The sequence below is a fragment of the Ursus arctos genome, unplaced genomic scaffold (genome assembly GCF_023065955.2).
Source record: "Ursus arctos isolate Adak ecotype North America unplaced genomic scaffold, UrsArc2.0 scaffold_14, whole genome shotgun sequence".
NCBI lineage: Eukaryota > Metazoa > Chordata > Mammalia > Carnivora > Ursidae > Ursus > Ursus arctos.
Genome location: NW_026622808.1, coordinates 19050295 through 19183834, shown reverse-complemented (window position 1 = coordinate 19183834; position 133540 = coordinate 19050295). Strand labels below are relative to the sequence as shown.

Genomic DNA, 133540 nt, shown 5'->3' with positions numbered 1-133540 from the left:
CCTGGCCGTCCTCACCTGTTACCACTCCCTCTCAGCCTCTGCTCTATTCACACTGGTCTCTAGCCTCAGGGCCTTTGCACCTGCTGGTCCTGCCTGGAACTCTTCCCTCAAATATCCACAGGCTTCTCACATTCTTGAGGTCTTTGCTCAAATCTCACCTTTTCAGGCATTTCTCCTGGAGTTTCTCTCCATCCTACCCCTGTTTAAAGTTGCTAGCCCCTCAGGACTCTCAGTCCCTCTTATCCTGCTCTATTTTTCACAGGTTTTACCACCTGATAACATACAATGTAATTTATCTATTACATTTACTGTCTCTTCCCACATTAAAATATCAGCTGCAGGAGGGCAATAATATTTTATCTATTTTATTCATTACCATATCCCCAGTCCCTAGAACCAAATCTGAAACATAGCAGGCTCTTAGTAAGTATTTGTTCAATGTCTGGTTATTATTTTGAGGACATAATAGCATAATTATAAAGTTCCTAGCAAGGTCTGCTACAGACTAGCTACTTTACCCCCTACTTTGGCTTTTATTTCTCTTTCTTGCCTTATTGCACTAACTAGCATTTCAGTTCAGTGTCAACTAGTAGAAATGAATGTAAACATTATCTCACCAACCTCGGCAAGCCTTTGACAGACAGTTGTTGAACAAATGGACAAATGTACAAAGATAGCTTAAAGGTCACCTCCATTTCTCAGCCAAACTGAGACAGTCCGTGTTCTGAGCTCCCACTGCTGCTTATTTTGCCCCCCTTAAAACATTCATCATTCTGAGTTGTAATTATCTGCAAAATGGTACCCATTCATTACGGTCCCCCACACATGGTCTCAATAAATGCTGAACGAATAAAGGAATGAATAAGATAGGGGCGCCTGGGTGGCACAGAGGTAAGCGTCTGCCTTCGGCTCAGGGCGTGATTCCGGCGTTATGGGATCGAGCCCCACATCAGGCTCCTCCGCTATGAGCCTGCTTCTTCCTTTCCCACTCCCCCTGCTTGTGTTCCCTCTCTCGCTGGCTGTCTCTATCTCTGTCAAATAAAAAAAAAAAAAAAAGGAATGAATAAGATAGACACAGGGAGAAAGAGGCACCCCCTTACTGTGTACGAAATCAGATACATGCACTCAGACAGAGAGAGGGCATGTAGTAAGGGCCAGGCTCAGGCTCCAAAATTACGCTGACAGGGGTGCCTGGGTGGCTCAGTCACAGTTAAGCATCCGACTCTTGATTTCCGCTCAGGTCATGATCTGAGGGTCCTGAGATCCAGCCCCACGCTGGGCATGGAGCCTGTTTAAGATTCTCTCTCTCCCTCTCCTCCACCCCCACCTCCATGCAGCATGGGTGCTTCTCTCTCTCTCTCTCTCTCTCTCTCTCTCAAAAAAAAAAAAATTACACTGACAGGCTTGTATTCAAATCCTAGTTCTGCCATTTATTAGCTGTGTGTCCTTAGGCAAGTCACCCAGCCTCTCTGAGCCTCAGTTTCCTTATCTGTAAAATGGGAACGATATCCAAACCTATCCGAAGGGGTTATTGTGAGCTGGAGTGAAGAAATGCATGTAAGGTTCTAAGCACCATGATGGGTTCATAGTGGGTGCTCACAAAACAGTAGCCACTATCCTAGTAATAATAACAATTATCATCATTGTTGTTGACTCACAAGGAGCTATAGACAGACATGGAAGACAGCAACACCTTCACAGAAACCTCACCTCCTCCCATCCTCCCCCTAGTCTCACCAGCTGACTCACTGTTCTGCAAAGACTTTAAGAATATTCAGACCTCAGGGCCTTTGTACTTGCAGTTCTCATTGACCCAAAAAAACAGGCTCGGATATCCTGTGTTCCTTCCACTTCCTGATCTCCTTGACTCTGCTTTCAGTTTGTTTGTTTCTTTTAGACTTACAACATTCTAGCAAGACAAAGAATGTACCTACTGTTTTTATCAGCTGTTGCCCGTCCTTTTATTAGGAGGTGAAGCCAGGATGTGGATCTGTTCTGTCTCTAGCTGGCTTTTCAGTTCTAGGACAATGCTGGCATACAGTAGGGGCTCAACATATATATCTTGAAAGAACGAATAAATCCAGTAAACGCCCTTACCTCCTCAGGCCTCTGCTCAAGGGCACCTCCTTCCAGAGGGCTTCCCTGATATAGATGCCTCCCTCCACCCCATCGCCCTCACTCAACTTTATCTTTCTCCTCGGCTGTCATCATCCCTGACATAGCATATATTTACATTTCTGCTGTCCGCAGCCCAAGTTCCACAAGGGCTGGGGATTTTTCAGTCTGGGTTTAGCTATACCCAGAGCCAACTTCACAGACATGTGACCTGTGTAGTCACTCACAGCCCCGTGCTTAGGTTTAACATGCTGCCCTTGTCTTGAAATGCTTCATTACTTTGACCAAGGGCCCTGCATTTTTTCCTTTCCCTGGGCTCTTCAATTTCTGTAGCCAGATCCCCAGCACCTGGAACAGCCCATGGGTTTGCAGAATAAAGGAAGGAATGGAGGAGTGGATGGCCAACAGAGCCCTGCGGTCCAGGGAAGAAGGGCAGAGACAATACACACCACTGCTGTCTGGACACCTGAGCACGTTTGCAGAAGTCAGCCTTGGCAGAACCCCCCAGGTTTGGAAGGCAGGACATCAAGAACTGGCCTGAGTGCCCAAGGTAGAGGGGTGCCTCTGAGCCTGCCTTCCCCTCCCTTGAGCAGCAGGCCGACTGGGGAGGGGGGTCCAGATGGCAGAGCAGGCTGCTCTGGGCAGCTGGCACCAGGCTCAGGCCGAAAGAGGCTGCTTCCCCTTACCCCAGCCCGTCAGCGCGATCAGTCAGTGGCCCAGCCTGGGAGCCCCTGGCCTGGCTTGACAGTAAAGCACTGGCTTCACCCAAGCCCACCACCCTCAGAAGGAGGATGCAGGGTTGGATGGCCAACAAGAGGGAAGGAAGTGAAAATAAATGCCCTTAACCACACCTTGGCCCTGAGCATTCAGGCCTGTGAAGGAAGAGTTACTAACTAGCTCTATGCCCGGAGCTAAAGCCGGGCCAGGAAGGATCACCAGGGGGCCCAGGCACACGTGTGTGTATATATGCATATATACAGCTGTTGTGTGCCGCCAAGCAGGTGGAACTTTCTGTGAGTGCCGCACAGCTGAAACCAGACCATACCTGCAGGAGTATATGTATGTGACAGGGCGAAGCCACATCAGCCTCTGTAGGAAAGAGACTGGAATGCCTCTGTGTGATTATGGCATGAACGTGTACATGAGGAGAGGGGAGACTGCATTCATGTGGACGCAGTGGGAGGCAGCATTTCACAGTACTTAGAAATGCGGGTTCTGGGTTCAAATTTGTGCTCGGCTGCTCGCTAGCTGTGTGGCCTCAGGCATGTTATTTAGCTATGCTGGCTCGGCCGGCATACGGTGTTTGTTAGTCTGATTATGTCCGTCTGGATTTAAGTGTATGTGTGTGTGTGGGGGGGATGTTTGAAGAGTAATTCGACTCCTCCAGGAGGTCCTCCTGGATACCCAACCTGAAGTGCGCCCTTCCGTTTTGCTTTTTCAACACAGCCTTCTATTTCTATCACAGTCCTAATCATAATTTGTTGTTATATATTTGATTGTGTTGTTTCTTTTTCTGTTTTCTCCATTAAATGGCACCTCTGTGGGAGCAGAGAGTTTTGTCCTGTTCCCTGCTGTGGCCTCAGCACCGGGCATATAGTAGTAGGTGCTGAATAAATACTTGTTGAGTAGAGATATTCATCACAGGAGGGCTGTGTCTGTGTGGTACAGAGAGAGAGGCAGGAGCTGGCTGCGATCATGCGTTCCTGGGGGGCCCTGTGCTCAAATCTGGTCTTGACTTTCTTCCTTTCCCCTTCCTTCAGCCACGCTCACTTTATGGGAATGATACTCCATCAACTCCTGTATTGCCTCTGACAAGTTCTTTCCCCTTTTCTGGGTCTTAGGGACTCACTTGCCTCATCTGTAAAATGGGAGGGAGGGTGGATCGGTTCATAATAAGCCTCCTTCCTGACCTAAAGTACTATGAAAATAGTCTGAATCTAATACCCTCTTTAATTCATTCAACATTTATTAAGCACCTACTGTGTGCCAGGCACTGTTCTGGACCTGGCCCTGCCCCCATATTAGCAGCTGAATGAAATGAAGGAATAAGGCAGATACCAACCAGAAATCTCATTCCACCTCGAGGACTCTTACCCGCAGTCACTCTCTATGCCCTGAGATTTTAGTCTTTACAGTCTGAATTCACCAGCGCGTATTCCTGTCTTTACACCTGATCTTGTTCCCTCACCAGCCTTTGGTCCAAGCACAGCAAACAGAGGGCTGTTTTGCTGGTTGCTGTAGTCCCACCACCTGGCTGCTGTGCTATGGCACATAGTAGACACTTGGAAATATGTGTGAAATGAACTGAGAAATCAATGACAGAGCAAAGGCAGGCTTGCATGCATGACCTCGGAATCGTCGGTGTCGTTACCCACTTTGCAGATGAGGAAATTGAGGCTCAGGGAGGCAGAGCCGATGCGGGGGGGCCCCACCGCTGCTAAGTAGTGTGTGGCTGTGGGATGCAGCAGAGAAAGCTTGGGTAGTCCAGAGGACCACTAGCAGCCGCCCACCCACCCCCACCTCACAGGTAGAAGATGCGCTGATGGTGGTGGTGTGAGAAACCCAGGGTCCGTGCAAAGCAACTCAGAGGGCTGTCTCAGTCCCCAGCTGGACATGCTGTGCTGGCAGGTTAGGAAAGTCTTGGCGCTGATGGGGAAGCTTCCGGTGCCCTGTCCCCAGTTCTGGGAGCTGGGGCCCCCAGGACCCCGTTTCACTGGGGTCGGTTGGCTCCAGTCTCGGAAACCAGGGAAAGACCTCCGCGGGAACCCGGGAATCCCGGGCATCTGGGGTCCTCCCCGCACACCCACAGCCCGGAGGCCGGCCTGAACCCCTCAAAGGGCGCACCGGTGGGCCCCGGCTTTCTTGGGGAGCAGGAGAGCCCCACAGCGTCCTGAGCCCCTCCCTCCGGGGTGCCGGGTCCCCTTCCCCACCGCAGCTCGAAGCCCCGAAGCTTACCTTGCAGAGGGGCTGGGGAGGGGATGCCCCGCCCTCTCCGGCCTGAGGGGAGGGAGGGGACAGGGGTGTCCAGACCCTTTGTTTGCTGTTGTGTGTGTATGTGTGTGTGCGCGGTTGTGAGACCCGCTGGGGTGTGGGTCCGTGCGCGCGCGTGCCCGGGCCTTGACGGCCGCGGAGATGTTGGACTGCCTGGGCTGGAGGGGGAGGGGGAGGGGGAGGAGAGGGGGACTCCCCCGCCCGCCCACTCGCGGATTTGAAAGATGCTCGAGGGGGAGGGGAGGCAGCAGGCGGGCTCTTTTGTCTGGACGGCCCCTCCCCTTCCCTGGTCAGGGGAATCCCCCCCATCTTGAAACCTTTAATCCATTCCCTCCAGCCCCCTATCTCCAAACACCCTCTCGGGGGTAATCTGGAGAAAAAGCGCCCCTCACTGGAGGGGCCGGAGCTCCTCCCATCCCACCCGCCCCCACGGAACGCCCTTTAATCCGAGATAATCCCGGCCCTAGGCTGCAACACGGCCTTTTATCCCAGTATCAAAACGAGGGTTGGGATGCACGCAAGCGTGCAGCTGGAGTCGCCCCAGCTCGCAGTAATGGAGTCTTTAGAGCCCCGGCCGAGTAAGGGGGCTCCAGACCAAAGGGGAGGGGCTACGAACGATTCTAGAGTACCACCACGCGGAAAGCCTCCATCCGCACCTCCACGATCCCCTTCCCGTCCCCCGGCTGCGCAGGGCTGGAGCACAGGCCTTTGGCTAGACATTAGCGACACCCAGCGGCCGCACGGGGAGACGCCGTGGACAAGAGCTCGAGAATCGTCAGCTGGGCGGGGGAGGGGGGTCCGGGTGATCTTAGAGGGGGAGTGTGTGCGCGAATCCCGGTTCAGGAATGACAGGACATGGTGACGCGAGGGGGAGGCTGTGGTCCGAGCCAGGGAAACACCAGATCCCAAGGCAGGACCACATCAACCTCACATCGGACCCCCCAAGGGCAGGGCCATATCCCTCCTCCACTTAGACCTTTCCATGGCAGGATCCTGTACCCCTAAGACTGGGAAAACGCTCTGATCAGACACCCCTCCCCAGCGTAAGATTAGGTCTTCTTCTCCAGGGGCAGGGGGGGAGGTCTTCCCGCCGAAGCCCGCCCCTGCAGTAGGCTCGGGCTGACGTCACTGCGGCGTGGCTATAGGGACAATCCCCTGCTTCAGTCTCGCCACCTGCCCCGCCCCTCGCGGCCGCCGCAAACGCCCACCCGGGGGCAGCGGAAGATGAGGGGGCTCGAGGTTGGAACGCCAGCCCGTATACCTCCAGAAGGTGCCCAGCGGAGACCCCGCGCCCAATGAGGCGGGGTCTTTGCGGGGACTCCAGGGGGCCGGAACACGTGCGCCTGACCCTTTAAGGCAAGCCGGGTCGCCACTGCCGCCACCGCGGTTACTAGGGATATAACGTCATGCGCGGGCGGGGAACGTGCGCGCCAGGGCGGAAGCGGAAGGGGCGGGGCTCCGCTGGCCGAGTCTCCAGCGCTGCCGCCGCCAGAGTCAGAGCCGGAGCCAGAGCGGGCTGAGCCGCCGAGGCAAGATGGTGGACTATAGCGTGTGGGACCACATCGAGGTGTCTGACGATGAGGACGAGACGCACCCCAACATCGACACGGCCAGCCTCTTCCGCTGGCGGCACCAGGTAGAGTGCGCGCGCCCATCGCCTTCCCCCCTCCCCCCCCCCCCGCCCGGGACTCCGCTCCAGAGTTCTGACCCATACTGCCAGGCACCCCACCATTGACACCTGAGATTCCCAACGTATAGTCTGGACTTTCAGTATCTCTTGGGGTTCCTCATTTTAACTCCAGACCCCAGAGCTGCCAGGACGCTGAGTCCCTACCAGAGGTACCGGGCCTCCTTTCCAATTTCTGCATGGAACTCCCAGTTGACCCCCAGGGCACCTTTCTCCAAGTCTAAACTGCTAAGATAAAGCTTTGGGGGTGTCCCCTCAATTCCCTCTGGGACCTTCCACTTACACGCAAAAGTCTGCCTCAGAGTCTGGACCCTGATCCTGTTACGGGAGGCGTTTCTGACCTTGGATATACCATCCGCCCCTCCCCAAATCGTAGAGTCCTCAATACTTTGAATTTATTCTGAGATCTTCCTCCCTAGTTCTTGACAGGGATTCCCATTCCAATCCAGAGATCCTGCTCCTCCTCCGGACAGAACAAGGAACTCTGTCCTCCCCTGAGATTTATGTTCCCGGCCTGAGAGTCCAACCTATATCTAGGACCCCTTCCCTACAATGTAGACCAGTGCTCCACCAGGCCTTCAGTCTCATTCAGGCCTGGAGTTTTGGACCCCGTTTCCCTTCCAGACCAAACCACCGGTTTCACTCTGATGGAGCCTCCCAATTCCAGCCACTCTTTACAGTCACCTACTGTGAACCCCATTTCCCATTATACCAGGAAACCCTACCCCGCAGGGCTTCCGCTCCGTCCAGAGCCCCTGCCCCTCCTTGGTATTGCAGGCCCAGGCACCACCCACCCCCAATAGTTTCCTGTAGGAGCCTCTGGCAGCCTTGGAATGCTCTGTACCAACTCCAATCCAGCATCCAAACGCACCCGGCCTTCCTCTTGACCCCAGCTCAGTCTGCAGCTCTCAGACACTCAAACTGTCCCTGCTCTCACTAGGGACTCCCCCAGTTTGATTCCAGATTTACTGCCCCTTCTTTTATCTGTTTGCCCCCAAATCCAAATCCCAGAATCCTGTCTGGGTGTCCTCCCACCTCTCTCCCTCCCCAGCAGTGCTCACAGACCAGCAGAACAGCTCTCATAAGACCTAATATTCTAACCTCTTGCTCCCCCAAATTGGAGCTCCTACACCCACACACTTGTGTGTGTTCTACTCTCACACTGAAGGCGAGGTATCTCTCAGAACCTTCCAGTTAGGAATTCTTCACCCCACCCTCGCATATGGCAACTCCCAGTCAGAACCTCCTAGAAGGGCCCTTCCCCATCCTGTGGTGTCTTTAGTCCCTACATCTGGTCTCCAGGCTCATTTCCAATCCTTACCCTAAAGCAGCAGTCTCTTGGGTAGTGTACCTGCCAGGCAAGCCACTGAGTGTAAGAAGAAAGTTCTAGCACTTCCATTTCTTGCCATGTGTACCATTTTATTATGAAATGCTTAAGGCCTGCGCGGAGCTCTGAAGACTATTCTTGGGAACACCTACTTCTCACACATAAAGAGGTTAATCTATACGGCTGTGTGGAGAACATTTTGGTCCTGCTGGGTGGGGAGCCAGTGCTTTGCTCCTGCAGAGTCTTCCCCACACGCCTTCCTCCCTCCTGGCACAGAACCCTTTGGCGTCCTGCTGAGGACTCTGGGCTGTCCTCAGCAGGTCCTCAGCCTGGTGGGGAAGAGGGTGGGGGAGGGGAGATAAGCATCTCCAGCGCAGGGCAGCTTTGGTGACAGGCAAGCTTGGGTTCTAATCCCAGCCCTACCACTTACTGCTTTACTTTCCCTGCCCCTAGAGACCATCCTAAGAATGAAATGAGATTAGGTCCAACAAGAACTTGGCTCAGGGCCTGGGAGGGAGTAAGCTTATGGAGCGAGCGGGAGGTGGGATTTGTGAGAAGGTAGATGGGTGCGCTTCTGAGCACAGGCCTGCGCACCTAGGTTCCAGTCCTGGCTCCGCGATCACTGACTTACTGCATGACCTCTGGCGAGTCGTTTGATCTCTTTGTGCCTCTGTTTCCCCAGCTGGGAATATTAAGGGTATCCACCCGATAGGGTGGTCGTTAGGAGGGGTTATCTCATTTCTTCAATGTGTGTCACGTCCTTGGGATAGATAGCATCTGGCATGTGATAAGCTCTCTGTAAACTTTAGCCCATGTCATCATTGTTATTATTCAGGTAATTCGTGCTTCTGGGAAAGAAAAATTCCACAGGTGCCAGAAAGGGACAAGGGAGTCTCCCCACTCCCTTGTCCCAATGCGGCTACTGTTACTGCTTTCTTCTGACTCCTTTCATGACTGTGTGGCACTGAGGTTCTGAGAGCCTCAGGTTTTCTGTCTGTAAGGCAGGAGGGTGGTGACACCTGCAGCCGTGCCCCCACCATGCTGTCTACCCTGCCCAGCCTGCTCCAGCCCCTCCCGGAGGTGTAAAGCGCAAGCTGGGCAGGCTGCCGCCCCCGCTGGCTCTGGGAGGTCTTTATTTAGCTTCAGTCTCCCTGGCGGCCACTCAGAGGACACCGAGAGGAGCTTGGTGGCCGCCCAGCAGGAACCTGCTGGTAGGTTAGATGGTAGGTTCCTGCTGCCACCTGAGGCCAGTGATAATGCCAACCCCAGAGAGCCCCTCACAAGGCAGCAGGGAGCCTCCAGGGCAACACAGGCCCATCGTGGAGAAGGGGACGTGGCAGGGCCCAGGGCTGCTTTCTCTCCTCTCTCCACGAGGCAAGGACCTTCTCAACCTTTATCCACATGGGGAAAGTGAGACTCGGGATTGACTGAGGCAGTCCTGTGGGGCATGAGAGAAGGCTCCAGGTTCTCCGATTCCCACGCACCGCGGGCCTGGCTCTGTGCCAGAACCTGGAGATACGGCCTCAAAGAAGGCCCAGAAGTGAGTTGGGAGACCATTCCGGTGGCAGTGGCCATGACAATGGTGGTAACAGTGGAACATGTTCGGTACTGAGTACAGGGTTGCAAGCAGTCTCCTGGGAGTAACTCCTGAGGCCCCATTTCCCGAAGAGGAACGGCAGGGCTGGGAGAGTTTTAAGGGTCTTAGGCAAGGTCACATTGCCAATAAATGGCAGAGCTGTGCGACGTGACCGTGCAGTAACAGCCGCTCCCAGTTATTGAGCATTTACTCTGGGCTGCAAATCGATGTAAACACTTGAAGTACATTTTCTTGTTTGAGCCCCAGAATGGTCCCCAGAGAGAGGGGGGGAGAGATTATCCCCTTGGATGGAAATGACAGTCACCAGCATGGGAATGGCGCTTGCCAAGCGTCCATTCCGGCTCTGGACTGTCGACTTTTAACTTCTCATCTCCTTTGCTTCTCCTGGTGCCACCCTGTGAGGTTGGTACTGTTGTCCACCTTTGACAGATGAGGAAATGGGGGACCCTAGAGGTTAGGGTATTGACCCAAGGACACTCAGCCTTTACTTGGTGGCCGTGGGATTTGAGGCCCTGAGGTTGTCCTCCAGCATCTTACCATGTCATCTGGGGATCATGAAAGGGGCCTTTGGGGTGCAGTGATGTGGCATGGGGGCACTTGGGGAAGGCTTTGTCAAAAGCTGAGACCCAGGGGGCAAAGTAGGTAGAGTGAGGGGAAGAGAGTTCCAGGTGGAAGGAACAGCCTGTGCAAAGGCCACGAGTCAAGAGCAAGCTGGTGCATTTGGGGAACCATGAGGGCCGACAACGGGGCCTTGGTGCCATCTGGGCAGCTTGGGGCAAGGGTCAGGGTTCCCTTCTGAACCCAGACACTCCAGGTTGGGGTGGCAGGGAGGGCTGCAGGCAGATGTGCATATTTCAGGGATGGCAGCTTCTGAGTCTAGCTTGGGGGGAGCAGCAGTGGAAGGTCGTGGCACCTCTCAGGGCTCAGTCCTGTCTCTGGATTGAGCAAGCGCTGCTGAGAGCCAGGGAGCGGATGGGGGCAGGCAGGGCTGGCGAATAGGCAGGGCCGTGCCTGTGCCTGGGGGCCCAGTGGGGACCTGAGCAAGAGGGGGAGTGAGAAGGGGCACCATCTGAGCTTGGCGTACAGCAGAAGAGGAGGTCTGGGGAGCACCAGCTAGGGTAGGGGGGACAGGAGGTCGGTGGGCCCTGAGGCTCAAGGAGGCGTGCCAGCCTGGAGACAGAGCTGAAGGGGGCTTGGGCAGCGGTCAGGGAGCAGTGCTCTGGGTGGAGCGAATTGGAGAGACATCTAGAAGTGAAAGCAGTCAGGACCAGGTAGCAGAGAGGGAGGGAAGGACAGGGCCAGTGAGCAGGCCTCAGCTGGGGGGCAGAGGTGGCTGGAGGAGGTGGCTGGGCAGGCCAGGGCACCCGAATGTCACTGAGGGCAGCTCTGGGGAGGAGGGAGAGCCTGAGACCCCCATCCAGCATTTCATCACTTTATTCATCCAACAAGTGTTCCCTCAGTCTTCACTGCACGCTTGTGTGTGAGACACGAGTGAGCAGACCCCCACCTCCGTGGAGCCGGTATCCTTGGAGCGGGACAGCGTTCAAAACAGTAAACACCCGTCAGCAGACGTCAGCTGGTAATGAGTGCTGAGGAGGAAGGTGACAGGCCAAGAGTCAGGGGAAGTCGCCGTCCTCAGCAGGGGGTTAGGGGAGGCCTCATCTCTAAAGTAACGGTTTAGCCAAGATGGTAAGGATGCGAGGGAGTAAGCGGCGTGGGGGGTGGGGAGAATCTGGAGAGACAGCTTTCCGGGCTGAGGGACTAGCCAGTGCAAAGGCCCTGAAGTTGGAAGTGGGTTCGAGAAAAGGTGAGGCAGCCAGTGTGGCTGGAGGGAGGGGGCAGATCACGCAGGGCCTTGTGGGTCATGGATAGGACTTGGGCTTTTGCTGAGCGATGTGGATGCCACAGAGGGTTCTGAGTAGTGTGGGGTGCAGGGGAATGTTCAGGGGCTCGGGTGTGTGCAGGTATACTGGTGGGGTGGAAGCTGGCCATCTGGGCCACAGAGGGTGGTGCAGACATTCCCTGGGCCATCGCAGGTGCAGTGGGTGGGAGCCCTGGGTGGGGTGGGGCTGAGGTCAAGGGACAGGCGCTTCCCCGGAATGAAGGGCTGTGTCTGCACAGGCCCGGGTGGAGCGCATGGAGCAGTTCCAGAAGGAGAAGGAGGAGCTGGACAGGGGCTGCCGCGAGTGCCGGCGCAAGGTGGCTGAGTGTCAGCGGAAGCTGAAGGAGCTGGAGGTGGCCGAGGGCGAGGGCAGCAAGGTGGAGCTGGAGCGGCTGCAGGCTGAGGCTCAGCAGCTGCGCAAGGAGGAGCGGAGCTGGGAGCAGAAACTGGAGGAGATGCGCAAGAAGGAGAAGAGCATGCCCTGGAACGTGGACACGCTCAGCAAGGACGGCTTCAGCAAGGTGGGGGGGTGCTTGGTGGTCAGGGGTAGGTGGGGGGGTCAGGCTTCTGTAGGTCAGGGTGGGGGGAGGGACAGGTGTGTGGGGCCAAGCAGATGAAGCACCCCACTGGTACCCCCCCTCTGATCTGCCCGAAGGCCCTAGTCCGAGGCCACACCTGCCACACCCACGCTCCCGCCACACTGATGCTCATGACACCGTCACCACCTCCGCCATGGAAGGGATGGGCTCTGCGGCCTCGGCCCACCCGGCCGTGCTGGAGGCGCTCTGCGGCCTCGCCCCAGCCCACTCCTCCTCTTGCCCCATCACAGAGCATGGTCAATACCAAGCCAGAGCAGGCGGAGGAGGAGTCGGAGGAGGTGAGGGAGCAGAAACACAAAACCTTCGTGGAGAAGTACGAGAAACAGATCAAGCACTTCGGTGAGTTGGGCACAGGGGGGCGGGGGCCCGCTGGGGGGGCTGCCTATGACAGGGGCTGGCCCTCCGCCTCCAGGGCCCTTCAGCTCCTTGCCAACCCCTTCTCGTAGGCATGCTCCGCCGCTGGGACGACAGCCAGAAGTACCTATCAGACAATGTCCATCTGGTGTGTGAGGAGACGGCCAACTACCTGGTCATCTGGTGCATCGACCTAGAGGTGGAGGAGGTGAGTGGGGCCTGCCCTGGGACTGGGGGGAGGCCCTGCTCCGAGGCCGCCACTCAGTGACATCCTGCCTGTGTTCTCTCGGCAGAAATGCGCACTCATGGAGCAGGTGGCCCACCAGACCATTGTCATGCAGTTCATCCTGGAGCTGGCCAAGAGCCTGAAGGTGGATCCCCGGGCCTGCTTCCGGCAGTTCTTCACTAAGATCAAGGTAGTGTCCTGGAGGAGCCGGGGTGGGGTGGGGTGCGGGCCTCTCCGGGGCACCAGCCTCAGTCTACGGGAGGGGTGGACGCATGTCCCCTCAGACGCATGGCCGCGGGATCAGAGCCTTCTGTATCGGGAGGGGCCGGTGGTCGGCTCCCAGACAGAGTTTGAAAGACAGGGTGTCCTGACAGCCCCAACATGGGGCAAGAGACAGAGTCGACCTCTCGGGGTTCCTCAGCTGAGCGTCTGGAAGAACAGAGCTACCCGTGCTGAGGTCGGCAGCACGTGCGGAGCGATCCAGAACTCGAGCGAGCCGTGTTGAGTGTGAGGTGCCTGCAGGCCCCCCCCTAGGCGGAGGAGGAGGTGAGCGTCCCCGGTTGTGGGGCAGGAGGCAGGCAGGCAGGCGGTCGTTAGCACGCAGATGGTGGAACCGGCTGGAGGAGACCGCCCGGGCCTCTGAGCGCCTGCAGCGGGCCGGTCCTGTGTCTGAACGGTTCTCGGCCCCCACCCTGCAGACAGCCGATCGCCAGTACATGGAGGGCTTCAACGATGAACTCGAGGCCTTCAAGGAGCGTGTGCGGGGCCGCGCCAAGCTGCGTATCGAGAAGGCCATGAAGGAGTACGAGGAGGAGGAGCGCAAGAAGCGGCTGGGCCCCGGTGGCTTGGACCCCGTTGAAGTCTATGAGTCTCTCCCCGAGGTGCGGCTTCCCTGCCCCGGGGCGGGGGGGGGGGGCAGCAGGTGGGCTGTAGGCGGGCCCCCCATGGGACCCAGGCCCTGAGCCCTGGCCCGTCTGCACCCTCAGGAGCTCCAGAAATGCTTCGACGTGAAGGACGTGCAGATGCTCCAAGATGCCATCAGCAAGATGGACCCCACCGTGAGTAACGGGGCCCCACGCCTGCCCGCCAGGCCGCACAGCCCAGGCAAGCGATGTGTCCTCCTGCCCCGTCCAGCCCTGCTCCCCACTTCGCTGGGAGAAGCGTCCCTTGTGGGCTTCACGGAGGAGCAGGGGAGGTCATGTCACCGTGGGGCAGTGCACGAGGCAGCCAGACTTACATCCACACTTGTTTACACGTGTCAAGCACCTGCTGCGTGACTGCACCCAGCAGTGAGCATGGAATTTTCAGCGTGTCCCCTGCCACTGAGTGTCACTGCCCCTGTGGGCCATTTATGAGCCTGATGGGCACACCAGGTTGACCTCACCTTTGTCCAGGGAAGGGGTGCTCCTCCCTAGTCTTGGTTACCCCATCAAACCACGGTTTCTCTGGATACCGACTTGGAGAACCGCGTGGGGGTGCTGAGCACATGGTAAATGTCAGCTGCCGTTGTGTGTATGTGTGTATTTTCAAGTAAGCGCTCTGCCCGACACGGGGCTTGAACTCATGACCCCAAGATCAAGAGTGACATGCTCTACTGACTGAGCCAGCCAGGCGCCCTTAGCTGTTGTTACTATTAGGAGCAGTGATTGTGCTGGTAGACAGGACTTTGTGTTTTAATAGACCTTGGTTTGACCCCATTCCTGCCACTTGGCTCACTGGTTGGCCACACTAGTTTGCTCATCTGTGAAATGGGTCTAGTTGCAGGACCTGGTCCAGGATTTCTAGAAGTTTCCATGAAAAAGGATATCTAGACCAAGGAAGGGTCTTCACACTGTGGTTCACAAGCTCACTGTCTGTCTTTAAAAGTAAAGTGTTATTGGAATGCAGCTTTTATTCTGGACATACGCTATTTACACTTGAGTTAAAGTTAAGTGAAACGTAAAGTTCTGTTCCTCACCTGCACTAGCCACGTTCGAAGTACTTGGCAGCCACGTGTGGCTGGTGGCTGCCATGTCCGACGATGCAGGTTACAGACAATTCCTATCATTGTGGAGTCCTCTGGACAGCTCTGGTCTAGAAGAAGCAGTGTGCGGGTTTAAGGATGTGCAGGGGATAGGTGGGCCCCCCGGGGGGAGGGCAGCCCGGCCTCACTCGCCATCCTTCTCCCCACAGGATGCGAAGTACCACATGCAGCGCTGCATCGACTCCGGCCTCTGGGTTCCCAACTCCAAGTCCAGCGAGGCCAAGGATGGGGAGGAGGCGGGCCCCGGGGACCCCTTGCTGGAAGCCGGCCCCAAGCCAGGCGACAAGAAGGATGTCAGCGCCTGACTCACCCCAGCTGCTGCCCACCTGCCTGCAGGCCCCTGTGTGCCCCTTTTCAGAAAACAAAAATAGATGCCATCTCCCCAGCTCCTGGCCTCCTCCACTTTCGCTGCTCCCGCCCAGCCTGGGCCAGGAGAGGGCCTGTCCCCACCCCCATTGCCCCCACCTCCAGTGCTCATCCAAGTCTCTGCTTTGAGTCAAGGGGCTTCACTGCCTGCAGGATGCTACCCCCCCCCCAATCAGCATTATGCCAAAGGCCTGGGGGTCCAGGGAGGGGCGGAGGTCGCTAGGCTGGTCCATGGGGTGGGGGAGGGTCCCCAGCCCAGAGGCCTGCTCTAGTCACTATGGGCTCTGTTTTCACTGTTCATCTGCTGTCGAGTCTTCTATATGGTAAACAGCAATGATCTTCCAATAAAGGATTTCAGATGCTCAGGGGGGCGTCTTGAGGGCTGTTGACACAGCTCTTCTCTTGGAGTGGGAGGGGACCCCAGTGAGTGTTGGAGGCCTGGCCTGTGGCACCTCAGGCTTTATCCTCCAGCTGTCCGGGCAGCTCCCTCTACTCTGATTCCAGGCTCTTGCTCATACTATTCCACTGCCTAGAACATTCTTCCCCAGGATTCCTTTACATCGGAGTTCTCGGCCCCACCCCCCACTCTTTGGCTTGTCCCCCAAGCCTCCCAGCCACCGCCCATTCAGGACCATCCTGCATCTCTGACCACTGCCCTTCGCATCCATGGCCTCCACCTTGGCCCAGATCCCCATCCCCTCTGGTCTGCAACCCTCCTTGTCTCTTCCCTGTTCCCCGCACCCCCATTAGACCCCAACAGGCAGTGGCCAGAGGGTAGCGATGAACACGTGAGTCGAGGCACATCCCTCCCTGAGAGCAGAAGCCCAAAGTCCTGTCTGCAGCTCACAAAAGGCCTGCGCCCCCTGTCCTGGTCTCTCTGCGTCTTCCCCTCTTTTTGCCCTCTCTCCCGCTCCCTCCTTGCAGGTCCTTGAGCACTTTAAATCTCTCTCAGTGTGACCTTGGGCAACTTACTCAGCCTCTGTGTACCTCCCCCTCTGCACCATGAGTAATGTTAGTGCCTTTCTCCTGGGCCTAGTGCTAAAATGAGATCATGCCACAGGCAAGCAGGGCACCTGGCACTTAGATGCTCAAAATGTGGGCCTTGGCGTGTGCCTGTCCCTCTCCCCGAACACCCTTCCCTGCAGCCTTTGTGGGGCTCTTTAAAAAGAAATATTTGGGCCACAGAAAAGGGCCTAAAGAATAGTACGATGAACAAGGACATAAGTTTAGGATGAAGCCAAGCAGGGAGGCCCTCTGCCTGCCCCTTTCAGGGGACCCCAGCCCTGCCAACTGTTTGTCCGTCAGACCAGAGCCCAGTGCCACCTCTTCCCCAGGGCCCTCCTTGGCTCACCTGAGTTGCCCCTCACACCCAGCCAGGCAGCTTGCCTCACCTGCCATGTGCCAAGCTTTGCCCACTGTGTGCTGTCCTCTCCCTCGTGCTGTGAGCACCACCAGGGCACACACTGAGTCTTCCGTCATCCTGAGGTGCTCACAGTGCCCTGGAGGGGTCTTGGCCCTTAGTGGGTACTCCGTAAACCTCAGCTAAAGCGGGGAGCCCCTAGATGCTGTTGTGTGCGGGCTGGTTGCCACCAGGGGGCAGTGGTGAGCTGCAGACCCTGATGGCATTCCCCTAAAGCTTTAATGCGGTGGGAATGGCAGGCGCGGATCTGGAGGGCTTGGGGAGGAGGAAGGCATCCTAAGGCCCTGGGTAAACCTCGCCCGTCCAGGATCCATCCAGGATTGGCAACTTCATTATTTACTGTGAAAACTTTCAAAGATGGAATCCACATTACTGGTTTTTCCTTTTGCCTCAGGCTCTAGTATAACTCAGCACTGTTACTGATTCTCTACTTAAAATTTCAATATTTTGTTCATGGGTGGTTTTTTTTTCACATTAATTGTGCTTTTTAAAAAATATTGCATTAAAGTATTTATCTTGGTTACTGAGCTTTTTGGCGCCCTCTTTGCTTTCATGCCTCACCTCCCTCACCCGTGTTGGCTCTCCTAAAACAGAGGATTTAAGACATCAAATGCTATTAAGAGACACTCGGGGAACCAGCTCCTCCAACCAGGTGCTTCCCCACCCCCCGATAACGGGAGCCCATGGGAACCCACTGTCCACGTTTTCTTGTGACTCCTTCCAAAGTTTCTTTTTGTAAAATTGAATGTGTTATTTTATTTGTTTTTAATTGAATGCGTTCTATCCCCTCTCCTTTACCTAAAACACAGCATGTCCTACGGTCCGAAATGCATTTTGTTTTTTTTTTTCACTGAGCCATATGACCTGCAGACCCTCCTTTATCAGTCAATCAGCACTTCCTCATTCTTTCTATCCCGTGTGGAAAGCTCCAGAGTGTGCCTATCTCAGCACTGATTTCATTTCGGGGTTTTTCCAGTCTCTTCTTACAAGCAAGAAACACCCTTGTGCATCATTTCCCATGAGCACAGGCATCCTACCTGCAGGAAAAATTCCCAGAAGCAGGATTGCTGGGTCTTAAGTGAGACAGAGAATTCAACTCGAGGGTTTCACAGAACAAACTGTAATGAAGGGATTGATGTCAGGGATGTGAGCGGGGTTGGAGAACCAACAAATGTATGTCGAGCGTATCTGTCTCCTTCAGCTGGTGTAACAACTGCAAAGCTAGTGCCTTCAACACTAATTTATTGTTTTGCAGTTCTGCAGCTCAGAAGCCTGACATGAGTCTCACTGGGTCAAAATCAGGACATTGGCAGAGCTGCAGTCCTTCTGGAAGCTCTGGGTGGGATCCATTTCCTTGCCTTGCCCAGCTTCTAGAAGCTGCTCACATTCCTTGGCTCCTGGCCCTTCTTCCATCTTCAAAGATGGCAAAGATAAGTCAGGCTCTCATATCATATCACTCTGACTTCTTTTTCTGCCTCCCCCTTCCACTTTTTTTTAATTAAGATTTTTAATTTTATTTATTTAAGAGAGAGAGTGGGCAGAGGGAGAGAGACAGAGAGAAAATGAAGCCGACTCCACGGTGAGCGTGAGCCTGACATGGGGCTCGATCTCACAACCACAAGATTGCAACCTGAGCCAAAACCAAGAGTCAGTCCATCAACCAACTGAGCCACCCAGGTGTCCCCCCTTCCAGTTTTAAGGATCCTTGTGATTACCTTGAGCCCAACGGGATAATCTTCTTACCTTAAGGCCAACTGATTAGCATCCTCAATTTCCACCTGCAAATTTATTTCTTTTTTAAACAAATTTTATTTATTTGTCAGAGAGAGAGAAAACACTAGTGGGGGGAGGGAGAAGCAGGCTCTCCACTGAGCAAAGAGCTGGATATGGGACTTAATCCCGGGACCCTGGGATCATGACCTGAGCCAAAGGCAGACGCTTAACCAACTGAGCCACCCAAGCATCCCTCCATCTGCAAATTTAATTTTCCCTTTTTATGCTTTTCCCTAACGAAGCATAACATATTCACCGAGTCCAGGGATTAGTTCCTACATGGGCATTTTTGGGGGTCTCTTACTCTGCCTGCCACAGAGAGGCACCACATCCAGGGCTCAGGTGCATGGGCAGGAAACAGAGTTAGCAGAACTCATTGGGATCCGGAGCCATGAAGAAGGCACTCTTTGCAGAATATGTGGTTGCAGAGGTAGAGCCACTGCCCAAACTGCGGCCAGGAGGGAGGGAGTAGGGGAATAGATAACCCTCCTTGGTCTCCCACGGCTGGTCTCTGGCCAGGCTTCCCCATTGGCAGAATCCACCTGAAGCCAGAGATGTGGAAGCTGGGCAAAGCATTTTGATTTCTTGTGGCCACAGGAGGAAGCCCTCAAAACACAGCTGCTCATAGGCAACAAATATCCTGGGTGCTGGGAACAGAGCCTAGAACAAGTTACTCCAGCCCCCGATACCCCTTGCCTGGCCAACTTCTTCCCTCCCTACCACTTACCACTTTCCAACATATCATAAAACCCACTAATTAGTATTTATCTGGTTTATGTTCACTCCCCGGAGGCAGGGATTCCTGTGTTTTGTTCATGGCTAAATCCTCAGATCCTAGAGCACAGCACACAGTAGGCACTCAATAAGTGTGTGTTTTTAAATTGCGGTCAAATGTACATGCCATAAAGTTAACCATTTGAGCCATTTTTGGATGTGCGATTCAGTGGCTTTAAGTATGAGACACTGTTCCGTTAAACACTTAATCCCCCATTCATAAAATACCTGTAATTCTGTGACTGGTTTATTTCAGTTAGCATGATGTTTTCAGGGTTCATCCACGGTGTAACATGTCTCAATTTCACTCCTTTTTAGAGTTGAATAATATTCCATTGTAGGATACACCATATTTTGTTTACCATTCATCCATCAGTGGACACTTGAATTGCTTCCACTTCTTCATTACTGTGGATAACACTGGTGTGAACATGGGTGTGCAAATATCTCTTTGAGTCCTGCTTTCTTTTGCATATACACCCAGATGTGGAATGGCTGGGTTACGTGGTAATTGTACATTTAACTTTAGGAACCACTCAACCATAAACATATTCTGAATTCAGTAATTCAATGTCAGGGGCCCAGAAGCAGAGTAAGAACTTGTCCTCAAAATCCCTTTTCGCCTTTTCAATTCAGAACCGTGTTGAATGAATGAATGACTTAAAATAAGTAATTCTTTAAATAAAAAAAAGAATGATGGTATAAGAATGTTTCTTGGCACCACTGGGAAACCACATAACTGTCCATCCATGGGAGAAGAGACAGATAAATTGTAGCCTATTTTTTAAAAATCCTTTAAACACTTTATTTATTTGAGAGAGAGAGCGAGAGACAGAGCATGTGTGGGGGAGGGGCAGAGGGAGAGGGAGAAGCAGCTTCCCCGCTAAGCAGGGAGCCAGCCATGGTGCTTGATCCTCACCTGACATCCTGGCAGACGCTTAACTGACTGAGCTACCCAGGCGCCCCAACATGTTTTCAGGGTTCGTCCTGTTGCGGCACGTGTCAGAGCTCCAGTCCTTGTCATGACTGGAGAGTCCAGTGTGTGGCTCTCCCACATTTTGTTCATCCATTCATCTATTGGTGGACACCTGAGTTGTTTCTGCCTTTGCCTAGCTGACATTTTTATGTATTTCCAACCCCTTTTTGCGTGCCTGAAACACGTCCCGATCAAATAATTCTGCAAAGTACATCTATCTGCAGGGGAAAAGAAAGAGCACCAAAAACTATCATTAAATGAAAAAGATAATAGCACTCACTCTGCATCCGGTTCCAAGCTCTTACATGTATTACCCTGTTTGATGTTCCTGGCATATCTCGGAGTTTGAGACTCCAGTTAGCCCCATTTTGCAGAGGAGGAGACTGAGCATGGAGAAGTAAAGTGTCTGCCCAGGATCCCACAGTGGCTGAGCTGGGATTTGAACGCAGACCGTCTGGTTCCAGCCTTCGTGCGTGTCACTCCTGTTTCCTCCCAGGACCAGCAAGGAATGTCCAGTTTAAGGCGGCTCGTGGGAATTTCCTGGAGGCATGTATTCATACATGTGCCTGAAAGGGTATGGCACTTCCTTGGAAGGATTCCCAGGAAACTGACCAGCCTCGTGGCTATTTTGGGGAGGGGGCCGACTGTTCCATGAACCCTCCAATTCAAAAGAACACAAAGGGGTTTTGTTTTTAGTTCACTGACTCTTGGCTTTTGCCTGGTCTAGTGGGAGCTTTGGGAGGTCCCTCCCTGAAGGGCCAGGGGAATCCCCCAATTCTAGCTTCCTCCTGAAAACCCGCTGGGGACAGGTGGCCAATTGTCCCAGTTTGCTCAGGACTGTCCCACTTGTAACCCCAAAAGTCCCTTGTGGGACTCTCCCTCAATCCTGGGCAAAACCCGACGGCTGCTGGGGTGACCTGGAGCCCCCCTGCTGGTCCTGGAAACTGTCTGTGATGGAGGAGTTTGCAAAGGAGGCCTTGGGTGCTCCGGGCAGGACACTAGCCTTCCCAGCAGTCTTTGTGGTCTCTTTTTTCTTCAGCTGTCAGGTGGGTGTGCTGGTCGCACTTTAAGAGAAACTGAAAGAGCTCAGCGAATTCTAAGCACATCCAGTCCGGGACACTGTGACTTAGTATCATACTCTTATTACTGGGGTTATTAGCATCATTATTATTAGTCATGATAGTCACCTGCCACTTCCTGTCCCCCTGGGTTGCTGGACACCCAGTCCCAGTCTCACCCCGTGCTCTGTGGTCCAGCCTCCAGTCCAGTGGAGGCTGCCCCACCTCACCCAGCCGGCTGTTGAAGAATCTGGCAACTTTGACTTCCTGCTGCTGCACTCTCAGGGGCAGAGAGGAAGCTGAGGCCGGAAGGCCATGGTCAGCCTTTCTGCAGCAAGCAGGACAGCAGCTCAGAGGGCTCCCTAGGCCATTCACTCCAGCACCTTTTAGGCAGCTACTGGGTGACAGGCATAATTCCAGGCGCTGAGGATACAGTGGAGAGCCACACAGACCCCTCCCTTGTGGAGCTGAATTTTAGAGGGGAAGACAGGCATTAAAATCAGTGCTCAAAGAAACTTCCAGTGAAATGTCAGGTTGTCATAAAGACTGCAGAGAAAACTACAGCAGGCAAAGAGACAGAAAGATGGGCTTGCTGATTTAGATGGAGGAGCTTCTGGGGTGGGGTGAGGGTTTATTTCTTGGCCTGGGTAGTCAGTTTATTGCTGTTGTTCTTTAAAACTGGGCCCACAGGTGAAGCCCGTGAAAGCGTTCTTTAACGCATGGTAAAGGAGAACTTTCTCTACTTACAACACTTCTGATACCCTGTGGGTTTTCCGCACCAAACAACTCTCCAGTTTTCTGTGGACACCAAATGGGAGGAACTTGATCAGATATCAAAGGTGGGGGATGACTTAAAAGGATTCTTTGCTCGCTCGGACTGGACCAAGCAGGCTGAAGACAGGCTCAGGCCAAGGTCCACCGCTATTCCAGAAGACGGCTCCGATTAGAGTGGTCAAGGAGAGGGTCTTTGTCACCTCTCCGCGCCTCAGTTTCTTGATCGGAGAAATGGGGATAACATAAGCCCCCAGGGGACTGCTGCCAGGATCAAATGAGACATTGCAGGAAAGCACTCTGCATAGCCTTCTCAGTAAACGACGGCGACTTGCTGGTGTGTGTTGATTAGAACTCAGATCGGGTGGGACTTTCAAGCGGCTGCTCTGACACCCTCAGAGGACGGGGCTGGCGGTGTGATCAGGAAGAGGATCTGAACAGGTGGGCCGGAAATGCCTCCCGGACGTCGTGTGAGGGGGTGTCTTCATCCAGCTAGGTGGAGCTGGCCAGGCGGAGACAGGGGAAGCGAGGCAGGATGGAATGGAGTTACACGGCAGGGGGCTGCAAGACTGAAGGGCGGCTGGCTGCAGCCTTGATCACCAAAGTGAGGACAAGAGGTTTACACCAGGTCCGAAAGCGTCACTTGGGCCAACGGCCCGAGGAGGAAATTGATGTCGCGGCGTCGTTTGAAGGCCGCACTCTTGAACCCGGCGTACTTGCCAGCCCTTCCGCATCTCCGCCCATTCCCCCCAGCAGCCAATCGCTGACGCTGTGGCGCATCCAGGTGCCGGCCCAGCCAATCGCGGTTGAGGGTAAAAAAAAAGTGAGGCTGAGGACCAATAGGAGCGCCGCTATTGCAACGAAAGGCCCAATGGTTACGTGCGACGGGTCACAACGGTGGCCAATGAGTTTGCCCATTTCAGGCGGCCAATGGCAGGCGGCGTCTCGGCGGCGATTCGGCGGTGGCTGCCCGCGGCTGCGGGGCGGGGTCCCGGGTTCGAGCCAGAGTCCGGGGTGGAAAGGGTGAGCCTGGAACCCCCGGGAGGTCCTTTGGAGGGCGGCGGGAAGTGCGGTGGGAGGCGCGGCGGGGAGACTGCGTTTGGCCGGGGGTGGATAGAAGCACCCGCTGCCTCGTGACTGGTCGATGCCCGGTGGGTGCGCATCGCGGCTCCTGCCCCAGCCAGCGAGGCTTCGAGGTTTTGGGGGTGTGTTGGGGTGAGCGACTGTGCGGGCCTCCTGGGTGCAGACGTCACTCCTACAGCACCTGCAAAGCTGGCTCTGCACCCATTGGGGACGAGGAAGAAGGAAATGGGCACCCCCCAAACCCCATCCCCACCGTATTTTCTCAAATGTTAACATACAATAATAGCGAACGTTTATTAAGGTAACTGCATTATTAACTGCACGCCAGGCCCTGTGCTGAGCGCTTCCCCTGCCTCATCTCTTTGAATCCTCCCAACACCCCTTTGAGGGAGAGACTGCTATAGGCCCATTTTCCAGACGTGGAAACCGGCTGAGAGAGGAGCTGATTCCTGTGGAATCTGACAGTGTGCTATAAGGACATGCTCTTCTTCCCATCACTGTTTATCTTAAAACTGGAGAACTTGGAGGCCTGAGCCCTGGGCCTGGCTCTCAAAAAGTCCCAAAGCTGGATTGAGGGGAGAGTGGAAACACAACCTCTCTTAGGCTCAGGGGAGTCAGCAGGGCCTGGGGTCACTCGTGGGGTAGATGTGGGAGGCAGGGATCTTGGCCTGCAAGAGAAAGACGGTCAGGATGATGGAATCAATAATGATGATTTTTTTTGTTTTTGTCATATTTGTTATTTTTTCATGCCTGCATTAAGGGCTAGGTGCTGTGGGGATGTCATAGCCTTCTTTTCGTGACAATGCTCTCCTCATTTTCATTTTCCGATGGGGAAACTGAGGCCCAGTGTGGCTAAGTGACTTGCCTGAGTTGACATCGGGAGAGCCGAGATTCGCCCCCTGGTCTGTCTGACCATACCTGCCTGTCTGGTGATTTGGGGAAGGTGGGTTCTAAGCAGGTTTTTATATTGGCGCAATTTTATCCAATAAAGGGGTTCAGTGTTGTTCATGACAAATCTAACAGGTGTGGACGTGTACCCTAACTCCATCAAACAGATGTAGAAACGGGCCCAGGGAGGGGAATTGGGTGCCTAAAATCACACAGTGAGGTTTCTAGAATCTTCTCAGGCCTAACGTCTGGGGGCTGATGGCCTGTCTCTTTCTAGCCAAGCCAGCTGTCAAAAGCATGCCTCTGTGCCATTGGGGTGCCACCACCAGGGACAGCAGGCCTGATGGCGATGGAACTCAGCCCATGGCCACCAGGGGAGGCCTGAAGGTTCTTCTGCACTGGGCTGGCCCTGGTGGCGGGGACCCATGGGTCACCTTCAGCGAAGCCACACTGACCGCAGAGGAGGTCTGCATCCACATTGCACAAAAAGTTGGTGAGTCTGGGGCATCAGCCCTGTGGGTGGAGGCGCTGACAGGATTTGGGCCTGTCCGTCCGTCCGTCCATCCGTCCATTCATTCAGCAGACACTGAGTGAGCAACTACAGTGTGCCAGCCTCAAATCGCTGTCTTTGGAGAGCTGATATTCCAATAGGAAAATCAGCAAGAAACACAATGAATAAGAAAACTGTGTGGGAGAGGCACCTGGGTGGCTCGGTCGGTTAAGCGTCTGCCTTTGGCTCAGGTCATGATCTTGGGATCCTGAGATCAAGCCCCACACCAGGCTCCCTGCTCAGTGGGGAGTCTGCTTCTCCCTCCCCCTCTTCCCCCCCCCCCACTTAAAACTGGGAGAGCAGAGGTAGATGATGGAGAAAAATTAAAAATTCAGGAGAGGAGCGCATGGCTCGCTCAGTTGGCAGGGCATGTGACTCTTGACTCCAGGTGAGGTGGGAGCCACAGAGGACTGTGAGCAAAGGAGGGACGTGACTGGACTCAGGCATCATGGGTGCTCTCTGGCTGCCATGTGGGGAATAGACTGTGGTGGGTGAAGGTAGGAGCAGGGAGACCAGGGTAACAGTGACCTCCAGGTAGGAGATAAGTGGGAGAGGCCTGCCAGGGCCAGATCTTACGGTGCCTTAAGTGGCAGAGGGAGGAGTTCAGAGTTACACTTTCTCCTGAGAGCAGTAAGGAACTGTGGAATGGCTGAGAGAGCCTATAGTAGAGGTACCAAAAGTATCGTTTCTTCTTCCAGAGGAGGAGAAGGTCTGTGCAATTGGACCTTGCTGATATGCCCCTTCCTCCAGGAAATCCTCTCAAACGCCCTTGCCCACAACTGGATGGGGGCCTCATGGTGGATTTCTGCCACACCTTGTACTTTCCCATTGGTGGCTGATCCTTCCAGAGCTCAGACGGGTGTGCTGGGTGGTGCGAAACATGCCCAGCAGAAGAAAGAGTGTGTGTGAAGGTCCCAGACAGCCTGATCTGTTTGAGGAAGCAGAAGACCTTAAGAGTAACTGGAGTGTCGGTTTCAAGAATTTGAAAAGGGAAGTAGGAATTGAAGTGGAGCATAATTGTCAGAGTCCAGGTCATAGTTATACCTTTTTTTTTTTTTTAAGGTTTATTTATTTTAGTGAGGGGGGGCAGAAGGAGAGGGAGAAAGAGAATCCCCTCTGAGTGCGAAGTCTGACTTGGGGCTCCACCTTATGGCCCTGAGATCATGACCTGAGCCTAAATCAAGAGTCAGATGTTTAAACGACTGAGCCACCCAGGCGCCCCCCAGGTCATCCCAGGTCATGGTTATTCTGTGCTGAGGGGGTTGAGCTTTCTCACGGGGCAATGGGGAACCATGGAAGGTTTAAGCCAGAGAGTGAAACAGTTGGATTGGTTCTTTAGGAAGTTGTCTCTCCAGGAGGCGTTCTCCTTCTGTGGGGGGGAGGGGGCAGCGTACTTGGACCCAGCAACTTTGGAAAGCCATTGGCATCATCCCACAGAGTTGGAACCTCCATTCCCTGAGGCCACACAGTTCCACTCCTAGACATGCACCGTACAGACACGCAGCTCACGTGTTCTAGGAGACACATAAGAGAATGTTCAGAGCTGCTTCATTTATCTTCATGAAAAATGGGAGACCATCTCAAAGTACCCTCTACAGGAGAACACGCAAATTGCAGTCAGGTTGAATGCTGGAAAGCTATACAATCAGGAAAAAAGGAAATTTAACCAGAGTTACAAGTATCATATGTGAAGTTTGTGTGTGTGTGTGTGTGTGTTTTTTTTTAAAAGTAATCTCTATATCCAACATGGGGCTTGAACTCACGACCCCAAGATCAAGAATCACATGTTCTACCCACTGAGCTGGCCAGGTGCCCCTTGTGTGTGAAGTTTTAAAACCTGTTATAACATGAAAAAGGAGATTGTAGAAGGACACCTATAATGTCATATTGCATAAACTAGAGTTTATAGGATTTGAGACTAGGTCATAGAGGATATGAGAATGACAAACTCTAGTTCAGGAGTGTGGTTAACTCAGTGGGAGGGGAGAGGAGGTGGAAGTAGACAGGGGCAGCTTTTATGTCTTGTGGCTGTACTTTGGTGATGATAAATTATTCTGAACGGACTGTCTTAGGTAAAATTTTCAAGTGATGTGTATAAAAGGATGCCTTGGGTGGCCGGTGTGGGGGATGGAGGCTGGGCTAGGGCTGGGCTTTGGAGCTGAAGGATCCCGGAGATGGAGGATGCGGAAAGAGCAGGCCTTGTGACCCATCTGATGTGAGTTGCAAGCGAAGTCGAGGACAAGGACCAAGTCCTAGCTTGAAGAACTGGGCAGACGAGAGGCAGGTTTGGGGACCTGGGATGAGGTCTCTTTGGGACAAGGCACGTCTAAGGGGGCTGTGATGCCCAGGGGGAGACAGCCAGGAGGTAGGTGGATATTCCTCCAGGGTTGGAACTCAGAGAGAGACCAGGCAACGTGCCAGCAGTTTGTAGAGTTGGGCTGGTCGGTCTTGGGTAGCTTCTTGCTGCAATAACAAGCAGCCCCCCAAATTTTCCTGGGTCAAGCCAATGAAGGTTTACCTAAAATCTAATGCAGGTCAGACGAGTCACCTCTGTCTCATAGCTTTGTCACAAGGGGCCTCCAACATCCCTAAGGCAGAGGAGATGGTAAGAGTTTATCCCCAGGCCTGGAAATCTGCAGATCCCTTTCAGCAGCATCCCATTGGCCAGAAACCGGTCCTGTGGCCCCCATCCCAGATGCAAAGGAGGATGGGAAATGTAGTCTGTGAAGCTGCAGCATGGTCACCATATTGCATTGTCCTCTGTGGGCAGGCAGAGGCCCAGGGAGGAAGGGTCTGTGAGGGGAAAGAGCAGGTCTGGGGGTCCACAAGGCAGATGGCAGCAGCTGCCGCCTCCTGACCCTCTTTCTTCTCTGTTCCAGGTATCACTCCATCCTGCCTCAATCTCTTTGCTCTCTTCGATGCCCAGGCTCAGGTCTGGCTGCCCCCAAACCATGTCTTGGAGATCTCCAGAGACATGAGCCTGACATTGTATTTCCGCATGAGGTGGGTGATGGCCCCTTGGGAGTCTTGTCCCCTTTTGTTCTGTCCCCTTCCCCCCCTTCACCCCACCTTCCTGGAGCTGGTCTGAGTCCATGCTACGCCCCAGCTGCCACCACTCCCTCCCCTCTTGCAGGTTTTATTTCCGGAACTGGCATGGCACAAACCCTCAGGAACCGGCTGTGTACCGCTGTGGGCCCCCAGGGGCCAAGTCTTCCTCAGAACAGGCAGAGCAGGGGATGCAATTGCTGGACCCAGCCTCCTTTGAGTACCTCTTTGAGCAGGTGTGTGTGGGGCTGGGGAAGTGGGACTCTTCATGAGGGACTTAGGAGTAGTTGGGCCCCCCATCTCTCCCCAATTCACTAAAGCTAATAGATTTCAACTCATGCCATCTGGGATCCTTTGGCTGCCTGAACCAAAGTGTTCTGAGACACGGGATTGCACGGGAAAGAGTGCTGTGATCAGTTCGTGATGTCTGTCACAGGCCGAGGGTTGGACAGAGGAGGCACGCATGCTGTGTATTTGGCCTTTCCAGAAAACGGGGGTTCCCTCCCATCCCCAAAGTGGACAGAAGCTGGGAAGTGAGCGGGTTCTCATGCCTCCCTTTCTGCCCAATCCCTCCCCCCACCCCCAGGGCAAGCATGAGTTTGTGAATGACGTGGCGTCACTGTGGGAGCTGTCGAGCGAGGAGGAGATCCACCATTTTAAGAACGAGAGTCTGGGCATGGCCTTTCTGCACCTCTGCCACCTGGCTCTCTGCCATGGCGTCCCCCTGGAGAAGGTGGCCAAGAAGATCAGGTGTCTGGGAATGGGGCGGGACGGGTCTCTGGGAGCCATGAGAGACCTCGCGTACTGCCGTGTCTTCATTCAGCACTTATCTGGTACCTGCTGCATACCTGCTGTGGTAATAGCAGTAGTTCTGGGTGTTGAGGCCCCAACAGTAAACAAGTCAGACTGCCATCACCGCCCTCCTGGAGCTCACATCCGGTGAAGGAGACAGGCAGTAAGCAAAATATAGAAGTGAAAGGTCCGGTGTTTCTGACGGTGATAAATGGAGAGGGGGAAAATTAAGCAAGAAAGGAGCATCAGAGAGGGAGGGGTGTACAATTTCAACTTGGGTGGTCCGGGAGTTCCTCACTGAGAACATAGCATTCAGATTCAAAGGTGTGAAGGAAGTGAAGGTAGGAGGCATGTGAGTATCTGGGAGAAGAGCATTCCGAACAGAGAGGACAGCCAGTGCAAAGACCCTGGGGCCTGCCTGATGTGTTGGAGGATGTGTGGCTTCAGCAGAGTAAGCTTGGAGAATTCCGTAGGATTCCAGGGAGGGAAGGACACAGGAGTGTGGGGAGCTAGGAGCCAGCTGTGGGCACTGCCGTTGCTGTAAGGGCCCAGGTAATCAGGGTACACTGCCTGGAGGAGGCAGTGGGAGACATGGATCTTTGAGGACCAGCAGTTCTTCTTAAATCACATATCTTTCCATCCCTGTTGTGTTATCACTCTGGAAGACTCGGGCTGGGACAGCGAAGGCCAGGGTGTTGGGAAGCCCAGAGGAAGTATCCTCTCTAGCCTGGACGGCAGAGAACGCTTCCTGGGGAAGGTGACGTTTCTCTTAAGACTTGAAGATTGAGTTAGCTTTAGCCAGATGTGGAATACATTGGCAAGGCATTCTAGGCAGAGGGAAAAGCATATACAAAGGCCCAGAGACTAGGCAGCAAAGACCTGTTTCTTGGGGATCTGAACTTGGAATAGGAGGGCCTGAGAGCAGGAGTCCACCAGGCTCTAGTCAGGGGGCCTTTCCCCCGAGGGCTGTAGGGAGCCCTAGGAAGCTTGGAAGTGAGGGCAAAAGGCAGCTACAACCTCGAGCTTTAGGATGCCTCTGGTCAAGGGTGGGAGAGAGGGCTTGGGACACGGAGAGATCTGTTACGCATGTGAGCTGTACTGGTAGTTGGGTGCCAGGCAGGCAGTAAGAGAAGGGGTGCGGGGGAGCTTTATGAGGAGCAGAGGGAAATTATCTGTTGATAATCATAGCACCGGTGATAAAAGCAATAGTGACTTCTCCCACAGGGCCAGCCTCTGACGGTCACCTCGTCCTTATGACGTGCCAGTCAGCAGCCCTAAGTGTCTCAGCCCTGGAGCTGGGCCCTGTCCGACCCCACATACGGATGAGAAGGCAGAGCCCTTTAGGGCCTAAGGAAGTTGTCCAAGAGCTGGGATTTTACCCTTGTCGCCTCCGGAATTCCGACCCCACCCAGCCTCCCTGTGCTGGCCCTTTATCGTGTTCTCTTCGCCCTGCACGACAGCCCGCCCGGTTTCTAGACGAGGCAGCTGAGGTTCAGAGAGGTTAAGCCGCTTGCCCGGCGTCACCCAGCTAGGCCTGCTACCCCAGGCTCCTGACCAGCCCTTCCTGGTTGCCCCGCAGCTTCAAGGACTGCATCCCGCGCTCCTTCCGGCTGCAGATCCGGCGGCACAACGCGCTGACGAGGCTACGCTTGCGGAACATCTTCCGCAGGTTCGTGCGGGCCTTCCAGCCGGGCCACGTCTCGCAGCAGGTCATCATGGTCAAGTACCTGGCCACGCTCGAGCAGCTGGCACCCCGCTTCGGCACGGAGCGCGTGCCCGTGTGCCGCCTGCAGCTACCGGCCCAGGCCGGTGGGGAGCCCTACTACATCCGGGACGGCGGGCAGCCTCCCCCAGATCCTGGGCCGGAGTTGGCCCCCGGACCCCCCACTCATGAGGTGCTGGTGACGGGCACGGGTGGCATCCAGTGGCGGCCGGTACAGGCAGAGGTGAGCAGAGTGGCTCTTGCATCCAGCGTTCCCGCTCGGGCTGGGGCTGGGGCTCCTGCTTGGCCTTGGCCTCCGACGGTGGCTGCAGTGAGCCCTTTCCCTACGTGGCTCTGGGATGTGTCTGTCCCCTGGGGTGGTTTTTGGGGGAGTGTCCTGTCTCTGTCTAACCCCCGGGGACCTCATTTCTGGGGTCTCCCCCTCTGAGGAACCCCTGTCTGGTGTCTGGGATTGAGAGGGCCCGGCTCTTCCTTTCTTCCTCCCTGAGGTTCTGGCTTCTGGCGTGTGGATCTCTTGGGGGAGGGTCCCCTCCCATCTGTGACACAGACTCGAGCGGGGATGCCACTCGAAGAGCATCCCTGGTCCCCCCAGCTCCCGCCTCTCTCCAGGGAGAACATGCGGGAGACCGAACGGTCATAGCCCTGCTTCATCCCCTGCCCCACGTGCTGGGTTTCCAGGGTCCCAGAGGCGATGGCAGCAGCAGGAATCCCCATGCTGGCCCATCTGGGAAGAAAACCAAGGCCCCAGAGGTGGTCGACCAGCCAGCAGACAGGCCTCGGGAAGCGCCATGGGCCTACTTCTGTGACTTCCGGGATATCACGCACGTGGTGCTGAAAGAACGCCACGTCAGCATCCACTGTCAGGACAACAAGAGCCTGGTGGGGCCTGGGGCCGGGGCCCTGGCAGGGGCTGGGGGCGCCTGTGGCCCATGATGCCTGTCTGAGGTCCTCCGCCCTCTGCCTGCAGGAGCTGACCCTGCCTTCCCGGGCCGCGGCCCTGTCCTTGGTGTCGCTGGTGGACGGCTATTTCCGCCTTACCGCCGACTCGAGCCACTACCTGTGCCACGAGGTGGCTCCTCCGCGGCTGGTGATGAGCATCCAGGAGGGTATCCACGGACCCCTGCTGTGAGTGCTGGCGGGGGGGCACGGGGGTGACACGGGGCAAGGTGGTGGCTGCCCAGAGCTCATGGTGAGGCAGAAATGAAGCGTGTGCGCATGTTTGTGTGATCTCACGTCTTGGTGTACGTTCACGTGAGTGCATGTGTGTTCAGCCGTGAGTGTACGTGTGGGAGTGCACGCACTCGCGTGTGCATGCGTGCAGATGTGCACACCAGGGGTGGGGGGGAGAGGGCGCCTGCAGTGGTGTGGACATGTGTCCTGACAGTACGTGGGGTTGGGACTGTCACCATGCACGTGTGCGTGTGTAACAGCCCGCCCGGCGTGTGGCCCTGCTTTATGATCACGTGTAAAACCGTCATCGCCCGTTCTTGTATGTGATGGGACAGGTGCTTTTTGTGCAGCCATGTGTTGCTCAGATGTCAGTGGCCATTCACACGTCCGCGTGAGCGTTCGCATCCCTGCGGGTGTGTGTCTGCCTGGTTATTGGAGGTCCCTGTCTGTGCGGTTCTGTCCAGACACGTGGGGCTTCAGGGCTCCTCAGACGTGCGTGTGGCCGTCCTGCACGCTGCTGGGTCAGCGGCGTGACTCTCAGCTTTTGTGGTCCTCATACCTGTGTCTGGCTGTCCCCCGTCCTACCTGTGATACCGGGACTGGCCGCTGAGGTGTCTGAGAGGTCTGACCCTCGGAGCCTGGTGTCTACATGAGCAGAGGGTGGAGGGGCCGTTCTGCCTCTTGAGGTCGAGGCGGAGGTAGGTCCCCACCAGTGTGCGCCCCCTGCCGTGTCCGTGGGCGCTGTTCGCCTGTGTCCTCGTCTGTTCAGGCGGCTGTGACAGTGCCGTTGACTGGGTGATGCAGAAACAGCGGACATCGATTTCTCACAGTTCCGGAAGCTGGAAGTCTAAGTTCAAGGTGCAGGCAGGTCCGGTGTTTGGTCGAGAGCCCCCCACTCCTGGTCCACAGACGGCTGTCTTCCGTCTGGGTCCTCACGTGGGCCAGCGGGCCAGGCAGCTCCCTGCAGTCCTTGTTGTAAAAGGGCACGAATCCTATCCATGGGTTTCCCACCCTCGCAACCTACTCACCCCCGGAGGCCCCGCTGCCTCTCCCCATCACGCTGGGGGGTAGCTTTCGGCAGCGGAGCCCTGGCGGGACACGGACGTTCGGCCGACGGTAGCACAGGAGCCCCCGCGTGTGTGGGTGTCTGGGCCTCACGTGTCGTGCCTGTTTGTGCTCGTGACAGTTGTCACCTCTGGGTCTGGGATGTCGCCGTCCCTATGCCACCCTGTCCCAGTGGGTAGGCGGCCGCATCTGTGATTGTTGTCCTGCGTGTGTGACAGACTACCCGCCGTGTGTCAGAGTGGCTGGCCAGGCGTGTGTCCATCCGGCGTCTGACAGCTGTCTCCTGTCTCTGCACGCGCGTTACCTTGTCGACACTGCCTGACCGTCGTCCCGCACACGTGTGTGCCTGTCCTGGTACCGCTTTCATCCTGTTTTCCTGTGCGTGACAGCGTTCCACTGCTGTGTGTGTGTGCTCGACTCCGCGTCACCACACGAGTGCCCGTGTCTGATGTTTGTCCAGCTGGGAGCGCTCCCCGACGGGCAGGTTCTGTGGGCCCGCAGTACGCCCCAGATTCCCTGACAGTGGCCCCCTTGTCCCCTGCAGGGAGCCGTTTGTGCTGGCCAAGCTGCGGCCGGAGGATGGCCTCTACCTCGTCCACTGGAGCGCCAGCCACCTCAACCGCCTCATCCTGACCGTGGCCCAGCGTGAGCAGGTGGGCCTGGGGCGGGGGTCCTGGGCTGGGGCTGGGCGCGCTCCCTGCCTGGACCCCTGCTCACCGCCCCCCGCCCCCCACCGCAGGCACCGGGCACACAGCACGTGCACCTGCGTAAATTCCCCATTGAGCTGCAGGCGGGGGTCTTCACGCTGGAGGGCTGGGACCGGTCCTTCCCCAGCGTGCGCGAGCTGCGAGCTGCCCTGCAGGGTTGCTCCCTGCGGGCTGGCGATGACTGTTTCTCCCTGCGCCGCTGCTGCCTGCCGCGGCCGGGAGGTACGACGTGGGGGGCCCTAGGGTGGGGGTGGGGGTGGCATCTTCCCCCACCCCCGCAACCCAAGCCAGCCCTTAGTGATGTCACCTCAACCCCCCAGAGATCTCCAACCTCATCGTCATGCGGGGGCCTCGGGCCAGCACGGGCCCCCCCAACCTCAGCCAGCTCAGCTTCCACCGGGTCTGCCGGGATGACATCACCCAGGTGCGTGTGGGCCGAGCTCTCTGGGCCCCGGGGGGCACTGGGGACGACAGCCCCGAGTACTGGTCATGGAGGTGCTTCATGCCCTGTTCCTGTAGCTCTCCCACTTGGGCCAAGGCACAAGGACCAATGTGTATGAGGGCATCTTACGAGTGGGGGGCAGAAGCCCCGAGGAGGGCATGGCAGATGGTGAGGACCCCCCCACGCCCAGTGGGGACCGTGGGCAAGAGCTCCGAGTGGTACTCAAGGTGCTGGACCCCAGTCACCATGATATCGCCCTGGTGAGTGAGCACAGCCGGGGGGCCAGGGGCAGGGGTACAGGGGTCAGGGTCCGTGGCCGTCTGACCCGCCCTGTCCCCACAGGCCTTCTACGAGACAGCCAGCCTCATGAGCCAGGTGTCCCACGTGCACCTGGCCTTCGTGCACGGCATCTGCGTGCACGGCTCTGAGAGTGAGTGAGCCCCCGTGTGCCCGCTTGCACCCCTGCTCACACCCACCCCCCACTTATGCCCACGTCCCGGGTTGGACCTCCTCACCCCCGACTCCATGCTCCACCTTGACCTATACCATGACCCCTGACCACACACGTCAGTCTGTGACTACTTGACCTTCAACCTGTACCCCAGCCGCTGGCTGCATTTCAGTACTCCCCGGACTACGCCGTAACTCCTACCTCCGCCTCAGTGCTGCCTGCACCCTCACCCGTGACCCACACCCTGACTGCTGGCTGTATCCCTGGCTCCGTCGGCCATCCGACACCTCTGCCAGCCAGCCTCTGTCTACCCTCTGACCCCACCGGCACTGGGACGCCAGCGCGGTGGGGCACCCCCGTCCTCCCAGACCTCAGCCCCTGCTCTACCCCCACCCCGGCGCTTCCTCTGCATGTGCCTCAAAACTCCCTGTCCAGACAGTAGCCCCCAGATCCTCAACCCCATGGGTCTGCCTCGCCTGCTTTCCCTCCAACACTGGTCAACACCCCATGAGCACCCAGGCCCGTGGGGTCCTCACATCACCTTCGCCCAGCCTCACGCTCCGCACCTCCACTCGTCTCCACCCAGTTCCGTCCTCACCTTTGTCACTTCCACGTCAGCTTTGCCCGACACGCCCCAGCCTCAGACGGCAGCCTTCACCTCTGCCTCCCCCTGCACCCACACTGCCCACCTTCCCTCCTGCATCTCCCCTCACCCCGGAGTCGCTCGCAAGCTGCCCCCCGCGTCTCTGCCCCAGCGCCTTCCCCACCCACGGTCCCAGCCCCTGTGTCCTGCCCCCCATATCCTGGGGGGTGGAGGCTGATGGGCAGCCTCCGCAGCGGCTGGGCCTTTGCAGACATCATGGTGACGGAGTACGTGGAGCACGGGCCCCTGGATGTGTGGCTGCGGCGAGAGAAGGGCCACACGCCTGTGGCCTGGAAGGTGGTGGTGGCCCAGCAGCTGGCCAGCGCCCTCAGCTACCTGGTGCGTGGCCTGCGGGCGGGGCCTGGGTCAATGTGGTGCGCCAGGGTGACCTCAGCATCGGGTGTGGAGGTCTCAACACATGACTCCATCTACACACTGGCCCTGGGAGATCTTTCCACGAACCTCCTCTGCTCACACACCCCTGTGGCCCCGTCTCCTCCAAGAGAAGAACACCTCATTCGTCTGTGTCCCAGGGGCCTGGCCTCAGCTCCTCCATCACTCTCTTTTGCCATTCGTCCCAGCGCCTCCTGGGCCAGTCACCCCAGTTTCCAGAGCACCTCTGCGTGCCAGGCTCTGTCCTAGGCCCTGAGGACACACTAGAGAACAAAACAAGAGTCTCTGTGGTTAGGGAGCAGGTATTTTAGTTGGGAGGGGCAAACGAATAATAATTAACTCCTCTACATAGTATTTTAGAAAGTAGTGACAGCTGTGGGAGAAAAGCAGGGGTGGAGATAAGGAGTTGCTACAGTCTGGGGAAGAGGTGAAGTTTTAAAGAGATGGGTGGGGGAAGGCCCTACTACAGTGACCCGGAGGTGAGGAAGGAGCCGTGTGTGTATCTGGGAAAGTGCATTCCAGGCAGAGGGAATAGCCAGTGCAAAGGCCCTGGGGCAGGAGCTTGCCTGGCTCGGTCGGAGGACAGCAGTTGGACCTGACCACGAGCTTTGCCCACCAGCTCCGGGAGGACAGGAAGGACCTACTGGGTACCCAGTGCTGCCCAGTCACAATGACAATGTATTTGGATCCCCATGATTGTTTTTGTTTTGTTTGACCATGATTATTTTTTTCACGTGGGCTGTCCCTGTGGAGACCACCTGGGATGGGAGTGGGGGCAGCATCTACAGCCCCCCACGGGTCACACCCCCTTTTCACCCCACCACAGGAAGACAAGAACCTGGTTCATGGTAATGTGTGTGGCCGGAACATTCTGCTGGCACGACTGGGGCTGGCGGAGGGCACCAGCCCCTTCATCAAGCTGAGCGACCCCGGTGTGGGCCTGGGCGCCCTTTCCAGGGAGGGTGAGAACCCGGGCAGGGCTGGGTACAGGGACAGGCTTCCCCGCATTCTTTCCACCCTCGCTGACCTTTGGCCCTGGCCCCTAGAGCGGGCGGAGCGGATCCCCTGGATAGCCCCCGAGTGTCTCTCTGGTGCGGCCAACAGCCTAACCACCGCAGCCGATCAATGGGGCTTTGGCGCCACCCTCCTGGAGATCTGCTTCGACGGGGAGGCCCCTCTGCAGGGCCGTGGCCCCTCTGAGGTACGTCCGGGGCATCTCTGAGCCCTTCCTACAAAGGGGATTGGTACCTCCAAGGAGTCTAGAGGGCACGTTCAGGGTCCAGAGCTGCCTCCCCTCTGGCTGTATGGCCTCACGTGTATATGTGGCCTCGTCTGTCTGGGGATCTGTCTGGTTATCTGTCAGTTGGGGTTAGCAGTCTCCACCTCATAAGGTTGTTGGGACACACAGCAAGTAAGTGATGTGCTTCGGTTTTGAGAGAGACACCAGGGCCATCAGAGAAGCCGCAGGCTGTGGGGGTGAGGGAGGACCAGAGGACTCCCCTGAACCAGCTGAGGGGTCAGGCAAAGCTTCTCAGAGCTGGTTTTAATCCAAGTACAGAAATGCTGCAGTGACCCAGGCTGGGAAGTGTAGCCTGGCAGAGGTCACAGCATGTGCAAAGGCCCTGAGGCTTTGGTGTATTCAGATTTCGGTTGGAGCTTCCTGGAGGCAGAGGAGCCAGGGCAGGAAGGGCCGAACTCGAGCTGCCCTTGAGCACAGCAGAGTCAGCTGGACTTGGGATCGAGCCCGGGCTCTGCAGTGGTGGCCAAGTCTGCTTCCCTACGTCAAGCCTCAGTCGTGTCATCTGTAAAATGGGAATGCCCGGAACAAGGACCTAGCTTGTTCTGGGAGCTTGACTGTCTTTTGGAGAAGGGGACTGGGGGTGGGGGGTGGGCACTGGGCACTGGGCACTGACTCCTGTGGGTCCCCTTCCTGGCAGAAAGAGTGTTTCTACCAGAAGCAGCACCGGCTTCCTCAGCCCTCCTGCCCGGAGCTGGCCACACTCACCAGCCAGTGCCTGACCTATGAACCAGCTCAGCGGCCCTCCTTCCGCACCATCCTGCGTGACCTCACTCAACTGCAGCCCCAGAGTGAGCCCCACCCCATTGCCGGGACCCCTGCCTATGCTGTCCTGGAGTCCCCGAGGTTTCTGCCCCGTGGCTCATGTCAAGTGTGACAGTGTCTAAGCCACTTACGGGCCTGCTGATGCCTGTGCTCACCTTAATGGTTTATTTGGGGAGAGCCACAATTTCCTTGGACAATCAGGCCCTTGCGATTTTTTGGCTTTTGTTTTCTCGTGATAAAATACCCTTTACCCGATCTAAGACCATCCCAGGTGTCCATTAGGATGCAGCAACTTCTGCATTTTGGACCCGACGTAGAATTTTCCAGCCCTTGCCAAAAAAAAAAAAAAAAAAAGTCTCCTTATATTTGAGATCAGATGCTGGGGGAGCGGTGGCCCCCTTTCTGTGCCCCCAAGTGTGGGCCTGCTGGGGAAAAGGCAGGGGTCCGGTGACACCTACTGTGGCTCTTCTAGATCTTGCTGACGTCTTGGCTGTGAACCCCGACTCGCCTGCGTCAGACCCCACCGTTTTCCACAAGCGCTATTTGAAAAAGATCCGGGATCTGGGCGAGGTGAGGGGCCTAGGTGGCTGGGGCAGGCCAGAAGTTAATTCTGCAAATATGGGTGGGGCCTGGCTTAAAAGACCCTCAGCCTCAAGGGAGGCCCTGGGCCTTTGAAAAGGAGTCCTAGCCCCCAAGGAGACCCACTTACACGGAGTAGGTGGGGCCTAGGATTTTCCAAACAGACCCGGCTGCAGGTGGGGCCTGGGGAGCCGAGGTGGGGCCTGGGGAGCCGGGGTAGGGCCGACCCGCCTGCGTGTTCCGGGACCAGGGTCATTTCGGCAAGGTCAGCCTGTACTGCTACGACCCCACGAACGACGGCACTGGGGAGATGGTGGCCGTGAAGGCCCTCAAGGCGGACTGCAGCCCCCAGCTGCGCACCGGCTGGAGGCGGGAGATCGACATCCTGCGCACGCTCTACCACAAGCACATCGTCAAGTACAGGGGCTGCTGCGAGGACCCAGGTGGGCGGGGCCGGCAGGGCCTGGGGCCAATTAGAGCTTCCGGCTGCAGCCTCGGGCCCGAGGGCGCACCAGGGTGGGGGCGGGACGGACTGGAGGCCCTCTCGCCTGGGCGTCCTCTCGCCTGGGCGTCCTCTCGCCTGGGCGTCTGGGGATGGGTTTTAGGATGGGCTGTCCCGCCTGAGGACTGGACCTGGTGTGGGCGAGTCGGGGCCCCACCTTGGGGAGGAGGGAAGCTGCGGGGCTCAGAGCGGGCGGCCCCTGGCCCCTGCCTCCATCGCCCGCATGGGCCACCCCTCCCCTGCATCAGGAGAGAAGTCGGTGCAGCTCGTCATGGAGTACGTGCCTCTGGGAAGCCTGCGCGACTACCTGCCGCGGCACAGCGTCGGACTCGCGCAGCTGCTGCTCTTCGCTCAGCAGATCTGTGAGGTGGGCCCGCCGGCCCCTGTTCCTCGAGCCCGGCCCCCTCTTGGCCTAGCCGGATGGCCCCATACCCGCTGGTCACCAGTCCCCGCTTCTGGGCCGGCTCGTCAACCCACCCAGTTTCCAGCAGCCCAGTCCCCGCCGATCCTCGCACCCCTGCTGCCAGCTCTGCTCCCACCTGCCACCCTTCCCGCGCCTGCGCCTGCCTGGTCCTCACGATCCTGACCGGCTCCCCGACCCCCCGCCTTCCAGTCCTGGTCCCGCACTCCTCAGGCTCTCCTGGCCCCACTGATGCTGAATCGCCCTTCCCCCAGGGCATGGCCTACCTTCACGGACAGCACTACGTGCACCGAGACCTGGCTGCCCGCAACGTGCTGCTGGACAACGACAGGCTGGTCAAACTTGGGGACTTTGGCCTGACCAAGGCTGTGCCTGAGGGCCATGAATACTACCGCGTGCGCGAGGACGGGGACAGCCCCGTATTCTGGTGACCAGACAGGACCCAGCTTTGGAGGGGTGTCAGGGTCACCTGGAGCACACAGGGTGAAGGAGCTAGATGCTGGGGTCTCAGATGACAGGGCCTGGTCCCAGTGAAACTGCCCCCCAGGATGGGGCCCTGACTGGGACCAGAGAGCCCCTCAGCCCCAAGTAAGGACTCCCACCTGGTCTGGCCCATGGCCTGAGTGCCCCGTCCCCCCAGGTATGCCCCAGAGTGCCTGAAGGAGTGTAAGTTCTACTATGCGTCCGACGTCTGGTCCTTCGGGGTCACCCTCTACGAGCTGCTGACCTACTGTGACTCCAGCCAGAGCCCCCCCTCGGTGAGAGCCAGGCCCTCGGCCCCACCCCATACCGGAGGTGCTAGAAAGACACGCATTGGGTTTCCAGCCCTCCCACTGTCGGGAGTGCTTAAGCCACCTGGGCCCTGGGCCGCACAGTCTCACTGTGCAAAACGGGCCCCTTGCCGTGCAGGCAGGCTTTGACTGTGATAGAAACCCACTCAGATAGAAACAGCCTGGTCAACCCTTTGCAGCCCGGGAGGCGCCGCTTGACTTAGATCCTCAGCTGTCCTCAGGAGACCCCTTTTTCTTCATCTCCACTCAGCTGCTCTCTGTGGTAGCATCTTTCAGGCAGAGGCCCGCCACCCCCACACCCCTGCTCTGTTGGGGCAACAGTGGCCCCCTAAACCCTTCAGGCGTGGCACAGCCTCCCAGCTGAGGGGACCAAAGGGCCTCCTACCCCCCACCCCCGTAATTGAGGACTTTCTGATTGGCCCAGCTTGGCTTCTGTGTCGCCACGGAGCCAATCACTGTATAGCCATGAGCCACGGTTATTGGCCAGGCCTGTGCTGGGGGAGGAACCAAGGCTATGCTAGGAGTTGATTCCCAGAGCAGAGTGCCAGTGTAAGAAGGGGGGAGAAAAGGTTCTGGACTGGTGAAAACAGTTTGCGAGAAGCTACATAGCAAGCCCCTGGTTCAGACTTACTCTATGAACATTAGTTACCTAACATCCACAGTAACCCAGTGATAGGTGTTACCACCCCATTTTACAGGTGAGTAAACCGAGGCCCAGAGAGATGAGATCATAAATCTGAAGTTATGCACCAGGAGGTGGTAGGGGAGGGACTGGAACCCCTGACCTCTACCTAGGTAGACCCGCCTCCTGAAAAGAGCTGGCCTTGTTTTTGTGTAGAAATTCATCGAGCTCATAGGCCTCACCCAGGGGCAGATGACGGTGCTGAGGCTCACTGAGCTGCTGGAACGAGGGGAGAGGCTGCCCCGGCCAGAGAGATGTCCTTGTGAGGTGAGACACCCCCCCCTTTTCACCTCCCCGCCATCGGACTGCGGAGAGAGCAGCCCCCACAGTCCCAGTTTTTTTCCTGCCCAGATCTATCTCCTCATGAAGAACTGCTGGGAGGCAGAGGCTTCATTCCGTCCCACCTTCCAGAACCTCATACCCATTCTCAAGACCGCCCAGGAGAAATACCAAGGCCAGGCCGCCTCAGTGTTCAATGTGTGCTGAAGCCTACCAGCGGCTCTGGGGGGTTAGGGGGACCGGAGCAGGCACCCACCCAGACGGCCTACCCGCCCCCAGAGGAACCCAGCAGGGAGAGGTCAGCCTCACCATCCCCAGTGCCTTACTCCTGACTGGAGACCCCACCTCTGTGAATTGACGTGCCTTCCGTCGTACTCCCTTTGGGCTGCTGTAACAGCCCCGCAGATGGGGCGGCTTATAAACAGAAGTGTGTTCCTCACAGTTCTGGAGGCTGGGAAGTCCAAGGTCCAGGCACCAGCATAGTCACATTTGGGTGAAGGCCCTCTTCGTAGTTCATAGCCCACACCTCCTGGCTGTGTCCTCACAGGGTGGGAAGGGGCTGGGGATCTCTCTGGAGTCCCTTTTATAAGGACACTTAGGAAGGTGCCCCATTCATGATCTGGCACCTGCCAAAGGCCCACCTCCTGATACCGTCACGTCGGGCATTGGAATTTCAACGTGAGCATTTTGAAGGGACGCAACCCTTCAAAACTGTCACACCTTCCATGGTTATGAGCCTGGCCCTGGCCCCTGAGAGACCCAAGACAAGCAAGGACCTAATCAGGCCCCTGGATCCCATCTTTTTGCCTCCCCCTCCAGCTCCCACCCTTCATTAGGCCCCCCCATTTCCACTAGCTGGTAATAAACTCGTATTTTCTCTGCTGGAGGCTGTATCCTTGGGCCCTTCTTCAGCCAGTGTTTGCTGTCCTGGGGACCGCAGCTAGAGCGAGCTGCTGCAGAAGAAGCCAGGCTGAACTCTTCAACCTCTCCCCCCCCCCCCCCAGACCACCAGCTAGCAGGCCAGTACCGGGAGCACAGAAGGCTCTCAGTAACTACTCGCCGCGTAGATCAACAAAGGCTGGAGGGCTTGGAGGGGCTCTACACCAGGTAGAGAAGCCTGCCAGGTTCACCCTCTCCTCCCTGTGTGACTTCGGGCAAATGGCTCTCCCTCTCTGGGCCTTAGTTGTCAACTGAACCAGGGGTAGTCATGCTTGCTACCTCAGAGGACTGATGTAAATAGCTAACGAGGTTCTTCATGTCAGATGCTTAGCAGAGAGACATGCAAACAATGTACTTAATAAACATTTGATATTTTTGCTAATCCGGTGTTTGCCAAAGTGTTTCTTTTCTTTTTTTTCAAGTTAATGATTAGTTTTTGCTCCCCCCCCCCTAAAGTTTTATGTATTTGAGAGAGAGAGCGTGAGTGGGAGGGGCAGAGAGAGAGAGAATCTCAAGCAGACTCCACACCTGTGGAGCCCAACACAGGGCCTGATCTCATGATCCCGAGATCAGGGCCTGAGCCAAAACCGAGAATCCAACGCTTCGCCCACTGCACCACCCAGGCGCCCCTGCCAGTTTCCACTGAAGGGCTGTACTGAGACAGGATATGTGTCAGCCACATTGTGAAAGGCAGTGAAACAGTTTCTCTCTCGTTGGATTTCTCAAGACCTTGTGCATTGCAGCTCCCCTTATCCAGATAAGTCCACACTGACGTATTGATGTTTGCCTTTTGTAACTGCTTTCATATTAAATATGCATTATAATTACAAACTGGGGGGAAGGAGGTAACATTGACCTAAGCAGTGAATGTCTCTATTAGCCGCTACTGTCATCTCCCTGAAGGCAGCTAATGTCATCTGGTTTCCTGTTTTTGCTTCCAGAGACACTTCATCCGGATATAAGGAAATCTGTACACATACTGTACTTTCTCATCTTTTGCAAAAATAGTGCATGTGGAGCGCGTGGCTGGCTCAGGAGGTGGGCCGTGCGACTCTTGATCTTGGGGTTATGAGTTCAAGCCCCATGTTGACATGGAACCTACTTAAAAAAAAAAAAACAAAAACTTAGGGGGCGCCTGGGTGGCACAGCAGTTAAGCGTCTGCCTTTGGCTCAGGGCGTGATCCCGGCGTTATGGGATCGAGCCCCACATCAGGCTCCTCCACTATGAGCCTGCTTCTTCCTCTCCCACTCCCCCTGCTTGTGTTCCCTCTCTCGCTGGCTGTCTCTATCTCTGTTGAATAAATAAATAAAATCTTAAAAAATAAATAAATAAAATAAAATAAATTAAAAAAAAAACTTAAAAAGAAAACAGTACCATGTGCTACTATACAGAACTCTTTTTTCCCCTCAGCCGACAGGTCTTTGAGATGGTCCCACCTCTCCAGGCCTGCAGTGTTGCCTTGTCCTAGTTCACGGCTGTGTTGTGGCCCATCACGGAAGTGGAAGCATCTGTTCCCTTCTGGGGGTCGTTGATCATTTCTAGTTCTTTGCCACGCTCACGATGCTGCTGCCGTAAGTAACCACACGCAACATCGTCGTACCCGGGGTCAAGGCTCTGCAGCAGATTCTCAATGGGAGCAGCTGCCCGCAGGACCGAGCCTGGTAATGAGCCACCTGGTAAAAGACGTTGCCGCTAGAATATATTTTGATATTTGATAGGGCAGCCTCTTCCCCCAAATTATCTGGCTTGTTCTTGGGGCGCCTGGGTGGCTCAGTTGGTTAAGCATCCAGCTCTTGGTTTCGGCTGGGGTCGTGATCTCATGGGTTGTGGAATCAGCCCTCGCTTTGGGCTCCACGCTCAGTGGGGTGTCTGCTTGAAGATCTCTCTGCCCCTCCCCCCACTGTCCCTCTCAAATAAATAAATCAAACTTGTTCATTCCTTTTTTTTTTTAAAAGATTTTATTTATTTATTCGACAGAGATAGAGACAGCCAGCGAGAGAGGGAACACAAGCAAGGGGAGTGGGAGAGGAACAAGCAGGCTCATAGCGGAAGAGCCTGATGTGGGGCTCGATCCCAGAACGCCGGGATCACGCCCTGAGCCGAAGGCAGACGCTTAACCGCTGTGCCACCCAGGCGCCCCAATCTTGTTCATTCTTGTGCAGCTACTTACTAAAAAACAAAACAAAACAAAAACCCTTTTCTTATGGACCATTTAAAGCATATACAAAACAGGGAAGAATAATGTAATGAACCTGAACTTAACCGCCAACATCAGTGTCCAATACCCATTGCCAGTCTTATGTCAGTTGGACCCCTGTCCCTACCCCCTCACTGGAGAATTCTGAAGCAAGTCCCAGACATCATGTTACCTGTATGTATCTTGAAAAGATAGAACCAGAAACAATACGTGCCATCATTATCACACCTAAAAAGCTTAACAATAATTCCTCAGTGTTGTTGTGTAGCCCGTGCGTGTGTAGATTCCCCCAGTTGTTTCTTAAGTATTTAGTGTTTGTTTACAGTTGGTTCAAATAAAAATGCAGACAAGGCCCTCCTTTAAGTTCTGGGCTCCTCTTTTCTCCCCCCTTGCAACACGTTTGTTGAAGAAACTGGATTGTCTGTCCTGTAGACTTTATCAGTCCGATGTCGCCCGTGTGGTGTCATTTAATATGCTCCTCTGTCCTCACCTTGACCAACCAAAGGCCAGGCTCCCTTTCCATTTCCAGGCAGACTTACACAGAGGGCCTTCTCAGCAGGAGGCACTCAAAGTCAGGCTCATCCCTCCTCTTGGGACTCAAGCAGCCACTCAGATACATCAAGGATCCAGTTTTTCTTTTCCAACATTTTTTTACTGAAAAATTGTGAACATATAGAAAAGTTAAGAAGAATACAGTGAATACCCTTAGATTTCACAATTACCTAAATTGCTAAATTTACTTGATCACACTGTATCTATCCATTCCTCTACCCATCCGTCAATCCATCTCAAGTTTTGGATACAAATCAGAGTAAGCCTATGTCTTTTTTTCTTTTCTTACCCTGTGGTGAAATAAAATATAAATCTTGGGGCAGCTGGGTGGCTCAGTCGGTTAAGGGTCCTGGATCAAGCCCCACATCCAGCACCCCCGACACAATGGGGAGCCTGCTTCTCCCTCTCCCTCTGCCCCTCACTCCTCCCACTCCCCTCTCAAATAAATAAATAAAATCTTTTTAAAAAACCCAAAAAAAGGGGCGCCTGGGTAGCACAGTCGTTAAGTGTCTGCCTTCGGCTCAGGGCGTGATCCTGGCATTGCCGGATCGAGTCCCACATCGGGCTCCTCGGCTAGGAGCCTGCTTCTTCCTCTCCCTCTCCCCTGCTGTGTTCCCTCTCTCGCTGGCTGTCTCTCTGTCACATAAATAAATAAAATCTTTAAAAAAAAAAAACAAACCAAAATATAACTCTTACCATTTTAAGCTCTTTTAGGTGTATGGTTCAGTGGCATTAAGAGCATTTCACCAAGTTGTGTAAGCAACAGCACCATACCCAGAACTTTGTCATCTTCTCAAACTGTCCCCATTAAACACCGACTCCCCACTTCTCTCCTCCCTCAGCCCCTGGTAACCACCATTCTACTTTCTCTACGAATTTGCCTATTCTAAGTACCTCCTCTGACTGCACTGTATGTCCTTTTGTGCCTGGCCTATTTCACTTGGCATAGGGTTTTCAAGGTTCATCCATGTTGTAACATGTCGGAATGGTTTTCTTTTCTTTTTTAGGGCTGAATAATATTCCACATATGTATAGACCATATTTTGTTTATCTGTTGATGGGCACTTGTGTTACTTCTACCTTCTGGCTTTTATTATTTTTTAAAGATTTTCTTTGTTCATTTGCCCGAGAGAGAGAGAGAGAGAGAGAGAGCGCACAAGCAGGGGGAGGGAGAAGCAGGCTCCCCGCTGAGCAGGGAGCCCGACACAGGACTCGACCCCGGACTCTGGGATCATGACCTGAGCCGAAGGCAGACGCTTCACCGACTGAGCCCCCCAGGCGTCCCGACCTTTTGGCTTGTATGCTTAGTGCTGCTTTGAGCATTGGTGTACTGTGCACTTGTTGAGTCCTTTTTGGGTATATCTACCTGGGATTGGAATTGCTGGGCCATATAATTCTACCTTTGTTTGTCTGTTTGTTTTATAATTCGACATTTAACTTTTTGAAGAGCTGCCTCACCGTTTCCCCCAGTACCTGCAGCATTTGATATTCTCACCAGCGGCGTAGGAGAGCTCCAACTCCTTCACATCCTTATCCACAACTGTTATTTTCTGCGGGGTTTTTGGTTTGGTTTATTTCTGTATGTATTTGATGGCAGCCAAGCTACTAGATGCGGACTGCTAGCTCGCTCTGGTTTCCATTCGCACGTCCCCAGTGATTAGTGATGTTGAGCATGTTTTCATGTGTTTATGGGCCATTTATACACCTCTTTGAAGAAATGTCTACTCAAGTCCTTTGCCCATTTTTTAATTGTTGTTGTTGTTTTGTTGAGTTGTTGTCTCCTACCTGCATGCCCCCCCCCAAGAGTATTGAGCTCGCCTAGAAGTTCCCCCATTGTCCTCTTGAAATGTTGCCTTGAACTCCTACCTCATCACCTCAAGGACAGTGCCTGCCTGGAGATCTCGCTCAAAAACTTCCAGGAATTTCTCTAATCTGGATACAATCCCTTATCAGATATACAGGTGTCCCCAGCCATGCAGAAGTCAAGCGTTCCTATGAAACCTTTTGTAAGTCGAAATGGCCTAAAGCGAAGAAGTAATTGTCATTGATTTACATGGAAAAAAATGGTTAGTGTTCCCAGACCCAAAGAATAAACTCCCTCAGGCTTTTCTGATACCTTAGGACACATCTTGCTAACGGGCGCACAAAATAAGTGAGGGTAAAGCACCGCTGCTGCTCGCTGCTTGCAGCACAGGTCAAAGCTGCGGGGGCTTGCGCTGGGACGCCCAGTGTCATCCCGGGGAAGGAGCTTGGCCGCCCCTCTCACTGCGCAGGGGGGGCGCTTCCTCTGTAACGTCCACTGCAAAACCAATGCTGAATACTGTTTTTGCTTTTCATCTTTTCTCCTAAAAGGGAAAATTATCTTCAGATTTCCTTGGTTAACAAAAACAGGTACTAACGTAGGTCTTTCGTAAAAGCCGAAGTGGAGTAAGGGAACTTTAGAAAAGGGAGGGAGACCGGTGATATTTACAAATACTGTTGATTTGGGTTTTAGTCGCCCTCTCAGGACTTTGTGGGAAATGGATTGGGTGGGTGGGGGAAGGGCAGCAGGGGAGAGACCTGACTGGGGGGGGAGACGTTCCGGCGGAGATGGGAGGGGTGTGGCCCTCAAGGACCTCAACAAGCGTCCTCTCTGGAGCTCAGATCAGAGGCACGAGAGGAAGGTCAGATGGAAGTGGGAGTACCCACCTGGCCCCCCCAGGTCCCTTTTATAGGGGTGGAGAAGCCAGTTGCGGGGCGCCTGGGTGGCACAGCGGTTAAGCGTCTGCCTTCGGCTCAGGGCGTGATCCCGGCGTTATGGGATCGAGTCCCACATCAGGCTCTTCCACTATGAGCCTGCTTCTTCCTCTCCCACTCCCCCTGCTTGTGTTCCCTCTCTCGCTGGCTGTCTCTATCTCTGTCAAAAAAATAAATAAAATCTAAAAAAAAAAAAAAAAAAAAAAAGAAGCCAGTTGCCTGGAGGAGTGGGCAAGGGGCAGGTGAGGACAGGGGTAAGGGCCAGTTACAAGGAGCATCTTCCAGAGATGTGGCTCAGGATTCGGCCGTACTCCCAACACCCCACCTCAGCACAACGCACAGGGAATGGGGGGATCCCCCAAGATCTTCCAAGGTAAAGCGCCCCGCGGTAGCCACCCAGACAAGTCAACGCCGAGCCAGGCGCCAGGGCCCAGTCCATGTGGGCTCTGCTCACCTTCATGTCTTCACTCATCTTAGGGGTCCCTCATCATCACTCCCAAATCTCTCGTTTGCCTCATCCCAGGAATATCGAGATCCCACGCTAATGCTTTTAGACCCCGCCTAGAAGTCCCTCCACTGTCCTTGTGAAATGTTGCCTTGCAATCCCACCTTATCACCTCAAGGACAGTGCCTGCCTGGAGGTCCCCTGTCAGGTTCCTCTCTGGGAACCGAGCACCCCCTTCACCCAAGTTCAGCAGGAAGGAGGTGTCTCACCACCTCCTCCACCGCACCCCAGGCTTCCTAGTACAGAGAACAGAGGAAGCCGACGGGGTTAGCATTTCCTGTTGGTTCACTGGGGGCCAGAGCTGTCAGTCAGGACTGCCCCGTCCAAGACTCACCAGGACCCTCTACCTCACTCGGGTCCCCCCACCCTGGACCCCCTGGGCCACAGGATATCTCCACTGCCCTCCCCCAGGTCTGGGCCGAAGAGCAGCCCCTGGACTTCTGTAATTTTAACGCTGTGGCTGGGCTTCCGTCCCCTGGGGGCCCCGCCTGCTCCCCACTGCCCTGTACCTCATTAGGGCCACTTCCTCATGCAGGTTGGCTGCCATGGTGCCCTCGGGGCTGCCGCCAGCGGCCTGCGGGACTCCACTCATCTCCCTGCTTCTGGTCTGCTGTCTGCTGCCCCCAGGTGAGGCGAGTGAGGCTGGGGAGGGCTGGAGCTGGGGGACTGGTCGAGGGTGGGGGGAGTGGACAAGGCAGAGCTTCCCCCATCCTGCTGCCTGGCCGTGGTAACACTTCCTTAAACTCCCGTCTGACCCGGTGGCCTCAACAGAATACCTCTTCACCTCAGCCTCCCGGGCTCACCGACGCCTAGTCCCTGCATGTGACTTGCCCCCCCCACTCCTTCCCGGACCTCTGTCTCTACTCTTCCCTCTGCCAGGATCTCTTCCCTTTCACTCAGATAACTCCTACTTTCCCTTCAGAACTGGCCCCATTTGTCCCCTCCTCCAGGAAGCTTTTCCTGACTCACATTCTCCTCCAGGCTGGATCAGGGTCTCCTCTAGCCTTCCTCTGGGCTCTCCCCAGTTCCTGACCAACATCTGTCTTCCCCACTGGACTGAAGCGCCATGAAGGCAGGGAGGTGGTGTTGAAAGGTGGGGCCCACGAGTGGGTGGGTATACGCTCCAGAACCACCAGCAGAGTGTCCCTCTGTTCCCACAGGTGCCCCGGGACAGCAGTTCCAGCTGAGGGCGGAGGTCCAGAGCCCTGTGGTGCCTGCCGGAGGGTCCTTCTTGGTCAACTGCAGTTCAGATTGCCCCAATCCTGAACTCATCACCCTAGAAACATCCCTATCCAAGGAGCAAGTGGGCAATGGCCTGGGCTGGGCGGCCTTCCAGCTCAGCAATGCGACTACTGACAGCCAGGTCCTCTGCTCCGGCTTCTGCAATCGGGTCCAGATGATAGGCTCCTCTAACATCACAGTGTACCGTGAGTGATGGAACCTGGGGGTGGGGCCGGTCTGGGCAGTAGTGGGGGCCGATGGCCAGCAGTGCGAGGGAGCAGGGAACCCTGAGTTTGCAGAGACGGACTAGGGCTCTGACCCAGAGTGTGGACCTGAATGTGTGTGTGTGTGTGTGTGTGTGTGTGTGTGTGTGTAGAGAGAGAGAGAAAGAGAGAGGCATCTCAACCATACACCAAGGCAACAGCTGTGAAATCAATTTACTTGGGTCCCTACAAGCATTTTTTCAATGATATCTCTTGTCTTTTATTTTCTTTTATTCCTATGGCAGGAAATTATTCATGCATGTGGTTCCCAAATCAGAAATTATAAAAAGGCATAAAAGTCAAACCTCCATTTCCTAGTGCTGGCTACGATGTTTTAGTGTGGACACTGGGTGCTCATTCAATCCGTAAGAAGCCCCAGGCTACCCTTGACACAATACATTATATGTTAATAAAATTTAAAAAATAAAAGCCCCAGGCCAGGGAGGTACACTCAGGAGCCTCCTTCTGCAGATGAGGACTAGGGAGCTCAGTGGGGTGCGGTCGCTTGTTGGGGCTCACAGCCCACGATTGGAGGAGCTGGTTGTCTGGCTCTCAAGTCCTTGCTCCTAACAAATGAGCCTTCCTCCCCAGACCCCGCTGTGACCAATTTCTTATGCTTCCTGCCAAAGTTTCTCTGCATTTAAAGGAATCCATTAGATCAGAAAATAGAGTACGTCACTCATGGTCCCTACGGTTTCGTGAAGCCTTCATAGAGAAGCGTGGTACATGCACAGGACCGTGCGTGAGCTCCTGTTGCGGGCAGTGTCCTTGTCTGTCTGTGTGCCTGTGTGTGCGTGTGTGTGTGCGTGTGCGTGTGTGTGTGTGTCATCATCTCTGCGTGTCTGCGTGAGTGTACGCAGGTGTTAGTGCGGCATATTTGCGTGTGCCTGTGATGTGTGTATGTGTGTGAATGTGCATGTGGACAGCTCTAAGGATTCGCGCCTTTGTGCATCTCTGTGTGTGAGCAGGTGTGGAAGTCTGTGTCAGGACACATCTGTGCATTTATGTCTTGGTATCTGCATTTCTGTGTAAGGTGTAGATATGCGTGCCTCTCAGATGCCTCCGTCCAGCGCTCTGTGGAAGCCTGTTGGTCCTGGCTCATGGGAGCCGACTGTACTCATTTCCTCCCAACACTGCGTCACGTTGGGTAGCTTCAAAGTAGCCAGAGTGGGAGTATTTACAATGCAGAAATCGGCAAACACTCCATGTGGGGGCTACCCCACCCCACCCATCCCTGAGTCCCCAGGCATTACTAGCTTTGGCCAGCAAACCAGCATCTCTGACCAGTGGTGCCCGAGGCTGAGATGGGGGCCTCTTTGGTAAAAACTTTAAAATTGTAAAAACAGGTTTCTCCTACTATCCCGAAGTAAAGCACTCCTGCGAATCCTTTTGTGAGTCAAAATGATATACAGTGAAGAAGCAATCAATGTCTATTGAAAAAAATCCTGAGCACTCTCAGACCCCCAAAAGAACCTCTCCTAAGCTTTTCTGATACCTTAGGACACATCTTGCTAACGGGCGCACAAAATAAATGGAGGTAAAGCACCAACGCTCGCAGACACAGGTCAGAGCTCCGGCGGCTTGCTGCTGGGCGGCTGAGGGTAATCCCGGGGAAGGAGCTTGGGCGCCCCTCTCACCGGGCATGGTCCCTGCTGCCTCTATAACGTCTCACTGCAAAACCAACGCTGAATGCTATCTTTGCTTTTGCCAATTTTTTTTTAAGGTTGATTTATTTATTTGAGAGGGAGCACAAGTGGGAGAGGGAGAGGGAGAGAGAATCTTCAGCTGAGTCCACGCTGAGCGTGGAGCTCCACTCGGGGCTGGATCCCACGACCCTGAGATCGTGACCTGAGCCGAAACCAAGGGTCGGAGGCCTAACCAACTGCGCTGGGGCGCCCCTGGCCATTTTTCTTAAAAGCGAAAATCCTCTTGGGACTACTGCTTAGCAAAAACAGGTACTAATTAATGTAGGTCTTTCACGAAAGTGGCATCATGAACTTCTGGAAAGTGGGGGGATACCTACAGTAAGATGTTAACTATTTTTCATAGCAGCGAGTGCATGGGCCTCAGTGTGATAGCTGAGGTCCAGGCTTGAGTTGTTGAGGGAATGAGATGCTTCCCAAAGGAGGCCCAGGTTTGGTACACGTGACTGGGAGGGGCACTGCAGCTGCCACTGGGAGCAGACCCAGCCTGGGGGTGTGGAGTCCCTCAGGGCTGTGCCAGAGCACCCTGAGAGGCTGCCCTGTTAGACCCTTGAGCACCTGGGACTGACTGAGGAGGCCAAGCCCAGAGTCCAGGCCAGAGGCTGGGAGGAGGAGCTGTGGGAGTCCCCGGATGTGACATCAAGGAGGCAGGTGAACACACATGGGTCTGGAGTTGGGGTGACTCACCTTCTAACCCCAGCTGGGCCTCTTTCTGGCTCTTCATCCTTGGGTAGATCACCTCACTCTCGCCTCTCCGGGCCTCAGTTTCCCCATCTGTAAAGCAGAAGAATAATAGAGATTTCACTTGGTTGCTGTGTGCATGAAGGTGGATGACATTTGGAAAATCTAAGGAAAACTCTAAATAAACAGGAACTTTTATGAGTCCTAATAACATTGTAAGTGGTCATAGCTTAGTTTCCTTCCTTCCTTCCTTCCTTCTTTTTTTTCCCCCTTAACTGTGAATTCCTCAGGAACAGAAAATCTGACTTTTATTTCAGTGCCCGGCAAGGTATCCCACGAAACAGGAAATAATAATCATGATGCTAAGGACCATAGCAAACACTTCTACAGGCACAACACTAAGCCCTCTGGGTTTATTAACTCAAAGTTCAGTTCTGCCCTGGGCCACCCTCAGCCTCCTCTCGGCTCCTGGGGTGGGAGTTGTAGGGCTGGCTGATAAGAACAATTCTCCCCTCCCTAACCCCGCCCTAGGGTTCCCGGAGCGAGTGGAGCTGTTACCCCTACCCCGCTGGCAGCCCGTGGGCGAAAACTTCACTCTGCGCTGCCAGGTGGCAGGCGGGGCGCCCCGGACCAGCCTCACGGTGGTGCTGCTCCGCGGGGAGGAGGAGCTGAGCCGAAAGCCGGCCTTCGGGGAGCCCGCCGAGGTCACGGCCACGGTGCTGGCGGGCAGAGACGACCACCTCGCCAATTTCTCCTGTCGCACGGAACTGGACCTGAGACCCCAAGGGCTGGAATTGTTCCGGAACAGCTCGGCCCCCAGGCAACTTCGAACCTTTGGTGAGGGAAGGGACTGCAGAGGGTGGGTAATGAGCTGAGCCAGAGTTGGGATGCCCTGGCTGGGAGGTTTCTTAGGAAGGGAGTGGACTGGACCTCAAGGGCTTCAGGGAAGGCATGCCCTTGGCCACTGAGGACGGTGCAGCCTCAATTGGCCGCGGTAACTAACGAGAAGCCTAAGGCGGTGTGTTCTGGGAAGGGGGTGATCCAGGCCGCAAGGTGTCCTGGGAAAAAAGGACCCTGGTTCTGGGTGGTGAGTGTTGCATGGGGAAAGGGGCGCCCATGGCTCCGGGAGACCTCCTCCTGCTCATGCCTACCCTTCTCCCCAGCACTACCCGTGACCACTCCACACCTCGTTGTCCCTCGGTTCTTGGAGGTGGGAACGAATTGGTCCGTGATCTGCACCCTGGACGGGCTGTTCCCGGCCTCCGAGGTCCAGGTCCAACTGGCGCTGGGGAACCAGACGCTGAATCCTACAGTCGAGAGCCACGGGGACACAACAACGGCCACAGCCACAGCCACAGCGAGCGTGGAGCAGGAGGGCGCCCAGGAGATTGTCTGCAACATGACATTGGGGAGCGACAGCTGGGAGACCAGGGAGAACTTGACCATCTACAGTAAGAGGGGGCGGAGCCAAGACAGCAAGCCAGGAGAGGCAAGGGGCGGGGCTTCGGTATCCCGCGTGTAGTGGCATATATATAGGGTGGAGACTAAACTGGAGAGGTGGTGCCTGTGAGGGTCCCTGAGAGAGGGAGGGGTTGTTGTGTGGGCGGGGCCTAAGCTACCCGAAGGGTATAGCTGGAGTACTCCAAATTGGACTGGGGCGGGGTGGGGTGGGGTCACAGAGTAGCATAACGGCACGGCCTGGATACCCCAAGAGGAAAGAGGCAGTGGAGGGTGGGGACTGACCGATGTGAAGGTCGTGGTCAGTAAACTCCAGGGCAATGCCCGGTCTTTAGGCTTTCAGGGGCCCATCCTAAACCTGAGTGAGCCCAGCGCCCCCGAGGGCACCGCAGTGACTGTGACTTGCTTGGCCGGCGGAGCCCGAGTCCAGGTCGCGCTGGAGGGACTTCCGGCTGCGGCCCCTGGACAGCCTGCCCAGTTTCAGCTAAACGCCACCGAGATGGACGACAGGCGCATTTTCTTCTGCAATGCCACCCTCGAGGTGGATGGGGAGATCTTACACAGAAACAGCAGCGTTCAGTTGCGTGTCCTGTGTGAGTACGTCACTCTTCTCATTAAACCCTTGCTCCCCTGGTTTGGTGGGAAGACTTTCCCTTGCCCCAATGTGCCTCGAATGTGTCTAATCATTTGACCGATCCACAGATGGTCCCAAGATTGACCAAGCCAAATGTCCTCAACGCTTGACGTGGAAAGATAAGACTATCCATGTCCTGCAGTGCCAGGCTCGGGGTAACCCGGACCCCCAGCTGCACTGTTTCCAGGAAGGCTCCGGGAAGGAGGTGCCCATCGGGATCCCATTCCTCGTCAGGTTAAAGCATAATGGTACCTACTCCTGCGAGGCGGCCAGCTCACGAGGCAGACACACTATAAATGTGGTGATGAACGTTCGGGGTGAGCCAAGACGGGGCCGCGGGTCTAGATGGGCAAGCCCGGCGGGGGGTGGGGCGGCAGAGCGTGTGTATTTATTCCTTGCTTCTCTGCATAGATCGGAATGCCCGCGCCGTCAACATCGTCCTGGGGGTGTTTGTGGTCCTGGGCGTGGTGACTATCAGCGCGGCCTTACTGTACGTCTTCAGTATGCATAAGCGGAGTGGCGCCTACCGTGTGAACCAGGGGACCACTTCGTTGCCCCTGACGTCTAAGCAGCCCGAGGAGGCTGTGGAGGAGGATAATTTCTGAGCCTCCAGCTAGGGGAATGCTGGACCAAGGACGATGGGGGTTTGGCCGTATCCTCGGGTTCCGCACCAATAAAACCCTCAAAATCCGAAGTCTGTGTCTTGATTCCACGCGTGCTGAGCTCACCCACTGCGCTTCGCGTCCTTTGAGTGACATCTCTGTGGCAGAAAAGGGTGGAGCCTGTGGCGCCCACACAGGGCTTGAACTCTGAGAGGCGGGCTGGGTCTTAGCCAATGGGCTGAAGGGGTGGAAAAGGAGGTGGGGTTTCTCCTGGCCAATCGGCGGGCGCGCCCTCGTTGCCGCTCTATGCCGCTCCGCCCAGGCTCGCTGGTCCCAGAAGGCGCCGGGTTTCCCAAGATGGCGGCCGACGTGTCCGTTACTCACCGGCCCCCGCTGAGCCCGGAGGCTGGGGCCGAGGTTGAAGCTGATGATGCCGCGGAGCGCCGGGCGCCTGAAGAAGAACTGCCACCGCTAGATCCAGAGGAGATCCGGAAACGCCTGGAACATACCGAGCGCCAGTTCCGTAACCGCCGCAAGATACTGATCCGGGGCCTCCCGGGGGACGTGACCAACCAGGTATGGGGGGGGGGGAAGCGTGGCGGGAAATACCACCTTGCGCGTGCGCGGGGGGAACCGGGCGACACCAACGCTGGCCTGCGCTTGGGGGCGTCGGCGGGAGAGTCCAAGCGCGGGATCAGTGAGGGATCGGGAGAAACCAAGAGCAGGATGTGGGGAGGGGGTGGGCAGTGATGGAGGGAGAAACCAATTTTGGACTGAGGGAGGACGTTGCTAGGGGCGACCACAGGCTTGGACGAAACCAAGTGATTGAAGGGGGCGGGGAACTGGAAGGGGGCGGGCAACTTTGGCCTTGTTGGGGGATTGTGAATGGGCTGCTATATTGGGATTGTGGAAGTAGGGATGCCAGTTGCTCCCTGCTGATTGTGTTTTTCCCCACCCCCTCTACCATGGGACGGCGGGACCTTGAATCCATAAGTTTCAGGGTTGACTGGAGTATGCCTTTCCGTAGCACGCGTTTATCGACTCCTCTGCGAGGTCCGGAAGTTGTAGTAGCTCCTGGGGTCTTTCTTCTCTAAAAGCCTTTGGATTAATTTGGAAAAATGGAGTCTAGTGCCCCCAGCTCACAGACTGCAGGAAGGGGGGTGCACTATTCTGTGCCCCCTCCCTTGACTGATCTGGCCAGGGGTGCCCTTCCTTTGGGGCCTACATGGGGCAGGGCTTCCCAGTGCTCTTTGGACCCAAGGAGATTGCATGTAGTTTCCTCTGCCCTGCCCTGCCTCAGTGAGATGGGTTCTTTCTCCCTGCTGCTGAGAAATCTCTGCTCTCTGACCCACCTGCACATCTGCCACTGACTCTCCCTGCCCATGAGTAGGCACATGGCTGGTGGGGTCTCACAGTGTGGGGAGGGGCAGACTTGGGGACAGACCTGGGGCAGGTGCCACTAAGCATGATCTGGTTTTTTCCTAAAGCTGGCTCTTCTAGTACCTACCATCTCTCAGCTGGGAACACTCTATCTCCTTTAGGGTGCACAGTGTGTCTGGCAGTGGCAGGCCCCAGAGTTTGCCTGAAAAGCTGGCTTACCAGCAGGCCAACCCTGTCAGCAGGAGGGAATTGGGAGGCACGTGAAACCATGCTCTATGGGCTTATTAAGTACACAGGGTCCCCAGTCAGGTACCCTGTGGGTGGCATTCCCTCTGCTGCCCTGACCAACTGCATGACCTTGGACATGTTCCTTTGTCTCTCTGAGCCTCAGTTTCTTCATCTACAAAATGGGTTAATGCCTAATTTGTTGGAATGTTGGAAAGAGTCCTACTTGCAAACTGAGGTTCAGATGGGTTGAAGTTATTTCCCTAAGGGCATACAAGCAGAGCTGGGACTTGAACTCAGACCCATCTGACTCTTAGGGTGTGTTGTGTTAGTTCAAAGCTTGGAGTCCGCAGCTAGGCTCTGAATGCCAGCTCTGCGTGTTTCCTCATTTGTAAGATGGGGATGCTAATTGATCTGCCTTCATAGCTGGTCAATGTGGAGGTGGTACTGGGTCGCTCCCTTCAGCCCCTAGTGACTCCGTATCCTTTGGTTTCTGTCTCCGCAGGAAGTGCACGACCTGCTCAGCGACTATGAGCTCAAGTACTGTTTTGTGGACAAATACAAAGGGACAGGTTTGTGGGGCTGTGCGTTGGGCTAGTGGCAGGAGGTAACAGTCCCTGAAACTGGGAGGGTCCAGGCCCAGTGTTTCCTATACTGAACTTCAGGCCCAACCTTGTCCCCTAGGCCATGCAGGACAGACTATTGTCCCACTCTGTCTCTCATCCTGGCTGCCCATTGTGGGGCAGCCTTGGTGTTCCTCTCCTGGGCTTCCCAGCCAGATTCCTGGGCATTGGGCTCCACGCTTCCCATGCCATTCCGCCCAGCCAGCCGGTCACCCAGGCCTGTCTGTTCTCCTTCAAGTCCTCCAGAATAGTTGGCACCCCTCCATTCCCTCCTTTTCTATCTGCTCCATGCCCCCTCCATCTTTGCCAAAAAGGGCAGCTTCCCTCTGGCCTGTCTGCCTCTGTGATTTCATGCACCTGCTTGCCCTCCCCCCAGTAGCCGGCTCTGATCCAGTTGCAGACCTGATCAAATCCAGTCCTAACCTTCCTTCATTGTTCTTCCTTCTCTTCAAAACTCTCTGAGGCTTCTCCTGACACTACCTTGCAGTGATGTGCCCCAGCCTCACCGTCCCCTCAGCCACCCATTGGATTCCAGGCTTTTCCCTCTGCGAGTGCTCTTAGCTGCCCACTGTGCCATCTGGGTGGCATCAGGCGGCTCTGCATAGTGGCCTGAACGCCCCACCCATCATAGCACTGTCACGCTGGGCTGGGCTGTTGTCACTCTCTCACTCACCTGCCTCCTGCACTGCGTGGGTGCCCCCCCCCCCCAGCACAGGAAGCTCTCTGTGGGTGTCCACGCCTGCCATGCATTTTGCCAGTATTAAACCTTCCAGGACCTTTTCTTGCTATCTGTAAGATGGGTGAGAAAGAGCTGAGGACAGGTAACTCCTCGTAACCCACCTGGTGGGCTAGGATAGTTGTTAAGATCTTGGGCCCTGGAGGCAAATGGACCTGGGTTCAAGTCCTGGTCTGGCCTCACTCTGTGGCCACAGGCACGTGATTTACCCTCCGGAGCCTCAGTTTTCTCACCAGCAAATTGGGCATGACGTGCTTGGGTTAGCTATGAGGCCAAACACCTTAAAATACCTAAAAAGCTGTGGGTGCCTGGCACCTGATAGGTGCTTACTAAATACCGTCAGGGGCAACAAATCAGAAGTATTCACTGAGCACCAGGTATGTGTATGTGCCAGGCGCCAAGAATCAGAGGTTAACTGCCACTCTCGTTCATACAGTCTTCCAGCAACGTTTACTGAATGTTGTGTGCTGGGTACCGGGTACGTAACTGTTAACCCAGTTAACAGAGACAGTCTAGTCTGCGGAGAAGGGTGTTATTCAGACAGCTGCAAACATGGAGGTTTGTACACGCGCACACACACACACACACACACACGACCAGAAGCTCCAGAGCCCTCTGAGAGCACAGACTTGGGATCTTTAACAGGAGAAGTCAGGCTAGATTTTGTGGGGGAAGTGATGTTTGCAGGCAGATTGAAGGGTGGGTGGGGTTTAACCAGGTGAAGCAGCATGGAGGTCAGGGTTCCATGCTCAGGGAAAAGCAGGCGCAAAGGCCCGGGGTGCAGTGGGCCTGGCACAGTCCAGGAAGTAGCAGCAGGAGATGGGAGAGGAGGTCAGCAAGGCCAGTGGGCCAGGCCACACAGGATCCCCTAGCCCCTGTAATGAGAAACCCCTAAACAAGGACGCGGCGCCATCTGATTATCCTTTTGAAAGGCTCCCTGTGCTGCTGGGTGGAGAGCAAAGGAGGAGTGGCAGTGGGACCGGATATGAGAGGTCTTGGTGGCCTGGAAAGGTGGTGAAGGAGGGGTGCACAGCCGGGCACTGGGGCTTCCCTGCCTGAGTTCAAGTCCAGGGGGTGCTGCTCTGGATCTGTTTCCTTGCTGGCCAAACGGTGGTTGTCAGAAGTAAGTTATTCTCGTTTCCCATGAAGAAACTGAGCCATTCAGGGGCTGGAACTGAAGCCCAGGCTCCAGCAACCTCATGCTTAACCACTGCTGTGTGTCACCCGAGTTAGTCGCCTGTAGGACCCAGCCAGGCACCCAGTAGGTGGGCCCTGCTGTGGGTGGGGAGCGGGGACGAGGGCAGGAAGCGGGGCTCAGGGAGTCAAGAGACACCTGCAGCAGGGGCTCAGGGCTGCCAAGCATTCCCTTGGCTGGTCCCTGACACGTCCTGGTTGTTGGGTGTTCTGAGGTCACACAAGGCATAGAGGGAGGTGGGGGGGCGGCCGTGGGGTGAAGCGGTGCGCCCTCGGGGTCCCCACTGAGCCTGCGCCCCCTGCCACTGCAGCCTTTGTGACCCTGCTGAACGGGGAGCAGGCCGAGGCTGCCATCAGCGCCTTCCACCAGAGCCGGCTGCGGGAGCGCGAGCTGTCGGTGCAGCTGCAGCCCACGGACGCGCTGCTGTGCGTGGCCAACCTGCCCCCCAGCTTCACCCAGCAGCAGTTCGAGGAGCTGGTGCGGCCCTTCGGCAGCCTGGAGCGCTGCTTTCTGGTCTACAGCGAGCGCACCGGCCACTCCAAGGGCTACGGCTTCGCGGAGTACATGAAGAAGGACTCGGCTGCCCGCGCCAAGTCGGACCTGCTGGGCAAGCCGCTGGGCCCGCGCACCCTCTACGTGCACTGGACAGATGCCGGGCAGCTGACACCCATGCTGCTCCACTCCCGCTGCCTCTGTGTCGACCACCTGCCCCCTGGCTTCAGCGATGTGGACGCCCTGCGCCGGGCGCTGTCGGCGGTCCACGCACCCACCTTCTGCCAGGTGAGCCCTGGGCCTGGTGCAGGGGCCTGGGGGAGCTGGGGCCGGGGCCAGAGCGCCTCAGAGGGGCCCTTTGGAGTCACCTGCCTTTTCTAATCTCCTGGGTCCCTTTTCAGTAAAGCAGCGGCAGTGCCATTTGAATGGGGTTCTTGTTAGAAAGGCCACGTGGTATAGTTAGTGACAGCCCAGCTCGGAGCCAGATGGCTGGGGTTCAGATCCCTGTGCGCCCTTTAGCGACTTGCTTAACGTCGGGGGCCTTGAGCCTCCTATAAAATGCAGGTGAGGCCGCCTTTGTGAAAGCTTGGTGTGAGGCTTGCTCACCTCTCGCTCCCATTTCCGTGTTCATCAGATGTTTGCCGAGTGGCCTCCTGGCTCCTAGGCCTGGCCTTGAGGAGGCTGACCAGAGAAGCCCACAGTCCATTTAAGCCTGGAGGGCAGGAAGCTGGGCTTGGCTGGATTCCAGCCCAGTTCTGTGGCTCCGGGCAAGTCGCTCACTCTCTGAGTCTTGGTTTCCCTCCCCCATAAAAAGGGATTCAACACTCACACGTTGTTTCTGGTTCATTCAAGTAACCTGTGTCATGCACTTACGTGTGTGTGTCTGGCCCTGTGACAGGCACGGTGGCGTGAGAACAGGCCAGGCCCACTCCTCAGCCCCCAGATAGCCTTACCGACAGACCCCCAGCATAGACATTCCTTCAGGACCCACTGAGCACATTCCTTAGAATCCCTCCATCCTAGAATAGCCCAGAGAGGCAGGTATTACCCCATTTTCAGGCAGCACAAGTTCAAGTGCCCTGCCCAGGGCTCTATAGCCAGGGTGTGGCGGGGCTGGGATTGGAATGCCACAGCCTGGCTCCCGGGCCCCAGGCCAGCCTGACGAAGGTAGGACAGCAGGGCCATGACCAACTATAAGTTCTCGCTCTGAGCCTCAGTTTCCCCATCTGGAAATAGGGCTACCAGTGCTTTGTGATTGGCTGCTTATTCATGCTTCCACTTCTGGTAGGTGTCCTGGTTGAACCGAGGCTGGGCTCAGGAGTCAGGCACGTTGAGGTTTGAGCCTTAATCTCCCTCTGTAGGAGCCGTGAAGCCTTCGTTGCCCTTTGACTCCTCTGTCTCTTCCTTTGTAAGCGGCGCATGTTAGAAGATGGGCATCTGGGCCTTGGTCAGAGGCGAAGGTGAAGTGCTCAGTAGAGGTGGGCTGATGGCGGGAGCCGCCCTACCGGGCGCTCAGAGCAGGTGCACACCTGGAGCACCACCCTTTCTTGCCCCCAGGAAGCATCTCCTTGAATGCCCACAACCACCCTTTGAGGTGGGTTCGTTTGCTGCCCCCACCTTACAAATGAAGAAAACAAGGCCCAGGGGTGGGCACGTGCAGTGATGTGCCCACACCAGCCTGCCAGTAAGGTGGGCTGGGAGTCGAGGTCCGTCCGTTGACCCCAGGGCCCCCCACTCTTAAGCGGGCACCCTTACCTTCCAAAGGCTGGCTGCCGAGCTGGGAACTGGCCATCCTGATGGGAAGCGTCATTCTCAACATCACCAAGATGAGAACATCAGGGAAATGCCCTAGCAGCCCGCTCTGGCGCGCTTTGCCCGTTACTCACAGGCCAGTCTCCATAATAGCTCAGTGCTGCGGATACGAATAAAGCAGGTGTCACAGGCCTTGGGTGTTTTAAGAAGCCTTTTCCATTTTATTTATTTTTGTGAATGGGCAGCCCAGTCCTGCTTGGAAATTCAGCAGGAACAGAAAGGTCAGTGGTGAAGGCGCCTTTGCCTGCAGCCCCTGCTCAAACCACGTGTGGTGTCTCCTTCCGGCAAGATTTTATTACGCATTTCAAACAGATGTGTGTGTATGTCCTTGCGTTCCCCTTTGCCTGACCCAGATATTGCCGTGCCTGCATCCGTTTGGTTCTTCCCCTTGGTCTCGGGCATATTTTCGTGCTCAGACACGAGAGCTTTTTCACTGCTGTTGGGGCTGCACCGTGTTCCGTTTCGTGGACTTCGCCGTCCTCTGTGGAGGGACACTGTCTTGGTTCGAAACCACGCTGTGCATCACTGGGGACCGGGAGGAGCCCCACTGGTTCTTGAAACAGCCATGGTGACACAGAGGTGGCTGGATTCTTTTTTTTTTTTTTTTTTTTTTTTAAGATTCTACTTATTTATTTATTTGAGAGAGAGAGAAACAGCCAGCGAGAAAGGGAACACAGGCAGGGGGAGTGGGAGCGGAAGAAGCAGGCTCTTAGCAGAGGAGCCTGATGTGGGGCTCGATCCCAGAACGCAGGGATCACGCCCTGAGCCGAAGGCAGACGCCCAACGACTGAGCCACCCAGGCGCCCCAGAGGTGGCTGGATTCTTGAAGGGCATCGGCTTGCAGCTCCAGCTCCGCGGCCTGGGCAAAGGACTGCCCTTCTCAGAGCCCATTTCCTCCCCTGCAGAGTGGGGGTGCTGACTGGGCCTGGCTCTGCGATGTGGTGAAACAGCTCTTTAGCGGCCAGCCCACGGGCGTGCAGGGTCCGACCGGGTTCTCTCCCGGGATCTGCCTGCCCTGGGACAGCACCCACAATGCCCTAAAAACCAAGAGGTTTGTTCCGTGAGTGGGTAGCAGGCTCACATGGTGGCAGAGCCTGCCCTGCCCTGACAATGGGCCATCCGTGGCCTTCATCTTTGTGTCTTGCTGCAGAGCTATTTGTATGTCTGATGCGCGGGAGCCCCAGACCCCACTGGGGCAATGGGCACGTGCCATACAGCCTGTGTGCCAGCCTCCCTTTCTTCAAAAAGTCTCAATCCTGGGACACATCTGGCCCCAGGGTCTGGATAAGGGGCTGTGGGCCTAAAGTACCAAAGGGCTGCTGTCAGGGGAGGCGGAAGGGCCTCGCTGGCTGTGGGACCTCCCTCCCAACTGGCGCGTCTAGTCTGGAACCCAAGCGTGGAGGCCGCGTGTCTCACCCCCGGGCTGTGTCCTTCCCTCCCAGCCCTGGCTGTGTGTCTTCATCCGGAGGCTCAGTTGAGCGGTGCTTCGGAGCCACCCATCTCTCCCGCCAGCGCCGCCTCTTCCCAGCTCTGTAATTCAAGTGCGCCACCCTGTCTCCCTGTGCCTTTGTTTGCTTGACGGTCTCCATCACAGTCCCAAAGTGGCGCTGGCCTGAGGCCCAGGGGGCTTGACCCATGCGAGGTGGAACCCAGCTTTGCACTCCTACCAGCTGCGTGACCTTGGGCATAGTGACCTCTCTGAACTTCACTTGTCCGCTCTGAAAAGTGGGTAGGATGCAGCCTCGTAGGGCTATTGAGAAGATTCAATGAGCTAATGCAAGAACAGGGCTCAGAAGAGCATAGGGCTAAAAACCCACCCCCTCTGGGGAGGCCAGTGTCACGATCAGGATCCGAGTCTGGTCACTGTTGCAACTTCACGTGAGGGCGGCTATGCCACTTGGGTGCTCATATCTGCCTCCCCCCCCCCCCAGCTGGCATATGGCCAGGATGGGCAGCTGAAGGGCTTCGCTGTGCTGGAGTACGAGACGGCAGAGATGGCAGAAGAGGCGCAGCAGCGGGCGGACGGCCTGGCACTGGGGGGCAGCCACCTGCGTGTCTCCTTCTGTGCCCCGGGGCCCCCTGGCCGCAGCATGCTCGCCGCGCTCATCGCCGCACAGGCCACGGTGAGTGCGTGCCCAGGAAGTGTGCCCCTGCGGGTGGGGGAACCAGGGGCCAGGCCCTCCTCTCTTGAAAAGTTAGGCTGTCAGCTGGACTCAGGACAAGAGGGACGGGTGAGCCCGCATCCCTGTGGCCAGGTGGGGCTCTAAGCTGCTCTTCCGTTTCTCTCTGCAGGCCCTCAATCGGGGCAAAGGGCTCCTGCCCGAGCCCAACATCCTGCAGCTGCTCAGCAACCTGGGGCCCTCCGCTTCCCTCCAGCTGCTGTTGAACCCCCTGCTCCACGGCAGTGCAGGGGGCAAGCAGGGTAAGGTGGAGCTGGGGTCGCCAGCACTCTCAGAACCCAGCGCCTCCCCAGACTCCTTTCCCATCTAAGCGCTGAGTGACTCGAGCCCGTGAGCAGGGGCTGGGATGCAAACGGCGGTCACCAGTGGAAGCTGGTGTCCCTCGCCCCTCACTGGGGGAGCAGAGCGACCTGCCATGAGACGGAAGCGGAAAGGGCTGTCCCTCCCTGCCTCAGACTCCCCTTCCTGGGCCCTTTTTTGGGGTATATCGGTTGCTTTCTTGGAGCTTCAGGCCCTGGGTTGTGCTTAACGGGGGCAGGCGCTTCCCTGCAGGGTCCGGTGCTCATTTCCCGATCTCCCCCAGGCCTCCTGGGTGCGCCTCCGGCCATGCCGCTGCTCAACGGGCCTGCGCTGTCCACGGCGCTGCTGCAGCTCGCCCTGCAGACCCAGAGTCAGAAGGTAACCGCATGGTCCTGGGCCCCGGGACCGCCGCATCCGCGCACATGCCCAGCCCCTTGTCGGTCCATTCTGCGCCCCACTCGGGTCTGCCGGTGCCTGCCGTCGGTGGGGTGATGGGACATCTGGTCGTGTCGGTGGCAGGTGCTCAGGACTCAGGCAGTGACTCAGCCTGGGGGACAAAGTTCAGGCTTCACAGAGGAGGAGCTCACTGGTGTCTTGCTCCTACCTTTTCAACGCATATATATGGACACCGTACAGACCAAGATACACACACACACACACACACACACACACACAGGTGCAGCACACAGGGACATAGACTGCTCCCAGCGCACATTCAGAGGGAGGCATGCACACACATATGCCAGTAGACACACAGACACACGCTGCTGACCTACCCGGTCTGGTTCATTAGGGCCAAGTCAGTGACATGGGTATGTCCGACAGTCACTGACGGAATTAGGGCCTTTTCCACTCTTCTGTGGCTAAAAGTGACTGGATCCATGTGTGGCTGTTATACTGTGTTGGACACTGTGCTTCCATGATGTTCAGCAGGGGGACCGGGTGTGGGACAGTGTGTGCCCGGAAAGGACTGTCATCTTATGTGTGTCTGACAGTGATTAGCAGTGTGGGGTGACAGGCCATGACACACTGAACATATGGTTCATGTCCCCAGGGTCACCCCAGGGCCTGGTATGCAGGAGGCCCTCCGTCACCACTGGGTGGCCAGATGGGCGATGGCTGGGATGTTGCAGACACTGGGGGACACTGTGCGTGTCTGCCCATGACTGGCTGGGGCTGGAGTCTGGGTGTGGTGACCCCTGGGTGTGCTGCCCAGGCTACACCGGCCCATCTCCAGCTGACTGTGCTCTGTCTCCAGAAGCCTGGAATCCTGGGAGACTCTCCCCTGGGCACCCTTCAGCCTGGGGCCCAGCCGGCCAACCCCCTCCTCGGGGAGCTGTCTGCAGGTAACAGACCCCGCCTCTCCTCATCTTTCTGGACCTGATCCCACATCCCCTTTCTGAGCCCCTTTCCTTACTGGGCATGGGCAAATGACCTCATCTCTCTGGGTCTCAGTGGCCACATCTGTCAGTTGGGCCCCCTCCTCCCAGGGTGGCCGGGAGCATCCTGGGAGGTGATGTGCTTAGAGGGCTCTGCAGAGTGCCCACCACATACCTGCTGGTCCCGATCCAAGCAGAGGCTCAGGGCCCCAGGAAGACGCGTCTTGCGGGTTTGGGCGCCAACACCTCCTTCTCCCCATAGGGGGGGCCCTGCCCCCAGAGCTGCCGCCCCGGCGAGGGAAGCCGCCCCCTCTGCTGCCGCCACTGCTTGGCCCCTCTGGGGGTGACCGGGAAGCCATAGGCCTGGGTCCCCCAGCAGCCCAGCTCACTCCACCCCCTGCCCCAGTGGGCCTCCGAGGCACCGGCCTTAGGAGCCTCCAGAAAGACAGTGGACCTCTGCCAGCACCCCCTGGGGTAAGGCTCCTCCCTGCACCCACCGCTCATACAGCCGCCTGCCCCGCAGGACCCCGCCTGCCAGGGGCCCTCACGAATCCAGCCCTCCTACCACAGGTCTCACTGCTGGGGGAACCCCCAAAGGACTTCCGGATCCCCCTGAATCCCTACCTGAACCTACACAGCCTACTCCCGGCCAGCAACCTGGCGGGTAAGGAGGCTCGGGGCTGGGGAGGCACAGGGAGAAGCCGCCGCCCGGCTGAGGGCCACCTGCCTAACCCCCCAGCCCCTGGAGGTGGTGGTGGAGGCGGTGGCAGCAGCAAAGCCTTCCAGCTCAAGTCCCGCCTGCTCGGCCCTCTCGCCAGCACCCGCCTGCCCCCTGAACCAGGGCTGCCTGACAGCTATGGTTTCGACTACCCCTCGGTGAGTACCTAGCTGCCATGTGGTCAGCCCTCCCGAGGGCCACCACTGTAGCCCTTTGTCCCTCTAGAGCAAGTCATTCTCCAAAGCATTATTTCTCTAGTACTGATGGCCAGGCGAGCACTGGGGAGATAGCGGGGAAGGTGCCAGACACAGGCCCTGCCCTAAGTCTCATGTCTGTTTGTCTCTGCACATTAGACCTGCTTCCTGTCTGTCTTTCTCTCCCAAGAGGCTTTAGGCTGTGCTTCTCCCTCTTAGAGACAAGGCTCGATGTCCCGTTGGTCTCTCTTGTCTTTCTCTCCCTTCTCTGACTCCCGTCGCTGTCCCTGGAGAGCTGCTCCTTCCGTGGTCCCGGCCTCCCCCAGGTCAGATGTGGCAGCCCATCCACCTGCAGGCCGCCTGTGTTGTGTTTGGCCCACACTGCATTTAAAAAAAATAACCAAAATAAATGTCAGCGCTAACATCTAAAAACCCAGATGCCCAGTGGGCCCTGAAACAGTGAACACGTGGCCCCATGGGGGCCACACGCCTTCACAGCAGCCGCCTCCGGGGCCGACGTGGAACCGCTACCACTCGTGCTGTGGAGCGCACACTCTGTCTCATTCCAGCTGCCCAGCCTGCAGTTGGAAGTTGCCCCCACACAGTAGAGTGTGCCCCCTGCTGGATGGGCCAGATTTCCCCGGGAACAGCTGTGCCGTGGAACTCAGGCAGGGGTGAGGCTGGTTCTGACTCTGGCCCAACATGCTTCTCCCCCTTTCCTTCAGGATGTGGGACCTCGGCGGCTCTTCTCCCACCCACGGGAGCCAGCGCTAGGGCCCCACAGACCCAGCCGACACAAAGTAAGAGCTGCCCCGTCCCTTTCACCTCCTGGGTGTATCAGTTAGCTTTTGCCCCATAACAAGCTGCCCCACCACTTGGTAGCTCAGAACAGCAGATATGTGATTTCTCACCGGTCTTCGGGGAGGCCAGCAGGTAGTTCCCCGCAGTCACCCTGGCGGCCCAGCTGGGGTCAGCAGTCTGCAGGGGTTTTAGTCACATACCCGGCGGTTACTAGGCAAGGGAGGGGACCTCAGCTGGGACGATCTATCTGCTGCCCATGGAGCTTGTTCTCCAGCAGGCCACCCTGTGATGCTGGCCTGCATACGGTGGTGGTCCCGGGGTTCCCAAGAGGAAGCAGGGAGGCCAGGCACCTCTGCCTTTATTGTCCTGCTGCTGTCCCATTGGGCAAAGCTAGTCCCATGACAAAGTCTGGTGTGGCATTTGGAAGGGTCTACAAAAGGGGTTGGATTCTTCAGTAATCTGTCTCACTCGGCCCGCCCCCTCTCTGCAGATGTCCCCGCCACCCAGTGGTTTCGGAGAACGGAGTGGCGGGGGCGGCGGGGGACCCCTCTCCCACTTCTATTCGGGCTCGCCCACTTCCTACTTCACCAGTGGCCTGCAGGCTGGCCTCAAGCAGAGCCACCTTAACAAGGTGAGGAGCTTTCCCAGCTGCGGACAGTTCCCCGGGGACAGCCAGGATGCAGGAGCCCCTATGACCTTTGGTACCTAGGCCACGGCTGAGGTGGTGGCAGCGGGCATCAGCTTGCTCAGGGCTGAGCTCAAAGAGGCCGTCCTCCCCACACCTGTGTGTCCTGCACCTAATGTTGCCCAGCCTTCCTGGCCACCTTTTACTCCACTTCTTGTAGGCTACGGTGTGGGTGGTATTAGCCCCGGTTGACAGATGAGGAAACAGGCTCAGACAAAAAGAAGTCCTCTTCTGCCAGTCTCCTAGCTGATGAGCGGTAGAGGCAGGATTTGAGCCTGAAACCCCTTGCCTTTGCCCTGGGGGCTGCTTCCTCTCCCATTCCATCTCTCTTCCATGTCTCTCAGGCGGTCGGCTCCTCTCCACTGGGCTCCGGAGAAGGGCTCCTAGGCCTCGGGCCTGGGCCGAATGGCCACAGCCACCTGCTGAAGGTATGGGGGTGGGAGTGGGGGGACAGCGGGGACATGCAGGGGAGCAGTGGCCCCCAGATGGCCCCTGACTTGCCACCCCTTCCTCTCTGTCTCTAGACCCCACTGGGTGGCCAGAAACGCAGCTTTGCCCACCTGCTGCCCTCACCCGAACCCAGCCCAGAAGGCAGCTACGTGGGCCAGCACTCCCAGGGCCTTGGGGGCCACTACGCAGATTCCTACCTGAAGCGCAAGAGGATTTTCTAAGGGGCCAGTGCCAGAGATGCTCAAGGGCCTGCACCAAATCGCTTTTGGGTTTTCTGGTGTTCTGTTTGTGTTTTTTTTTCCCCCTTTCAGTAATAGAAAAATCTCTGAAAGACTTTGTTGACCAACCAGCCGGAACCCAAGGAGTGTGGGGGAGTCTGGGGGCCACTGTGCACCTCTGGCCTGCTCCCGGCATGGAAACTCTACAGCCTTAAGAGAGAGGGGCCCTGGCCTGCTCTCTGTCCCCTCCCCTGTATCTGCCCATGTCTGTCTCTCTGGGAGTCCTCTCCTGCCTCGTCACTCCTATATCTTGGCCTTTCGAGTGCCTTGGAGGTTCCCCTGACCTCCCGTGAGGATCAGAGACTGTCCCCCTTTTTTAACTTTGACAATTGACTTTTGTTTCCTTTTCTAATTTGTATTATTTTTTAAACAACCCAGGACGACCCCCAGCTCTGATTCCTTCAAGGTCCAGCGTGTCTGGGCCTTCGTTCCACTCCTTTCGGTTTGAAATGGCTCAGCCCTTTTTCTCTCATGTCTGCTGCAGGCATGGCTGTGTCCTGCCCCTGCCTGCCCACTCCAGCCTGAATTCCAGCTGGGGGAATTCCAGCCCCCTGCCACAGTTCCCTCGCCTTCTGATGCCTTAAAGCCGGGTCCCAGGCCCTGCGGTCAGAGCATCTTAGATGCCAAGCTCCGGAAGCTTGACTCAGGACCAAATGGCTCTGGCCTGGGGATTGGGCCCCTCCACCCAGGGTCCCCACTCTGAGGACAGTAGAAGGCTAAAGCCTTGGTCTTGGCAAACCAACCCCATCATCCCTCTTGCCCAGGCCTAGGTGCAGAGACGGGTTTTCTCTGCCAGCTTAAACCAGTCCTGCTGTCAGTCTGTGGGAGTCGGGTATTGTGCATCTCACTGAGCCTCTGCTGTCTCCCTGCCCCCACCCCATGTTGAAGATGAGTTCTGCCTCTCCATCCCCAGGCTACATCACCTGGAGCTGGCCTCCTGTTGGCCCAGTGCCCAGTCCAGCAACTTCATGCAGATAAGCTCTGCCCCTGCCCACCAGCAGGACCTGTCGGCCTGAGGAGATCCTGGGCCCTCCCCCTGGCCGGCTGGGCCACCAGCTTCCCTCCCCTGACTCTGGGGGGTCCACATCCACTCCAGGGGGGTGTCGTCTCCCCAGTCCTCTCTCACAGACCTTCCTTTGCTGAATTAAAGTTTGTAAGTAAATGGTTTTAAAGAAAGCAGAGCTGGCTGGTTCTTGGGACAAATGGCCTGGGTGGGTAGTCTGGGACGGCCCGGCAGGTCTTTTGTGTGGGTGAGACCTCCTGGCTCCCTCCCACGCTGGCAGTCCCTTCCTGGAGTCCTACCTCGCATGCGCCCCCCTCAAACGACAGTGCTTATATTCGGGCAATTACGGGCCTTTTGGTCGCGTGGCTGCCACTGGGCATGCCCAGTCCCGGGTCACGTGATGCCTGTCATGGCCGCCTCCGTGGCCCGGGGAGGCGTGAGTGCTGGGTTTCTGCTGCGGGCGGCCAGGGGAGCCTGGTGGAGCCGGCCTGGGGGCTCCCGGGGGTCTGGGGAGGCGGCGACGCCAGTGACAGCCAGAAGATTCCGAGCGACAGGTACCTGGGGCGCTTTGGGGGACAGCGTTAACCCGTCGGACGCCCGCAAGGCGCGCCGCGGCCGCTCATCCAACCGTGTTTTCCAGGCTCGCGCCAGGCAGGGGAAGAAGAAGCTGGCGGCCCCGAGCGGCCCGGGGACGTGTGAGTGTGGGGGGCCAAGCCCCCCATTCTTTATCCCACGGGGTTCCTCTGGTTCCTACCTTGCCTTGCAGCCTCAATTCTGTGTCCCCCTTCTATCTCTTCCTATTCCCCTGGCCGTCAAGGCCTCCTAACTCCAGACGTGACCTGGCCACCGCGCCCACCATCAAGTTTGGTATCTGCACCCCCATCTGTCCCCAGGGTGAACGTGGTGTTCGTAGACCGGTCAGGCCAACGGATTCCCGTGAGCGGCAGAGTGGGGGACAATGTTCTCCACCTGGCCCAGCGCCATGGAGTGGACCTGGAAGGTGGGAACCCCGCACTGGGAATTGGGGAGGTTCTTATTCATTGTTTTAAAAACCCTGCAAATCAGATGCGGTTCTCTGTTACTTAACCCTCCCGTGGCTTCCCATCAAACATGGCTAAAATCCAGACTCCTCAACAATGTCTCAAAGCCTGACCAGCTCTAAACCCTCACTCTCTCAGCAGCTATTTATTGAGCATTTATTAGAGGTCATTAAAATTCCTGTCCTCCAGGAGCTTGTATTCTCTCCCTCCTTCCTCTCTCTAATCTAGACACACTGGCTTTCTTGCTGTTCCTCAAACAAAAAGCCAAGTTCATTCCTGCCTCGGGGCTTTTGCATTTGCTGCTCCAGACATCTGAAGTCCTTTCCCACCAGATCTTCTGGCTCCATTTCATCCTTCAGGTCTCAACATAAATGTCATCTTCCTGACAATCTCATCCCCTCAGCGCAGCTAAAACCCCAACCCCCGGTCACTCTGTCACCTCAGTGTGCTTTACTGTCTTCCTAAGACTTCTCAGTGTCTTCTCTCCTTTTTGTCTTCTGTCCTCAGAATGAGATCGGAAAGCCTGGCGCTATTTATCCATTGCCTGTCATGGAATTTAGATGTAACTGGTATTAAGTCAGTAATTGCTGAATAAAAGATAATCACAGCAGACATTACTTTAAGCGCATTAAATACCTATTGACTGAATCATCATGACAAGATTATGTGATAGGGGAGATTGTTATCTCATTTTATAGGCGAGGAAGCAGCCCCAGGTTAAGTTGACGTGATCCAAGGCCAAGTGGCGAAACTAGATTCAAAGCCAGCTTGTTTTAGCCTCTAATCTGTGCTGCCCTTCTACGCATATTGAACACCTACTGTGTGCCAGGCAGCAATGTACAAAACAGATGAGGCCCCTGTCATTTCACATCAATTTCAATTTAATAGGGACCATAATCCCAGGAGTAAACATGTAATTATATCATGAGCAGCTGGAAAGGGCAGTCTGGGGAAAAAAAATGTACAGGGTTATTTGTCGGGTGAATATAATACAGAGCCTGATTTAATCATTATCAGGGGTGGGGCTGTTGGGCAGCTGGTTATGGCAGACTTACCTCAAGTTCTGTTCTGGAATCCAGAGTCTAGGACAGAGATTGGAACATGAGTTTTAGAGGCAAGTGGCCTGTGTTCATCTTTTGCCTCTTACCAGCTCTAGGACTCTGAGCAAGGTACTTTACCTCTCTGGGCCTCTGATGCCTCATCTATAAAAGGGGATAATTCAGTTGCTGTCTCGTTGCATTGCTACGGAGGATTAAACAGATCTCATACGTAGTGCTGAATGCCTGGTGTCTGGTTAGTGTGCAGTGCCTAGCTGGGACTATTGTGTTCGATAATTTCTATCTCGTGGGATGAGGACGCTAATGAGGTGGGAAACAGGGCTGAGGAAGAGATTCCTGGGGACCGCCTGGAGCTTCAGGGTCCAGACATTTTATCCCCAGGAGATGGGGGCAAAGTCACCACGTCCCCCTGGGAGGTTCTTCCAGGTCAGGAGGCTGCCCTCATTACCCAACATGTGTGGAAGAGAGAGAATTCTGTCCCATTCACTTATAACACAAGTCTCTTGAGCATCCACATACCAGGCTCAGTGCCAAGTACAAAGAGGAGGCCAGGTTGATGAAGCATAGGTACACCCAGAGATTCCGATGGTAACTTGAGATTGTGGTAAATGCTGTGCAGAAATTAGAGTCCCCAAGGGCAGGAGGGGGTGGTGGGTGTGTGGGGAGAGGACAAGAAACAGGAGATGGAGGAACTGGAAGACACATGAGTTCCCTGAAGACAAGAAGGACGTAGCCATGGTAACAGAGTGGAGAGAAGAGCATTCCAGGGCAAGGGTACAGCAAGTACAGGGGACCTGTGGTGGGGGACAGGCTTGGTGCGTTGGAGTTGAGCAGGGGGCCAGTGTGGCTGGAGTGGAATGAGTGAGGGGTCAGGAGGATCTCAAGGATTGAGTGGAAGAGTTTGGTTTTATTCTGGCTGCGAAAAGGCCTCGGAAGGTTTTAGACCAGGAGGGACGTTACCCGCAAGCACGGTTCTCAGCGATCAATCCAAAGGGTGGGAATGCGCGCAGGGGAAAAGCAGAAAACCCCAGCTTCTGTATCTTTCAACCCTTATTTTCTGGTCTTGTCCCCTGCCACACTGGGTGTTAAGGAAACAGGTCCCATCTTCAGGAGCGAGAGGGAGACGGAAACCCATTTGCCCAGCACAGTGACAGGGTCCCGGCAAGGGCTTATAGGCTACAGGGACCCTGCCTGACTTTTCCCCTCTCAGCCACACCGAAGTCAAATCCATGCTCATTCATGGTTCTGTGCACAAAGTGTGGTCCACAGCCTGCTGGGGAGTCCTTGGGAGATGGGACACCCTGGACGTCCCTTTGCAGAACTTGCATGCAGCTCGGGGACAGCTAGCTGAGAGTCAATGACTGGGCAAAGGGTGCGCTCCGTGTGGGCCCGGGAAGGAGAGACGAGGGGCGCCAGGAAACAAAGGGCCTCTCCCCCCTTCTATCTTTGACCGCATGGCATCTACTTGACCGTGCCTCTCACCGGCACCTCCTCATTTGTTGCCCCCAGGGGCCTGTGAAGCTTCCCTGGCGTGCTCTACCTGCCACGTGTACGTGAGCGAGGACCACCTGGACCTTCTGCCTCCTCCTGATGAGAGGTGAGCGGGGGAAGCCCCTCCCCGCTCTAAGCCGCAGGGCTTGGCCACCGGGTCTCTGCCTCCCCGAGGTGCAGAAGCCCGTCTGGCCGCAGGAGAAGGCAGCCCCAGCCTGTCTCCTCGCTGTGGCTGCTGGCAGGGACGCTGCCCCTCCGGCCTGAGAGGTGCCTCCTCCCTGCCCAGTGGGGCCCTCACCAGCTGGACAGCGTGCCCCCTGATGACTGCTGTTCTTGCTCCAGGGAGGACGACATGCTGGACATGGCCCCCCTTCTTCAGGAGAACTCCCGGCTGGGCTGCCAGATCGTGCTGACTCCTGAGCTGGAAGGGGCTGAATTCACGCTGCCAAAGATCACCAGGAACTTCTACGTGGATGGCCATGTCCCCAAACCCCACTGACCCAGGCAGCCGCACCACCCGGGACACCCGGGGCCTCGGCCAGGACTGGAGGAATAAATAGCCAAGTCGCCAGCCCAGCCCAGAGCATGGACAGGCCCGAGAGAGATGTTGGAAGCAACCAGAAGGCCAAAGCGCCTGCTTCAGAAAGATCCCATGTCCAGGCTCTGGTTTGGGGGGCGGCCTCCCCCACGCTCATGAGAATCAGTGTGTAGATAGGGTGGAATGTGCCTGGAACAACAATAAAACTGTCTCACAGGCCTCCAGTGTCTTCAGTGTCCCGGGTGGGGGGAGGCCAGGCCCTGGGGTCTATAGCTGCATTTTCCGGACCCCCACGTCTCCCCTCGCACAGTAGCGATGGGGCCGCGGGGCTGGGGGGACGACTGAGGCAGAGACCTGGAAGCCCGCTGCCTGGAGAGCTCGCGGCCTGAGCACACGCGGATCGCGAGGCAAGGCCCCGCCCCCACAGCCGCGGAGGGATTTGGAGGGATCCAGGCGGGCCTGGCGGGGTGTGAAGGCCACCCGAGCAGACCTGGCAGAGTGGGACTGAGGCAGGCCCGGGGGCGGGACGGGGGGGGGGGGGGGGCTTGGAACCCGGTGCCGGGCGCTGGGTGCCAGAGGCGCCCCACCCCACTCGCCCCGCCCCGCCCAGGTGGGGCTCATCGCAGCCTCTGCCAGAAGCGCCCCCACCAGGCACGTCCTGCTCCACTCAGGTGGAGCTCATCGAGTGGGCTCCGGGTGGGCGGGGCCGGGCGCGATTAGGGAAGTGGGGCTGGGCCGGGGCGTGATGGAGGCCGAACCAGTCCCAGACTTCTCGAAGCTGCAAGAGCTGCTGGCGCCGCCGTGTCTGGACCCTAAGCCGCCCCGGGCGCCCCCTGTTCAGCAGGCGCCCAGGACCCCAGGATGCCCCAGACCCAATGGCAGGTGCGTTAAGGAGCGGCCCCTTCCCCGAACCTGATCCAGTGGTCAAAGGGTCATGACCTTTGGTTCCTGGGGTTATCCAGGGGTCACATGTCAGTTACTGGCACTTAGAAAGAAGTTCTGGTCCCGAGGGATACTTGGGGTCATATGGGGGTCACATGGGGGTCAGAGGCCATGCAATGCCCCCATGTCTCTGAGGACTACATAGGTTCTGCCCAGGGAAGGGGGTGACCACACTGTCCCTTGTCCCCAGGTCCTTCTGGCCTGCACGCCAGGACTCGGTCACTGCCCTGCGTTTCCTCCAAGAAACAGCAGAGGGGCTGGTCCAGATCCCTGCCCGGGACACCCAAGCCCTGCGGCCCTGCTGGGAGCTGAAGGCCTTGGAGACTCTGGGACCCTCGCCTCTGGCAAGGGATGCCAAGAATATGCTGACCCCAATCAGCCAGCCATGCTGCAGCTTGGGGCCCCCAGAGGCTCCCCCAGCCCCCTCAGCCCTACCCCAGAGGAGGGCCCGGAAGCAGTCAAAGCCCCACCCGGGCGCTGAGAAAGTGGACCCCCGGTTCGAGGGGGTGACCCTGAAGTTTCAGATAAAGCCGGATTCCAGCCTACAGATCATACCCAGCTACAGGTAGGGGCTGGCCCAGAGGAGGGCGCCCTTTTGCAGGTTATAGTGATAATGGTGGGGGCAGGGGCCTCCAGGCTTCTGTTCCCGGATGCCCCACACCAGCCCTACATTACAAACGGCCCAGCCTCTGAGCCAGACCTCAGGCTGGTGCCAGCCCCAGCCCTGCTGCCATGACCCAGCAACGTCCTGGTCCGAGCATAGGTCCTGTTTATGAGATGGGCCCGACCATACTGAGGGCTGCTGCTACCATTGTTTTTCCCAGTAATGATCATGACCACCACCTGTCAGGAACAACAACCATGAGAGGGAACAGGTAGCCCTTGATGTATACAGGCTCGTGAAGCCTTGTGAAGCCCATTTTACAGATTTGGAAACTGAGGTGCGGAGGATGCGATCGCTTGTCTGGAGTCTTGCAGTGAGGACTCGGGAGAAATGGGATCTCACACTGGCAGGCTGGCCCCAGATTTCCTACCTCTTCACAGAATAATCATTATTATGATTAATGAAGGGGCAACGCCAGGCCTTTCAGACATCAGATGCCTCCTTGGGGGATGCTTCTAATCCCGATAGTAAATCATCATGGAGGGGCCACTGCCTGGGACAAGGTACAGATCCCCCAATGCTAACCCCTGTCTACTCTCCAGCCAGGCCTGCAGTAGCCGCTCTCAGGGTCCCTCTACAGGCCCTGCCGTGGGCCGTGAGGCCAGCTCAGGAGGCGGCGAGGCCCTCGGTGAGTCCTGGTGACTTAAGAGCTATAAATATTTGGGGGGGGGGCAGTTTCCCATCCTCTCTTTCTTCCCATCCTGCTTCCCCATTTAGACCCATCCAGAAGGAGTCATGGTGCACCTCCCTCCACTCAGGCTGAGTCACCCCCACCCCCGGTTTCCTCCTCTGCTTAGCTTTGCCATCTGTCTCCCTTCCTGGCTTTCCCTCTGTCTTAGATCTGGTAATACCCAGGGCTGGCCCAGAGCCAGGTGGGGCCGTCATAGAGACTCCAACAAAATGCCCCACCTGCACAGGCCTCCTGAGCCCAGACTCTTGGCCTCTGCCCCTTACTCTTTGGCCTCTCCCCCTTCAGGGCCCCGGTGCTGTGCTTCCTGTAGGACCCAAAGGACCCCACTCTGGAGAGATGCTGAAGATGGGACCCCTCTCTGCAATGCCTGTGGTATCAGGTCCTCAGGATGGAGGGAGGAGTTTGGATGCTTAGCCAGTGTGGGGTTCTGGGAGGGGAAACACTCACCCTTGGGGAAAATGGTTCCTGTGTGGTAGTTTCTGGGCCCCTGCTGCTTTCTGATGTTGGTTTCTCGTAACCCCATCCCAGGTACAAGAAATACGGCACCCGCTGCTCCAGCTGCTGGCTGGTGCCCAGGAAAAGTGTCCAGCCCAAGAAGTTATGTGGCAGATGTGGGGTGTCCCTGGGCCCCCACCAAGGCCCAACTCAGGAAGGGTAAGCCCTTCCTCACCCAGCTGAGCCCATCCTGACTCAGTTTCTCGGGGTGGGGGAGATGGACAGAAGCCCTCCTGGGAGGAGTGGGGGAAAAACTTGGGTCTCCAGGGGTCCAGCTTGCCTCTTCTCTGCCCCCTCCCATTCAGGGATCCCAGGTGGAAGACCCAGGCCTCAGGCTCCAGAGTCCCTGTCTCAGGGGGCCACTGTCCCCCTCCCTGGCCCCTGGTCCAATCAGGTGTGGCTGAGCCTCCCCTCAGAAAATGTTCTCAGCAGTGACACTCCTGTGAACAGCAGTAACAATAAAGAACAAAACTACTCTGAGAAAGAGCGCTGTGACTTGGGGATCCCACCTCGGGCACACTTCCCCCTCCCCCCGCCCCGCGTCAGCAATGTGGGGGCAGGTGTTTTCTCATTAGGATTCTGAGGGACACACACACTCGTATATACAGGGACCAGCCCACCCACAGAGAATTAGCCACATTCACCACAACATCCCATGTAGGGCAACAGCCACCATGTGCAGACAAAGAACACATGTAGAAGGCCAGACACAGGGCGCCTGGCTGGCTCGGTGGGGGCAGGGTGCGACTCTCAATCTCGGGGTTGTGGGTTCAAGCGCCATGTTGGGTGTAGAGATGACTTAAAAAAATCTTTAAAAAAATCTTAAAAAAAAAAAAGATACGTGTGTGGGCTGACACACATTCACATACACGCAAGACACACTGACAAACTCGCATGTGCTGACACACAAGACACAGACCACACCCTAGACAGAAAGGCATGTTGACGGACACACATCTGCTGATGGACACGTGTGTCCGTGGACACATGACAGATACACATGTCAACACACAGAAGATACACTGAGGTGACACACACATTGGCACACAGTGATACACACACAGCGGTCCCTTTATTCGTCAGCTCCACCCCTGCCTGCAGAGTGTCCCCTTCCTACACGTTTCTGCATACGAGTCCCCTCTGTGGCCCCTCCCCCTCTTCCAAGAGCTCTCTAACCGCACCAGACGGTGTCCCTAGCCTGAAGCCAGAAGCCGCGCAGGAGACGAGGGCCCTGGCCAGAGCTCAGCCCTGTCACTGTTGCCAGAACACACAGGATACCAGTGCTCACTGGGAGGACTGGCGGGATACAGCCAGGGTGGGGGTGGTCCCCCATGGCAGTGAGTGAGACCTGCCTGGCCACATACCCCAGGAGGGAGAGCCCCTGTGAAACCCTCTTGTCTCCCTTGGGTGAGCCTGTGGGGAAGGTCTGGGCCCAGCTCCTCAGCCCTCAGATCCCTGACTCCTTCAGTCCCACCATTCCTCAGCTCAGAACACCCTCCCCCATGTCTCCCATAGCTGCTGCCTTCTCATTACTGCGGGGGGGGGGGGAGCCCCCATACCACATATTCAGAGCAGCCTTCCTTGACCACCCAGTCTAAAATAGATACCCCCCCTCCCATGCTATGTCAGGCTGTAGTTCAGTTCCTCACTGGTCTCCTTCTTAGAACCTACCAGAATTTTTAGTTCTCTACTGCTCTGGGGTTATTTCATGCACTTTTATCTTCCCACCTGGACCATGACTTCAGGGGTCCAAGGCCACAGCTCTGTCCCTGACCATGAGAGGCCACCCCAGGGCCTGTCATGGAGTTCTTTGGGGATGCACATTGAACACATGAAGGTCTCAGACTGTGTGCCTGTGAACTCCTGTCTGTTTTTACCCACTTATTCAGCATTTATTGAGCAACTACTGTGTGCCAGGCCCTAATGGGGACACTGTATGTGACTAGAACAAAGATCCCTGCTCTAGCGAAGCCAATATTCTAAAGCAACAGTAAACAAATATTCGATTAAATATCTAACAGAATGTCAAGTAGTGGGCGCCTGGGTGGCTTAGTTGGTTAAGTGTCTGCCTTCAGCTCAGGTCATGGTCCCAGGGTCCTGGGATCAAGCCCCGCATCAGTCTCCCAGCTCAGCGGGGAGTCTGCTTCTCTCTCTGCCCCTCACCCTGCTTGTGTTCTGTCTCTTTCTCTCACTCTCTCTCAAATAAATAGATAACATTAAAAAAAATGTCAAGTAGTGATTGATGCTGAGGAGAAAATGAAGTATGTAAGGAGATAAAGGCCACCTCAGTGATGGTTCTCTCTGAGGACAGACAGCCACGCCCTCTCTGACATGTGTGTAGAGACCTGAGGATAAGGAACTAGCTGTGGGACTTCAGAGGTGAGGACAGTCCAGGCAGAGGGAATGGCAAAAGCAAAGGCCCTGTGGCAGGCTGGGCTTGGCGGGATTCAAGGAACCGCGAGGAGGCTGGCGGGAGTGGAGGCAGGTGGTTAAGGGTGTGTGTGACAGGAGGGGCTGCACCATGCTTGGGCTGTTGCCTTCTGTATGCTGGCTTAGCCGCTAGTTCCTCCCACCCCAATCCCCAGCAACCCCCGTTTCCTGCTCTTACCTTTGCTCAGGAAATGTCTGCCTAGGGCAGCTGATGGAGTGGGAGCTGTCCAGGACTGCTTCCTTCTCTCAGGCTCTGTTCCTGCTTTTGAGGGAGGCTGAGACTGCAAGGGTGGGGGGAGGCCAGCTGTTCTCTCCTTATGCTGTAGGGGGTGAGGGAGATGGTGGTGTGCAGAGGGGGTTGCAGCTGATACCCATGTGTCTCTTCTGAATCATGACAGGCAGTCAAAAGGCAGGTTGGGGGTAAACTGAGGCACCGTGGACGGACACAGGATGGAGGAGGCATTGAGGGTGGGGCGGGGATGCACCCTTTAATAGGAGGGACATCTCACTCGTAAGTGCAGCCACTGTCTGCATTTAGTCATCCTGGCAGGACCTCAGGACAGGGGTCCAATGCCCAGACCCCTGGGAGGGGGCTCCACCCATCTTGGGAAGGCAGCCTCAGCTCTGCCTGGAACCAGGCCTGGGGGAATCACCTAGCTCCCACCCCAAGAGTTAGCGGGGTTAGAGGGCAGCGCTGGACGGAAGAGATAAGGGGCAGGGAGCTGGAGGAAGGAGTGTCGTCCCCACCCCAGGCCAAGGTTGGCTGAGAGCAGGAAACTGGACATGGAGAGAACACGCTCCAGCTCACACCGCATGAAGGCGGCTTGGGCTGTGTGTCTGACACATAGTAGGCCCTCAAAAACAAGCAAGCAAAAATAGTTTATGTGTGAATAACCCGCGGCGCTGGGACTGGAACCTTGGGTTGCTCCCACATGGCAGAGACTGAAGTGGACGGACCCAGAGTCCTTTATAAAAACTTTATTGGGGGGGGTAGAAAATGGGGGTGACGCCCCTGAAATTGAATAGATAATGAATGAATAAATAAATAAATACATAAATAAATAGAACAATAAGTAAGCCCCCGTGTCCCTCTGGGGGGCGTCCCCCGGCCCGCGGGGAGAGAGGAACCGCTCACGCCGACGTCAGCTGGATGGCGAAGACCTCGCCCCCTGCCTGCGCCTCCGCGGTGCCCGCAGCCTCGGTTCCACCTTCAGCTGCCGTGCCCCCGCCAGTGCCACCGCCCGCGCCGTTGAGACACACGGCCTCACCCGAGCTTTCGGCCTCCTGCACATTATACTCGCCCTTCTTGCAAGCGGTGGACTGAACGTAGAAGGCCAGGCCGGCCCCCGCGGCCAATAGGGCCGCGCCCCCCGCCGCGCCGCCCACGGCGACCCACAGCCACGGACCTGCGGGGTGGAGACCCTCAAAGAGAGTGGCCCAGCTCAAGGCTCCCAAGACCGCCCACCTCTGCTCCCTCCCCATAGGTCAGTCCTCGCGGGCCTGGCAAGGAACCCCAGGGGACTCACAGCGTGGCGTGGGGGAAAGGAGAAAGCCCCCAAAGGCTACCCCGAGCGCTGGTGCGACCCCAGACCCATTTTACTCGTCACCTCAGCACATGAGGAGAGAAGCCCCTAGCCCCAGGGATACCCACAAGTCAACCAACTCTCTTCACCGGCAAAAGGATGAGGGTAGGGGGGGACTGGGTCATTCCTTCACCCCGGAAAACGCCACAGATACACGAAGTGTGGGGGAGGGGATCTCAGTGGGACCCTCCTCACCTCCAGGTCCCTCTCCAACAGCTCTTCTCCACACCCTCACAGTGCGGGGTAAATTGGATCTTTTCTACCATACACAACCTACCGCGTTACTAAGCCCCTCTCACAGCCGTCACAGCCCCGGAGGGTCCCTCCCCTTGAGCTGCAGTCCGTTCCCTCTTCCTCCACCTTTCACCCCCAACCCACCATCAATGCCCCACTCGTCAGGGTGCCCCTGACTTCTGCCCAGGCCCACTTCAGTCTCATCTGCGGGGAAGGAGAGGGAAGCAAGGACCGGGTCAGGGGCCCCGAGGCGCCGACCACGCCCCCTGCAGATCCTTCGCCCCGCCCCCAGCTGCCACTTACCAGCCACGCGCACTGTGATGCGCCGCGCGTGGCGCCCATGCGCGTTGGTGGCTGCGCACTCGTACTCGCCGCCGTGGCTGCCCATGGCGCCCGCCACGCTCAGCGTGCTGTTGTTGCTCGACAGGCCGATGTTGAGCGCCCCCGGGGGCGCGCGCCAGCTGATCTGGGCTGGGGGCCAGGCCTCCGCGCGGCAGGTCAACGTGAAGTTCCCGCCTGGCCGCACGCCTCCGGGGGGCGAGGCTGCCAACTCGGCCACCACCGGCCGGTCTGCAGAGGACAGGAGTTGCAGGAGCCCCTCAGAGCCGGGCCAGGCACTGACCAAGTGCCATTCCGCCCACCACAATGAGCACGCCCCTCAGATGCGCGGGCAGGGATCCGGCCTCCCATCAGAGCCACCTCCCCCGACTATCGGGCTGTAGTCAGCACTGAAATCCTGTGCCCTGCTTCACTGAAGGAGAGGTGGGGACCTGCACCAGTACCCTTTCGACCTAGAATTTGAGGGGGCCCGGGCTCCTGCTCCCTAGAGTTTTCATTACCCTCAGGTTTAGACCGGTAATCCCGGTCCCCGGGAAGGGGGACTGGAGGAGGTACCCTTGAGTTGCCCTGGGCAATCCCACTGCTGCACGTTACTGTTTTGGGAACCGAGTGCCCTCTAACCGGTGCTGCTCCCACTCACATTCCACGCCCACGGTAACCGTCCGTGCGTCCGTGCCATGCATGTTGGTGGCCAAGCAACGGTAGGTACCCGCATCCTCTCGGGACACGCGCAGCCGCTGAGGCCTGGGCACGCCCTCCCGGGAGCAGCGCACTTGTGGGGACGGGCGACCCCGGGCGGCACAGGCCAGCCCTGCAGCCTCGGCCCCTTCCAGCCACGTCTGGTGACTTGGACAGGTGGACTCATCCATTTGCGGCGGCGCTGCAAAGCAGCCATGGGGACGTCAGAGAGGGGCCCGAACCCTGGGGCACCCCTACTTCCCGCCAGCCTCGGCCCCGCTCACACTCCGTGCTCACGGCGACTGTCTTGACCATGGAGCCGTGCCGGTTGGTGGCATTGCAGATGTAGATACCAGGTGCCAGTTCACTAGCGATGCTGGGGACTCTGGGACTAGAGTCTGGGGATGCCAGCGGCAGCAGCATCCCCTCACTGGTTCCCTCTGAGCCGATGCACTCCACGCTTGGCTCTGGCTTTCCATCCACCTCACAAGAAAACAGCTGCCCAGATCCTTCCACCCATGTCCAGTTGCTGGGGCAGCTCAGCTCCTCAAAACTGGGGCCATCTGGGGAGCAGAAGGTCACACAAGGACTGGAAGTCAGGCCAGGGTTATCCTGACATACCCCACCTTGCCCTGCGTTGTCCTCACTCACATTCCACTGTCACAGCCACATTTTTGGTCACAGAGCCTCGAGCATTGGTGGCTTCACAGCGGTAGGTTCCTGCGTGCTCCCGGACCACATGCAGCAGGCCCTTGACGACCTCGGCCTCCCCAGAGCGCACACAGCTCACGCTGGGCGGTGGGACCCCATGTGCCACACAGCTCAGCGAGACCTCTGTTCCTTCCAGCCATGTAATGTGTTCTGGGCAGCCCATGCTGTCCAGTGATGGGGCGTCTGGAGAAGGGAGTGTTGTTGGGTTTGAGGTTTGGGGACTGGCCTCATGTTCCTAGACCCTCTTTCCATACAAGGGCGGCCACAAAGGGCTGGGCAGGCTGTGCCCTGCCCAGAGACAATAAACCAAAGAGGTTTTACACTGGTGGAGTGGTGAGCTGTTTTGAGTCCTTTTTTCTGATTCCTACAAAGTGCCCACAGAATCATCCCCAAGTCTTTGGCCTAAAAATTCTTAGACGGCTTGGAAAGCCCACCTTCCCAAGAATCTGTCCACGCGCCACACCCCAGACCCTTAGGGACACATCCACCTCTCCCCCTCCCTCCTTCTCCAAGATCTTCCCCTAATCCCATTCACCAGCCTCTTCCCTTTCCCAAAATCCTGCCCAAAGACACACTTCAGACCCTGTAGGCTAGTTAACCCTAGACCCTGAGAAACAGAAATGCGTCTTGTGCACCCCCACTCACACTCCACTGTCAGCGTCACTTCCTTGACTGCCTGGCCCTGGACGTTGACCGCAGTGCAGCGGTAAGTGCCGGCGAGAGCACGAGTGACGGGACCCAGCAGGCCTAGCGCCAGCACCGCCCCGCTGTCAGGCCGCTCACAGTGCACGGAGGGCGCGGGGTTTCCGCGGGCCTCGCAGCGCAGCATCTGCTCCGGGCCCTCTGGCCACGTCCAGCTCCTGGGGCAGTCCGAATCGTCCAGCCGAGGGGCGTCTGCAGGCAGGGGCGTGGGATACTGAGAAGCTAGACACGGTCCTTGAGGAAAAGCCCCACTTCCACAACACGGCCAGGGACTGGACAGGCCTTGGAAATCACGAGGGAGGCGAGAGGTTAAAGGCCAACTCACATAGGACGCGGAGTTCGGCGCTCTTGTTCTTGCTTAGGGTCTCCCCATCCACTTCGAGGATGGCGTCGCAGAAGAAGCTGCGCCTGTCGTCGTCCTCAGTGGCATTTAGCTGAAGCTGGGCGGGCTGCCCCGGGACAACGGCTGGAATTCCGTCCAGTGTGACCAGGGCTCCGGACCCAGCTGCGCAAGTTACTGTCACCACCTTCCCCTCGGGGGTGCTGGGCTCGCTCAGGGTCAGGACTGGCGCGGGGAAGCCTGGGGACGGGGCATTGGCCGGGAGTCCACTGACCACGCCCCTCCTGCGGGTCGAGGCTGCCCCTTATCTGCCTGAACTCTCTGGGCTCCTCAGCCAAACTGTAGGTACCGCGCTCCGCCTCTCCGGATGCTTAGGCTCCGCCCCCTTGAGGTTGTCTGGCCACAAATTTACCGGGTCCTCGCTGGGTTTGCGACGTTCCCCTTCCCGTGGCGGCTCAGACTCCGCCTCTACAACTATTCAGTCTCAGTCCTCCAACTTTCCCACCCCTTAGGGACTCTGGGACCACGGCTACTCCCATACTAAGGCCCCGCCCACTCTTTCCCCTGCCTTCCCGTCCCTCTGTCTCCACCCCTGAGCCGCCGCGGTCCCGCTTCACTCCTTCTTACTGTAGACGGTCACGTTCTCTCGGCTCTCGCGGCTCTCGTCCCCCAGGGTCACGTTGCAGACCAGCTGCCTGGGACCCTCCTGTTCTGCGTTAGCTGTGGCTGTGGCAGTGGCCACGAGCGCGTCCCCCTCCAGGGTGATATCGGGACTCAGCCTGTGGTCCCCCAGCGCCAGGTAGACCCCAGCCTCCGAGGCTGGAAACAGCTCGTCCAAGGTGCAGCTCACGGGTCTTTCTGAGCCCACTTCCAAGAGCCGGGGGACAGCGAGGCGCGGGGGGTCCGGAGACAGGGCTGGGTGTCGAAGAACAGAGCTTGAATATAATGCATCGAACACTCAGTATGTACTAAGCTCTTTACCTGCACTATCTTATCGTATTATCCTCAAGGCACAGACAGGAAAACAACAGCTGGTGTATGTTGAAGTAAACACTGGAATTCAGAGCTCTCTGCCTTCAAACTTCTTAAACACTCGCCGGACCCATTTTCGTCCCCTTCTGCTCCCTCCACCCACTCACCGAAAGTTCGGAGCTCTCTGGGGGCGGAGCTGTTTGAAAACAGCCCCAGGCCATGCGGCCGCAGGTCCAGCTCCGCGCGGCAAGAGAAATTGGCCCCATGGTCCTCCCTTCGCGCCAGTACTGTAGCCGTAAGCACCGCGCCCCGCGCTCGGGGTGGCTCCCCGGCGAAGCTGCGACGGATGAGCTCCTGAGCGCCCCGCAACAGGGTCAATGTGAGGCTCCCACGAGGCCCAGCGCCTGGGACCCTACAGCTCAGGGTGAAGTTCTCGCCCACAGGCTGCCAGGCAGGCAGCGGTACCAGCTCTACACGATCCGGTCGCTCTGCAACGGGGGAACCACCGCTCTTGGAAACGCCTGGGCTCAGAGGCACGTGGCGTGGAACCCAGGGTCCCAGAGGCGGAGAGCTTGGGGATCCAGAGGGTGGAGCATGAAGGGGAGGACCCTGTGACCCAGGGGGCGGGGCTTGCAAGGAAGGGAAAATAGTAGAGTGAGAGCGTGGCCGCTGAGAACTCACGGAAAGTGCGAATGAGCCCACGAGCCTGCAGCGTGCGCCGCGCGCAGCGGAAGAAGCAGACCGGCTGGGTCTCCGGCTCGCGGATGTCCACCAGCTGCCGCGCCAGCCAGCGCAAACCCCTCTGGGTCCCATTCCGGCGCAGCGAGGTCTCCAGGCCACCGCGCTCAGGTCGTGGGCAGTTGGTGCTGCAATTCAGCCACAAAGATCCCCCGCGCTCCACGAGCGCCACGCGGGGCTGCAGGTCCGCCCAAAAGGGCTCCTGCGCGACCGCTGACCAGGGAAACGTGGGCTCAGCCTAGGGAGCCACCTTCCTGGGATCTTAGTGCCCCTATGTCGAATCAGGGATTCCCGGGGAATTAGCCGCGGCCACAGCCAAGGAAGAACTCAGAAGTCCCGCGTCCTGCCCCGGCCTCAGGTTTGGAGGCGCGCTCCCAGGGTTCAAACCTCGAGGGCGTCTCTGGGACATGGCAGCAGAGAGCCCTGGACTCCAAGGTGCCAATGGAGTGATGGGAAAGCATGCGGGGAGGGGGGATGACACGAAAGACGGGGTCTTTGACGCACACAGCAATGATGGGAAGAGGGGACCTCGTGTGGAGGAAGGAAAACGAACTGGTTCTCAGGGTTCTTGCCAGAGAGGGGGAGACAGGTTGAGGCGAGGGCAAAGGAGAGATGAGGCTGAGTCAAGGATAAGTGAGGACCCCAAACCCGGGAGAAGAACACGGAAAGAAGACTCGAGACTGGGCTCATGGAAGGAACCGCGGTAACAGCTGAGGGACTCGGTTGCCAGGGCTCCGGATGGAGCGGGAATAGCGCCTCTGAGTCACAGCAGTTGGGGAGATCGGGTCTTTCCGGACCACGACTGAGGAGGATGTCAGTCCGTGGACCATGGAGCATAACAGAGCGTGGAGAGGTACCCCGGAAAGGGACAAGGGAGACACGGGGTCTCCAGGGCATGAGATGGGTGCGGAAGAGCACCCAGGATCTCGAAGAGGGTAGGGCAGATACCTGGGCCTGCGAGGAGTCTGGAAGCTGGGTCTCCAGTCTGTGTTGATGGGAAGAGGGATAGAGGGAAAGGCCCGGGCGCAAGGTGGGGCAGAAGCGTGGGAGTAGAGCGAGACGAGGGCGGAGCCGGGAGGGGCTTGTGGCCGCTTATCTGGTCCCGGAGCTCCGCCCCCGCCCTGTCCACCCTGAGCCAGGACCCGGCTCTTACCTGAGAGGCGGAAGAGCCCCAGGCCCAGGGCAGCCCAGAGGCCGAGCAACGCCCGGCACAGCCCCGGCGAGGGCCCTGGCATCGCCGCCGCGGGGGAAGCGCAGGAGGCGAGGAGAGCGCGAGCGGTGAGCTGGGCGAGAGGACGGCGCGGCGGGTGGGTTGTGGAGGAGGCAGAGTTGCGTTCCGGGATTGGTTTAACGTTGGTAACTTGGTTTCCAAGGAGGGGGCGGCGGCAGAGGCGGCTGGGGGGCGGGAGGGCGAGCGTGCTCCAAGCTCCCGGCCTCGGCGAAGGCGTGCTGGCAGGAGCAAGCGACCCCCGGGGTCTACGTGGAGGCCCTCCCCATCGCCCGGAGCCTTCTGGGGGCGGCCGCGCGCTCCCGCGTCATCCTCGGCTGCGAAGCCGAGGTCGGGGGATGCTGGGTTGCCCTTTTCACTCCCCCCACCCTACCCCTAGCTTGGATGCTGTGGTAATGAGCTGGACTCAGAGCTCCGCCCCCATAGTTAGTTCCCCCACCCCACCCCCGCGCCCCTTGGCCCGGGATTGGTTTGAGGGCTAAGAGAGATCTGTAAAGCAGAATGGGGGAAGGCACAATTCTAGGAAAGGGTGTGGGGATGCCTCCCTCACTGATCTTTCTCCTTTTGACCCGGGGAGCTGAGGGCTATAGCCACGCCTCTAGTCCCCCTCCGGCTCCGCCCCCGCACGCGACAGAGGGGGTGGGGACGAAAGTGCCAGCGAGTCGGGAACACGTGTGCGTGCGCGCAGCGTTCGCGGGCGTCTAAATTAGGGTCGGCTCTGCTCCGGGTCTGTATTTACCCAGCGTGCAGCGGGCACGTGTCTACGCGGCGTGTGTGAGCGCAAGCCGCGGAGGAGCGCCCCTGAATCCGCTTTCGGCGCGGTGGGCGGGGCCCTGGACCGCACGGGCCCTCCCAGATATCCAGTGCCGCCCGGCTTCTGTGTCCACGCGAGACCGAGAGACCAACTATGACACTTCGACCCTGCATCCGGGCCCTACGCTTTGACACCCCCCGCATGTGCCCACCAGGCCCAGTGATTATCAAGACGTCGCCAGAACGCGAGTCTGTGACACCCCACGTGGGCCATCTGATTGTTCCTCCCCCGCAGTGACAACATGGGTACCTTTTCTTCGTATCTACGTCCCTCAGTGTGTCATGTGACCCCGTCCATTTGCGCTCTCACCTCCAGTGCTAACGGTGAACTGTGGGGGTCAGTTCTCGCTCCACCCCTGTCCTCCTGGAAAGTGCTGGGTCTGAAGTGGAGGCGCGGGGGGGAGGATGGGAAACGAAACTTAACATCCAATCAGAGCTGCTGCGTGGCCGCGGCGGAGCCAATGGGGGGGGGGGACCATACTGTGAGCCAACCCTTCCACAGCCCAAAGCCCTCCAGTGCCCAAGCTATGCCCATGTGCACCCCACTGATGATGCCCTCAGGGGAGGTGTATTACCACACTTGGCTGGGAACGCACAGGGACTGGGGGCCCCGGGTCCCCAGGTGGATGAGAATGAGGAAACCTCAGATGCCCTCAGAGATGCGAGGAGCTTGGAGAAAGTGATTGAGGCCAGGCCAAACAAGACCACTTCCTCAGAGGAGGCGCACTAGTGGGGGACCTTTAGGCCGTGTGGCAGAGGCTGACTGAGGAAGACTTTATTGAATCAGTCAGGGTTCCCCAAATTGCCCCACATTCCTTCTTCCTCCCGCTCGGCCGGCAGAGACCCTCCTCTCTTTACTCTGGTTCTGCACCAGTGGCCGGTTTCGCAAGTAGGCAGCCCCCACGACGAGGAGGATCGCCACAAAGGCTGCGATGGAGGTGGAGGCCAAGGCTTTGGGCGCGGGGCGCCAAGCTGGGGACGGGAGCTGAGAATTAGGAACGGAGCACTGGGAGACAGGACCACCCGCCTGGAGCTCCCGCTTGACTCGCTGCCCCTCCCCTCCAGTGCCCAGGATTACAATGCCTCACCGAGGACTGTGGGCGTTATGGGTGCCGAGCTGCTGCGGACCACCAAGCCATCAAGACTGAGGCGTGCGTGGCAGGTCACCGGTTTCCACAAGTCGCGGGGCCTGGCGGGCAACGTGTACGTCAGCGTCACGTTGGCCAGATCAGAGCCGGTGTAGCGCTTCAGGTTCTCAGAGTAGATGACCCGGCCGCCGCGCCTCAGCGTCACCACCAGGAAGCCCACGGGGAATACGTGCGTCACGTGGCAGCGTAGAGTGTACTCATTGCCCACTACGAGTGGAGGCTCCAGGATCACGCTTTGCGGCCGTTCTAAAGCAAGAGGGGGCCTCTGAGCCAGGGCCGCGTGCGCCCCCTAGCGCGACTGTTAAATACCCCCTCCGTCCCCCTCCCCTCACCCCAACAAGGCCTGAACCCGCGTCCCTCACTGTAGGCGGTGATCTTGGCCTTGGCCCCCCGTGTTTCTCCAGCGCAGGTGACGAAGCAGCGCACCTCGGAGCTCCAGGCCCTCACGTCCAACAGCTGGTAGGATACCCAGCCGGGCCCACTGAGCGTTTGGCCCCGCTGCAGCGGAGTGCTGAGGCTGGAATTCTCCGGCAGGGGGCAGCTAGTGCTGCAGTTGAGCCACACTGAGCCCCCCGGCTGCACCGCCTTGAACTGGGGGCTTATGCGCACCCAGAACGGCTCTGAGGTCTCCGAGGGCGCCGGGGAGCTGCCTCCCGGGCCTTGCGCCCGCGCTCCCCGGCGCCGACGCGCTCTCCCGCCTCCCGGGTAGGCGGCCGCCAGCAAAAGCAGCAGCGAGAGGGGGAGCAGAGACCCCATGGCAAAGGGCCCAGACTGAGGGGCGAGCGCCAGGGAGCCAGGGCTGGCTCTGGAGATAAGGAGGCCTGCAGCCCCGCCCCTGCAGCCCCACCCAGAGAGACGGAGGCCCCTAGAGGGCCTAGGAGCCTGCAGTACGTAAGCCCCTCAGCCCCTCCCTCAGCTCAAGAACGAGATTCCAGACCTTTGTAAAGCAAGGGTCAGAGAGTTTTCTGGAGAAGAATCTTTAATTTTCGCTTGAGTCTCAAAAGGTCCTAACAAGCCCCAGATTTGGATTAGAGCCTCAGGGGTGGGCCTTGAACCAGCAGCCTTTTCCTGGGGGAGGAAGTGGGAGGACAGGGCTGGAAAGGGTTCCAACTGGATGGGTCACCTCCCCTCAACTCAGGCGCATATGAAAAAGCTTTATTAGCAGGAGAGAGGCTTCCGGAGCTGGGAGTGGATCTTCCCAGGCCTCTCCTCCCTACTGCCTGCACCCCTCATCTCTTTAGGAACCTGGGGCTGCCAGAGTGCTCTGTTCTTGCATGGGCATAGTTTCATGGAACTCCGTGGTTTAGCTGCCAAGGTGTCATTGTGAGCACTGAGATGCATATGGGCAGAGAGGGGGCTAACAGGTCAGTGTCCGTGATGGGGGAGGAGTCGGGGCTCAGTGGGTTGTCCCTGGGCATGTCACCAACTAAACCATATCACCATTGTCAGACCCCTTCTGGAGGAAAGCAGCTTCGCCAATGGAATGGGAAATTCCAGCCCCACTTGATCTCTTCTGCCAGGTACTCCTGTGCAGTGCACAGCTAGTACGACTGTACCTGGCAACCCTGAATGAGGTTAGACTGAGAGCTCCCTGAGGACAGGAACTCATGTTCCTCTTCTTTACCATTCTAGCCCACATAAAAGGCACCCAATAAATAGCTGGTAAAAGAACAAATTAATAAATATGTCACCATCAAAATTTGGGGACAGCCTGGGGCCAGCAGGGCTGGAGCTGGCATCTGTCAGAGGAAGTATGGGGGTATGTGTTTCCATGGGGTTTGTGTCTGTGCAGGCTACTTCTCTTTTAGGACTGGAGGGCCTCAGCACACGCAGCAGGGCTGAGTTTCACTGTTTCCCAGTTGGGCGTCCCATGTTGAGTGTCGTGCCACACCCCGCCCCAGACAGGTCAGGCTTTGAGATCCCTCACAGTCATGCCCCAAGTCCTGCCCCCTCCTTGTGGCTCAGTCCTGTGGCTCCAGGTCAGGTAGGTAGGAGGCCTGGGGATCCTAAGTGTGGAGGTGCCAGGACCCCAAGTGCTGTCTGTATCCTGAGGCCTCTATCCTGTCCTCAGGCATCCTGGGAAGGTGGGCGGAGCTGCATGGCTTGCGACGACCACCGTTGTTCAATGTGGCACCGCTGCCACTGTGTGGGGGGCTGAGGAGGAGGTGGGGTCCTGGCCCCCCGTTCAGGGGGGCGTGGCCGGTGTGTTCAGCTTCATGGCAGCCGCCTCCTGGGCCTTCTGTAGTTTGTATTTCTGGATCTTCCGCTGGCGGTTATAGAGGTAAGCCGCTGTGCTCACAGTTCCTAAGATGCCAGCAACTGCCACCAGAATGATGATGAGTATGTTGCTCTGGTAGTCTGTGTGGACAGAGGGTGTGATGAGGGTTGAGCCAGGCTCACTGGCCCTGCCCTGCCCAGCCCTAAACACCAGCACACTCACAAGTCACATTCACAACCACTTCGCGGGTGACCACACCACGGGGGCTCCGGGCCTGACACAGGTAAGTGCCCGCAACCTCCCGCTTGACAGGCCTCAGGTCCCCGATGGGTAGCAAAGCATCATCCCCCTTCCGGCGACATTTCAGCTCAGGAACCGGGTTCCCCCAAGCTTGGCACCGCAGGGTCTGCTGGGAGCCTTCCTCCCATGTCCAGTTTCCCGGACAATCCGTTTGGTCTAGTCGGGGACCATCTGGAGAAACACAGCAAGATGAGGGAGGGGGTGAGGGACCAGGAGGACACCCCTCACCACCTAGGACTGGAAGACCCTGGGGAGGAATCTGGGGAGAGGACTGGGGGGGGGAGGCTCAGAGGGCAGGAGCTCATGGGGTCTTATGGGTTGGGTCCCAGGGATTAGGGGTGATTGTCCAGTGGCCCCACTCACACAGGACGCGGAGCTCCCGGGTCTGGTTCTTGTGCATCAGGTGTCCAGCCACGAGCAGGGCAGCAGAGCAGGAGAAGCTGCGTCTGTGGTCCGCAGCGCTGGCATTTAGTTGGAATTGTGCTCTGGGTGCTGGAGTCCCCGATGGGAGCCCGCTCAGCGACACCACGACTCCAGCCTGGGCCTCACACTCCACAGTCACCACAGTCCCTTCTGAGACCTCTGGCTCACTTAGGGTCAGGTTGGGTGCGGGGAAGCCTGCGAGGAGTGGGCACACAGTGAGCACCGCCCCCAGTATTGGCTCCACCCCTTGGAAGCACCGCCCCATCTTGACTTACGGTACAGTATCACATTCTCCTTCCAGTTCCGGTCTTGGCCTCCCAGTGTCACCACACACGCCAGCTGCTGGGTGCCCTCCTCTTCTGCGTTCGCCTTGACACTGGCCGTGGCCAAGACGGAGTCCTTGCCGTACAGGGGTGTACAGTGCAGTTCCTGTTCTGCCAGTGTTAGGTGGACTTCGGCCTCCACAGCTGGGAACAGCCCATCCAGAGAGCAGTTCACAGTCCACTGTGTGCCCACTTCCACAATCTTGGGGGTAGCAAGGCGTGGCTGGGTCTCTGGCAGGACTGGGGAGAGAGGGTGCGTGAGAATAGAGAGGGGACAGGCAACCCGAAGCCCCTTTTTGGGGGCATTTTCGTTCCCCCATCTGGGACATCCTCTGGTTTCCAGAGACTCTGTGGCCTGGGTCACCCCCTGTCCCGGGACCCACGCCTGGTTACAGTCTTCTCAGAAGATCCTGCAGCTAGGGCACCCCATCCCAGACCACCCCACGCCAACGGCCAAGAACATGCTCTTTCCAGAAGCCTTTGTAATCTAGGTCACCACCTTAGCACCCCCACGACCAGAGGCCTCTCTCCCCGCCCCGCACCCCAAGTAGGAACACCCCCTGAGCCTATCCTCTCTGGCGGCTTCCCAGTGCCTCACCAAAGGTTCGGAGCTGCCTGGGGGCCGAGCTGTTCTGGAACAATCCCAGCCCTCGGGGCCTCAGGTCCAGTTCCGTGCGACAGGAGAAATTGGCGAGGTGGTCGTCTCTGCCCGCCAGCACCGTGGCCGTGATCTCGGCGGGCTCCCCGAAGGCCGGCTTTCGGCTCAGCTCCTCCTCCCCGCGGAGCAGCACCACCGTGAGGCTGGTCCGGGGCGCCCCGCCTGCCACTTGGCAGCGCAGAGTGAAGTTTTCGCCCACGGGCTGCCAGCGGGGTAAGGGTAACAGCTCCACTCGCTCCGGGGTCCCTGGGTGTTAAGGGGGCGGGGGGTGGTGGTGTGTGAGCAGGACAGGCTGCCCGCCCGCAGGGGGCGCTGGGGCGCCGGCTGCACCTGTCCCAGGAGCCCCACCCCTCTCCACTCTTGACAAACACTCCCCAAACCACCTAAGCCAGGCAGGAATGTTAAGAGCTTCAGTATAAACCGGTGGGAAGTCCCCAGGTGGTTGGGAAGGCGGCAAAAGCAATTCTTTATTCACTGAAGCATCTGAGAGTGGAAAGTGGAAAAGAACCTCAAAGTCTATCACCGGGAGTCCCGTCAAATAAATGCAGGAAATTTAAGCTGCTGGGTCCAGTAGATTGTTTTTAAAAGCCCCCTGCTCCCCCTTCTCTTCTTCTTGGCCTTAGTTTTCTCCAAAGCACCTCTCACCGTCTGACATCCGAAGGTGACATACATCTACTCAGCTAACTTGTTTCTCCTCTAAGTCCCCCCCACAGAAGGCCAGCCTGGGAGGGCAGGGGTCTTTGCTTTGCCCCCTGACGCACCGCTGGTACACAGTAGGCTCTTTATATTCATAGAAAGAATAAGGTTGAGCCACCCACACTGACTCGAGGGCTTTCAGAAGCCCCCCTTTAAGGGAAAGAAGTTCTCAAATGTGCCATGCGAGCCCCTGAAATGGTAAAAATGCAAGAACAACCTACAGACACTCAAAATGAAACTCTGAATATCCCCCGAACACACAACACGTGGGCTTAGGGTCTCCGCTCCGCAGGAGGTAACAGAATATCAAGCCTGGACTGCTGGTGAAAATTGAGAGCAGCGGCCCAGTGAGCTAGGACTCAGCACTGAGACCCCCACCCCAGGCTTCCCAGGGAGGGGTCTTAAGGACTGCTGTTTACTATTCCCATCCCAAGAGCCGCTGAAATGTCTGTTGAAGTGTCAGGGCTGACGCCTAGCTTTGGGGCTTCGCTGCTGTGAGCTGTACATGAGTGACTTCGCCTCTGCAATAGTTGTAGAAATCGAGCCTCAGTTTCCTGAGCTGTAAAATGGGTTAATTGGAGGTAAGACTTTTATTCGTCCACTTAAGAGGCAGAGAGAATGACTGTTTATGGGCATGAGGTTTCTTTTTAGGGTGACTGAAATGTTCTAAAATTAGATCGTGGTGATGGTTGTACAACTCTATACGTTAAAATGTGTTGAATTGTACACTTCAAAGAGGTGTCTTTTATGGTATGTACACGATATCTCAATGAAGCTGTTTTAGGAAATAAAAGGGCAAGAAACCCCTCAGATGTCCAGTGCTTACCTCTAACCACCTGCTGCAAACACGAATTTGCAGAGCTGGTGTAAACCTCAAACCTCAGCCACCCCCCCCTCCCCCCGCCGAAATGGAATTCACATCTCCGAGCCCAGCTCCTTGCCCTTAAGGTCAGACTGGGGGAGGAGGTCTGTCTTGCTTGGACCTCTCCCTGAGCCCCAACCTTCAGTCTTGGTTACTTCACTCTTCAAATATTTGTCTGCCCTCCCTTCCTGTACCCAGCCACTGCCCACACATGTGGTCTGGACGAGGTCCACAGCCAACTGCTCTCTGGCTTCCCGTAAGCCTTCTGCTATCCAGAACCCTGGCCTGCTCACACACCCTCCATGGCTCCCTATCACTCTGCAGAGAAGGTCTCAGCTCCTCGACCTGGCATTTGAGGCCCTGCCCACCTCAGCTCTAATCACACCAATCTGTTGGTATTCAGCCCCTCCTAACACCCCTCCCCCCATCTGCATGTTTTCCCACTCAAACTTTTGTCTAGGCTCTTCCCTCTGTCCTGAGTGTCTGTCTATCAACTCCTACTCAACCTTCAAGGCCCAGTTAGGGGTCACCTCCTACAGGAGTTAACACCTTCATTCTTTCTAGAGAAAGCTCAGCCACCCAGGGATCCTGGGGGTGGGGCGGGACAGAACTAGATAGCGTGCCTCCTAGGGGACCCCTCTACTGTGTGCCGGGCATCTGTTCCATTTCACAGAGCTGGAGAAATGAGGGCAAAGTCTGGTACCCAAATGCACAGAGGGAGAAACGTCACAGAGCCAGGACTCCAACTTGGAGCACTGGGCTCTCAGCTAGCAGGCCGAAATGCAGAAGTCCTTCGGGGAGGTTTGCCTGGGGTTTCACAGGCCACCGGGAATGTTCGGGGACTCTCCTCACCTGGCCAGCATCTGCTCAAACACGCTCCAGGTCAGAAGCAAAGCTGCTATTTTCCCAAAGGCTTCCTTTGCCCGGGCCCCGTGAGGTGGAATGTTCTTTATGCCTCACGGCGTCACCATACCAGTGCGAGGAGGGCTCGTGGGAAATTCACTCAACAAGCCATGTCCCCCACCATCGCCCAGTTAGTCAGGGCCACGCTGGGAGCGGAACCCGAGACTGGCTGATCCCAAGACCAGTCGGCCAGTTCTCTTTAGTTTCTTCCTTCCTTGTTCTTTTCGTTTTGTTTTGTTCGCATCCGCGTTTTCTTTCTTTATGGCCTATGGTAATAGTAATTCTCGCAGGGCAAAATGCCCCAAGGAAAAGAAGGCACATTGGGACAGCTCGCCCCTTGCCCTCCCCCAGAGCAGCCTCCCCCGGCTTCTGTGCTCACAGCCAGCTAATACTATCACTTCCTGCGTTTCCTCTCACGCCTCCTTCATGTGCCAAAACAGGCGTCCCTCGCCCGGCCGTGCTGCTCCTTAACGCCGGGGATGGAGGCCACTCACCCTGGGCGTAGCTCCTTCCCTGAAACTTGACAGTACACCTTGGAGCTCATTCTCTGTTGGGGACACAGGAGCTTCCTCTTTTTTTTTTTTTTTTTTGTGCAGCTACATACTATTCCACCACATGGTCAAACGAGGGTTTATCTCCCCCGCCCTCTACGCCCGAGTGGCTTGCAAACGTCTGCCCTTCCAAATAAAGCTGCGATGAATAAGCCCATCGTACGCCCTGTCCAGCTCCCTCGTGGATGGGGCCACGTGGAAGCCCGGCGCCCAGGAGTGCGACTTCTATGTCCAAGCACACGGGCCTGTGTCACTTGGAGAACTGACACCCCTTTCCCTGCTCAGGGTTGTGCTTCTTGAAGCTTCCACCCTGTCCGCGATGGCCCAGGACTGCCTGCTTCCCCCCAGTCTGGCGAGCACAGCTGCTAGCGAGTCTTTTGATTGTTGCCAATACGTGAAAAATGCCGTCTCCCGGCTGCTTTGAAAGGGTCTCTTCAAGAGTCACATCTAGGATCTGTGACATGTTGAAAGAGGCCTAGAGTATTCGACTGTACTGAACCTCTGTAATGCGCTAAAGGCACCCAAGAAAATGCAAGAAGGGGTTTCAAAGGACAATGAGGCTCTCTGAAGATGGGCCCACCAGTCCTTCAGTGAGTCAGCTCAGGCCCCACCACCGAGCAACCAGGGCTGTCCTGGCCTGCGGGGACCCCCACGCGCCCACCTCTCCCCCACCAAGCCTGCCTAGTCCCAACCCCCGGGCCCAGCCACTCACAATACACGGTGAGGGTCATTGCAGCCGTCGTCTGTGTGTGACAGTTTGCAAAACATATTGGATGGCTATCTTCTTGCACATCACTCAGTTCAAAGACCTTCCAGTGGTCCCCATGGGCCACTTCCTTCTTACTCAACTGAGTCTCCAGGCCCAAGATGGGGGTCTGGTCACAGGAAGTACTGCAGTTCACCTGGATAGAGCCTCCTCGGGGTATGATGGCTTCTGGGGGGTGCGCTGATGTTTGCGCACCTCCAAGTCCTAGAACAAAAGATGGAGGAGGGGACAGGCATTACAAATTGGGTTCACCAACAATTACCGCGTACCCAGCCTGTGCTAGGTGCTGGGCGCATAGCCTTGAATGAGACAAAACTCTGCCTTCAGTGTGGGAGACAGAAAAATTCACAGGCAAACAAGATAATTAATAACAGATGTTAATACGAGTTGACAAAAACAAAACAGGGTGATAGAACAGACAGTGCCTTGGCGACAGGGTAATGTGCGTGCGAATGATGAGAAGGGGCTGGCCATTCAGAGAACGGAAAAATTAATTCCAGGCAAAAGGAACAAGTGCAAAGGCCCTGCGGCATGGTGGCCGGAGCAGAGTGAGCGAGGAGGAAGAGTTGGGAGAAAGGAGGTCAGAAGATTGTGTGGGCGGTACAGACCATGCCAAGGACTTGTTCTTCTTTCTGAGGGCAAAGGGAAACCATGGAGGATTTTAGCAGAGAAAGGACATGAAGTCAGTGTTATTCTCCCTCCTAAGATGTAAGGTGGAGGGGGCTAGCCCTCCGGGAATGGAGAGGTTCCAATTAAGCTGGCTCCCTACTCCCTCTGGCAAGTGGTCTCCCCTTCTCCAGGCCTCAATTTCCCCATCTGTAAGGTGGGTGAATATAGTCATCCCGGCTCCTGCTAATGCAATACACGAAAAAAATGTCTTGTCTGGGCCCACCCCTTCTCTCCCTCCTCCAAAGATTCCTGTCCTCAGCTTTGGGTCTACTCCACCTGAGGGGGAAGCGTGGGAAACGGCAGCTCTGTGAATTCTCCAAGAGTAATGGGATGGTTCCCATTTCTCAGAGTGAAGTGGTGAGTCTGGGAGAGGTGACATTTCTCACCTAAAAAGCAGCAGAATCCAGCCTGGCATCTGGACTAGAACCCTTTGTTGAGCTGGTAAGCACAGGTGTCCCTTCCCCACAATCGGGCTTCCCCACACTGATGGCCATGTGTGACCCACTGCCCCCCTTTCTCCCCTCCCTCCAGACTGGAGTTGGTGGAGGGGTGCTGGGGCGTCTCAGTCTCAGCCTCTGGTCCCTGGGCAAGTCAGCCCTGGAATTCCCCTGAGCAGAAGCAGTCCTGGACTTCCCCAGGGGTAGGGGATGAGGAACAGAATGTACGTTTGTGTTGGGGGGGGGTCCCCAGCCTACTCAACTTCGCGCCGGACCCGTCCCCATACCGTCTGACCGAGTCCTGGAGCCAGGTGCGGCATTGGGCCAGGACACAACCATTTCGAGGTGGCGGCTCTTGCGTTCTCCATTTTACAGCTGAGAAACTGAGGCTCTGGGAGGCTCAACCTGTAGCTTGAGGCCACCCATCGGATTGACGCAGGGTCTGGATTCGAACCCACTGCTGTTGTCTTTGACTCTAGCCCCAACTTCCCACAAACAGCTACGTAAGTACGATTGGGGCTTATACCCAGCTGGCCGGGAGTCGGTCCTCCCAGTACATCCTGGACCCCGGGAGTTGGCACGACGGCAGCCCCCACCCCTGACTCACCTGGGAGCAGAGCTCCGATCAGGGCCAGGAGTGCTGGCAGCGCGGGACGGGCGGTGCCGGGAGCCATAGCCGGCCAAAGGAGGGCGGAGAGCGCGCGGCAGAAGCGCAGAGGCGTGCGGCGCGGACTGCGCTACTGGAGAGCGCGGGAGCTTTTATAGTGGCCTGGCCGGGCACGGGGGGACAGAGGGGGCGGGGCTGCTTTCCCGGAAACCTCGTGCCTTCCCCTCCGGAAGGAGGGCTCCGGCATTTCCGGATGGAGAGGGTATCGAGCTCAAGTTGTGTTGTCCCCCCTCTCGAGCGCTGGAATTTCCGAGTTGAAGCAACGGGGGCCGCAGCGGCCCCGCGGGCCCCAGGGGCCGCTCCTGGCGCTAGGGGTCGGGTCCCGGGTCCCCGCTGACCGTGGTTCTGCGTTTACGCTGCGCTAAACGTTTTACTGAATACTGCCAACTATCCTGGACGGTAGGGACTGTTAATGAGTCCGTTCCACGGAGGGGTAAATCGAGACTCCGAGCTGCGAGGGGATTCGGACTCAATTCTGACGCCCCAGCGCATGCCGGCCTCTTTAACTGAGTGCAGGGTCCCTCGCTTGGATGGGGGCCCAGAAATCCCTTCGGGGCGTTCTCTATCAAGGGCGCCCCTCCCCAAGGAACATGTACCTGCCCAGCCGACAGATTTCCCGAGAAGCCGCAGGAGCAAGCCCGGGCACATTCTGGCGTCCGCGAAACCTGGGGGTGAGGACTAGCGGCGTCATCACGTCCGGGACCCTGCATCCCCCCCCTCCGATGGGTGCTTCCACCCCCGCGGCCTCGCTTCCCCTTTCGGCCTCCGCATTGGGGACATCTTCACGGCTTCCAGAAAAAGGAAGGAAGCCGCGTGGTCCTGACGCGCCGAGTCCCCCCCTGCGGTTCCCAGGCTCCTCGGGGAAACTGAGGCCGCAAACCTTGAGTGGAAAGGGGGCGCTCGGACCCTTCCCTTCCTCAGGGAAACAGCTCCCCGGCCCCCAAGTGGGGCGGGGAGAAGAGATGGTTAAATTCCAAGCGGTAGGCGCGGCAGCTGAAACTTGAGCGCTGGGTGCCCGCGCTGACTACGTGCGGAGGTTTGCACCCGCTAATTCCGTCAGGGCCGGGTGGGGCGAGCGTAGTCTCTGGACCGCCTGCACGCCCCCCCCCCCCCGCCACGCCAAGGCCTCGCCTGCGCGTGTGACCCCAAGACTTGGCATCTACCACGACAAGGCTAGGGACCCTGGGGTCTCCCAGCGCTAGTCCGCACCGCCCAAGGCTTCCTGTTGTGGGGCGCGCGCCGCGTCGCCATGGAGACCTCAGAAGGGCCAGGGAGGTCGCGCAGCAGAAGGGGAAGGGAGGGGGCCCCCGGGGACGTTCGGGCCCTTCCTTCGGAGAATGGGCCTGATGGGCCAGAGAGTCACTCATCAGCCAGAAACACGTCCCTTCCCCCGCCCCGATCATTCCTAAGGAATTTCCACGGGGATCTTTCTACGCGGGGTGTGGTGGGTGCTGAATTCCCGCCCAGAACTGCCTGGGCAAAGGGGCAGAGTGAGAACGCGGACACGCTGCGCCTCGAAGGGCCTGGGAAAATCCCGTGAGGGGTGGAGTCGGCGGGGGGTGGTATTTTCCGGCGGATTTTCCTTTTTTTTTTTTTTTTTAAGATTTTATTTATTTGAGAGCAAGAAAGATTTTATTTATTTATTTGAGAGCGCGCGCGAGAGCGCGAGCACGAGCAGGGGGAGGGAGAGGGAGAAGCAGACTCCGCGCCGAGCAGGGAGCCCGAGACCGGGCTCGATCCTATGACCCCAAGATCACGACCCGACTGGAAGGCAGACGCTCTACCGACCGAGCCACTCAGGTGCCCCCGGCGGATTTTTCTCGGGCTCTCCACGGTGGGTCCCTTGACCTTAGTCGAAAGTGCGCGGGCCGCGAGCACCCCCGCGCGGCCCAAGTCCTCCTTGCAGCCATAAAAGCGCCGATCTTTCTCACGCCTCCCGACCTACTGTGCAGTGTTCATTGAGCACCTGCTGTATACCAAGAATCCTTCCAGGTGTGCTAGCGACACAGCAATGATCAGAAAAGACAAAAATTTCGCCACTGTGCAGAGATGGTTTTAGTGGGACGGGGGTGGACAGACGAGACAAAAAATATATGGGGCGTTAGCTTGTGATCAGTGCTGAGGAGAAATAGAACAGGAGAGGGAATAGGCAATGTAAGGGTTGATGAACTTTTAAATAGAGTACTCTGAGAAAGACTGAGAAGGTGACATTTGAGCAAAGACCACAGGAGCTGTGACAATATCAGGGAGGGAGTGTACAAGCCAGAAAGTACTGAATGTGCAAAGGCCCTGAGGTAGGGACAGCCAGGGGCCAGTGTGGCTAGATGGCAGTAAGGAAAGGAGGAGGAAAGGAGGGTAGGAAGGAGATAGCGCAGAGCAGGCTTGTCGGCCTGCAGGGGACTTTGGCTTTTCCTCCCGGTGAAGTGGGAGCCATGGAAGGTTCTGAGCAGAGGAGGGACAGCCCTGATTCCGGTGTTTGCAGGCACCCTCCTGAGACTGCAGAAGCTGTATTCTGGGGGCAGGGAGGACAGGGTGGAAGCCAGGAAGCCAGAGAGGTGACTACTCTAGTCCAGGTGAGTCATGATGGGGCCTGCACTGGGCGGTGGCATTTGGAGACGTCAGATTTGGCATCCATTTCGGTCGCAGGGTCTACTGCACTTGCTGGGACATGAGGACAGAACAGAGTCAAGGAAGTCTTGTTGGTCCTGGTCTGAGCCCCTGGGAGGATGGAGAGCCATTTCCTGAGATGAAGATGGGGCAGCAATGGGGAACAGGTTGGCAAGAGGTGCACCCACCTCCTGGTCTTACACTCCCTTTGTGTTTCCTTGAGGAAAAGGAAAACAGATGCTCCCCAGCCCTTCACTGAAGCTTCCAGGAAGGGCAGAGCTTCCTTCAGGGTGCCAGGCAGTCTCGGGCAGGCCAACAAATGGGCCCACTGCAGACCAGAGGCCGTGGACACAGGGCAGAAGTATCCACATCCCACTCTATGGCATCGTGCCTGCTCTCCCTCCAGTCTGAGCTCTGGCATGGCTGCCCTGCCCTTCCTGGCAGCTTCCGTGAACTTCTTTTGTCTCTGAGCATTCGCAACATGCTGTTCCTCTATCCCAGAATTCCGTTCCACCATTTCTATAAAAGGTTCTCAGAGCATTGCACCCACAAGGTTGTAACAGGATGAGGAGCAGATTGGGGTTTGAATCCAGGCTCTGGTACTTACCAGCTATTTTAGCATAAGTTCTCCCCAAAAGTAGACCCTGAAACAAAACTTGGGGTTCAGGCAGTTTATCTGGGAGGTGATCTCAAGAAACACCTGGGGTGGGGGGGAGTCAGGAAGGGCACCCGTAAAGGTGTGCATTAGTGGGGTTACCTGTTGGGGTCACTGAGGTTCAGACTCACTGAGGAACTCGGAGGTGGGTAGACTCTATGCCAGTCCTGTGCCTAGCTGGGCAGAGGCTACTCCAGGAAAGTCAGCTCCCCAGTACATACGTGTGTACTTACTTACTTTATTCATTCATTCATTCATTCATTCATTCACATTTACTTATATTTACTTATTTAAAAAGTTTTTAGTCACCAGGCTGTACATTACATCTCCAGGACCTATTTATCTTTAAAAAAAAAAAAAAGATTTTATTTATTTGTCAGAGACAGAGCACAAGCAGGGGGAGCGGCAGGCAGAGCAGGCAGAGGGAGAAGCAGGCTCCCCACTGAGCAAGAAGCCCGAAGCAGGACTTGATCCCAGGACCCCGGGATCATGACCTGACCCAAAGGCAGATCCTTAACCGACTGAGCCACCCAGGCGTCCCAGGACCTAGTTATCTTATAACTGGAGGTTTGTGCCTTTGACCCCCTTCACCCATTTCCCCACCCCCTGCCTCTAGCAACCGCCAGTGTTCTCCGTAACTATAAATTCAAGTGTTGATGTTTTTTTAAGATTCCACATGTAAGTGAGAGCATACAGTATTTGTCATTCTCTGATTTATTTCACTGAGCATAATGACCTCAAGGTCCATCAAAGTTGTACCAAATGGCAAGATTTCCTTTTTTTTTTTTTTTTTTCAAAGTAGGCTCTATACTGGGTGTGGAGCCCAGCACGGGGCTTGAACTCACAACCCTGAGATCAAGAACTGAGCTGAGATCAAGAGTTGGACACTTAACTCACTGAGCCACATGGGTGCACCAAGCTTGCCTTCTTTTTTTATGGCCAGATATCACTCCGCTGTGTGTATGTAGATATACTTTCATCCACTGACGGACAGTCAGGTTGTCTCCCTGTCTTGGGTATTGTAAATAATGGCGCAGCAGCATGCGGGTGTAGATGCCTTTTCAAGGTTGTGACTCTGGGGGTGCCTGGGTGGCTCAGTCGGTTAAGCGTCTGCCTTCGGCTCAGGTCATGATCCTGGGCTCCTGGGATCGAGCCCGGCATCGGGCTCCCTGCTCCATGGACAGCCTGCTTTTCCCTCTCCCTCTGCCGCCTCCCCTGCTGTGCTTGCTCTCTCTGTCAGATAAATAAATACAATCTTAAAAAAAAAAGGTTCGTCCATGGTGTAGTATCTCTCAGCACTTTTTCCTGTTTATGGCCGAATAAGATTCCACTGTAACAATGTATCACAGTTCGTTTACCCATTCATCAACTGGTGGTCACGTGAGTTGTTTCCACCTTTTGGCGATTGTGAATAATGCCGCCGCGAACCCTGGCATACAGGTGTCTGCTCCAGTCCGTTTTCTTTTTTCTTTTATTTCCAGTCCCTGTTTTCAGTTATTTGGGTCGTACTCAATTTCTCTTCATAGCTGGATAATATTCCCTGGTATGCAGAGAGGACATCTCTTGGGTCCGTCTGTCAGTCGACGGACATCTGGGTTGTTTCTTCCTTTTGGCCGCGGTGAGTCATGCTGCTCCGCACATTCGTGCACAGAAGTTGGTATGAACATTTTTTAGTTCTTTTGGGAATACGCTTAGAAGTGAATCGGTGGGTCATATGGTAATTCCAAATGGAACTTTTGGAGGAACTGCTAGACTGTTTTCTTTCCTATTCCTTCCTTCCTCTTTCTCTCTTTCTTTCTTTTTCTTTCTTTCTTTCTTTCTTTCTTTCTTTCTTTCTTTCTTTCTTTCTCTCTTTTTCTTTCTTTCTTCCTTTCTTTCTTTCTTTCTTTCTTTCTTTCTTTCTTTCTTTCTTTCTTTCTTTCCTTCTCTTTCCAGATTTTATGTATTTATTTGACACAGAGAGAGAGCACAAGCAGGGAGAGTAACAGAGGGAGAGGGAGAAGCAGTCTCCCCGCTGAGCAGGGGGCCTGATGCGGGGCTCGATCCCAGGACCCTGGGATCATGACCTGAGCCAAAGACAGACGCTTAACTGACTGAGCGACCCAGGCGCCCCTAGACTGTTTTCCGCAGCAGCTGTGCCATTTTACTTTCCCACCAGCCACGTAGAAGCATGCAAGACTTCCAGTTTCTCCACATCTTCATCAATGCCGATTTTCTGTTTTATGATTACTACTATTATTGCCGTCCTAGCGGGTGGTTGTCGTTGTGGCCCCTGCTGCCCGCCCCCCTCCCCCCGTCCTTCTGAGCTGCCCAGCAGACAAGCCCAGCACAGCCCCGCAGCGGAGGCAGCTGGTGGGGGCGGGGGAGAGTGCGTGGGACAGCAGGTGTCAAGGATGCTGAGAACCCCCGCCGTGAGCTGTGATCTCGAGCAAACCACATCCCCCCCAGGTGCGTCTCCACGGTCTCAGCTAAAGAATGGGATGGTAACACAGACCTCAAAGGCTGGATGTGAGAGGTCACTAACCTGGTGCTTGGCAAGCGCAGAGCGAGAGCAGGTAGCAGTCGTCAGGATTTGTCTGTTTCACTAGGATCCAGCTCTCAGAATCTCCCCCTCAGACTTGCTCGGTGTTCCCACAGATGTGGTTCATGCTGGCGTCACCGTTCATCCTGGCCATCCTAGGGGGTAAAGCAAAATTCATGTTGTTTACGAGACTGTCAAAACAGAACTTTGCTTCTCCTTCCACCCCTTTATTCTCTGCTGGAATCTTGCCCACCCCTGGCTGAGAAGTCTGCCCAGGACTCAGGGCCAAGTCAGTATCATATTCTCGTCTCTGCATTTGACTTGATGTTGGAGGGGAGCCCCGGGTCAGGCCTCGCCAGGCTAGAGGCGTCGGTGAAGAAGGGCCTGGTCTCTCTGCTGGTGACCTTCTTTCTGTCTGCCTTACCCCCTCTCACTAGCCTTGGAGTCCCTCCTGCCCAGGAGCGGGAAAGAGGGGACAGGGGACAGGGCAGTTCCTCCTGGGCTAGGGCTTTACCCGCTTGGATGGCCCGGCAGTGCGTTAAGGTGGCACCCCTGGGAGATTTGGTGGATATGTGTTTTGGGGGGCTCTGAGGCTTTCTTTTCTAGAGACCCCTTGGAGCGGTGGGATCTTTGGTCTGGGTCGGGACTCTTCCCTCAGCCCCACCCAGGGGGCCTCCACGCTGACCACCAGTAAGCAGACACCTTGGCCCCACCATCAGAGCCGCCTGCCTCTCACCCTCCGAGTGGCTGGATTTGCTTTCGCTTTCTTCAGCCAGATTCAGCCCAAGTCCTGGGTCTCCTGCCTTGAATGGCTGACTGCGAAGTGCCCTACCTCTCTGGGCTCTGTCTGGGTCAGTCCATGTCCAAGCGGGTGGGAGAAGGACTTGTGGGTAGCAATAGCTCCAACGAAGAAATGTCTTTGCTCATCTCTCTCTTTTTAAAAGGGCTTATTCTAGAGAATTTCGAACACAGCACAGAGGATACACGATGAAGACACACATGCTAGTTTCCACGGTTCTCGTGGCTGATCTCGTTCCTTCTCTCCCCTTACACCCTGTCATGGGATCAACTGGTCCCCCCGCCCCCAGCAAGAAAAAAATAAAAGTGCTAACCCCCCAGCCCTGTGAATGAGTAAGATGAGGTTATTGGGGCAGGTGGGGGGGGGCGGCTAACCCACCATGACCGGTGTCCTTATGGAAAAGGGAAATCTGGACACAGGCATGTACACGGGGACGTTGCCATTCGAAGATGGGGGCATACCTTGGGGTGACCACGAGCCCAGTAATGCCAAGGATTGCTAGCAAACCACCAGAAGCCAGGGGAGAGGGATGGGACGGAGTCTCCCTCGAAGCTTTAGAAGGAACCAACCCTGCCAACACCTTGATCCTGAGTTCTAGCTTCTTGGACCATGAGATGATACACTTGTGTTGTTTCAGCCACCCAGGCTGCTGTACTCGGTTGAATCAGCCCTAGGAAACTCATACACACACCGCCCCCCCCCCGCCCCCGATATTGGAAAGCACATTCTAGTTATCAGATCATCCTTTTCTTTAAGATTTATTTGAGAGAGCGAGAGTGTGTGCTCCTGAGTGGGGGGAGGGGCAGAGGGAAGGGGAGAGAGAGAATCTTCAGCTGACTCCCCACTGAACACAGAGCTGACACAGGACTCGATCCCATGACCGAGATCATGACCCGAGCCTACATCAAGAGTTGGATGCTGGGGGCGCCTGGGTAGCGCAGTCGTTAGGTGGCTGCCTTCGGCTCAGGGCGTGATCCTGGCGTTCCAGGATCGAGTCCCACATCGGGCTCCTCTGCTGGGAGCCTGCTTCTTCCTCTCCCACTCCCCCTGCTGTGTTCCCTCTCTCACTGGCTGTCTCTGTGTCACATAAATAAATAAAATCTTAAAAAAAAAAAAAGAGTTGGATGATTAACCGACTGAGCCACCCAGGCACCCGTCAGATCATTTTTTTCTAATGTCTCTTTTCATTCTTGGTCTGGCTGCGGGTTTCCAGTATGGTCGAGCAGGTTGTGACACATTTCTTTGTAAAGTCTGTGGGAGTTGGCCTCGTTGTTTCCTGACTGCTGTGAGGTGGACAACTAGGCAGTCTTACTTCTAGATACGACGATCTGGACTAGTCTGGGTGCTCAGAACGGCTGGGTCTTCCTCTAAGCCTTTTGTCCCCATGTGGCCAGTGAGCAGCACAGGGAGAGGTAGGCAACAGTTTGGCTTTAGTCCAAGCGACATTTCCCACCCACCCTCTGCACCCCTTCTTACTACAGGCTCCAAATGGCTTTTTTACTTAGTCAAATCTGGTGCTTTAAGGGATTAAAGTTTATATCTGTGAGGATTTTCCGAGAATGTGCTATGAGCTCTGAAGGCACTCCCCAGAGATGCATTCCAGAGATGTTTTTGGCAAGGGGCAGTCTAGCCCCTGGTTGGTCACTGTGGCCCCCTGGCCTTGGCTAGACCGACACATGCAGATGTCAGTTCTGGCTGACCTTTCCTTAAAGTCACATTATAGTGACCACGTTGGCCACGTTACAGTCTGTGTTAGGACTATTACAAGAAAACTAGCTTGCGGAGTGGATATCAGCAGGCTCAAGAATTCGGGTACCATTTCAGTGTTTAAAAAAAATGTGTTTATTTGCTCATTTATTGACCACAGGGAATCAGACTCTGCTTCGGGGAAATCATAATGATGAAAGCTCAGGTTTACCCTTCCTGTTTGTAGAATCGAATCCCCTGCCTGGCCTGCAGGGCCATGGCCAATGGCAACACGAGCCCCTCAGGGATGTGAATTCTCGGGGACAGTGCTTGGCAGTGGGGAGGCACCGGGAGTGGGTTCCTAGGGACAGCGGTGCCCCCGCTCCTCTGCACGCTCCTGGGGTCTGACTCATCCTGGGGAAGCTGACTGTGGGTCATTGCTATAAACAGCCCTCAGGTGGCCCCTTGAGGACAGAGGTACCCAGCAGCACCTAGCACTGAGGAAAGAGCTTGCTTTGCTAGGTGGAATTATTTACAAAATGGCAATGAGCTGTTCTGTTTCTCTTCTTTGATTTAAAAATAAGATTCATCTTAAAAAATGAAAGAGAAAATTTGGGCCAGAGTTCAGTCCGGCTCTCTGCTGAGTTGCTCCTTCCTGGTAGTGACGCCCGCTTGGCCACTCTGTGCGCGGCCACACGGAGATGAGGGGGTTCCGCAGTGCCGCTCTGCCCTCACAGGATGGGCACGAGCCTCCTGAGCCCGTCGGGGGCTCGGCCTGGCTCTGCGCAGGCACCCAGCACAGAGGGGTCCAGGTAGAGGGCAACTGGGGCTCAGGGGAAGTCGCGGTAGGGCAGGCGGAAGGGGTAGAGGGGCGTGTAACGCGAGTCATGCCAGAGCAGCTTCTCCTCCAGGAAGGCGACGGTCTGCAGGGTCAGGACCAGGGTCTGGTGTTTGAGCATGCTGTATACGTTCAGGCCTGGGAGTGGGGTGAGAGCCAGTCCAGCTGGGCTGCCTACCGTATCTGGGGCCCCTTTTCCTCCTCGAGGAAGCAACGCCCTCCCCGTATTCCCCTACTAGAGACACACTGTGGTCCGGCATGGGCTCACGGATCTTGCAGGCTAGGTTCAAACCCCGGCTCAGCTGTTCACTGATGCCAAGACCCTGGGCAAGGGATGATCCTCAGCTCAGCTTCTGACTGACAGCCTCCTGCGTGGCTGGCTCTGCCCTGCGCTGGGGCTGGGATTCCCACCTCCCACTCCTGGGGGACAGACAGCCCCTAAGCACAGCAGAGGCATGAATGTACTGCAGGAGGCCTGTGGCTGCAGTTAGCAAGTGAGCGGGACAGGAGGAGGCAGCGAGCGCAGGGAGAGGATGGGGCCGGGTGTACAGGATCTTGTGGGCTTCAGGAAGAACTTGGGCTTTGACTCAGGGAGGTGGGAACTGCAGAGGGCTGTGGGCAGAGGAGGGACACGCTGGGATGCGTGTGCTCACGCGCGCCCTCTGGTGGCCGTGGTGGGGAGAACAGACTGCAGAATAGAGCAGGAGCCAGGGACAGGGGCAGGAGGGAGATGGGGGTGCGGGGGGTAAGAAGTGGTGGAATTCCCGATATGTTTAAAGTCAGAGCTGACAGGGTGAGCTAACAGACGAGTGGAGGGTGAGAGCATGGTCTGGGGCCTGAGCCACAGGAAGGAAGGTGTTCTGAGGTCCCAAGGTGTCCCTGAGACCCCCAGGTATAGCTGTCCAGAGGAAGTCAGTCGTGCAATCAGGAGCCGAGAAAGAGCTCTAGGGATTAGTCAATGTGGTGATGGGTGTGACATGCCCAAGCCAGGCTGGATCCCACCTCCCAGCCTCTCTAAGTGGGGAGCCAGATGAGGACAGCCAGCAGCCCTTCCACTCACTCCGTGTGTGGCACTGAGACCCGAGCTTGGACAGAGCCTTTCTTCAAGGATGGCATTTTCCCGATGCTCTGTTTGGGCAAGCTGAGGGCTGCGTTGAGGAGGGTACCGAGTGGCAGGTATAGAATTTGAATTGGCCCATGGACCGCTGGGGACCTGGGGGGAGAACCGGGGCCCTCTGCTCACCGACAGCCGGGATAAGGTTGAAGGTCTTGAGCCCAGAAGCAGCTGCTACGATGTTCTGAGGCATGTCGTCGTGGGCTCTGGAATGGAGGCCAGGAGGTGAACACCGCAGAGGACAGCACCCAGCGCCCCCACCCCTGCTCTGCCCCGCGCCCTCACAAGTCCACAAGGAGCACGGAGTCCCCCCAGCGGCGGTAGCGGGCCAGCTCAGTCAGGTACTGGGGGTCGGAGGTCGGCAGCTCCAGGGAGTCTACAATGTGCAGGTCATCCTATTAGGAAGAAAGGACAGTCTGAGCCCCCAACGGCCCCCAGGAGCTGCCTGGGCTCTCCAGTCCCCACAGCCCACACCCCCGACGCCGGTGGCTCCCGGCGGGATCAGGCCTGTACCTGGGCCAGCTTGACGGTCAGCGCCACCTTGAGGCCCTGCACCCGCACTTTCATGGGGAGCATGTAGTAGTAGCTCGTGGGGCCCCGGGGGCCATGGGCAATGCCTCCTGCAGAGACAGAGGTGTGTGGACAGCTGAGGACCCCAGCTGGGTGTGGGGATCAGAAATTTGTCACAGTGGCTGGTGTACAGAGGCTGTCAGCAGGGAAAGTGAATCAGCAAAGAGGACAGGGCCTCAGGGAGGGACAGAGAGGGGACGCTGGACCCAGCATTCCCCAGGACGGTGTCTTTGCCTCACTGGGCCTCAATGTCCTCGGCCGTCAAACCCTGAGTGAGGACCGTCTACCTGCGTGTCCACCCTCCGCTGGGCCCCGGGGCTGCAGCAGGGAACAAGATGGGCACGATTCCTGTCCTCGTGTCATTCATATTCAGACAGAGGTTCAATTGCAGAGGAGATCAGGGCTGTCTTTCTGGGGTGGCACAAGGAGTTGTTAGGGGCTGGGGACCCAAAGGAGGTCAGGGAGAGTTTCCTGGAGGAGGCACAGCCCAAACACATGCTAAGGATGAGAAGAGTTAGCCAGGGAGAGGACATTGAATCAGCTGTGTGGTCAGAGAGGATGTGGAGGAACAAGGGGGGGGGCGGGGGGCGGGGGTGGCAGTCTGTAGGCACCACTGCCTGGAATGCCAAGGTAAGGAGCTCAGACTTCCCAAAAACCCTGTAGGAGCCGCCTGGAGGCTTAGGAAAAGCACTCTGGGCGCTGTGTGAAGGGTGGTCCAGGAAAGGTGAGACGGGAGTCAGGGCCAAAAGGGGCTGCGGCCACAGTCTGATGAGAGAGGCTAAGGCCAGAGCTGGCGGGGGCTGGGAAAGTGGACGACTCTCCAATCTCGGACCCGCACATGGGTAGTGAGGTCTGGGGGCCGGAGTCCTGCTGCCCCTGCCCAGGTAGAAGGAATGGGGCTGACGAGCTATCACACCAGATGGGTGTGAAGACACCCCCAGGACCCCTCCCTCCCTTCCTCGCTCACCTCCTCGCCAGATCGGGGAGCGGATGCTGCCATGCCTGGAACGCCCACTGCCTTTCTGTGGCCAAGGCTTCCGGCCTCCACCCCGTACCTCGGCCCTAGTCTTGGTCTTGGCATAGCTCTGCGGGTACAAAGGGAGGAGATGGACGGTCGGGTTCCCGAGGCAGATGCTGTCACGGCTGAAAGGGCCCAGGCCTGGGAATACAGCAGTGAGCTGGGCAGTGGGCGCTTGCCACTGGGGAGCCCGACAACGGGAGGCACAGAGATTAGGGCTCCAGCAGGACAACCACGCAGCACTGTGGGAGGGAGAGAAGGATAAAGAAATCGAGAGTTCCCTCGTCCACTCCAGAACGTCAGCCTCAGAAAGGCAGGGGCTCTGCTGCCTGGCACAGAGTAGGCACTCAGTATTTTTTGAATGATTTTAATGTGGTGGCAACGGAAAGTGTTGTGTGGGGAAACGTGTATAGAGGCTAGAGAAAATCAGGGAGAGGTATGGGGTGGGGAGATGACAACGGACTTCGCATGCCAGGCTGAAGACTTCATTCCTAGGGCCGTGGTAAGCCAGGGAGGGTGTGAGCTAGGGGAGGACTCACTGGACTTCTGAGGTAAGCAGATGGAAAGCAGAGAGACCCCGATTGATAATGGCTTCTTCGATGCACTTGGCAAAAAATCTAAACTACTCACCACTGCTCCTGCTGACCTCTGTGGTCACACTAAGCTCCCTGCTGTCCCTGCCACAGGACCTTTGCATGTGCTGTTCCCACCACCTCTACCCTAGCCCCACTGCCCCCTTAGCCTAGTTAGCACCTACTACACACCTGAGGTTAAATGTCTCTTTTTCTCTGGGACAACTCCCCCAGTCATGTGTTTATAGGCTTGCCTACTTGATTCATGTTCACCTCTCCACCTAGACTACGAGCTTCCTAAGGGCAGGGATCTTGCCTGTCTTGTCCACTAGCACAATGCCTAATGCAAGGCGGGCGTTCAGAAAACACCTGGCAAGTCACCCATCAGTGAACGGTTCAGAAGAGAGAAGATAAGGCCCGAGCCGAGCAGTCCAGAGAAGACAAACCGAGCAGCTTTCTCTGCCTCCTTCTGCCAACCTCACCCCCCTCGGATACTCACAATTCTCTTAAAGTTCTTCTGCCAGGTGGCAACCTGGTGCAAGATATCCAACCTACGGAGAAAGAAGAGGCCGTGAAAGGCCTACGTCCAACTGAAGCCCTCCCCACCTCACCAGATGAAAACAGGGGCTCCTCCCGTCCAGTTCCAGGGCCCTGTCTGATCTGCCCCCCACTTCTCTGCCCCATCTCATACCACCGCCATGCCCACTCTGTTTCCATGCTGTGAAACAGGGTCCAGCCTCCATGCCTTTGCGCTCATTGTTCCCTCTGCCTGAAACGCTCTTCCCCAGCTGGTTTCTCCTCAGCCAGCAGCTCTCAGCCCCAAACAACACCTCCGAGAGGAGCCTCCTTGCTAAGAAGAAAGCCACCTCTTCCTCCTTCTCACGGCACCTTACTCTCTTCCTACCATTACAGACTTACTCCTTGCCACCTTCTTCACGGGCTGGTTTGCCTCTCCGGCCCTGCACTACCCTCCTAGTCGGGAGACACCGGCCACATGTGTGGCTGTTGAACACCTGAAATGTGGCCACTGCCCCATGCTGAAATGACACTGTTTTAGATATATCAGGTTAAATAAAATAGATTGTTTCTTCCTACTTTTTTTTTTTTAAACCTGGCTACTAGCAAAATGTAAATTACACGCAGGATTCACATTATATGGCTGTGTTGGACATGCCTGCCGGGTAGCTTGCCAGGGGTTGGCAAGCTACTATGGCTAGCAGGCCAAATCTGGCCTGCTGCCTGTTTCTGTAAATATGTTTTACTGGGACACAACCGTGTTTTTGCTTACAGACTGCCTATGGCTGCTTTTGTGCTACATCAGCAGAGAGGAGTAGTTGCCATGGCAACATGATAGCCTGTAAAGCCTAAAATATTTACTATCTGGCCCTTTACAGAAGGTTTGTGGACCCCTGCTCGAGACTGTAAGCAACATCAGCAACCTTGGTGCTCATTCACTGCTGAATTCCCAACACCTAGAATGGAATCTGGTACGTGGCAGATGCTTCGTAAGTTATTCACAGAATAAACAAAATATGTTGCTTTAAATTTCTTTTGTCACTCTCTACTAGATTGGGACTAGTAAAAGCAGTGGGCAAACCATGCCAATATCAGTAATAGTAATAAATTAACAGCACTTATTATGTGCCAGATACGATGCACTTGAGGGGCATCCTATGCCTTGGCAAGCGATAAGCCAGCCCAAGGAGTTGGCCCACATAAGGTTGAGATCCTGGCTCTAAAGCTTACGAGCTGTGTGACCTTGAGCAAATTTCTTAACCTATCTGTGCTCAGTTTCTTTATCTACAAAGCAAGAATAACTAAACCCTATCCTAGGGGTGCTATAAGGATTTACTTAACCAAAAGGCAAATAGGCTAGGCTATGCCAGGCACAAAGTAAGGGCTGAACCATTGTTAGTGCTTATTTTTTCAAAACTCAGTAATAGCAACCATAATCAACATATCTACAGAACTTATTAGGTGCCAGAATTAACTCATTTCATCAACACAGCAACCTCTTGAGGTTTGACAGAATGCAGACACAAGAGGGAAGGCAGGGTTTGAACTCGGTCACTCAGGCTCCGGAGTTTTGCGTCCTTAACTCTTTGAGGATGTTAACTCTTGGATCTCAACCTCACATAACCCTGTAGCAGGGAAAACCATCATCCCCGTTTGGCAGGTGAAGAAGCTGAGGCTCAAGCCCAGGTCATCCTGATTCCGTACGCCCACTCCTCCTCCCTCTGGCACTCAGTTCACCATTTCACTCCCACTCACCTGGGCGCTGTGGAGAAAACTTCAGGGTGCAGCTCGGCCAGACCCACGCGCTCCTGCTCGTAGCCCCGCAGCGACTCCACCCAGGCCTGCACCGGACGCCGCGGCGCGGGGACCGGGAGCTCGCACCTGCGCAGCACGGGCGCCTGGGGGCCTGAAGCGATCGGGAGATCGGGGGTCAGGGCCGAGCGTCAGGGCTCCCGGTTGCCGCCCCTCCTACAGCGACCCTGGCAACCTCACCCGCGCTAGCTACTGACTCTGGCTTCGCCGCCTGGGGTACTGCCTCTTCCGTCAGCGCGTTCAAGCCCTATAAACGGTGGACGAGAGTGAGAAACGACCCCCGGAACCTCCAACCTTTTTCCTCCGGACCCGTCCCCAGTCCCCGGCCTCACCCGGCAGCCCGTGGGCCGAAGCCAGGCCCGCACCCCAGCCCGTACTAGCTGCAGCATTGTCGCGCGGCTCCCCACGCGGAGAGGTCAAGGCTCCTTCGGGCTCTGCGCGGCGCCTAGCGATGACATCACGCCCGCGACACCGCCCACCCCACTCGGATCGGCGCTGGAAAGCCGAGTGTGCAAGAGAGAAGTCGGCGGAGCCTGGCCCAGCGTGCCTCCATCTCCGCCCCAAGACTAACCCCCCGGCTCCAAATTTCACGCCCGGCCTAAAGGACCCCCTGCGACACCTGGAAACACGCAACCTTGCCGCAAGAAACCGCGCCCCTTCCTTAGACCCTGCTTTTTTTTCTGGGTCCCGCCCCCAAAGAGCCTGTGCTGGAATCCAGCCAATGAGACCTCCATGGCGGTAAGGCACGCTCCTCGTTCAGCCAATGAGCGTTAAGTCTGGAAAAGTGGCCGGCCTATGGCTGGGCGGTTCTGGGGCGGGCAACTAAGGGAATATGACCAATATCTGTTACGCTTTTGGTGTCGGTCACGCCTCCATGCCCCGCCCCCTCCCCATCTGGCTCCTTCGACCCTCCGCGGTGGTTTTTCGGTTTCCAATAAGGTGGTTTTGTGTGTTTGTTTACGTGCAGGGCCTCGTCTCCTGCAGAAAGCCCTTAGTATTGAGCCTGTGGGACCGTGCCTCTCATATCCCCCAAGGCAGAGGGTATGTTTCCCCTCAAACCACAGAGTAGGTCTGTGTCTTCTCCGCCTCCTAGACAGGGTTCTGTCCCCTCTCAGACCGCTCGCCGAAAACAGTGCAAAGTGGGGAGTCCCCAGACCCTGGGTTGCTTCCCTCGTTCTCACCCTTACAACTGAAATCCAAATATTCCTTGTTAGGTTATTTGCCACGTTCCCCGCGCGGCCTCCAGAGGGCGTCATGAACCCATAGCAGCCTTCGCTGCTTCGCCGAGCCTGATCACCTGGCTGGCCTGGACCAGGAGTTTAGTGACCTAGGACGTGGTCTGGGAGCCAAACTCAGTTTCCTCAACTGGAAAATGGAGAGATCGTGAGAAGTCATGCCTAGCACAAAGTGAACACTTTAGTGGTATTATTATTATTGTTATTGTTATTATTGTTACTGAAGGTGAGTTTTGTCATCAAAACAAGTCAAGAGCCGAGGCAGGGAAGGGGTGAACCCTGGAGGACTTGAATACCTACTAAAGATGTGGGTGCTTTTTTTTTTTTTTTTTGCATCTGATATATAACATGGATATTTTTGTGTAGTATTAATAAAAATTTACAGTGCATTTCATTGTGTATCCTATCCCTGCTAGAATAATTGTGGATGGTATTTGAACCCCACCCAATCTGCAATTTAGAAAGGTCTTTCAATCCTTTATGTTGCAGAATTTTATTTATTCATTTTATGTTTGTGTAGGTAATTCACACACCCGGTAAAGAAAATTTCAACAACTACAAAAGTATAAACTGGAGTGAAGTGTCTCCTCCAGTCTCTGATCCTGCCCCTCCCTGTTTGCCTCCCAAAAGCCACCACCACAACCAGCTATGCGTCTCCTCCCAGAACCAGTTTATGATTTTATAGGCAGATTTACAAGTCTGTCCTGTGCCAGGAAGTTTGGATATCATGCAGCAAAGGATGGAATAGCACTTGCTTAATGATTTATTAGGCACCTACTGGTCCTGCGTAGGTAAATCCGGCAGACAACATTGAGATACTCACAGTGCAGTGCAGAAGGTTGAGGAGTCAGATTAGGGGAAAGGGGCGCCTGGGTGGCTCAGTCGGTTAAGCGTCTGCCTTCGGCTCAGGTCAGGATCCCAGTGTCCTGGAATGGAGTACAGCATCGGACTCCTTGCTCAGTGGGGAGCCTGCTTCTCCTTCTACCTGCTGCTCCCCCTGCTTGTGCTCCCCAGCGTGCACTCTCTCTTTTTGACAAATAGATAAATAAAATCTTAAAAAAGAAAAAAAAATAATTAGGGGAAGGGAGGCCTACAGTGTATGTGGGAACCCAGGGGAAGAACTCTTAACCTCTAAGGGCAGGGGTCTCAGAGGTGACTTCCCTGAGGCTGTAACTTGAGAACTAAGGTTTGAAGGTCCATCAGGAGTTTGTTCAGAGGAGAAAAGGTGTTCCAGACTGAGAACAGAGTTGCAAAGGCCAGAAGTGGGGAGAGAGCGGCAGGAATCGGGAGTGGCTGGACCTTCCTGATGGCAACTCATTCGTTTAAGTTGAACCCACCTCAGGGCCTTTGCACTGTTGTTTCTTCTGCCTGGAACATACTTTTCCCAGAGCTCCACATGGCTCTATGTCTCACCTCCTTCAATTCTTTGTTCAAATTGTCACCTCCTGACCTGTCCTGACCACCCTATTCAAAATTGCAATCCCCACTCCTGGCCCTTCTGACCCGCTTATCCTGTCTTCCCCCCATCAGTATTTATCTTCTTTTTTTTTTTTTAAGATTTTATTCATTTATTTTTGAGAGAGAGAGAGAGGGAACAAGCACGAGCAGGGGGAAGGGCAGAGGGTGAAGCAGACTCCCCCCACTGAGCAGGAAGCCCAACAGGGGACTGGATCCCAGGACTCTGGGATCATGACCTGAACCAAAGGCAGATGCTCAACCGACCAACCCACCCAGGTGCCCCAGTATTTATCTTCTAACATCCTATGTAATTTCCTGGTTTTTGATGCTTTTTTGTCTGTCTCCCCTATTAGAATATAAACTCCCCCAGGACAGAAATTTGCTCAGTCTCCTTCCCTGCTGTAGCTTCAGTACCCAGGATAGCGACTATAACACAGTAGGGACTCAACACATGTTTCTGGAGTGAATTCCTTTGCTCATCATCCTGTTGCAGGGGTATTACCAGAAAGAGAGAAAGCCCTCCCTTTGTCTCCTGGGTCTCAAGATCTCTAGCCCCCTGATGTCACGGGCACATAAATTAAAAAAAGAAGAAGAAGAAGAAGAAGAAGAAGAAGAAGATTATTTGCCCAATGACGCTGTATTAACATAGACACGTGTTCAAATCTAGGGGGTGCCGCTAAGTGGCTCAGTATCCCTGGACAACTGGTTAGCACTTTCAGTCTGGTCTCCTTATCCATGTAAGTGGGACATACATGAACCCTCCCCTACTGAGCTTAGTGAAGGATCGGAGTTCTCTTTTCCTTCCATCTTCACTCCCCGCAGTCTTTTTCCCTCCACGGAAGGAGCCTATAAACACCTGAGTCAGATCACATCCCTCATCTGCTCAGAACCCTCCGTGTCTCATTTCACTCTGAGCAAAAGCCAAAGTCCTCACTGGAGCCCACAAGGCCTTGCGAGGCCTGTCCTCACCTCCTCCCACCTTCTTCCTTTATTACTCTGTGGTCAGGCCACACTGGTCTTCTCACCAGCACTGGTCAATCCCATGTCAGTCTCAGGGTCTTTGCACTGGTGCTTCTCTCTGCCTGGACCTCTCCCCCTTAAATATCTGCATGACTCACTCCCTCACCTCCTTCAGGTCTTCATTCAAATGTCACCTTCTCAGCTGACACTGGGTCTAAAGTCACTGTTCCCTTCCTACCCCATATTCTTCATATGCCTTCCTGGAATCATTGTTTCTAGCACGTTTACCGCATTCTAACAGATGATGTCATTCTTATTTATTGATTTATCTTGATTCTTGATTGCCTCTTCCACTAGAACATCAGCTCCTAGAGGACGGGGTCCTTATTTCTTGCTGGGATCCCTTGCCAGGCACCCAGTAGGTTCTCAGTACATAGTAATTGAACGAATGGGATGTAGAGAAAGAAGTTTGCCCAGGACTCCTCCACCAGCATATTGATTGCCAGCGAGCCTTAATGAAAGGGAGGTAATGACCTTGAGACCTGCATACTGAAAGGCTCAAAGTTTGACCATTTTGGCCCAAGCCAGGGTGGAGTTCAAAGGTTGATGTGTCTAGCCCTCTCCTGTGGATCAAAGGCTCAATCGCAGGTGACCTCTGTCCCCAGTGGTGTGTGGCAAATGTCAGCCTTGCAGCCCAGAGAAGATCTCTGCCGACCATGGGCATGATAGCAATTTAGGGAGGAGACATCGGAAGCTGGAGGACCCCCCAACATCTGGCCTTTTCTAGTCCCCCATCACTGTGCAAGGGTTTTCACAAAGGCCAGAGGTCAAGGATGGAATACTGGGGACAGCCCTCGGATACGAGGTACGGGGCGTGGGTGCAGGCTTAACCAGGGGCGCTGACCTACTGGGGAGAGCTGCTCCCTCATCCCTGACAGAACATCTGCTTGAATTTTTTGCAGCTCTGCTCACCAAGCATGAGGACGAGGAGTCTCCCATTGCATCAGCCCCAGAGCCCCTGGGGGTGGGCCTGATTTACATAGACATTTCCATTCCCTTTAGTTCCCTTAGGTTCAGCCCAGATGGGAAGTAGAGCAGAAAAAAGGGCTCGAACCCCCTGGGGCAGGGCACATGGCTCCCCAGGCCTCAGTTTCCTCCTCTGTAAAATGGGAGTGTAATTACCCTGCCCTCACATGGTTTTTGTCGGCCTTGGGCCTAGGTACCTTCCGAGGATCCATTCCGTGCTCTGCCCTGCTGCATGGCGAGGGACTGACCCTTGCATGGGCCATCCTCTTGCCCGCTGGCTTCTGCCCAAATTTAGCCAATGGCAGGCACTGAAGGCCGACTGGAGGGCAGGAAAATAGGGGGAGCTAGGGTATTTCTCTCCATCTGCTCTGGCAACATCTCCCACTGGGCATGACCTCCCTATTTGCTGATTTTTTAATAGTCTAAGTAACCCCTTCCCCAACTTCGGTTTCTCATCTATGTAACCAACCCCGGCCCTAAATCTCCTCTGTTGGAGACATGTGGATTTCCCAGTGTAGACCCTGACTGCTGTAAGGCAGCTGGGAGGCATTTGTGTATTGTTTGCTTTAAGATATAATTTATTTTATTTTATTTTATTTTTTAAAAGATTTTATTTATTTATTTGACAGAGAGAGACAGCCAGCGAGACAGGGAACACAAGCAGGGGGAGTGGGAGAGGAAGAAGCAGGCTCCCAGCGGAGGAGCCTGATGTGGGGCTCGATCCCAGAATGCTGGGATCACGCCCTGAGCCAAAGGCAGATGCTTAACGACTGCACCACTCAGGCGCCCCCCATAATTTATTTTTTTAAGATACAATTTAAATAACATATCTCTTCCCTTTTCTGGGTACAGTTCTTCAAGCTCTCGCCAACATACATGGTCATGTAACCACCATCACAACCAAGATATAGAATTATTTCATCACCAAAAATCTGCTCACTGTGCCCTTCAGAGTCAGTTCCTCCCTCTGTCCACTGGTCTGTTCACCATCCCTCTAGTTTGGCCTTTTCTAGAATGTCATAAAAATGGAATCATCCAGTACGTAGCCTTTTGTGTCTGGCTACTTTCCCTCCTTACAATGCATTGGGCATTCATCCACGTCACTAGCGCCTTACTTTTGGAACTCGGGGTCACCAATATTATATCCGCGTGGTTTTCTGTGTGAGGGTGCCCTGCCGTTTGTCTATCCATGCTAGTTGAGGGAGCTCCTGCCAGCTTCTGACAGTAACCAGCGCATTACATATGAGTCAGCTTTTATTATTTATGCTGGGGTGAGCTTGCTGAGAAGTGGGCCTCTGACGTGCCCCGCTCCCCTAACTGCTGCCTCCCTCATCCAGAGAAAGCTCTGGAAGGGCCGAGACTGTATCTGCTGCAGATGTGCAGGGATTGGCCTCCACCGGCAGCCTTCCCGCCCAGCCCTGAAGCGGAGAGTGGGCCCCGAGCCTACGGAGGAGACAGACTGCAGCTCCACCGCCTGCCAAGATCAGCATCTGGAAAGCTTCTCCACAGTTGGGGCCCCTTCCCCCAGCGCTGCGATGACGACGAGAAACTTGGGACCTGTCTCAGACACTTCTCTTCACGCAGTCCCCCCTGCCAAAAACCAAGAGCTGGGGGCTGGGGAGGACAGCGGAGGCCCAGGGAGGGTGGAGGGATTAAGGAGAAGAATGTTCCACATCTCACCAGGGATGGATGTGGTCCTGAGTGGTGAACACTGCCCTTCTGTTCCGACCCCCTGGGACGGGGATGGGGGTCACTGCCTCAGGACTAGTTCAAGTCCCATCATGACCGTGTGCTCTGGTTTCCTCATCTTGAAAATGGGGTGACGAGGAAAAAGGAAAACTATGGAGAAGTAAACAGATGAGGGGTGCCAGGGGTTGGGGGGAAGGAGGGATGAATTGGCGGAGCAGAGAGGGTTTTTAGGGCAGTGAAACTACTCAGTATGATAAGATAATGGTGGGTCATTCATTATACATTCGTCCTCCAAACCCATAGAATGTACGCCAGGAGTGAACCCCAACGTAAACTATGGGCTCTGGGTGCCTAGTCGTTCATCCCCTGTAACAAATGCACCCCTCTGGTGGGAATGTGAGAGTGAGGAGGCTGTGCCTGTGTGGGGGCAGAAGGTATACGGGAACTCTCTGTACTTCCCGCTCAGTTTTGCTGTGAACCTAAAACTGTTCTAAAAACTGAGGTCTATTAAAAATAATGGGATGATGATAATAATGACAACACCCCCCCCCCCCCACCGCCAGAGTCGTGAGGAATCGCAGAGCCGCGCCCAGCCCTGTCTGTCTGTGTTGTGGGAGCGTTAGCCATTATTGTTGGTGGCCCTGTAATTAGTGGAGGCTGGTCCAAGCCTCTTCCTTCTCCTCTTTCCCCCTGCCTGGGAGCTCCCCAAGAAAAGGGCCCCGTTTCCTTCCTCTTCCACTGTTCTCTCATTCAGGGCCCCCCCTAGGCAGGGCTCAGCTTTCCCCTTGACCTCCCAGACCATCAGGAAGTCTAGGCCTGCAGTGTTTTCCAGTTCTTTTTCCAACCCATCCCCTCAGCTGACCGCCAAGACCTCGGGTTGACCCAGAAGTAGGAGGTGGGGGTGGGGTGGGGGGAGGCGGAAGTCGTCTGTTGGTGTATCTGTGTGTCTCTGGGGACATCACCTTTGTCTAGGAGCCACGGTCCCCCTACAGACGGCCCGGATATGTCTGTGGCCTTGATATCACCCCCACCCCCAGGTCCCTGGGGGGGGATGGCAAACTGCTGAGCCAGCCGGGGCGAGTGGGGGGGGGGACTTCCTCCCCAGCCTTCAGGTCCCCACAGAAGGCTGAGATTTCCGCTCCGATAGCTCCCTGGTGAGGGGAGGACCCAGTTTGCTTTGTGCTTTGTACCCCGTGGGTTGAACACCTGGTTTCTAGAGGTTGTCCAGACAACGCTTCACTTGGCCGAGGTTTCGGTGAGTTTTTGCCGACGTCCGATGGGACCCCAAGATCTGGCCTGGAGCTGAGTGGACGGTGAAATCTGGCTCAGGGAAAGGAGCAAAGTCATTGTGTGACTTTTCTCTGTCTCCCCATCAAAGCCGGGCTACCTGTGTTAGAACGATCTCGTTTCTTCTCTGTCCCCTCCATCGGACTGTCAGTTTTGGATGGCCGAAACCCATGAGGCACAACCAGTGCTAGCACCGAGAATTATATGAATATATATGCTGTGTACATATAGGCAGCATTAATATATTGATTTTTTTTCTTTCTTTCTTTTTTTTAACTAAGCTCTGTGCCCAATACCCGATGTGGGTCTTGAACTCATGACCCTGAGATCAAGAGTTGCATGCTCTACCCACTGAACCAGCCGGGTCCGCCAGTATATTGATTCTTAGTGTGCATTTCTTTTTATTCTTTTTTGTTTAAATGCTTATTCTTTTTTAAAAGTACGTTTATTATTAATATAAATTCATTCTTTTTAGACATGTTTATTCTCTTTAAATATGTTTATTTTTTTAAAGTATGTTTATTATTAATGTAAATTTATTTAATAGCAATATGTTGAATAATATCTGTATGTTTATTAGCCATGTTATTGTTTATATTATGGATAATATTCATTGTTTTATTACAAGAACAATTTTATGACTAGAAGTCTGGTGATTTGTTACCTATTATTTGATTTTTCATGTCTGTTTTTAAAAATTTTTTTAATTTATTTAACAGAGAGAGAGGGAGCACAAGCAGGGGGAGTGGGAGAGGGAGAAGCAGGCTTCCCGCTGAGCAGGGAGCCCGATGCGATGCGAGGCTTGATCTCAGGGTCCTGGGATCACGACCTGAGCCAAAGGCAGATGCTTAACGACTAAGCCACCCAGGTGCCCCTGATTTTTCATGTGTCAATTTTTTAAATTGGTAATATGAGCTAAAAATTTCCAACCGTCCCCCAGGGTACACCATAAAAATCTGGCCCCCTCTCACCTGTTCCCCTGCCCCCAGTTCCCCTCCCAGAGGGTAACCGCTGTGACTGGTGTCTTGTGCCTTCTCCCGGAGGCGGCCGGTGAGCCGGTGAGCCGACAGGCAAATATGTGTGTATTTATACAGCCCTTATAAATACACCCAGAAATGCAGGCAAGCAATGCAAACCGATCTGCATTGTGCTTGTTTTCAACTTAACAGGTTGAAGACAGTTTCACACCAAGACTAATTCATTTTCACTTTTTAATAGGCATAAATGGATCAATTTTAATTTCTTTTTGTATTCTTTTGTTTTTCAACACTCTTTATGAAGTAGAATATACATACAGAAGCCTGCACCAAACCTCTCCCATCTCTTGGTTGCATTGTCTGGGTATCAAGCCGCCTTAATTTTTTTTTTTTTAATTTCAGCTTTCTTGAGGCATCGTTGACGTATAAAATATTTATATTTTATTTATTTATTTAAAGATATTTAAAGAGATATTTAAAGTATACATCGTGTTGATTTGATATATGTACACGCCATGAAAGGGTACACAGCTAATTAACACACTCATCATCTCACCTATTTATGTTTTGTGTGTATCAGAACATTTAAGTTCTACGCTCTCTGCAAATTGCAACTATACAGCACAGTGTCAGCAAGGACAGCCCCCACGAGATCCTCAGACCTTATTCATCTTACAGCTCCAGTTTGCACCCTTTTACCCAACTCTCCCTTTCCCCTCCTGGCCGCAGCCCCTGACAATCACCACTTTCCTCCTCTCTGTTTCTCTGAGTTTGACCTTGTTTTGTTTTGTTTAGATTTCACATATAAGCGATACCAATGAGTATTTGTCTTTCTCTGCTTGGCTTATTTCGCTTTGTATAATTTCTCCAGGTTCATCCACGCTGTTGAAAATGGCAGGATTTTCTTCTTTTTCATGGGTGATTAATAGTCCATTGTGTGTGTGTATCATATTTTCTTTTTTAAATAATTTTATAAAGATTTTATTTATTTGAGAGAGCGAGAGAGAGAGCACAAGGGGGGAGGGGCAGCAGGCAGAGGGAGAAGCGGACTCCCTGGTGAACAGGGAGCCCATCTTGGGACTCGATCCCAAGACCCTGGGAACATGACCTGAGCCAAAGCAGACACTTAACCAACTGAGCCACCCGGGCGCCCCTACACCACATTGTCTTTACCCATTCCTCCACTGATGGACACTTAGGTTATTTTCATATCTTGGCTATTGTGAATAATGCTGCGATGAACATGGGAGTGCAGGTGCCCTTTTTCGTTGTTTTGCATTTCAACATTCTTGACTGAAGTATGATACACATACAGAAAAGTGCACTGAACCTCTCTCCCCTTATTATTGCACCATCTAGGTCTCCAGCAGTCAATTTTTAATTTAATTTATTATTGGCATAAAGAGACACTTGCACATATTACAAAAATCAAAAGGTAGGAGAGGGTTCATAGAATGAAAGCAGCCTCCCTCCCGTGCCCTGTCCCTATCTGTCCCTTCCGCTCCCAGGGAATTCACTAGTTTCTTCTTTCTGCAATATTCTGGATATTCTGAGCACATGTGGTAGAACGTCAGCTCCACGGGGACAGAGAATTTTGTCCATTTGGTTCCTGATATACCCCCACCATTTAGGATACTGCCTGGCACACAGCAGGTGTTAATGTATCTGGTAAATTGACATTGAAGAAGGTTATGTATGCGTCTTCACAAATAGTGCCCTCCTAAAAGGCTGTCTCTTGCACCTGAACGTAAGCTCCTTGAGGGTGAGGACTTCTTTTCCTGTTTTGTTCACTGCTGTACCCAGGAGGTGTACCGAAAATATTTATTGAAGGAATGAGGGGCTCTCCTATCAGGTTGTCTAGCTGCTGATTTCTCACACACACATACGTGTGCACATCAGTAAATAAAGGTGTCCTTCCATCTCAACGGCTGGGCCCACAGAGTCGCCCAGGAAAAGCTGGAAGGGGAAAAGAGGGAAACCAAAGAACTGTATAGAAGTTTGGGCCCCAGCTTGGAAGGCAGGATGAACCTGGGCCTTCTTGTCTGGTTGACCACAGCAAGGACGGGACAGCGATCCCTTAGCAGAGGCAGGGTAGACTTCTGGGTGCTCCCTCTTTTCTAAGGGTCTTTTCTGAGTTCTGAGGCCTCATCAAGGCAAAAACCAATCCTGTCCTTGGGGCAAGGCGTGGCACATCGTAGGAACTTGATTATTTGTTGGACGAACTCATAGGAGGCGCTTCATGCCTATTTGCTGTGTTGACACATAGGTGCTTAGGTGGCTTCTCGTTGAGTAAATAAGGGGGATCCCATGTTCTCCTCCAATTCCGGGGTCCCAGGGGTGAGCCCAGAGTGTATCTACAATTGAAGGCAGTTGTTTCAGGTTGAGGCCACCTGGCCAGGAGAGGCGTGACGTCACGAAGCCGCATGACGTCATGCGCCGGCAGATTCTCACGAGTGGGGGCTGGGAGGGGCAGGGCGGGGGGGGTGCGGACAAAGGGACCCCGCGCGCCTCCCCCGCCGTCCCCAGCGCGCGCGCCTGGGCCGACCCGCCACATCTGGAATTCATTGCAGCCGCCGCCGGAAAGGGGAGGGGAGGAGGGCGGGGCGAGTGGGGGGCCTAGGCGGTGTCTCTCCCCGCCCCCCTCTGTCCCCGGTCCCGAGCCCCGGGACGCAGTCCCAGCCCGGCCGGCAGCCCCAGCCCCTGCCGATGCCGTCCCGGGGACGCAGACACCAGAGCCCCTCCGGTCAGGGCAGGGACCCGGGCCGGCCCAGCCAGGTGAGTGTGCGGGACGAGGGGAAGGCAGAAGGGAGGGGCCCGGGTTCCCTAAGTCGCAGGATCGCAGCTGGGGAGCCAGGCCAGGGGTTGGGGGCGCACCGGGGCGCGCACGCGCCGCCCGTGCTCCTGCTGCACGGAGGGAGTGGTCACTGTGCGCCCTCTCCACGACTCCAGGCGGCCCCTATAGCCTCGGCCGCGAACCCCCAGGCTGAGCTCCCCGCCTTCCCCGGCGGCAGGAAGTTGGCGCCGAAGACAAGGCGGATCCGAGCGCTTTCGGCCAGGGACTGGAGGGCAGAACGGTGTGGTCCGGGACCGGGGGGGTTTGGGGAGTGTGTATGAGGGGGAGGGCCCTCCCGCCGGCGACTCGGGCTGGGCGAGACCGAAAGGTGCAGCGCGCCGCGGAGCTTCTAAGCCAAGGGGCGGGGTCCCCAGGGAAGGCCGCCTGCCCCACCGCCTGCAGGTCTGCCTCTGTGCCTCAGTTTCCCCGAGTAGTTCGTCTTCTTCAGTCACCCCCTTGGGGGCGTGGCTTTGTTCTGGAAGGAAAGGGAATGTGAGTGCGTGACTCCCGCGTCTCTCCTTTCACCTGGGGCCCAGGGACGGGGCGGGGGTGCAGTCACCCGTGGCGCGGACCCCGTGTGGTCCCGGGCCCAGCAGAGCGTCGGAACCTCGCCCCCTCCTCCGGCACGAGTTGACTCACCCGGGGATTTCCATGCCCTCCCCCGACTCTGCCCTAGTCAGATGCTCCAGGCGCCACGCGCTGGGCCCACGGTCCCCCCGCGTGGCGCGACGGCGGTTTGGTATTGGCGGTGCGGCTGCTGCTGTTATCACTACCCCCCCAAAACTCCCGCCCCTAACTCCTCTGGGAATACTGGGGCGAAGCCCCTGGCGGGACGCAGAGGTGTCCCCCACCCGCATGGGAGATGTAGGGGTTCCTCGCGTGTGGCTGTCGCGAGAGAGGAGGCGCGGCCCCAGCAGCGGCGAGTGTGGATACCGCGCATTCCACCGCCAGATAAGGAGGCCTAGACTGCAGCCCGAGGGCGGGGGCGGGTCCTGCCGCTGTCTCCACGGAGACGCGCTGGGCTTCGCAGGGTCAGGGGGCTGCCAGCGACCTGAGGCGTCTCCAGCCTTTGCTGTGATTTGGGGGCTAGGCTGAGTTTAGGTGCCTCTGCCCTCGGGGGCCCACGGGGCTTCGTTCATTCGTTCGTTCATCCGTTCAACCATCCATCCATCAATCCATCCATCCATCCATCCATCCATCACACGCGTTTTCGGAGCACCTTCTGTATGCCAGGCATCATGCCAAAGGGGCTGAAAACAGACTTGGTCTGGGGCCTCCAACACTCATATTCTACCAAGGAAGCCAGACAGAAAACAAAATACTACAATAATAATCTCTCAGAATGGCAAGTTGTGTGAAGCTAATAAAGCAGGATGCTGTAATGGAAAGGCCCTGGGGAAGGTGGCTGTGATAGACTGATGGTCGGAGGAGACCCCTCTGAGCCGGTGACTTTAAAACCGAAACCTGAAAGAGGAGAAGACAGTCATTCCCCGATTTGAGGGAAGGGCATGCCAGGTGGAAGAACAAGAACAAATCTCTGAGGTAGGAATGGGGGTGGCACCTAGGGGGCCAGTGTGGTTGGCGTTGAGAGGCCCTGGGGGAGAGTGGGAGGAGGCTAGATGGGCAGGGGCCAGGCCATTTTGGGCAGTGGGGAGCCATGGAAGAATTTGGAGCTGAGGGAGTGACACACTGTCCTGGCCTTGTGATTTAAATAGCTCCCCCTGGCTGCTGCATGGAGAACGGCAGTGTAGGGCGGGCCTTACAGCCGAAGGGAAACCAAAAGAAAGGGGGTGAGGGCGCTGCCTTAGGGCGAGTGGCATGGATCAGTGAGTGACAAGCACAAGGCCTGCCTCAGTGGAACTTGGAGGAGGGGTTCTTGGAAGCCGCTGAGGCTTCCCCTGTCCTTCCTCTCTCCTAATCTCCCCCTGAACAGTCTTGGTCTATCTTCCCTTCCCTCCAAACCCTGTCACTCGTCCCTCCTATTCTATTTCAGGCCTGGCCATTCCCCGATTCTGAGCCCGGTGACCTCTTACTGAGCCTCTGGGAAGAAGTTAGGATGGCCTTGGTGAAGGTGGGCAGGAGACAGGCCCTGTGTTTAGCCAGGTCTGGGAGCCTGACACAGGGAAGGGAAACAGCCAAGGTCTGTGTCTGCCTGGGGGTGCCTCTTCTGTCAGCCCTAATCTCCAGGCCCTGCTTCCTCTTTCTGGGAAGCATGAGCCTGACTTAAGCCCTGTCTTCAGCAAAGTCCTAGTGGGGAAGATGAGAAGAGGGAAGCAGTGTGGGCCTCAGTTTCCCCTTTTCTAACTAGGCGAGCTATCCCTCCTTCTGAGGATGCCTTGACAGCCTCCAAGGGCTGCAGAAAGTGAGTGTGCAAGCTCCCAGTCTCCCCCACCTCCTCCCCAGGGAAGAAGACAGACTTTTCGGTGGGTCTCTGGGGCGTGAGGACTGAACCCAATTCTTATTTCTCCAGGAAGCTTCCATAAGTCTTCCTCTTGGCTGCCAAACCAGAAGGTTGGTGGCCCCATGTGAGGAAGGGGTGAAGGGGGTGGCCATGGGACACATCCTGGGCTTTTCGCCCACCAGCAGGGGTGCTTCCCAGGCCTGCAACGGGCCCTTGATTCTAAGTCATGAACCCCAGGAGGGGCCCAGTAGGCCAGGGCAGCCTGGGGGCGTCTGGTCGACGTGACCCGGCGGTCAGGCCGCGGTTCACAGTCTCCCCCGGGACATCCACACAGCCCTAACTGTGTTCTCTGAAAGAAGTGGTTGGCCTGTGAAGGCCCGATCACTAGCGCCTTCCTTAGAGCGCCCCCAACTGGGCCAATCAAATGCCGAGGACGGAAAGCTCGGGCCAATGGGCGAATCGCTCAAGGCCCTGGGATTGAAAACAAACCAATCAGGGCGCGGGCTGTTTCTGCCCCGAAGGCCGGTCCAGTAAGGCCCGGGCCAGGGCCAGGCTAGCTCCCGGCCGGCTGCAGCCTGCAACGGGCAGAGGGCATCGGGGCGCCCAGGGCCCGGTCCGGCAGGGGAACAAGGGGCCTCTGTGTGGCGATCTGGGCGGGGCGGCAGTCTCCGGGGATGCGCACAAGCCCTTCTCTGTTTCCAAACTAGGACGGATGCCCCTTCACTGGGGGGGAGCAGCTGCCTCTGTCAGGCCCCGGGCCAGGGCGCCCCTCTGAGGGGGCGTCGGGGGCCTGAGATGGCTTGGGTGACCCCGGAAGCCCCCCATAATTCCCAGGCTCCCTAAGAACCGGCCTAACCAGCCTTTTCTGGAACGGTACTCCTGGAGCGCACGTGGTCCTCGCCAGGCAGGTTTCCAGGCACCTAGGGAGGGCTCTTCCCGCGCCCTCCCCCCTTAGCGAAAGGCTGGAGCTTCCTCCTGGCTCCCCTTGTGAAAGACAGACACTGCACCAGCTCCTCTGAAATAGCGCCCCCCCCCCCAAGCTGGGAGGAGGCCACGATGTTGGCCTCTCAGCCTCTCTGCCCACGCTTCTTCCCGCCCCCTCCCCCCACGGCTCAGTTTTCCTTGAGAGGGGGGTGACTCAGGCTTTCATGGAAACAAATACCGTCCCCCACCTCCCCTCAACCCCCTCTCAGCGGTGCTGCTCGCCCCCTCTTCGGCTCACATGACTTCAGCGCCTGCAGCAGCTGCCCCATCCTCCCAGCCAGGACCTCCCAGACTGGTCTCCTGTGGCTCCCCGATCCCATCACCCCCTCCCAGCCTTTCCCACACCGGATGTGACTGGGAAGTGAGGACTCCACCCTGTTTGTTCCAGGGGCCTCACATCTGGATTTCATCCTGGCTGGGGAGGGGGGGTGCCAGCGCCCTGCCCACCCCGCTGGGACCCCTCTGTCCCACAGCAGGGCTAGATGGTGCTGATGAGAACAGGATGTTGGGAATCTTGTGTGGCTAGCTCAGTCTACACCCCCTCCTCCAAGACTGGCTGGAGGGCACCTAGGCCCCAGCTGTGTGTTTGGCAGGAAGAGGGGAGCTAATATATTGGTTAATACTTATTGAGTGCTTGCTATGCGCTAAGGGTGCCTCATGTACCATTACCCTTATGCAGTGGGCCTCATGTACCATTATGAAGTGGGCTTTCTTCTCATTGCGCAGATGAAGACATTGGGGCTGAGAGGCTGAGTATTGAGTGACTTGCCTAAAGTCCCACAGCATGTCAGTGGAGTGCGGTTGAACCCTGGATTGCCTCCAAGGTCTTTGTCCTTGAAGATGCCATGACCTCTGAGATGCTTAACAGGGCCGCCCTGGTGTCTCCCCAAGACCTTATCTTGGGAGCACCCGGGGCTCAAGGCTTAGACCCAGCCTGATATCCAGGGCAGTGGGTGGTAATGAGTAGGGGATGGTGCTATCAGCAGCCAGCCTCTTGCTGACCCGGGTTGGCAGGTGGCATGAGGCCCCAGGCTCTAGTGTATTCCAGAAGGGAGATGAGCCCTCCAGGCCCTGCCCAAGGCTCATTCTCTGGGTAGGTGAGCAAGAGTTCTGGAAGTTTACTCCATGTCCCTCATGCTGTTTAGGGGAGCTTCTGTTCTTTTTGAAAGACAGTGCAGCCTATAGATTATGGAGGCTTTGGAGTGGTTCTCTGGCTCTGCCACTTCCTAGCTTTGAGACTCACAGCAGGTGAATTGACCTCTCTGGGTTTCCCATTGGTAAAGCAGGGGTGATGATACTTCTGACTTCTTGTGGCCCCTCAGTGAGGAGTGAGGGAACAGGGACTAAAGCCACACCCATCCAACGTCAGAGCCCAGGGAGCAGCCGCAGCACTGACCTGTCTGTCTGTCTTCTGTCTCTGCAGCTCTGACAGCCCCATGGCCCTAGCCGGCCACTGAGCCCCACCATGGGCGGCCTGTACTCAGAGTACCTAAGCCCCAGCAAGGTCCGGGAACACTATAATTACACCAAGGAGACGCTGGACACTCAGGAGACGCCCTCCCGCCAGGTGGCCTTGGCCCTCATCATCCTGCTCTGTTTTGCCATCGTGGTGGAGAACCTGCTGGTGCTAATCGCGGTCGCTCGCAACAGCAAGTTCCACTCAGCCATGTACCTGTTCCTGGGCAACCTGGCCGCCTCGGACCTGCTGGCGGGAGTGGCCTTCGTAGCCAATACCTTGCTCTCGGGCCCGGTCACGCTGGGGCTGACTCCGGTGCAGTGGTTTGCGCGAGAGGGCTCTGCCTTCATCACGCTCTCCGCCTCTGTCTTCAGCCTCCTGGCCATCGCCATCGAGCGGCACGTGGCCATTGCCAAGGTCAAGCTCTACGGCAGCGACAAGAGCTGCCGCATGCTGCTGCTGATCGCGGCCTCGTGGCTCATCTCACTGGCTCTCGGCGGCCTGCCCATCCTTGGCTGGAACTGCCTGGGCCATCTCGAGGCCTGTTCCACCGTTCTGCCGCTTTACACCAAGCACTACGTGCTCTGCGTGGTCACCATCTTCTCCGTCATTTTATTGGCCATCGTCGCTCTGTATGTCCGCATCTACTGCGTGGTCCGCTCCAGCCACGCCGACGTGGCTGGCCCCCAGACGCTGGCCCTGCTCAAGACGGTCACCATCGTGCTGGGTGTCTTCATCGTCTGCTGGCTGCCGGCCTTCAGCATCCTGCTCCTGGACTACGCCTGCCCCGTCCACTCCTGCCCTGTCCTCTACAAGGCCCACTACTTCTTCGCCTTCGCCACCCTGAACTCACTGCTCAACCCCGTCATCTACACGTGGCGCAGCCGGGACCTGCGGCGGGAGGTGCTGCGGCCGCTGCAGTGCTGCCGGCGGGCGGCGGGGGTTCAAGGACGGCGGGGTGGGACCCCGGGCCATCGGCTCCTGCCCCTCCGCAGCTCCAGCTCTCTGGAGAGGGGCACGCACATGCCTACGTCGCCCACGTTTCTGGAGGGCAACACGATGGTCTGAGGGGCAAGTGGGCCACCAGGCCGTGGCAGAGGGCTCCGTGGAGAGGCGCCAGTTGACCTCAGACAGAGATGGGGGCTGCCGAGCAAGAGGCCCCCACGCCACAGACCTGGGTGATATTGACAATATTTCACCCTGGGCATGGCCGGCTGAGACACCGACCTGTCGGACGGCAGAGCTGCAGTGGGTCAGAGGCTAGTGCGGTAACTGATGTGACCCCCTTCAGAACTGGTCATGGGGAGGCCCGGGGGACCTGGAAGGGGCCTGGGTGACAGCCGGTAGGCACTCAGGTGACACAGCAGGCAAGCACTCGGGGGGAGCTCAGGGCAGGAACAATTTACAACCCGGTACAAGGGGTTTCAACATTTCACGACTGTCTGACCCTCTGCCCTGTACGGAACTTCCTTCTCTGAATCCAGCCCTCCGTCACCTTTTCCTGGCAACTTTAAGCCACTTCCCCAGAAGCACTGTCCCAAAGGGCTGGAGGCCTCCTCCCTGACTGTCCTGGGCGGCCCTGGCTGACAGTTGCAAGGCCCAAATCCACAGCTTCCCCAAATTACACCAGCTGCCACTTTGGTTGCTTCTTCCCTTTCCTCTGTCTCTCCACGAGATGCTGGGAAACCACGGCGGAGGGGGGGAGGCTGGATGCCATTCTCAGACCTCATTGGCCAATTGCACTATTTGGGGCACAGAGGAGTCACCAAGGGCTGGAAAAACTGGTCTGGGGGGCTGAGGAGGGCTCTGGGCCTCCTGGTGGAAAAGGGTAGAACTTGAGAAAGTTCTAGGGGAGCTGTTGGCACAGGACCCCCACTCCTAAAAACCCCGCCCCCAAGCTACTCCCACCTCCAGCCCAGCCAAGGTAACCAGATCTCCTGAGGCAGGGCAGCCTTGAGCCTTGAGCCCGCTGTGCCTCCTTTCGAGTTGTATTGTTTGGAGAAGCATGGGGGTGGGGAGGCCACGGACGATGGTTGTGGGGTGGTTGCCCCCCCAGAAGGACTGCCCCAGAAGGACTTTGCTAAATTCCGTGGATAGATGGAAGGGACATTGCGGTACAAATGTATATTTATGTGTGTCTGTGTGCGCGTGCGTGCGATGCGTGTGATCTGTCCCCACCGTGCTCCCCCAGAATGGATGCTGTTGTCGTCTCACATCGTGTTCAAGCTGCCAAAGAGGGGTCCGGCCCCCACACAGACTCCTCTCTTACTGTTGGCTCATCTCCCCGTTTGAGAGCTGGGGTACAGCTCGCCTTGGGGAAGGAAACCTCATGCCTCAATCGATTTCTTGTGAATGCAAAGGCTGGGGGAGTGGGTCTTGGGGGGCAAGGAGCCAGTTGGGGGCTTTTCTCCCCTCATACAGCTCCCCAGATGCCCCCCGTGCCTGAGACCTGGGCCCAGGCCAATAAACGGTTCAATCCCTTGTTCCGGTGTTTGTTGTCTTTGGGGCTTAAGGCGGCCGTTGCCCTAAGTAGCACCCGGTGGCTGGAGGGTGGACGGGATGGGGAGGGTGACGGGATGGGGAGGGTGGCTGCTGCCCAGGCCACTCATACTTTGCCAGCCTTCCTATTTTGTGCCCCAACCCCGCCCAAGCAGGGTTGCAGTGGCTTCTGAGAGAACAGGGTAAATGCTGACCTTTCCCCTAGGGCATCTGTCTGGCCCTTCCCAGTGATTAGACTCTAGGCCTGCCTGCTTCCCTCCAAAGATGGCCTGGAGGGTGTGGGGAGGTCCCCTATTTCATCTCATCTCACATACATGTTCTTCCCTGGGAGATGGTTTTGGGGGACGTGGGCCCAGATAACCCTCCAGGGCTCAGTATTCCCCAAAGGAATGGGTAACTTTCATCAAGCACTTCCCAAGACGTGAATCCCAGAAGGTGAGAGTTACTATGAACTATCGTGGAGATGTGGGTTCAGAGAAGGTAAGTGAGCTGCTCAGGGTCACACAGTGAGTTGGAGCAAGCGCCTGTCTGGATACGAACTCAGGCAGGAACAATTTACAAACTGGTACAAGGGATTTCAACGTTTCACTGGGCTGACTCCCGCCAGCTCCATCACAGGGCCGGAGAGTATCCTCCACCCACTCTTTGCCGTGGAAGGAGTGGGCAGTGTGAGCAGCCAGACCCCATCCAAAACCAGGAGAAACCCAGATGGGACACAGCTGGGGGGTGGGTTCCTAGCTCAGCTCCAGGGTGACACTCCCTTCTGCCCAGAGGCACAGGGCCCAGCGGCTCCTTTGAAGATAGATCTGGGGCTTTGATGGGGAACCCAGTCCCCAAGCTAGAGCCCCACCCAGCACACCAACGCAAACACTTGAGCGGCCAGTGAGAGGAGTGGGGCCAGCAGCCAGAGGCTGAGAGATCTGCTCTTCCCTTTAGAATCCCCCTCCTCAGCAGCTCCCGGACAGCCTCTGGAAACCCGAGTCCCAGCTGAGTGGAAGGAACAGAGGAGATACCGGCCAGGCCAGAGTCAATAGATTTCCCCCAGATACACACCTGCTTTCTCTACCGCCTCCTTCTGGGCCTCCGCTCGATGATCACCTCCTCAGAGGGGCCTGCCCTGACCATCGTCTGCTCCGCCTCCACTGAGTCCCTCTCTTACTCATCATCTGGGAGGATATTATGGGTCAGTTTATCTGCTTCCTCCCCTCCACTAAACTGAGAGCACCTTGAAGATAGAACGGCATCTGTCTTACCACTGTGCCTCTAGCATCTTAAATAGTACTTGGCATGTTCCCACCGCAGGGACTTTGCACGTGCTGTTCCCTCTGCCTGGACCAATCTTCCCCCACATGTGCCTGTGCTTCCCCTGTGCTTCCTCTCTGCTCCCTCTGGTCTACAATAAAGTATCACCCTGGGTGAGGCCTCTGGCCATGCGTACATCTCTGGTCCTATCTGCTTACCTTGCTACTCTCTTATATGCAGAACATTTCGCTTTTTTATCCTAATTATTTTCTACCTCCCCCTTTGGAATGCCAGTTCGGTGACAGTGGGGGTTTGTGTCTGTCCTGTTCACGGCTTGGCCCCGGTGCTCAGAACAGTGATGTGGACACAGCACGTGCTCAATAAAGGTTTGTCAAGTGAATTAAAGCAAAAGCACATGCTGGTCTTCTGAGTGTTAAGTTTATTTCCTGTGAAGAAAATAAAATAGAGAAAGCAACAGTTTGGGGGACTCTGTAGACTCTCTTATTGGCACTCTGACAGTTTAAAAAACAAAACAAAACTGAGGCACCAGCGAGGTCAAGTAATCTGACCAAGGTCACGTGGCACGTGAGTGGAGGGGCAAGGATTTGAACCCCGGGAGCCCTTGGTTGAAAACTGTAGTCCCATCTGATGGTTCTTAGTATCCTGGCCTGAGGATCTAATTTGCTGACATCTCTCAAATCTCGGAGCCTAGAACAGAGCAGACCAACCCCCAGGGATGCACAGTGACTTTCCCTACGGAGGCTGTTGGCCATTAGGGAGCATTAGAATCACCTGGAACAACCTGGCAAAATGCAGATCCTTAAGCGTCTAGCACGTGAATTGTGGCTAGTGTGATGCAGGAGCTGAATTTTAATCTTAATTAATTTAAAAGTAAATAGCCACATGTGGCCATTGGCTACAGTACTGACAGCACAATTCTAAATTCCGGATCTGGCTTCCACCGCCTCTGAGCAACCGAACCCTCTTGCCATTATGCCATCATTTCAACAAAAGTTCATTAAGTCTTACCACCATAATTATTATTAATGACACTGTAGCTTCCACTTATTATTGCATGATTTTGGGAATATTTCTTTTTTTTTTTAAAGATTTTATTTATTTATTTGACAGAGATAGAGACAGCCAGCGAGAGAGGGAACACAAGCAGGGGGAGTGGGAGAGGAAGAAGCAGGCTCCTAGCGGAAGAGCCTGATGTGGGGCTCGATCCCATAACGCTGGGATCACGCCCTGAGCCGAAGGCAGACGCTTAACCGCTGTGCCACCCAGGCACCCCGGGAATATTTCTTTAAATTATGACATCAAGATGAGGCTCAGTTGCAGATGACAGAAAACACAGAGTATAAGTAAGTTAAGAGAGAAATTGATTTGTCTCCTATAAAACGGTTTCAGAGGAAATTGGTCCTGGATAAGGATAGACGCCTAGTTATCCGCGGTCCAGGCTCCTATCCTATGTACCTTGATCTCTCTCTCCCTCCTAATCTCTCTCCACCCATCCCTCCATCCACCCTCCGCCTACCTAAATACTTCACTGTGTTTCCTAAGAACAAGGCATTCTCTTCTATAACCTTAGTAAAGTTATCAAAATCAAGAATCTATAAACTTACATCAGTTTTCACCAATGGTCTTATTACTGACCTTTAGAGCAGAAGAAAATCCCAGGTCACTTGTGGCAGTCAGTCGTCTTTTTAGTTTCCTTTAATCGGAACAGTTTCTGAACCTTTCTTTGTCTTTCGTGACCTTGACATTTTTTAAAAATATAGGTCAGTAATTTGGCAGAATGTCCTTCAAGTTGGGCTTGTGTCATGTTTCCTCATCATTAGATTCAGGTTACGCATTTTTGGCACAAATACCACAGAAGTAATGTGTTTTTCTCAGTTAGTCCCATCTCTGGCACTTCGATCACTGGTGGCATTTGCCAAATCTCCCCACTTGAAAGTTACCATTTCCTCCTTCGTAATTATTAAGTATCTTGTGGGGAGGTACTCTGAGACTCTGTAAATATCCTGTTACTTATCAAATTTTCGGTCGTTTAGCATCTATTCTTGTCTGAACCAATTATTACTCACTGAATTTTTAAAAGAAAATCAGAGGATATCACATCATTTTCTTCCACTTTTTATTTTTAGAAGAAAGTGACACTTTTTTTTTAACTTAACCACAATACCATGATCATACTTATCAAAAGGATCAATCAGTGTTAAAATTTCCCCATCTGACTCTATTTTCTTTTTTAACATTTGACTTGTGTGACCCAGAATCCAAACAAGGCCTTCTCGTGGCATTTATGAATCTCTGAGGTATTTAAA

At 56.2% G+C, this 133540-nt stretch overlaps 11 protein-coding genes and 2 long non-coding RNA genes across 20 annotated transcripts; 8 read left to right on the top strand and 5 right to left on the bottom strand.

Moving 5' to 3' along the window:
• The first annotated feature begins 6544 nt into the window (after window positions 1-6544).
• CDC37 (cell division cycle 37, HSP90 cochaperone) lies at window positions 6545-17114 on the top strand. The gene is made up of 8 exons (XM_026481377.4): window positions 6545-6742; window positions 11839-12120; window positions 12429-12537; window positions 12645-12760; window positions 12846-12968; window positions 13477-13659; window positions 13765-13836; window positions 14951-17114. The coding sequence occupies exons 1-8, from the start codon at window positions 6641-6643 to the stop codon at window positions 15104-15106; spliced, it is 1143 nt and encodes a 380-aa protein (XP_026337162.1). The 5' UTR covers window positions 6545-6640; the 3' UTR covers window positions 15107-17114.
• Window positions 17115-22851: 5737 nt separating this feature from the next.
• On the top strand, window positions 22852-41528 carry TYK2 (tyrosine kinase 2). 4 transcript variants are annotated; one of them, XM_026481374.4, is made up of 25 exons: window positions 22852-22962; window positions 23783-23965; window positions 24188-24403; window positions 27340-27463; window positions 27594-27741; window positions 28092-28255; window positions 29877-30243; window positions 30699-30899; window positions 30988-31145; window positions 32800-32908; window positions 32995-33184; window positions 33283-33386; window positions 33482-33664; window positions 33747-33834; window positions 34710-34837; window positions 35718-35853; window positions 35938-36092; window positions 36829-36979; window positions 37426-37523; window positions 37783-37975; window positions 38283-38401; window positions 38710-38882; window positions 39096-39213; window positions 40085-40195; window positions 40280-41528. In XM_026481374.4, the coding sequence occupies exons 3-25, from the start codon at window positions 24208-24210 to the stop codon at window positions 40412-40414; spliced, it is 3549 nt and encodes a 1182-aa protein (XP_026337159.2). In that variant the 5' UTR covers window positions 22852-22962; window positions 23783-23965; window positions 24188-24207; the 3' UTR covers window positions 40415-41528. The 4 variants fall into 4 exon arrangements, with proteins under 4 accessions (XP_026337159.2, XP_044233820.2, XP_057167503.1 ...); XM_044377885.3 differs by having other exon boundaries at window positions 30630-30899; XM_057311520.1 differs by lacking the exon at window positions 23783-23965 and having other exon boundaries at window positions 22875-22962.
• Window positions 41529-44618: 3090 nt separating this feature from the next.
• Window positions 44619-52279, bottom strand: LOC123000183 (uncharacterized). The gene is made up of 3 exons (XR_006407996.3): window positions 52192-52279; window positions 51012-51098; window positions 44619-46241 (listed from the first exon to the last, which is right to left on the bottom strand). It is a non-coding gene; the product is annotated as an uncharacterized LOC123000183 (long non-coding RNA).
• On the top strand, window positions 47427-53791 carry ICAM3 (intercellular adhesion molecule 3). Its single transcript, XM_048227073.2, has 8 exons — window positions 47427-47548; window positions 47673-47764; window positions 48298-48564; window positions 51537-51842; window positions 52169-52456; window positions 52799-53056; window positions 53166-53414; window positions 53509-53791. The coding sequence occupies exons 2-8, from the start codon at window positions 47683-47685 to the stop codon at window positions 53700-53702; spliced, it is 1644 nt and encodes a 547-aa protein (XP_048083030.1). The 5' UTR covers window positions 47427-47548; window positions 47673-47682; the 3' UTR covers window positions 53703-53791.
• Window positions 53792-54056: 265 nt separating this feature from the next.
• RAVER1 (ribonucleoprotein, PTB binding 1) lies at window positions 54057-68323 on the top strand. Of its 2 annotated transcripts, XM_026481369.4 has the most exons (14): window positions 54057-54275; window positions 55810-55876; window positions 58169-58638; window positions 62094-62285; window positions 62455-62584; window positions 62926-63020; window positions 63901-63988; window positions 64284-64495; window positions 64592-64685; window positions 64761-64897; window positions 65659-65733; window positions 66225-66365; window positions 66764-66847; window positions 66944-68323. In XM_026481369.4, exons 1-14 carry the CDS (start codon window positions 54057-54059, stop codon window positions 67088-67090), a joined length of 2151 nt encoding a protein of 716 aa, XP_026337154.1. In that variant the 3' UTR covers window positions 67091-68323. The 2 variants fall into 2 exon arrangements, with proteins under 2 accessions (XP_026337154.1, XP_026337153.1); XM_026481368.4 differs by having other exon boundaries at window positions 64592-64897.
• A 26-nt stretch (window positions 68324-68349) lies between these two features.
• Window positions 68350-72496, top strand: FDX2 (ferredoxin 2). Of its 4 annotated transcripts, none has more exons than XM_044377859.3 (5): window positions 68350-68704; window positions 68791-68845; window positions 69044-69150; window positions 69419-69549; window positions 69698-71748. In XM_044377859.3, exons 1-5 carry the CDS (start codon window positions 68350-68352, stop codon window positions 69764-69766), a joined length of 717 nt encoding a protein of 238 aa, XP_044233794.1. In that variant the 3' UTR covers window positions 69767-71748. The 4 variants fall into 4 exon arrangements, with proteins under 4 accessions (XP_044233794.1, XP_044233795.1, XP_057167501.1 ...); XM_026481373.4 differs by lacking the exons at window positions 69419-69549; window positions 69698-71748 and adding exons at window positions 71758-71845; window positions 72082-72496 and having other exon boundaries at window positions 68519-68704; XM_044377860.3 differs by having other exon boundaries at window positions 68968-69150; window positions 69419-71748.
• Window positions 72497-73022: 526 nt separating this feature from the next.
• Window positions 73023-75473, top strand: ZGLP1 (zinc finger GATA like protein 1). The gene is made up of 6 exons (XM_026480813.4): window positions 73023-73159; window positions 73365-73784; window positions 74426-74511; window positions 74860-74953; window positions 75103-75228; window positions 75464-75473. The coding sequence occupies exons 1-6, from the start codon at window positions 73023-73025 to the stop codon at window positions 75471-75473; spliced, it is 873 nt and encodes a 290-aa protein (XP_026336598.3).
• A 2989-nt stretch (window positions 75474-78462) lies between these two features.
• On the bottom strand, window positions 78463-85307 carry ICAM5 (intercellular adhesion molecule 5). The gene is made up of 10 exons (XM_057311517.1): window positions 84950-85307; window positions 83740-84009; window positions 83226-83546; window positions 82714-83001; window positions 82072-82326; window positions 81690-81938; window positions 80985-81227; window positions 80618-80896; window positions 80296-80535; window positions 78463-79886 (listed from the first exon to the last, which is right to left on the bottom strand). Exons 1-10 carry the CDS (start codon window positions 85029-85031, stop codon window positions 79387-79389), a joined length of 2727 nt encoding a protein of 908 aa, XP_057167500.1. The 5' UTR covers window positions 85032-85307; the 3' UTR covers window positions 78463-79386.
• Window positions 85308-86613: 1306 nt separating this feature from the next.
• ICAM4 (intercellular adhesion molecule 4 (Landsteiner-Wiener blood group)) lies at window positions 86614-87879 on the bottom strand. Its single transcript, XM_026480784.4, has 3 exons — window positions 87348-87879; window positions 86926-87231; window positions 86614-86809 (listed from the first exon to the last, which is right to left on the bottom strand). Exons 1-3 carry the CDS (start codon window positions 87739-87741, stop codon window positions 86625-86627), a joined length of 885 nt encoding a protein of 294 aa, XP_026336569.1. The 5' UTR covers window positions 87742-87879; the 3' UTR covers window positions 86614-86624.
• A 67-nt stretch (window positions 87880-87946) lies between these two features.
• On the bottom strand, window positions 87947-100075 carry ICAM1 (intercellular adhesion molecule 1). The gene is made up of 7 exons (XM_026481366.4): window positions 96399-100075; window positions 94632-94889; window positions 90848-91153; window positions 90202-90489; window positions 89867-90121; window positions 89426-89674; window positions 87947-89343 (listed from the first exon to the last, which is right to left on the bottom strand). Exons 1-7 carry the CDS (start codon window positions 96463-96465, stop codon window positions 89171-89173), a joined length of 1596 nt encoding a protein of 531 aa, XP_026337151.2. The 5' UTR covers window positions 96466-100075; the 3' UTR covers window positions 87947-89170.
• Window positions 100076-104858: 4783 nt separating this feature from the next.
• Window positions 104859-111648, bottom strand: MRPL4 (mitochondrial ribosomal protein L4). Its single transcript, XM_026481364.4, has 9 exons — window positions 111499-111648; window positions 111347-111413; window positions 111110-111260; window positions 109338-109389; window positions 108216-108333; window positions 107192-107298; window positions 106964-107073; window positions 106808-106884; window positions 104859-105702 (listed from the first exon to the last, which is right to left on the bottom strand). The coding sequence occupies exons 1-9, from the start codon at window positions 111553-111555 to the stop codon at window positions 105557-105559; spliced, it is 885 nt and encodes a 294-aa protein (XP_026337149.1). The 5' UTR covers window positions 111556-111648; the 3' UTR covers window positions 104859-105556.
• Window positions 111649-111815: 167 nt separating this feature from the next.
• LOC130543589 (uncharacterized) lies at window positions 111816-112790 on the top strand. The gene is made up of 2 exons (XR_008959055.1): window positions 111816-111904; window positions 112381-112790. It is a non-coding gene; the product is annotated as an uncharacterized LOC130543589 (long non-coding RNA).
• Window positions 112791-122415: 9625 nt separating this feature from the next.
• S1PR2 (sphingosine-1-phosphate receptor 2) lies at window positions 122416-129955 on the top strand. Its single transcript, XM_026481363.4, has 2 exons — window positions 122416-122573; window positions 127440-129955. The coding sequence occupies exon 2, from the start codon at window positions 127482-127484 to the stop codon at window positions 128538-128540; it is 1059 nt and encodes a 352-aa protein (XP_026337148.1). The 5' UTR covers window positions 122416-122573; window positions 127440-127481; the 3' UTR covers window positions 128541-129955.
• The last annotated feature ends 3585 nt before the right edge of the window (window positions 129956-133540 follow it).

Excerpts from the sequence above, each read along its gene's own strand:
- CDC37 (XM_026481377.4), top strand. The coding sequence starts at position 6,641 with ATGGTGGACTATAGCGTGTGGGACCACATCGAGGTGTCTGACGATGAG. Across the intron at positions 12,969-13,476 it reads AGTTCTTCACTAAGATCAAG|ACAGCCGATCGCCAGTACAT; the intron begins GTAGTGTCCTGG and ends CCCACCCTGCAG. Across the intron at positions 13,837-14,950 it reads TCAGCAAGATGGACCCCACC|GATGCGAAGTACCACATGCA; the intron begins GTGAGTAACGGG and ends TTCTCCCCACAG.
- TYK2 (XM_044377885.3), top strand. The coding sequence starts at position 24,208 with ATGCCTCTGTGCCATTGGGGTGCCACCACCAGGGACAGCAGGCCTGAT. Across the intron at positions 30,244-30,629 it reads GGCGGCCGGTACAGGCAGAG|GGAGAACATGCGGGAGACCG; the intron begins GTGAGCAGAGTG and ends GCCTCTCTCCAG. Across the intron at positions 33,835-34,709 it reads CTGCGTGCACGGCTCTGAGA|ACATCATGGTGACGGAGTAC; the intron begins GTGAGTGAGCCC and ends GGGCCTTTGCAG.
- ICAM3 (XM_048227073.2), top strand. The coding sequence starts at position 47,683 with ATGGTGCCCTCGGGGCTGCCGCCAGCGGCCTGCGGGACTCCACTCATC. Across the intron at positions 48,565-51,536 it reads CTCTAACATCACAGTGTACC|GGTTCCCGGAGCGAGTGGAG; the intron begins GTGAGTGATGGA and ends ACCCCGCCCTAG. Across the intron at positions 52,457-52,798 it reads GGAGAACTTGACCATCTACA|GCTTTCAGGGGCCCATCCTA; the intron begins GTAAGAGGGGGC and ends CCCGGTCTTTAG.
- RAVER1 (XM_026481368.4), top strand. The coding sequence starts at position 54,057 with ATGGCGGCCGACGTGTCCGTTACTCACCGGCCCCCGCTGAGCCCGGAG. Across the intron at positions 55,877-58,168 it reads GGACAAATACAAAGGGACAG|CCTTTGTGACCCTGCTGAAC; the intron begins GTTTGTGGGGCT and ends CTGCCACTGCAG. Across the intron at positions 66,848-66,943 it reads GCCACAGCCACCTGCTGAAG|ACCCCACTGGGTGGCCAGAA; the intron begins GTATGGGGGTGG and ends CTCTGTCTCTAG.
- FDX2 (XM_057311518.1), top strand. The coding sequence starts at position 68,350 with ATGGCCTGGGTGGGTAGTCTGGGACGGCCCGGCAGGTCTTTTGTGTGG. Across the intron at positions 68,846-68,916 it reads CCCGAGCGGCCCGGGGACGT|CCTCAATTCTGTGTCCCCCT; the intron begins GTGAGTGTGGGG and ends CTTGCCTTGCAG. Across the intron at positions 69,151-69,418 it reads CCATGGAGTGGACCTGGAAG|ACACACTGGCTTTCTTGCTG; the intron begins GTGGGAACCCCG and ends TCTCTAATCTAG.
- ZGLP1 (XM_026480813.4), top strand. The coding sequence starts at position 73,023 with ATGGAGGCCGAACCAGTCCCAGACTTCTCGAAGCTGCAAGAGCTGCTG. Across the intron at positions 74,512-74,859 it reads AGGAGGCGGCGAGGCCCTCG|GGCCCCGGTGCTGTGCTTCC; the intron begins GTGAGTCCTGGT and ends CTCCCCCTTCAG. Across the intron at positions 74,954-75,102 it reads TGCAATGCCTGTGGTATCAG|GTACAAGAAATACGGCACCC; the intron begins GTCCTCAGGATG and ends ACCCCATCCCAG.
- ICAM5 (XM_057311517.1), bottom strand. The coding sequence starts at position 85,031 with ATGCCAGGGCCCTCGCCGGGGCTGTGCCGGGCGTTGCTCGGCCTCTGG. Across the intron at positions 81,228-81,689 it reads AGTGACGCTGACAGTGGAGT|ACGCCCCATCACTGGACAGC; the intron begins GTGAGTGGGGGT and ends TCCCTTCTCCAG. Across the intron at positions 80,536-80,617 it reads AGTCGCCGTGAGCACGGAGT|CGCCGCCGCAAATGGATGAG; the intron begins GTGAGCGGGGCC and ends GCTGCTTTGCAG.
- ICAM4 (XM_026480784.4), bottom strand. The coding sequence starts at position 87,741 with ATGGGGTCTCTGCTCCCCCTCTCGCTGCTGCTTTTGCTGGCGGCCGCC. Across the intron at positions 87,232-87,347 it reads GGCCAAGATCACCGCCTACA|AACGGCCGCAAAGCGTGATC; the intron begins GTGAGGGACGCG and ends CTCTTGCTTTAG. Across the intron at positions 86,810-86,925 it reads CATAACGCCCACAGTCCTCG|CTTGGCGCCCCGCGCCCAAA; the intron begins GTGAGGCATTGT and ends TCCCGTCCCCAG.
- ICAM1 (XM_026481366.4), bottom strand. The coding sequence starts at position 96,465 with ATGGCTCCCGGCACCGCCCGTCCCGCGCTGCCAGCACTCCTGGCCCTG. Across the intron at positions 94,890-96,398 it reads GATCGGAGCTCTGCTCCCAG|GACTTGGAGGTGCGCAAACA; the intron begins GTGAGTCAGGGG and ends CTTTTGTTCTAG. Across the intron at positions 89,344-89,425 it reads AGTGGTTGTGAATGTGACTT|ACTACCAGAGCAACATACTC; the intron begins GTGAGTGTGCTG and ends CTGTCCACACAG.
- MRPL4 (XM_026481364.4), bottom strand. The coding sequence starts at position 111,555 with ATGCTGCAGCTAGTACGGGCTGGGGTGCGGGCCTGGCTTCGGCCCACG. Across the intron at positions 109,390-111,109 it reads GTTTTCTCCACAGCGCCCAG|GTTGGATATCTTGCACCAGG; the intron begins GTGAGTGGGAGT and ends CTTTCTCCGTAG. Across the intron at positions 106,885-106,963 it reads TCCGTGCTCCTTGTGGACTT|AGCCCACGACGACATGCCTC; the intron begins GTGAGGGCGCGG and ends CCTCCATTCCAG.
- S1PR2 (XM_026481363.4), top strand. The coding sequence starts at position 127,482 with ATGGGCGGCCTGTACTCAGAGTACCTAAGCCCCAGCAAGGTCCGGGAA.